Source organism: Ochotona princeps, chromosome 10 (genome assembly GCF_030435755.1).
Source record: "Ochotona princeps isolate mOchPri1 chromosome 10, mOchPri1.hap1, whole genome shotgun sequence".
Taxonomy (NCBI): Eukaryota; Metazoa; Chordata; class Mammalia; order Lagomorpha; family Ochotonidae; genus Ochotona; species Ochotona princeps.
The window spans coordinates 34037788-34159683 of NC_080841.1; the positions used below are offsets into that span (position 1 = coordinate 34037788).

The 121896-nt window shown below is 41.2% G+C and overlaps 2 protein-coding genes across 4 annotated transcripts; one reads left to right on the forward strand and one right to left on the reverse strand.

Moving 5' to 3' along the window:
- Positions 1–38552: 38552 nt before the first annotated feature.
- On the forward strand, positions 38553–112251 carry PTER (phosphotriesterase related). Of its 3 annotated transcripts, none has more exons than XM_058669296.1 (6): positions 38553–38654; positions 40196–40315; positions 82062–82519; positions 83805–84070; positions 103506–103646; positions 111800–112251. In XM_058669296.1, the coding sequence occupies exons 3-6, from the start codon at positions 82088–82090 to the stop codon at positions 111927–111929; spliced, it is 969 nt and encodes a 322-aa protein (XP_058525279.1). In that variant the 5' UTR covers positions 38553–38654; positions 40196–40315; positions 82062–82087; the 3' UTR covers positions 111930–112251. The 3 variants fall into 3 exon arrangements, with proteins under 3 accessions (XP_058525279.1, XP_058525277.1, XP_058525278.1); XM_058669294.1 differs by lacking the exon at positions 111800–112251 and adding an exon at positions 109548–110009; XM_058669295.1 differs by lacking the exons at positions 40196–40315; positions 111800–112251 and adding an exon at positions 109548–110009 and having other exon boundaries at positions 38562–38654.
- A 340-nt stretch (positions 112252–112591) lies between these two features.
- C1QL3 (complement C1q like 3) lies at positions 112592–120073 on the reverse strand. Its single transcript, XM_004578585.4, has 2 exons — positions 119203–120073; positions 112592–113548 (listed from the first exon to the last, which is right to left on the reverse strand). Exons 1-2 carry the CDS (start codon positions 119788–119790, stop codon positions 113369–113371), a joined length of 768 nt encoding a protein of 255 aa, XP_004578642.1. The 5' UTR covers positions 119791–120073; the 3' UTR covers positions 112592–113368.
- Between the last annotated feature and the right edge of the window lie 1823 nt (positions 120074–121896).

A 121896-nucleotide genomic window follows, 5' to 3' on the forward strand; every position in this document is an offset into this window, starting at 1 on the left:
GAGTGAGGATGGGAGCATGGACGTTGCAACACAAGTGCACTCACCGCATGCTGTCCAAGCCTTCCAGTCCTTCTCCATGGATCCCAGTTCTTATCCTGTATCAAACAGGCCCAGGAATTTGAATTTGCGAAAACTATACAGGTGACACTGATGAACAGTAAGTGCCTTGCATCATATCACAAAATTGCTCAAGTTGATAGTGAAGACAAAATTTCATTATAATCCGAAGGCAGACAGAGATCTCCAAACTGATGGTTCGCTGTCTTCAATACCTACAACAAGTGGGATTGGGCCAGGCCAAAGCCAGGAGCCAGTAACTCAATCTGAGTTTCCCACATTGGTGGCAGAGAACCAAGTACTTGAGCCATCCCCTGCTGCCTTGCAAGGTGCACATGTAGCAAGAAGCTGGAATTGGAAGTAAAGCCAGGATTCAAACCCAGGAACTTTGCATAGGATGCAGCTATCCGAAGTAGCATCCCAAGAACTACCCCATATGCCAGCCACAAAATTCCACTCTTAATTCTACTTATTGTTTATAGATTCCACTCACCTAAAAATATTTAAGGGGGTTGAGAATTTATAAATCACATTATCTGGAATTCTGGTGGAATCACTGTCGCAGGCAAAGCCAACTTCCTTGACTGGTAAATACTTGGAGAATGCAAGCATTGCAGCTGGACCCCTGAGAAGGCAAAAACAGAAACTTTTACAATTCAAGTCTCTACCCTTGTCACTTCCAAAAGCGAACCCTAAAGGTAACAAGCAGTAACCAGGAGTCCGGTGGCTCCTCTATTGCACAGAAAAGATGATGAAGTCATTGTCATGTGCAGTCTTTGGGTTTAATGAACCTGTTATTTTTGCACAATGTCATCTAGCAGTGAGGAAGTAAATAGGAGAGATTAACTCACTTCCAAAGTTCTTCAACTACTCTTTGCTTCACCCAGGGTCTTCACAGAATGACAAGAGCTGAGGAGGAAATGAGAAAGACCCTTAATGTCACTTTAAAGAAAATCCAAGAGTTTTCCCTAGGAACAAGTCACCAGGCCCCACCCTTGGAATACTCTAGCTCAATTTCACTGATAAGATCAAGTAAAGTGAAAAAAAAATTTCAGTGAATTTCAGTATCAGCACAGATGCAATTCACATTTTCCACGGATGTGTTTTCTGATTGTATAAAAAGCCCTATGTTTGTACTTCAAAGTGCTTAGCTGGAGAAAAATAGAGCTGAAATTATAATACAAATTCTGTAAAGGATGAACTTGGAATGTATTTTTATCTTGAATTCACGTAATAACAGTATGATGCACGCCTCTTATGATAAGACAGTTACTAACACAGCTACAAGGCTTCCTTTTTCATGTAAATATCACAGTATGTAGGTGCTTAACGTTTTGTATAAAAATAGTGCATAAATATGTTCAGCCCTAAAATGACACAAAATGTATGCACAGTTTTAGGGAGAATGACATCTTTAAAACATTTCTAGTTTTTCCCACAATAAAACATCAACCCCACTTTTTCTTTTAGAGAAGAGTCAATATTATTCATTCCACCCTCCACCTCCTCTCTTGTTTAGTAGTACTTGACAGTTTTACTATCAAAGGAAAGGTGTCTATACAAGAGCAGTGAGAGACAGACAGGAGTTGTTACAGATAGTTCTCTTAGGATTTCTGACATCAAGGAACCTTGAGCAGGGGACCACAGTTACCTGGCCTGGAGAAATGCGCTGGCCAGCTTCTGTGGGGCAGAGAGCAGTGCTTGTTTATGTCCTGTGGACATACAGGATGCTCCACAGCCATCCGTCGGGGATCAAGGATTCCTTTTGAATGCTCTGCTGTGCCTCAGTCTGCACCTGCTGCTAGTATTTTCAATATTGGGGGTTAAACTTACAAAAGGAGATATAACATCTGTCAACATATTTACACATTAAAAATCCAGTTAAAACCTGTGATATAGAATACATTCTTCCATTTTGAACCATACCTTCATAACATCCAAGTAGAAAATTTTATGGAAAGTAATTGCTTTTATATAGCCAAAACTCAGTAAAACAGCATGTCACAAGGTTAAACTATTTTTGGATGTGATAGAATATTTTGTTTTAATGCTAACCGTAATGACTGGATGAGTGTAAGGGAAACATATAAAATAGTTTAAATAATTCCATAAAATTTATGTTTGTGTCTCTTTTCAAAAATCAACAAATACGTGGTTATGACGAACATATTTGCATAATGTTTGTGCTCACCTAAATAATTTTTAATGTGGGTTTTTCAAAGTGTGCCTAAAGCTTGCACATATTTTCACCCAAAATGTAATTAAATGTAAATGCAACAAATCAATCTTTTTTGATAAACCTTTAAAGAAATATCTTCCTCTGTGATATGAAGAATTATTAATGGGAAAATACAAATCTTACTGCATGTCAAAAAGTTTAGATTTTAAGCAAAATGATTTATAAGTCTATTTAGGTTTTAAAATAGTAAATGTTATTAAATGCATTTGTAAAATTAAAATTATTTGTAACTTTAACACTGTATTCACACCTAGACTACCACATTTTAAAATGACATGAATTCTTTAAATGTAGCAAAATGCCCCTCTTTGGAGCCAACGTTCTGGCTCAGTGGCTTAAGCAGCCATGTACAATGTCCACGTCTCATAGCTGAGTGCTGATTCGAATCCCAGCCGTTCTGCTTCCCATCAGCTTCTTTATTTGAAAAAAAAAAAAGATTTTATTCTATTTTCATTGGAAAGTCAGATACACAGAGAGGAGGAAAGACAGGGAGAAAGATCTTCCATCCGATGACTCATACCCTAAGTGGCCACAATGGCCGGAGCTGCACTGATCTGAAGCCAGAAGCCCAGAGCCCCCTCTGGGTCTCCCACGCAGGTGCAGGGTCCCAAAGCCTTGAACCATCCTCGACTGACTTCCCAAGCCACAAGCAGGAAACTGGATAGGAAGCGGGGCTGCTAAGATTAGAACCGGCACCTACATGGGATCCCGGTGTGTGCAAGGCAAGAACTTTAGCCACTATGCTACTGCACCGGGGCCCCATCCATCTTCATGCTAAGGCACCTGGGAAAGCAGCAAAAGATGGCCCAAGTGCTTGGGCCCCTATCACTCATGTGGGACACGTGGATGGAGTTCCTGTTGCTCAGTTTGGCGTGAATCAACTATGGATGATCTCTGTCTCTTTCTTACTCTGTCTTCCTTTTTCTCTTTAATGTTCTGCCTTTCAGATAAATAAAAATAAATCTTTTAAACAAAATGCCTGCCTTCAAACATATATAATTACTGTGACTATTGTATTACTTAGTGAATACTTCCAGAAGCATAAACTGAAAAAGGAAGGAAAACTGAAAACTGAAAGTTAGGTCTACAGGGAATTCATACTTACTGTATAACCTATCTCGAGTTTATAACATAGCTTGAAACAACAGCCTAGGTTGTACCCAGACAAATGCTGGGAGAAAAGTAGCCAGGAGCTGTCAGGAATTCTAGGCCTTTTAATGCCAATTTTGTGTTCACTCTACCAGTAAGCCAGCATATTTGCTTATTCTTTTTTTCTTCTCTGAGATATGTAACAAGGTGGGGAATGTGGAGTCAGGACATGGATCCTGGCTCCCAAATCACAGCATCAGCTGGTAAGTGCCAGGACTGAGTTATACCGACTGTACCACAGTACCACTTGGTAGGCACAATATCTGGGGCTGGATGGGAGCATGCGTGACAGGGGAACTGTGATCACACCATGTTAGGCTGTACCCACCACAGGTGATCAAAAGAACCAGGGCTGAGGGTGGGTCAGGCTGGACAAGGCACCTGTTGGCATACACCAGGGCTGGGTCTGGGGGCAGGGAGGGCTGAGCAAAGCCGCAGAACCCATGGGTGTACACAAGAGCCAAATGGGATGCAGGCTAGGCCGGGCCAGGTGACAATAGAGGCTGGTGTGAACAAAAACTGGGGCTGGGGAGGGCTTGGTGATGGTGATTGGGAGCTATCTCAACTAAGCCATGGCACCACCCCGGTATACATAAAGATCAGGTCTGTGGCAGGCTGGCTGGGCTGGATCACAACACCCATCAGCTCATGAGGGATATGGGACTAGGGAAGAACTGACCAGGCAGCTTGCATCCACCAGTAGGTGCATTAGCTGGTACAGGTGACAGACCACACCTGACCCTAGGCAAGGTTTTTGGGGGTCTCTCCGACTAGACTGCTGGAGTCAGACTCCGACCACATGTAAAATTGCAGGATATATAGTCAGGTCTTAGCATGAATGTGTCAGGACTGGGCCTCCTCAGTTGCTGATACCCGTGCAGTGGACAGCATACCAAGAAGCTGTCCAGGTAACATGACAGTAAGCTCACTTGTATCAGCAGGGGACACTAACTGCCTCATCAGAGGATGAAAAGCAGAATGGGTTGGACAGTTCTCCTGGACCAACTTTGCGGCATGTTTCTGGGCCTGCAGATGCACTAAGGTGGCCTTGGTCAGCCAATAGAACTTGGAAACTTTGCAATCCTGAAACAATGAAACTAACAACTTGTCAGAACTTTCAAAACTACTCAAGTAACGCCCATGGAACACTCTTTCCCACGTCAGGGTCTCTAAGGTGTCATCAATGACCAGCCCCAACCCCAGGTGCCGGTACAGTTTGACAGCAAGAAGTGGCCCTCTTCTCCTACTACTCCCCTGTGGACATAGGAGAAAAAATAAAGAAAACATGTGTCTCACCCCCTTTCCTCCTTACTAACCCTCCCCTAATGAGAGGCCCACACGGGAATGCATCCCTCTCAACTATGTAGACAATATTAAAAAGAAAATTAATTTTTTAAATTTACTTTTTTATTGGAAAGTTAGATATACAGCGAGGAGGAAGAGAGACAGAGAAGATCTTCCGTCTGATGATTCACTCCCCAAGTGGCGATAATGGCCAGAGCTGAGCTGGTCCGATGAAGCCGGGAACTTCTTTTGCGTTTCCCACATGCGTGCAGGGTCCCAAGGCATTGGGCCGCCCTTGACTGCTTTCCCAAGCCACAGGCAGTGAGCTGGATAGAAAGTGGAGCAGCTAGGATTTGAACCGGAGCCCATCTGGGATCCCAGTGTGTGCAAGACGAGAACTTTAGCCTCTAGGCTACTGCACCTGGCCCTAAATTTTTTTTAAAGATATCTATTAGTAACTTAATTCATTTGCCTTTCGATTAAATACATTGACTAGTCATAGCCTGTTGTCATCTCCTTGCCTCTTTTCTAACTCAGCCCTCCAAAGCAGCACCTGCCTCTAAAATCAACCAGCCATAAAGCCCAAGGATATAGCGTGAGAGGGCGTTCAAGTGCAGTCACCTTCTATTTGGAGAGAGCAAGAAGCATGGGCACAGATTCCACTGAGATGCCAAGGATGCTGGGCACCGAGTCAGCTGCATAGAATTGTGGCTGTAGTTGTACCCATGCTGAGCAGTGGCCTGTGGCTGTGCCTTCTGTTTGTGATGGTGGGAGATCCCCTGTTGTCCAAGGCAGGGCTCTAGCTCAGAGAACCCACTCCCACCAGCCACCAAAACAGTTTAAACTGATTTATTTAGCTAAATCCACACCTTGTATTGTTTTTATGAGCAGATCAGAAATTGGAGCAATGTAAGAATTGGGTGAAAGGTTACACAACAGGAAGTGGAAGAGCCTGTGACCAACTGGAAAATCGTGCCTGCTTCAAAACGTTTAAATCCAAACACAATTTGTAAATACTTTGGTGGCCTGACAAACCACATTTGCTGGCCTAATTGGGCTGCGGGCAGCAGCTCGGCAACCACTGAGACCCAGCCTCTGAGACTGCTGACTGAATTATACAAGCTAATTTGTTCTACGATAACAAATAAATCTGGGAGTTCCACATGTCATGCTTACAGGTGCTACTCAGGAAATAACTCCCAGTCCCCAATCCCAATCCAAAAACATGATTTTACCAAACCCTGAAGCTAAAATTTTCTGAGCAGTGTTTTCTTCTCTAATTCAACAGATCTCTCATTTAAAAAAAATCTAATTCCAGGGAAAAAAAATACAGTAAAAGTTCTTTACCACCTGGCATAACTGGGTGTTAAAAGACAAAAGATTCCAGAAGATGTGACTTTTTCTTTGCAAGCTTTGTCCCTGACAGAACTTTGACTATCAATTGGGAAATAAAGCTTAGGTTAGGATGTCGTGGTCCAAGGACCACGCAAGTTAAAATAAGATCTTTGTGATCCTCAACTTCTCTGTAGTTAAGTTTACACAACGAAAGGCACTATTTAACATAACGACTTTTTAGAATGTGAATTAAATAAAAACAATATATTCTTTTGAACTTTATTAATTTCTGCTGATACTGGATCTGTTTATATTACCTGATTTACCGAAGACATGGGTTTTTAGTTTACTGTAAAATAGATATCCAGCACTAATCAAGGTCTGACTTGGGGTTTGAAAATGTGCTTCTTTTACAGATCAGGCCTAGATTGTCCTCATTTTTTTTTTCTCAATGTGATATCTCAAGTCATATTTTCTACCCCTAATGAGCTTCAAAACGATCAAGATGCTTTTATACATAAAACCAAGAAGTAGATAGTAAGTAACTCTCCTCCAAAAAGAGGAATATATAGTACCTTCTAAGTGCTAAGCATATGTCTGCCTAGGAATGACCCAGTCCATGGAATGGATTGTATCCCCATCTGCATTGCCGAAGTTGGGCAGTAACCTTGGAACTCTGAATTTAGCTGCCCAAGGTCACACAGCTTGATCAAGAGTTGGGTCATCTGTGCTGGAGTTCACATACACACTCTTGTTTTCCTTCCTGGACATTTCTGTGTCTTTCAATTTCCCATTCAGGTGGCTTCCTCCATTAACTCAATTCTATCTTGACTCTACCTATTCAAGTTTCTTCTTTTCTGATTTTTAAGTCAGATACAATGGTTAAATTTGTTTATTTAAAATAATATGGCTTCATTTCTGATACGCACTACATAAAAGCAGACAACAAATTATTTTCTGCATCACCACATTTTAAGCAAATGTCAATACAAATTAAAAAGAAACTTAAACACATCTGAATATGTTTTTCAGAGAGGAATTCAAAGCACTAATTACTATCTCCTAAGACGAATAAAGAATAAGTTGGAAAATTAATGGAATTAGCTTCAAAGAATGTTGAAATTTATAGCAATTGTGGAAAACAACACAGAGGCTCCTCAAAAACCAAAGCTACATCTACCAAATAGCCCAGCTATCCCACTTTTAAAAGGAATTGAAGTCAGCATATGAAACACACCTGCTTTCCCACATTCCTGGACTCCCGGTTGTAGCCAGGAGGCATTTAGGGAGTAAATCAGTGGTTTGAAAATCTGTCTCTCCCAATCTGTTACTCTCCGAAATAAATAATAAATCTTTTTTATAAATCTTTTTTAATTTAAATTTTTAATAGAACCAACCTAAACACATAATTCAGTAAATTTTTAGAAGTGAAACTTGAGGACCATCTGGAATTGTCCTTAGCCCATAGAACACTTTGACAAAGAAATCCAATGGAATATTAAAATAAAAAAAATGAACTGAAGGATTTTGTGTTGTGGCATAGCAAGTTAAACTCTCACTTGAAACTTCCATATCTCATATCAGAGTGCCGAGTTAGAGTCCTGCCTCCACTTCTGATCTGGCTCCCTGCTAACGTGCCTAGAAGGCGGTGGATTTTAACACAAGCACTTTGGTCCCTGCCCCTCACATGGCAGACATGCGTGTAGCTTCTGGCTTCTGATTTCATCCTGGCCCAGCCCTCAGCTATTGCAGTCATTTGGGAATTGAAGAGCAAATGAAAGATATGCTCTCTCTCTCTCTGTCTCTCGGTGTCATTCTGCATTTTAATAAATAATCTTAAAAAAACTTATTAAGTAGTGCAAAGATTCAGAACCACTGTAAAAAAACTTTTACTACATTGTTAATTAATTTTTTGGTCAGAATATTTCTTTTTGTTCCTTAACTCTGCCTGTGGTTTAACCTACACCAAGTGGTCACTGACTTTTACCAGAACAATAACCAGCCACAGAAGTCCTCAGTTCAGGGATGACTCATTGGTGGCTGCTGCTCATAAGCAGTGCCCTGTGTGGATGGACATCTGCTTCTTGATTAACCTCTGCAGTGAGCTCAGCTGACTTAGAGACCAAGAAAGTGATTCACGGATGAAGAATTGGGTTTTTTTTTTCAGCTGCTACTTATAGCACCTGCACCGAGAGAATGCTATGGCAACCCGAATCCTGAGAAACGATTGAAGGATGTGGCTCAGTTATGACAAAAGCATTTTGCAGCAAGTATTGACGCTATGGGAAGGACGAAGAGGAAACAGAAGTGAAGTTCTGAGGGAAAAAAATCAAAAGATAGAAAAATGCAAGGAAATTTTACTTTTATGAGAAAAAAAAATAAACACTTGCCAACCAAATGAGAAGACCCGATGGATAAATCAGAATGAAGTCACAGAAATAGAATCTTTAATTCAAAAATGTTTGAGGTCATCAACTAAAATTAGATAATTATCCAGTCACATGGTGAGCAGATGTGATTTGTTAATCAAATGTTATACACCATCACCATCATCTTCCAGAAACATCTAGTAAATGATGATTGCGCATGACTGGTTAGGCTCTATTTGCTTTGGGGATTTTTCATTTGTTTTTGCTTTTTGCGCTAATTCTCTATGTTTAGTTTTCTACTCCACACTCTGCCTTGTCACACATTAAGTACAGGATAGTTTTGTAGTTGTTTGGTTTGGCTGACAAAGATTACCATAGAAAATAAGAGAAAGTCATCAGAAATGGTCCAATATATATCAGATGTGATTCAACTGAGTGCATCTTGGCAACATAAACTAAGACATTTATAGTCAAGGCCGCATCAAAGACTGCAGCGTTGAATTTAACTGACTCACTCTAAAGGGGATGGTGGGCTTCAGCTTCATCTCTGGTAGTCAGAGTAAGGGGGGTACAGGTGCATTGTTTCATCCTAAGTGAGCAAGTAACAGCTCTGCGGAAAAAGAGGGGTCAAGGCAGGGCCTCGGTCTGTTTGATGGCACCCTATGATATGTCAGACATAAGGAACCAAGGCAAAAGAGAAACATGTAGTAGAGAGCCCTGAATAGTCTCAAGAAAACAAGATTAAAATGACCGTGAAGGCCTCCTTTTGGGGAAGGGTGAAGGTGCTTTGGCTCTGTGGATCAGAATAACCCTGAATGGGAACTATTTTTGCTTTGTTGACATTCTTATCTTGTAGACATGGAAGTCTCGGGTAAGGAGGGTGGCATTTGAACACAGGAGCTAGCATCAATGGAACTATTTGACTAGCCCAAACACACACAAAACAAATACAATTCTGTATGCCAAAGGATTTTACTATTACTCATACCCTTCTCCCCTGATTGGCATTTTGTCCACTCACAGCACATCACTTTGACAACTTGTACTTAGGTCTTTAGAACTGTTTAGCCTAGAATTTAATATCAGAGAGATTAATTAATGAATTAAACACAGCAAAAATTTAACAGTAGTGAGTTTAACCTACTGGTCAAGTCTGTAAAGCCGTGTAAACTCTCACTAATGGCCTAAAAATGAACCCCAAAATTATGCAGCAGACTCACCACAGACTTTCTGACATCAGATCAAGGTTGTGGCTGCAACAATAGAACAAGGTTCCTAAAGTACACAAAGGAGCTTGTGAATGGTTGGCTCATCTATCAGCAAATCTGAGCAAGAACCAGGACGGAGGGAATGTGGTCTCCAGCTGGGCTGATGTGTAGTAATTGGTCTCTAAGAAGCAACAATTACTTTTCAGGTGTCCTATCAATGAAGACCTAAATGCATGCTCTACTCCAAGAAGTCCCAAACTATTTGTTATTTGCACTTGCAAATAGCCTGAGCTTCTTACCCTAAAACACTGAGACCCACCGCCTTCCTGCTAAATATCTAAAAAGGGACAAAAAGCACAATGGAGCAGAATACGACTAACCCATCAGTCAGTTCACTTCAGTGACTATTTCCCCATAACCTTTGTCCCCTCTCAGTCAGTATTAACTATCCAGTCCAATTAAACCTAGCAGCTGGTGGTCCACAGGGATTCTTTTTCATACAAAAATGCAATTCTCTCCAAGATTCTCAGCATTACCTAATGGCCCGCATAGAATCAGTCTGATAGTCGCTGGCTGGTTCCCAGGGAATAAATTGATCACCATGGCAATAATCAGAGGCTCTCACTCTACAGAGGGCCAATGTAAAATCCACAGAGCCGGGGAGGAAGCAGATCTGATTATGAAAGAAGAGCTGTCTCCTTAGAACAGGCTCCTGCCCCCAGTTAGGCTGTTTCCTGCACATACACATAGTGCTGGTGCCAGAATGGGGAAGGAGACATATGGTTGGAAACCAAGTGGGCAGAGCATGCCAACTTCATATGCTACCCAGCTGCCCTTGCTCTGCTGGTCTGGGTCGGCACTTGGTGTGTAAGACCTGCTCAGCCCCAGGAAAGAGTATTGACGGATTTTCACAGAAATACAATTGGATGGAAATCACGAAGGCACTTGAATTACAACGCAGTAAGTGGAATATACAGGAAACATGATCCTATGAGCATGTAAGACAAAGCCATGCAAAGCTAAACCTCAGGCTTGCTTTAATTACAGACTGTTACAGATTGGCCCTAAATAGATTGGTAGCTTTTTTGAGGATGTAATAGTTAAAGTCCACATAATAGAAGAAATGTACAAGGAAAAAATTATATACACCCATTGTATTATCACTATCGCTTCAAGCTTCAATGTGCCTGGTCCCTGCTGTCCAGTCTCCTGCGACTGAGTGATACTAGTGTGTTCTCACTGAACAAAGCTGGGATAAAATTGTTCCAGGCAGAAGTTAATATATGCATTCTCATTACCAACTATTGTAAGGCGTGTGTATAGTTTACGCCTCAGTGCCTGTAAAAGCCTTTAATGTGTATGTTCACAACCATCGCTTTCCTTGACTCTAGGGACGGTTCTCAATAGATAATCAAAAGATGCAAGTATTTTCCACGCCCTCATGGAAGGTTCCCGCCCCTGTCAGGTCAGAGGTTGACATATGGCCCCATATGACAGGAAAGACGCGTGCTAACAACCCAGCTGCTTCTCAGGGGACTCTCTGCAATCAGCTCTGGGAAGAAAGGTGGTCCCTTGCAGGACCTTAATGAGCTTGCTGAACCTAAACACAGAATGATTTCACAATTAGAAGTTGCAACTGTCTGTTCTCTTACTTTTCTGTCACATTTTTGTGCTGAGTGTTAATAGGTCCTTCAACCACTTTTTAACTAACTCCTTAAATAGACTACAATTAAAGAATTCCAATGATGTGCTCCCCTAATGAATAAATTCCATTTCCTATCTGTGAACATATAAAACTCATCTTTTTCATTCTGCTTTAGGAAACGACTATGTTATCTTCAATTAATCTGTGTTAAAATACGCATAGGCGTGACATGGCACTTTGTAAGAAATCTTTGCTTTCAGTTTTTGCGGTTGAACGTGAACTGCAGACTCCCACTCCTTGTGAGAGCGGTTAGCAGGTGGCCCTTCTCGCCAGAGGTGTGCGTTTCAGTTTCCTCAGTCATTGAAGAGAGTGAGATCTATGCATCCCTCCCATGGACCTCCAGTGGGGATCACATGCTTGGCATGTAATGGTGTCTTAGAAAATACAGATTACCTACGTTTCTCCTACCACCCATTCACTGGCAATCTTCATTGAAACTTTGTGTGAAATACTCTTAGATACAGACTTCTATTTTTGTTGCTTGCTGTTCCATGAAAACAAGACATTAGTTGGCAGGTGCCTCCTTCTGAACAGTGTGGAAGGACAACCATGAAAACCTGAAAAAGGAATTGTCCTGGAATGAAAAAGTGCTGTTCTCTGGGGGTGTCCTGCTCTACTTTCTTATCAACAGTATGCGTCAGACACCAGTGTTTTGGCATAGCAGGTAAAGCTGCTGCCTGTAATGCCAGCACCCCACATGGGCACTGACTAGAGGCCCAGCTGCTCCGCTTCCCATTCAGCTCCCTGATAACAGTGTAAGAAAGGCAGCAGAAATGGCCCAAGTGGATGAGCCTTGCACTCATGTGGGAGACCCGGAACAAATTCCTGTCTTGCTGACATCTGGGAAGAGAACCAGCAGATGGAAAATTCTCTATATCTATCTTTCTCTGTCTCAAATAAATAAATAAATCTTTAAAAAATGTTAATAATATATGTAAAGACCCGGGAAACGGGTTTACCTATTGCAGAAGATGAAAGACAATGCAGACAATGTAGACTACAAAAGGAAAAAATGTCCTGAAGTGGACAATGATCAAGCTATGAAGTAATCTCAACAGGTTGGAGTGAGAACTAATGCAAAGACATTGAATGGATGGAAGCATGAAAGAGAAGGGAGCGGACCAGAACAAGGACACTTTTTGGAAATGTGTGGTTGATACAAATTTTGCTTGAACCAAATTAACAATTAAACACTGTTAATTTAATGTTGTTGCACTACTCACATATGCATATTTTTCAGTTAGGGGGAGGACTAAAAAAAAACAGGTTCATTATTGAGAGTGACTGTTTAAGAGGAAACCCTTTCAAAATATTAGAAAGCCTAAAGTAGATTACAAGAATGGTGAAGAACCTAAAAACTACTTGGAGGGAAAGAAATTTTTTCTGTCTTAAATTATGAACTGCCCACAGATTTACTCTGCCTGTGCTAAGTAAGACATGAGTATAAAAAAGTTGTAGGAAGGCACAGTAATTAAAAGATAAGAAAACACTATGTTGTAAACAGTTAGTATCTTCAGAAAGGCATTAGAAAATCCAGAAGTAAGCTCCCCATTTTGCAGACAGTCAACCCCAAACTCAATGCTGCTTCACCCAGAATTGGCACAGCATGCACTCTGTCCACCAAGGAGAGTTTGCAGACAACAGGGATTAGATCTGAGATGCATCCAGCATTGCAAGAAGGCTTCCATTTTTTGTTTTATCCTTTCCAGTTCAGGTTCCTGGCAACAACGTGAAGCAAGAGAGCGCTCCGGAAAAGCTTGGAGCAGAAAGAGAAACCAAAGAGGGAGTGCAGACATTTGATAAATATGTATGGAGCCTGGGCGAAGGCCACACCCTGGAGATGCAGTAAGTTGAATAAAACCAGACCAAACCCGAACCCTCACAGAGCTTATATTCTACAAGGAGACCATTATGTGAGGTTATTTCCTTCCTCTGGAAGAACACAGAAAAAGGTAAGAGAGAATACGAGGAAGGAAGCAAAGAATAATTGTGCCAAGAAGGACTTACTGGAATGAATGCCTTTCCGTCTACCTGAGTCCCAAGATGGCTCATCTACTCCACATTCAAATTTCGCTGGCTTGCCGAAAGCATGGAAGTCTGTTCTTTCAGAGGGCAGCACCTTTGTGCCCTACCCCTCTGTAAGCTCTTCCAAAGAACTCTCCAGTTCTATCAATACCAACTGCCTTCCAGGGTCACCACTTACCAAATGTTACATCCATCACTGCCAACAACTTCCTCTTGACATATTGATTATTTCATTTTTCTTTTCTTTTTGCCAAACCCTCCTCTCTAATTAATGTATTGCTGTTTCTATTGATGTGTACATCTTTGATGTGCCCAGGACCGTACCATCTACCTAAATTACACCTCCAGATGCCTGATTCTTGCAGCTGCTATTTCCCATCTCTGCTAAACGACGTTCTCCAACACATATTAGATTTGCTTGCTTTAAGAGAAATGCAAACACTTTGCCAAACTCCAGTTCCAGTATTGCTCCAGTCGACGTTCGTAGTTTTAAAAGCAATCTCTCATCATCACCCCCCAAATGTCTTTGGCAGTGAATGGCTCTAACTTTAAGAGTTTTAAATAATCAGATAGACTTCCCACTTTCTCATTGCTTCTGTGTTTGATTTCTGCTAAATTCTACTAACCTCCAAGAATAGAGTTGCCAGGCTGCGGAGGTCAACTGTAAGAGCGTTTGAGTTAATCACCTCAGCAAGTCACTATCCATTGATCTTTAGCTTCCTAGTGCACTCGGTATTTCTCTCCCTGGAACTGAATGCTCAACTGTCTGCCAGGGGACTTCTTCCCAGACCCTCTGATTTGAACAAGCTGAGGGCATCTCATCAGGCTCTTACAGAAGACTAACAACCCACATAGCTCAAATAGCCTTTCTCTGCTGGTGAAGGTTGCTGCATTTTTGCCAACCAGCCAAACTGATACCTCAGTTGTAGAAGATTAATATCACTTTGCTTGTACCCTTGAAGGGGAAAAATATCTATTGTGATTCTCGCTTCATAAAGGCTTCTATGCAGTCAGTGGCCAGGATTAAATTATACAATCACTTCATTTATCTGTCCGAAAGCCTGTCACTCCTGTGCTACATTTGCCAATTTGTCCTTTTAGCAGAGGGGCTCAATACTGTGCGAAGTGGGGAAGGGAGCACTGTGATGCTGGGTAATATAATTCTAAATATCATCAAGCCCATAAAATGGGGAGTAAGTGATAAATAATTTATATTTATCAGAATGACTGAATCTTATTACAAGTTCAGCAATATGATATCCTCCCTCACAGCATAGACATGGATGGGGAAAAGGATCCGAATTTCAATAGTTTGCCAGGGTTGGATTGAATTCCCATTTAAAGACCTAGAAACCTAATATGAATGTGGTAGGCTTTTCTTCCTCCATCCCTAGGGGGAAAAAAGATGTTGGTCTTATAAGAAGGGACTGAGCAAGTAAAAAAAAAGAACTCCCATACAAGATAATTTGGGAAAAAATGATGAAAGATAGAAATAAGCAACAGTGCTAAAGTGTCTTTGATGCTTTCCATTCTGTTTTCCACATTTCTATTGTTTTCCAGTAGCAGAGAGCAGGGTAATCCATTCTTTTCCTCACTTATTAATTTCATCACTAATTCCTTATCTTAAACACATACAGCAAACACTTAGGAGGAATTTGAAAGATGCACCCACAAAGATCCCCTGCCTTCCCATAGCTTCCATTCAAATGCAGCACTCTAGACCAAACCCCAGGGGACAGAACTACAGCTTTATAATATAAGAGCATACATCTGAGATAAACACTAATAAAATAACTCTTTTCTTACCCTATATTGATAGTGTTTTACATAAGTCAGAACTGCTCCCAACTTGAACCCTGGCCCCTCCAGAATCAGGTCTTTGGTTGGAAATGCAGATGCTTAAATAGAATTTCATTTTTTACATATTAAAATCAGGTTTACAAAATCATTTTTCAAATTAGCAATTAAACGTTGCTTTACATACCTTTCACAACAAGAACAGAAACAACTAATGATGGACAGTATACCTCCCTGAAGATAAACTGACCACCACATGTGTGACCAAAGTTCCAGACCATCCTTCATTGGCAACATTTATTGCATGTCTGTGCAAACTGCAGGATATGTTATGTTACTTTTTAAGAAATGCCAATAATATACCAAATCTTCTTTGATGGGTATAACAGTCCAGCACTGTGAGCACTCTTTTGGTATGTGGCTATATTTTCTTACAGACAGACACCCAGAGTGCATTTTCTAGTGCAAAAGTAGCGTTGAAGTCATGGATACACTTTTTCGCAAGCTCCACTCGAAGGATGACAGAGGGACAGAATCTGAGGGATACATGAGTTCAGCAGTCTCTTGCTATCAAATTTAAGTGACAGTGAATGTAAGTATTGGGCTTGTCCCCTTTCTTCCAGTTGTGGCATTGGGGGCTTAGGAGGATATGTCCCACTTTTGCTGTGAGAAGCATAAAAGTAAGTATTAATATCAAGGTATCCATAAGACAGGAGTCTTTCTAGAAGCTATAAGGAGAATTTGTTCCTTTGCTTTTTCCACTTCTGCCTGAGTTCCTTGGCTTTTTTTGTTTTAATTTCAGGACTTCTTTCTGAAACTATCCTCTACCTCAGAATTGCACCTGCTCTCATCACCCTTGGATCAATGAAAACGGCAGCATTTCAGACTATCCAAACCACTTGAGCAAAACCCTTGGAATATGTACATATTGAGACTCTGGTTCCTCATCCCTGGGTGCTGGGATGTGTGGAAAGTCACGAGTGGTTTCTCCTTTTGTCTCTTCCCTTCCCCGAGGAACAATAAGAAGAAATAGCAAATTTGGAAGCAATGAGTTCACCCAATTTTCCCTAAACCTTGATCCTTCCGACCCTGATCAACCATGTAATCATTATTAAAAATAAAATTTAAAAAAAGAATTATACCTGTTCTCTGTCATCAAATAACCTGCTTTCTTTACCCCTTATTAAGTCTTTTCTGACTACATTGAGCCCACACACATAGTCCAAAATAATCTCTCCCACCGAAATATCTTTAAATTAATCACATTTACAAAGTCCCTTTTATTCTACTAAGAAACATATTCACAGGTTCCGATGGCAAGGACATGGATATCCATGGGGATAATTATTATATCTAGCATACCCTCCTGTGTGTGGCAAATGTCTGCGCTACTTTGTAACACTCAGGTATATTTGGTTACAGAAGCCCACCTAACTGGTTTCACTGAGGGAGGTATAATATATCTTCTATTTGTTTTTCCAGTGCCTAGTATTTTGCTTATTTCTTAAAATATCTTCAACGAATCAAATCCAATGTTTGTGCAAAAGAAACTCAGGGAGAAAAAGAACAATAACAACTCAGTGTGAGGCTATTCTTTGAAAAGAAACTATAATAGTCCATAGCCCTGGCTCCTGACTTTGGCCTAACCCAGTTCAGGCTGTTCCAGGCATTTGGGAAGTAAACCAGCAAATGGGAAATCTCTCTCTCTTTCTATCTCCTTTTTCTTTCAAATAAATATAAGTAAATCCATAAGGATTTCTAAAGTATAGAAGTTTACTTGAAATAAAATTAGCAGAGAAACATCAAGAAGTAGACTTCTCATCTAAAATACTTCCTTTCAACAAAGATGCCTTTGTAGTTTGAAAAAAAAATCAGTATTTGTCCTATTTGCAAAAGGTTGCAACTTTGAGTATGTGTGGATTGGGAGAAAATACTTATTGGTCAAGTTATTTTGACATATCAATTTAAATAATATTCCTTTATTTCATAAAAGTAAGATTTGACATCAGAAATCACTGTCATAGAAATAGCATTAAGTCTTATTTCTAGACCTCAGGAATTGAACTGAAGAATGTTGGATTATATTTCTGTTGCCATGTAACTTTTCTTACGAACTAAAGTTACAACCTTGGTTATTCTATCTGTAAATGATTGCAAGATCATGTACTCTGCATAATTCATAGCACTTCTATTATGATAAAATAGGTAACATTTGAGAATTTGTTGAAAGCCTTACACAAGTGAAAACTATCATCATTATTATCTGATTATGGCCTCAACATATTCCCAAACTGGCTATAGTATTAAAAACTCTAAGGGTCTTAAAAGTAAAAAATAATGCTCTGTATTTCACTCTGAAATTCACTCCATGTGAATTTCAGTTTGAATTTATTTTGATGTTACAAATGAGCATAGTTAACTTTTACTGTGTGCATTATCTGTGAGGATGTGTTAATGCCGTAAGTACAGCCATATTTCTCAGCCTTATACGATGATTATCAAACTGAGAAGCGCTGTCTTTAAAAACAGGACAATTTCATTTGGAGCTTTGAATTTGGTTTTACTGCCGAGATTAATAAAATGTTGCTGTTGAAATAAAACTGTTTTCTTTCCAGCACTTCATGTTTTCGCTTGGTTAAAGAAACAGCAGTAACACGATTAGATGTCAGTAATTAAATATCTCTGTAGAACAGTATTTTAATAGCATATATTTAGAACACAGTCATACCAAAAACATTCAATTACACAGATACGGCTTTAATATTTAACAGCTTGTTTCTTAACTACCAACCTTCTGGTGAGCTTCTGTTGACTATGTATGAAGGAAAGCAAGCAGCTTAGTGTCAAATTAAAAGAAGTGGAATATATCATAATGGTTTCTTTTATGTTTTGCCATTCTCTTATTTGGCAAAGTATAATATTTTTATTTGATGCCGCTAGCGCTCGATTTATCTCTCCTATCTTTCCGTGATGTTCTACAGTTTTCTCTAAACAAAATAAAGGTTTAGCCAGGGACCAAAAATGTTTTCAAATGTCCTTTCTCTTAAGTATCATGTGAAGACAAGCTTGTGTGTGAAGGAATAGATATTAATCCAAGGCCCAGTAAAATTCCCTGAAAATGAAATGTGGGAATCGCTGAAGGGCCGTCTCATGAAGAGGAGAGGAGAGCTACCTCACAGCAACAGCAGAGGTGGGAAGAGACGGGAAGCGGGCGCTGGGCAGGACCTGCCATTGCTGTCTTAGGTAGTATTGAGGAAGAAGTTGACAATAAGCGGAATTATCCCTAATTTATTCATGGTGCATTTTCTTGTTATACATAGCAACATTTCCCCTCAATTTTTACTTTAATCTCTGTTTTCACAACTGTTTACTTCTGTATCAATCCAGAATACCCAAGACCAGCTGACGTACTAACCAGAGATTGATTCAGCTCACAATTTTGGAGGCTAAATGTTTAAGGTCCAGTGGCCCCAATTGTTTGACTTCCAAGGAGGGGTTCATGGTGAATGATCACCTGGCAGAACATGTGTGACAGGGAAAGAGAGAGAGATCACAGGACAAGACAGGAAGCCAGAAAAAGGAGAGGATCCAATCCTCACTCCTTTGGAACAATCACTTTCAAGAGAACTAACTCAGGGACCCACGAAAACTACCTGAATCCTTCTCATGGTCAGTGCTCTCAGTGACACAATCAACCCCTACTTGGTTCTACTGGCTCCTAACATGACCGTGATTAGGACCATGCCTCCGACACACCATCACTGGGGAACACATGCATACTCTTTATTAATTGTGATCATGTGCTTCTACGGAAGTCAGAACTCCATTCTTTTCACTAAGACAATGAAGGATTATTTATTTGTTATAGTTGAGAGAATGCTTTTTGGCAATACATGAAGGGAGATAATTGTCTCCTACTATTTCTAGCTTCTGTTGCAATAAAGACAAGGAAGGTCCAAGAAGCAAGATGTTCATCAAGTACTCATTCATTTCTCTCATGGTGGAAACATTAGCCAGTCTGTCGGATGTTGAAGACTTGACTGAGTCCTACATTACATTATGGAGATTCAAAATGTAGAATTACCCTGTTTGTGCATGGGGTGATGCTAGGTGTGTGGTTAATCATCCAAATCCCAGTGTCTTCTCTGTGAGAGGAGACCTAAGCATAGGCTTGCCTTCTAGAAATGTTGCATCTTAGGATGTAATTAGCATTCACTAAATATTAGAAGAGCAAAAGTGAAACATTGCTAGAGAAAAGTCAAGTAAAGGGGAGATAATGTACAGAAACAGTGCCTGTTGGGATTGGAGAAAATCTTTTTATGGTGAGGTGGATAGGGAGAAATGTAGGTGAGTTTTACGTACGTTTCACAAAAGAGCAGAGGTGAGACAATACATGGCTGGTAGCTTATGGCTCCCTTGTGTAAGTTACAGTCTACAGAGTTAGCCAGAATTGAGAATGTTCTGACTTAATTATGATGTACTTGCGCTTTACCTTTGATGATGACAATAATGATAGATGCAGATCCATAGCAGCTTACCGGCTTTACAGAGGGACAATTGTGTTCGGTTCTTACTACTCTGCTTATTAACATGTGCTCAATAAATATGTGTTGAACCATTGATGTTGCTGAGCATCTTGTAACTATTCTGCACTATCGTCTGTAAGAACCATGAAATATCTTGAATAAAAATAGGGGAGGCCAGAAGAGGAGCTCGCATTACCTGTAGCGAATGAGGACACTGAGGCCCCAAGCGGGACGCCCCTGGGTGACTCTGCTTTGTTGAAGCAGCAGTTTGTCAGAGGAAAAATGAGCCATGTAGCAGAGAATGGCTCTGCTCTGGTCCTCAGCTGCGTTCTGTGTCCGAGATCATAATCAATATCCTTTAGCACTGAATGGCCTATCGATAGCTGCAATGGGGGAAAAAATACCTTATTTTTGATATTTCTTTCAAGAACCTCCAGAGCAGGAGATTTTGATAAAGAAGAGCAGTAAACATTCTCCACTGTGGCACTGAAAGGGGACAAACACTGTTCTCATTCAACCTGCTGGAAGCGGGGACTCCAGCCTGCCGCGGAGGCAATAGTTCTATAAAAGCCTCCCTGATCATTCCCACCAGGGTCTGTTCAGCTTAAAAGCCACACAATTTAAAAAAGAAGAGCAGGTATTGCTGTGAATTATGTGAACATGTAAGGGAAATGCTCAGGAGACTAAGTCAGAGAGATAGCAGGAAAATGCCTTTTCATATTCCTCCTAGAAGAAACCTTATCTTCCAAACAGAAACGTCTGATGCATATATGAGTGGTGAAGACTCTGCTAAATCTCAGATTCCATCTTGGAGGGGGAAAGGAATGGTGTCATTGTGGTGTATTGAAATTCAGCCTATAGAGGGTGAACAGCCTGTATCTGCACTTTAAGATTGGATGCTGTGATACCACATTCTGGGGAGCTGTCTCCCCCTACAGCCATTATAGCACCCCAGATTTTAATAGGTTCAGCACAAGTAGCAAAGGGGAGGTGGAAACACAGAACACACTTAAAAAATTCTGATTGGAAAATGTTGCAAAATTTAGAGATGTCATTTCCATGACAGACCAAGTGCAGTATTAATTAAGTTAATGGGTATTGTAATGTCATTAGAATCAAAGCATACTTAGGGAAGGTAACTTAAGCTGTTGCAACAATTGCTTAATATTGGGTCAACTATACATCAAAAAGGAAAAGACTGAATGCGACTTCCTTTAGTGTGAAGTAATCTAAGCTCAACTCCATGAAAATAATTCAGTGAAAACAGTTCCACAAAGGAAAATCAGTGCCATGAATTGGGCTACTTTGGTGCAATATACTCACTCTAAGAACTTGGAGTCGTACTAGCCAAGTTTTTTGCCTTGGGCACCATGAGCATTCAGAGCTGGATAATTCTTCTTCATGTGGGGCTACCCTGTGCATTGTAAGGTGTTTAGCAACATTTCTACTCACTAGATACTAGTAGATCCCCTCTCCCAAGCTGTGAGGCCCAAAGTTGCCTTGAAAATTCCAAAACATTCCTAAGGTAGGAGCTGAGAAGTAAAATTCACCCTGTTGTCCTAGACCCAACCCCAGGTTTTTGTTCATATTTTCACTCAGTTGACATCACCATGAGCTTCTCCAATGTCATGAACTCATCTCCAAATGGGCTGTCTGATCCTATGCTTAGGCAATTACCCTAAGAATCGCTTCCCTTTAGATGGTCCCTGCATAGATCACTTTAGTATTCTTTTTTGTTTGTTTAAGTATTTGACTAGCAAATCTTCTGATATAGACTGAAGGTTTGTATTACATTGCATTGTAAATTTCTATTTTTCTTCTTGTTGTTGATGTTGTTTTATGGCTTTTCATTTAAGGGAGTGTATAGTAACTGTGTGATAGAGACTATCGTATCCAGATGTGAAGATACAATGTAGTGTGCATCTCTACTTCCAGATCTAAGATGGACTCCCAGTGAAACTGTGAAATTTATGTTAACAATAGGATGCTGGACTCGGCCATTTTTCATGCCCACAATGTCAGATAGCAGAATGATGGGCTTAGGACTGTTTAGGAAGAACTGTACTGTTGTAATAATATAGGGGAAATAGTGGAGAGGGGGTGCAGATTTAGGCAGAGGGGAAGGGTAATCCCAGAGCCGATTGTACTGTATCATAAAATAATAAAAAATCAAAAATTCAATGAAAAGAAGGAACCCATTTATAAACAAGCAAGTAATTCTCATCCAGCACTGAATCTTCTGGTGGCTTGATGTTGGACTATTCCACCTCCAGAACAGTGAGTAATAAGTGTCAACTCTTTGTAAACCATCTAGTTTATGGCTGTTCCTTAGAGTATCAGGAGCAGTAAACTAAGGTCTCTTGCTATACCATATGCATCTGATTCAATGATACTTATATAAGTCCCCTGTCAGTCTAGAAGTAACTTAGTTCACAAGAAATTTAAAGTAAAATGCTTATAGTTCAAAGTATCAAGAAGGGGGCCTGTTGGAATTCAAGTAGTTGCAGTTGATAAACTAAGCTAAGAATCAAAATTAGCAGTACTGATAAGGAAGATATGCTTAGGGAAGCCAGCCAGGAAAGCAGAAGTGTTCAGTTCACCTGCCAATAGCTCAGTGATTGTGATGGTCAGGACAAGAATACACTGTGGATATGCAAGAATGGAAAGAAGTAGCTGAGGTTGACAGAAAGCATTTAGTGTGCCTGAAGTAGATACGGTCGAATCCAGAGGTAGACAGCGATTCAAGGTTTTGGGGGGAGGTTGATTTTTTGGCTTTTTGTTTGTTTGCTTGTTTGTTTTTGATTTTGGGGTTTTTTTCACTTCATTCTGTTTCTCAAGCCAACTGTTTCCGCCTCACTGATTTCCTTGCTAATTTAGATGACATCCCCTATTTGTAAAAGAACTCTCCATTCTTTTAGATTAATTTTACTTGTTCAATGTTTCTCTGGTACATCACTTCAAAATAAAGATAGATTATTAATGAAGTGTGACATTTCTGTAGCACCTGCTTTTATAATGTGAAAACAAAGATACCTAAAAATGCCCTCATTTCCTATTAAATCAGTCTAGTCTATATTTTAAAATGGAAATTAAGTAGTAAAAGCTCAACTAGTTTAAAGCATTAGATTCAAATAAGAAAAGAAAGTACAAACGGATTGCATTATAAATGTACGAGGTGGATTTTCTAATATCTGGAATAACACACTATAGATAATTTGGTAAGGTCTGTTGATAAATACACTTACAACCTGCCCTTTTAAATTCAGTATTAGGATAAAATTTTGTTATTGCTTAATTATAGCCTGCAATAGTAAGGCAACATGTATTTTTACTGTAACAACAGTCATGAGGAATATTATGGTACAGCATCAAAATGATAAAGCAGTAGCTGATAATTGCATTTTTCTATCTGATGCATTCCTAATAGCCACCTACAATCACTATTAGCCCAAGCCTCAGTGAGAAGTGTCAGGGAAATTAAAACAGACAGGCATCTCTTTAAGGCACTTGGTACAATTTAGTGTGACTTAATAGGGTCTTTGGGAGTCTGAATAGAAGTATAAGCAGTTCCACCAAAATCATTGGGTCGTGTTTGTCTTAGAAGCTGCTTTTGATCATGTTGTTCACCGAGTCTTTTAATTTGCCTCGGATAGAAGTTTGGGTTCCTACATGATATTGTTTTGTTTCTCTATGTACTCAAATGTTTCTGTGCTTTTGTTTTGGCTTAGACAAATGCACATCTGGCAATAACTCATCAGCTGCTTTCCCCCGTCAGCATTCTCTGCACATCTCTTCAGCTGCTGCGTGTGTCTCCCTCCTTATCCACCTTCTGATTTTATGGATGTTCTCTCTGTTACATCCCTATCACTCTATTTCCAAACAACTGCAAAAGAGATTTTGCCCCTATGAAAATTAGAAATGAGATGGGGCCAACTTTTTTATCTGAAGAGGAATTCTGTATGTTTTATGATCAAATCTATTTCTGTTTTAAATGTTTAGAATCTCAATGAGTTTGCTTTTATTGCATTATTATTATTATTATTATTATTAGTATTGCCTTGGCAACAAGATACACGGATGACCATGGATGTCTGTTGCATTTTCTAGGACAAATGACTGAGTTTGAGTCTTGCATTTTAGAGGCACTCCTGTAACATTCCAATTTAGGACAAATTCTAAAAATGTATCATGTGTTCCTCAAAATGGAGTAAGTTATTATTGTTCTCCAAATATATTTTACATCATTGCTCATATATTTTTTAAAATTTTAACAAATGTTTTAAATCCATTTGAAAGAAAGAGAAATAGAGGAAAATCTTCTGTTGATTTACTCTCCCAAGTGCCCATAACATCCAAGACTATGCCAAGTTCAAAACCAGGAGCCAGGAACTCAGTCTGTGTCTCCAATGTGAATGGCTGGGCCCACCTCCCTGAGCCTGCTGCCTGCCAGGTGTGCATTAGCTAGAAACTGGGATGGCAAGCAGAGTAGGACTGGAAGTCAAGCATTTCCATAGGAGACGCAAGCATCCCACGAGAGGCTTAAGATGCGCTGTTAAATATCCATCTCCATGACTAGTGTTAATAAATACTGAGTATCAAGTAAAAGAAAATCTTTTTCTGCGTATTCATGAGAATCAAATGGTTCTCTTTTAGCATGGGTATAATCCAGGATAAGCAGGAAGAGGGGAACAGAGAAGTCAGCAGTGTGATTGGGGAAGCTGGGTAGATAGGACCTGCAGGATTTGAATCATGGCTGGGATTTGCTGAAGAATGAGGAGAGGTAAAGTGTTTACTTGGTAATGTTGTTGCCGGTGAAGTGGTGGAAAGTCCACAGCTGCTAAGTCTGGGAGCTCACTGTGGTTTTGTGGTTTTCCTCGCCTCACTAGACATTTTGCCTCCTATATGCTAAGAACCCTTGCCAAGCACCATCAGGGAGTTGTGTTAATTTAACATTTTACAAACCCTCAAAAGCCACCCACGCAATGGCAGGAGACTCCTGGGTTCAGCAGGGAGACCAAGGAGACTGACACTCAGCATGCAAACAACATGGCATTCTTTTGGAAAGTTAGTGTTGGAAAACACTGCCTAGATAGTGATATTTTAAAATGAGTGATTTCATTTATGATAGAGGAGATGATGAAGAACAAGCACCAATTTTCTAATATTTGGAAATGAAAGGATGTGTCCTCTTCAGATGTAAGGAACTAATAACAGTTTCCAAGGGTGATGATAATCCCTCTGTTTGCAGGAATACGTATCTCACACACTCTATGTGCTGCTCTGGGTTACTTCAGCAAAAGTACCTATTTCATATTTCTTGATGTTCTCTTGCCGTGTGTTGTTGACGTTATTGTGTTTTTCTATGAAGAACCACCCAAGTGAGATACTCTGTTTTATGTTTCTCATGAAACTTGTATTTACTTAAATATGGAAGTCTGTAAAAAATAAAGAAGGTTCTAGAAGCATATATTATAAGGAGAGAATCTTTTATGGAACAAGATATGCATGTTTGACTTGTTAAAAAACAGTATTTATAACAGATCTGAGACACAATAATTTACAATAAAACTGAAAACCATCTAATCTCACTTAGGATGGAAAGTGTCGTGGGACCCTTGAAAGTAAAGCGTGTCAACTTGGCTACCTGTGAAGATACGACCCTGAATGCCATCCCATGTTATCACTGCACTCCTGCCTGAAGAAACTACTACCTGAACTTGGAGTTGTCATTCCTTTGCTACTCCCGGAAAGTTAGCACATATGTTAGCATCTTCAAACAACACTTACCGTAGTCCTGAATATTTGTGAGTTGATAGAAACAGAACCAGTATTTAAAATTATTCTGCAACTTAATTTTTTTAACCCAATGTTATTTCCTGAGACACATCCATTTTAATATGTATGGCTATGTTTCATTTTTCTCACTGCTGTACATTATTGTTACATTTATTTTTATAAAAATTAAAAAGAATCTTCTGTAAAACAGCACATATCTTCATTATTTGTTGTTTAAGAGAATTCCTATCTTTGTTTCTGTTTTAGACTGAGTGAATTTTCTGCTTCCCCCAGGAAAAGGGAACGATGTATTGGTTAGTAATCGTCTATGGGACTTCCGGGACAGCTTTTGCTCACTTATCTCACCTTATTTATTTGACAACAGATCCTGACTTTTAGAAAAAATAAAGGATTTTATTGTATAATGTGTATTTATCCTCCTATTTCATTCTCTCAGGAAATAAGTTAGCTAGGAAATAAGTTCTTTGTGTATTGTAAATTCTCCTTTCGCTACTTGAACAAAGAGAAATTGATGACAAAAGTAAGTTTAAGACAACAAGGTAGAAGCTATGAAATCTAATTGTTCACAAGAATCTCATGGGAATTCAGAATTGAGGGCCACACTTTCAGAAATACTGATGTAAAGGAAGTGTGGAAGAGTGTACCAATCAGCACTTTTAACAGCACCAGCCTGTGGACACTAGTCACTCCATAACATTCCTAAGAAATTACATATACCAGAGTTGGATATTGTACTCCAATACTAGTCACCAAGATTGTTCTTCATATTCAAGAATAATACTTCTAAAATAGAATGAAGTAGAAACAAAAGGAAATGATGGGACAAGCTAGAAGCTTAATTTCAATAAATTACAGAGAGTAAAGAACAGCAAAAACAGATATTCTGATTATGATTATAGTAAGCATAAACCAACCGTCCTTGCCATGGAGTTCTGTTATACCCATGAATGCCAGATATAGTTGACTCACGTAGTTGTTGTGCTTTCATTTTGTTTAGTTCAGTGTTGCTGACTGCCTGCTGTCAAGGCCTTTTCCTCAGATGTTTCTCAGTTTATAAAGGGGTATCCTCCTGATAAGCCTATCCAGTTTACATTGAAAAGCAGCATAGTTGAAACGAATTGAATTACCTTAACAAACCCAGCGCAAAGTTGAGGAAAAAAAAAAACTAAGGTAAACCATTGTAAATCAGTGACTTTCTGTACCTGGATAATATTTAGCATGTGGGGCCCAGCACGGTAGTCTAGTAGCTAAAGTCCTCGCCTTGCACTCACCAGAAAATCTTTCTCTCCGTCTCCTCCTCTCTGTATACCTGACTTTCCAATAAAAAATATATAAGTCTTAAATATATATATTTAGCATGTGGAAATTGGCAGGAGGCAACATCTACTTCCTGCTAAGGACATCCAAAATACTATATACTCATTGTTGCAGACTCCCTTGCAGCTAGGCACTGGTCATATGGGTATCCTTGATCTGTCAATGCAGACATTCCTTACCCTGTCATGACCTAATGTTTTGACTTCTTTGTTGGCAACAGCAGTAACATCCAAGTTTCAGTGATAATAACAACAGACTAGACCTACCTAAATACAAATTGAAGAGCAAAGTGAATTCAAAATGCAAACTTTTTCTGGTACAAATTCCCACATCTTTAGAAAGAGAAAGCAAGAAAATGGATGTTCAGCTTTACCAAGATGAGCCATCTCCATGTGTAAGAATGTATTGCCTCGATAGCAAATGAGATCAATCTGACAAGGTAATTCTCCTCTTCCCTCACCTATGAGTTTTCCCCACGTTCCAAAACAAGGTCCGTCTGTAACATTGGCAGGCATGCTGCCCACAAGCATGCACAGTACTGGGTAAAGTCATCTTTTGTTTCAAGGATATTGAACACAAGACTTGGTGAAGAGTGTCTGAAGTCCTAAACACAGTCAGTCTCAAGAACAAAGGCTGAGAATCACAACTCCCACTGCAGCAGCAGTGAGGACCAGGTCCCGATGGGCTTGCTCCCTCTCTCTCCCTCCCTCCCTGTGTGCGTGTGCGTGTGTGTGTGTGTATGACAGACCTACTAACTACACATAGCTGGAGCATATAGCTATTTACATGTGTCAGAACTATTAAAAGCCTGTCTTACTTCACAATGCTTATACCAAGGTGCCACCATCGTTTCTGAAGTCCACACCGTTGACAAATCCACACTTCAAAGTAAGGCACCATTTATCTTTCTGAATGTGTTTCCATAAGGCACTGATACATATCACACTACACACACACACACACACACACACACACACATATTCATCAAAGGTCAGACGTGTGGAGAAAACTCACATTTAAAGAAAGAGTTGTCTTAACTTGAGAGAACTAATTGTGAATTTCCAATAAATGGAACACAAGAAGCAGTATTCTCCATAACAGAAAGTATTTCATTGGTGATGCGACACATGAAAAGCAAACAAGCAAAAACCCTGGAGATCAGAATAGGTATTTTCTTATATGACCACACACAGTGGGTATCTTAGTCCATCAGGGCTGGTGTAACCTAAATGCCATGAGCTGGGTGACTTTTAAACAACAAGAATGTCTTATCCACTGTTCTAGATGCTTGTCCATCTGAAACCAGATTCTCTATCTCATGGGGCTCACTCTGATTCATGAATGACTTCTTTTTTTTCATTTCTGGGGACTCCATTCTCACAAACTAATCACATCCCAGAGTCCCCCTCTGCTGATGCCATCATGTTGGGGACCAGATTTCAGTGTATGAATCTGGAGACAATACAATTTATTTAGACCCTAATGGCATGCAAACGGCCTCAAGAGAAGGACAACACATGAATTCATTAACATGCGTGACTACATGAACATGATTTGCTGTTCACCTAAATGGCTGCATTCAGAGAACAGGAACTTGCAGCAACAAAACATTCTCATCTTGACATGATTCACAGAGAGTTGGGGAGTCTTGGGGTATGCTGGGCATGGGTGAGGAGTACTCCTGGCCAAGAGGGCTAAGGTGAAACAGTACCCAGCAAAAATCAGAGGAGAATCTTGAAGAGAGGAGAAAGTGAGCTTTAATGGGATTCCAGAGAGTCTTGTGAGAATCACCAAAAAAAGAAAAAAGAAAAAAAAAAAAGACAAAAATGGGAGTGAATAGAGAAAATGGTGAGAGGCCCTGAAGGCAATTTTCGTTCAGGAAAATCTCTTGCCTGGGACTCCTCTTACCAGGGAGGAAAATTCCACTGCTTCTTGTTTTCAGAGGCAGCCCTCCCTGCCGCTAAGGAAGTGGCCCAAATGTAATGTTTTTCTGCCATCAAGTGTGAAGGTAATTATAGAGTGTAAACTAATGGAGACCTTGAGGAGGTATTATTGTCGTGCACTGTCACTCTCCAGCACTCAAATTTAACATCGAGCATATTTAGCTCCACCCATTTCTAGGGAAAATGGGTTAATTTTGTGATTTAACATACATACAAGAATTTTTTAATTTCTACATTTTGAATTTTTTTCCTTGCCTCGTATTTTTAAGATTTTTTTTCCAGGGAAAAGCACCTACAATATTTTCTCCATAAAATATTAATTTATTCTGTAAAATGAAGTTTTAGTTAAGAATCTGAATGAATATATAAACAGCATTCTAATTTAAAAGTTAAATTGGTCAACTTTACGTGATTAGGAATTCATCTTATCCTAAAAGAACTTTACAACACCTCTTGCGGTTTGTGATTATGGCTAAAAAGAAGGTGGCCCTGGGGGTTTTATTTGGGAAATGAACACATCATGACAGCAACGTAATTCAACGAAGACAGGGCACACATGTGATTGTTACTTTGAACTGCATCCTTCTGTAACTGAAGGAAAAATGTGTCTAGTTGTAGCAGGAGGATTTTTCCTTCTTCCCACCTAGTCATGTTTTCCACCTTAATACTCATAGTAAATAAAATATTTTCATGTGAGGCTCGTATTGCCTGTCAAAAGGTGCAGCATCTTATCAACTGTTAATTAATGTGACAGCCTATGACTTATTTTCTTCCCATTTGTGGCAGCACTTGGTATCTAGGCTTGGGTTAAATGTGCAGGCTGGCATAACGGGCTCTTCTTTTACACTTCCTCCGTGTTCTCTGGGTGCTGACAGAAATATTTTTTTATGCTGATAAGTCAGGCTGTCCTGTTATCTGAAAGAGGAAAGAAGGCAAGCAAAAAAGTTAGAGAAATATACATTTGCATGACTCATCCTTGCCAAAAGGAAACTAATAATCCCATCTCTGAGGGGTCTAAGCGATATCTCCCTTATATATGGCTCACTGTAAAATATTGAAGTTGCCTGATGTCCAAAAATGGGTATCTGTCTCCTATTACTAAAATAAATGATGTAATTGCAGCTAACCCTGCTAAGTTACAGATTAATCTCAAATCATGTCTTCCCACACCCCTTTTCTCTCTTTGCCCTTCTATTTATTCCCCTATTCCCCGTTGATTAGGAAGTTATCTTTCAATAAGGCTGTTTTATGACCTTCAATCTGAGCGGTATCCTGGGTCTAAGAGCAGCAGAACTGCAAGGTCAGGTGTGAGTGTGAAGAGCCACATTCACTTTCCATGCAGTTGATGAGCAAGACAGTCAAGCAAGGCTACGGGACTTGATCCAGACTGTTAGTCTGGTAGAGGAATTTATCCGCAACACACTTCATAGCACGTGACGACTGTTAAACAAAGCCACTGTCTTACAGCAGACACACATTAGCCACCAGAAGCCTCTATTCTGAGAACTGTTACTGTAATTGCTGAAATATCCTTCCCAGAACACACAACCAGACAGAGAAATGTGTCAAAATTAGCTACAAAGTGGGATGGAACCAATGTTTCTTTTCAGATCATGGTCACCAAAAGGCTAACATGGTACAGCATGTGATCTAACATTCTTTGTGTTCGTTTATTTCCTTACCTTATGGAGTAAACGCTAAAAGCAGGCTCTTCACATTCACACCTGACCTTGCAGTTGCAGCTACCCTGACTTAGCCCACATGGGAGACCTGGATGGAATTCCTGTTTCCTGACTTCAGTCTGGCCCGTTCCCAGCCAGTGCAAGCATCTTGGGGAGTCCGACAGTGGACGGGCACCCTCTGTTTCTGCCTCTCCCTCTTTTTCTCTGTCTCTCTGACCCTCAAATTAAATATTTCTAAATGGAAAAGCAGTCAAAAGAATAAAATATCTTAGAGTGTTTTAAGAAAACTTTAAAGAAATCATGCCAAAGCCCAATATAGACATTTTCTATTACATCTGTTCTTCTTAACACATATTCTAACCTTGGTCTTGTACCAACGCCATGATTATGAAGTGCTTTCTGACTCACCCCGCTTCTCTGAAGTTCAAACCCTTCTCTGGAACTTCAGACTCTTTGTGTTAAAAGCCCTTTGAGTTTGTTTCTTTCTCAGCAGTGAGTGAGCTTTAAAAATGCCGGAGAATGGTTTTGGGGGAGTCTTTTTTTTTTTTCTTCTCCATGTCCAAGAGGAGACAGTTGCAGACTAGATTGCTTTTAAGAACTGACTCTGAAAGTCTCTGATTCTATGACAATCAAGGGAAGTGCCAGCCTGCCATTCCAACTTCCCCATTACTGGGGCGTCTGGTTCCTTCCTCACACAATTGAAGAGAAAGAAGAATGCTTGGGAATGACTTTGCTGCCTGGTACCTCACGTCTTTACTTTCTGCTGTGACTCAGCTTTGCTTGCCAGCAGACCACACTTCCCCATTTCATCTGTCCTCTGTATGTACGTGTGAATACATGTATGTGTGCACATGCATGGTGTCTGAGGGCCTGGCTTCACTGGGGGCCCCACTAGCTTCTGTAATCCTGAATCTGTTGACCCACAGCACATGATCAACCTCTTGTCTAGAAAATAGCAGCTACTAGGTGTCACTCCCTTTGCTGAACTGGACGCTAAGCACTTCACTTGGATTAATGGATAGTTCTTCCAAGTTTGAATTTTAGAGTCGCCTAGTCCTAGATTTGAATTTCAATTTTTGTTAGCTATGAGACTTTGAGAAAAACAACTGCACATCACTGGCCATCTGTAAAATGGGAACTGTGTCTATAATATCTTAAAAATATGTACAAATAGCTACTAGAATGGAAAACTTGCACACAGACTGGCTCTTTCTGTTGGTATTATTTCACTGCTGGCCATGTCATGACATCGTGCCATTCTGGCTAATATTCCTAAACCCATGCTGCTTGAGAGTTGGCCAAGGACTATGACATTTGATTTTTCCTGCTCACTTCTGAGTGTTGGATCCCCTTCTCTTTTAGATGCTGGGCTTCACTCTGAGTGCTACACACTGAGGCCCACGCATCCTTTTGTGGAAAAGCACACCATTTGTTCTTTCTGACTTTTCCCTACTTAAATCCTAATTGTCCCCTCTTGTCTAGCTGCCCTTACCACATCATTCTTAAGTGTGCAGACAAGACACTTTCATATCGTGTCTAAGTTAATCCACACACTAAGCCTATGGTGATATAAGGTCTCTAGTGTCCTCACACAGAAATTTTATCTCCAGTCCCATGACAATTTCTTCAGTTTCCATCATCTCTCAGTAGGGTAGGACACTTGGCAAATATGTCAGGTCACATAACCATGCCTAGAACTACAAGACAGGATGAGAAATACACTCTAGCTGGGTGGCCACCAAACTGGCTAGATTAGCACTGTGACAGAGGAGAAAAACAGATCTTAACAACAGCTTGGCATTTTCCAAGGGATAGAAGATCATTTTCATTTTACATGAGGACACCACACCTCAGGAAAATAAAAGTCTCACAGCAAGAAAACTGAGTAGCCAGAAATTGGAGTTTGGAGTAGCCAGAAATTGGAGTCTGAATGTATTTATCGGTGTTATTCTTCTAAGCAATATTTGCTCGGTAAGCAACATACTTTTGCAAACCACCCACCCAGAAAAGTTCTTTAGCAACTAAGCCTGCAACAACATGTGTTCCTCACCCAGTATCAGAATTAAAAGGTGTAATTCAAGCTTTAAAAAATTTTTGCTTATTTATTTGAAAGGCAGAGAAATAGACTGAAAGGCAGAAAAAAAAAAGCAAAGACTGAGACTGAAAAAAAGAGATTTTCTATCTGCTAAAACAAATATCCAGGTATCCAACCTAGTGCTGGGCCAGGTGGAGACCAGGAGCTAGGAACTCTGGGCCTTCCACATAGGTAATACCTGCTGCCTTCCAGGGTTCACATAAACAAGAAATTGGAAATAGGAGGAGCAGAACAGGGACTCCAACTCAGCCTTCCGGACTTTGGCTCTAGATTGGCCCAGCTATAACTGTCATGGGAACTTGTAAGCCAGTGGTTGGGAGATCTCTGTCTCTCTGTTTTGTTCTTTTTTTTCCTGCCTCTCCAAAATAAATACATATACACATACTAATTCTGTGGTGAAATGTTAACATTTCCTCAAAAGAAAACAAATAAATTATTCATATTGCTTTAAGAGCTGGATTGTTTGATTTATAACTTGCAGTCATTCTTTCGGAGTCTGGCTCAAATCCACATTGGTTTGTGTTTCAACCCTGAGAAAACTATCATTTAGTATTCTCTGCAGACAAATTCACTTGGACTTACTATTTATGAATGGCTTCCCTGCTCACTTTGGTGGGGGTAATTTATTCTATTTAACTAGATCTCAACACTGTATTTATTAGAGATCAGTAATACCATTATTGTGTGCTAATAGGTGCCTTTAATGCTTAAATAATTCTCACAAGGATTTAAAAGCCATCAAGAGAACAATTTGATACTAATTATTAATGACTGGGTAAAGGAGAGAAGCTTTCGATTACATTGGTGTATCTACTTCTCTTACCAGGACAAACACTACATCAATCAGGGTGTGCTACCACACATCTCAAGATGTGACTCACTACAATATAACTACATTTATCATTCACATGTTGGCATTGTTAGCACAATCACTGAGATACAGCCTCCTGTCCTCCTCGGATTCCAATTCCTGGTGTTAGTTCTTTCCACCTCTCCCACAGGTGGACAAATAGAAGAGACGGTGGGTGGGGACGTCTTCAGGATGGAAGGCACAGGTCACTTCTACTATAACCCGTTGCCTGGAGCTCAGCCCTTGGTAGGAATGCCCTGGGAAGCTGGGAAATGCAGTTCAGCACTGTGTCTCAGAAGAGAGGGAAAGCAGTCTAGTGAGCACCTAGCTACCAAATACGATGCAGTCTTTGTCACAAAAACGAAAGAGAGTCTTAGGCCAGGAGGAAAAACAACAACAACAACAACAACATGGCAATCCAATGAACAAGTGAGATAATTGAAAGTTATCCCCTTGTATTTCACACTAAGAAATACTACGAGAGTATTAGGTATTGTCTCAGGTCAAGTTTTTAGAGGTTATTTACAAACAACCAGCCTTTTAAAGACAAATGTTATCATTGTGATTAAAATCCGCATACATTCACAGCTCAATGTCATGAATGAATTCATATTGCTATACAACCATCACCACCATTCATCTCGAGAATCTCATCAGCCTCAACTGAGATGCTGAACCTATTAAATAACTATTTCTCTTTTTCTCTATTCCTAGCAACCACCATTTTACTTTCCGTCTTTATGAATTTGATCATTCTAAGCATTTTATATAAGTAAAATAGTATTCACTTCGCTGTATCTGGTTTGGTTTCTTTTGTATAATATCTTTCAGGCCCAGAATGATCAAATTCATAAACCAAGTTTAAGGTTAAGTAATAACCCATTATACATGTAGATCATATTCTCTTTATTCATTTATTTGTCCAAGCATATTTGGGTTGCTTTTACGTTTTGAATTTTGTGGATAATGCTGTTATTTTCTTTTTCATATGGAGATTCTGTGCTTCATTATTTGAAGGAAGGAGCATACTCTTCTACATAGCAACTATGAAATAAAAAATATTTATATACAAACTTATAATCAACTTCTACTGACAATTGTAATAGCTTATCAGTAAATACATAGCTCCCGATAAAAGGCCCACTCAATTGGGACATTAGATGTTTCATTCTTTAGCTGCTTAAGAATCTAGAAAAGTTTTCACTTCTTCATTGCTTCTAATGGTCATTAAATGTGACGAACAGTCAGTTGTATTCTGTGGGGGGTATAAACATTAGGAATTTGATAGGAGAAAAGGTGTGTTAGAAGTTCTGCTCTCGGCCTTTGGTGACACTGGTGTCTAATAGATACCCTGAAAGTGAAAGAAATGGCTATGACACCAGGAGTAAAATTTAAACAAGAACATCCCTGCAGCACTGTAAATTTTGACTTCCAATTAACAATCTGAACTGCCAGCAACACCATTAAAAGAATTGATGTCACTGACTCTACCTCTTTTGTATTTCTAATCCAACACATATCTACACTCTTTTACATGGACTTTTTGCCAAAATATTTAAAACAACTAATGAGGGTAATGAAAACCTGATTCCTTTCTGAAGTTTAACCCAGTGAGGGACTTTGGATGTTTGGTTTTGATTTCACTCTTTTTGCCAATTTAGTGTTTCTGAGTATAGGGACTGTCAAAATCAAAGACTCTACAAAAATGAAAAGCAAGTACTGCAGAAATGAGAGTGCATTTAAACTAAACCCTTAACTGGAAGATTGATTTGGAAACCTTTACTTCTTTAATAACATGGTCCTGAGATTTGCTATTTCATCACAGACAACATGACAATGCACTGATAGTCCAGGTTTCAAAAATATATTACCAAGTGAAGCTTCTCCAGTAGGAAAGACTTAAAAGTGAAGTGAGGGGAGGGAGGACAGCACTGTGGCACAGCAGGTAAAGCCACCACCTGCATCACGGCATCCCAGAGGGGTGCCAGTTTTAATCCCAGTTTCTCTGCTTCCAATCTAGCTGTTTGCTACTGTGCCTGAAAAAGCAGTGTATGATCGATCACTCCAGAGTTTGGGTCCCTGTACTCACCTGAGAGATCAGAAGGAAAATCCAAACTCCTACTTTAGCCTGGCAAAGCTCTGTCCTTTGCAGCCTTTTAGGAGTGAATATCAGTCCCCATCTCTCTGTGTAGCTGCTTTTCAAATAAATCTTGAGAGAGAGAGAGAGAGAGAGAGAGAGAGAGAGAGAGAGAAGAAGAAGAAGAAGAAGAAGAAGAAGAAGAAGAAGAAGAAGAAGAAGAAAGAATGCTAAAGGTGCAATAATTTAAAAAATATTTTGGGTGATGGATACCAAAGCATAGTAGGCTAAGCTTCCTCCTACAGCACTGGCATCCCACATGGGTGCCAGCTCAGCCTCTGCTGCTCCACTCCCGATCCAGCTCCCTGTTACGGCCTGGGAAAGCAGGAGAGGTTGTGCCTTTGGATCAGTGCAGCTCTGGCTATTGTGGCCATTTGGGTTGTGAACCAAGGGACGGAAGATTCCCTCTGTCTATCCTTCTTTCTGTAACTTTGTCCTTCAAATAAAAATAAAATAAATCTTTCTTGAAAAAATTAGTTATGTACAAACTTGATGCCACATTATTCTTTTGGACATCAGAGTATCATCAAAGAGCCATTGTATCCTTCCTCTCTGTTTATTCCCTGGACTAGATTTTGAGACTGGTACTGAAGAAATTCTTATTTATTTTTTAAAGTACAATAGCATTTGATGCTCAGCTAAGTCGTCTGCACCATGAGAAGTAATTCCCTTACATAGCCCAGTACTATGTGTGTAAAAGTTTAGACACCATAGTATACTGTGTTTATATGATCCTCCATCCCATTGTTTGAACATAACTATTAACAACAGTCTGATAAAGTTCACAAAATAAGTCTCTTGCATAGCGATTTTTAATTTCTTGGTAGTTTCTCTTCTTTTAAAGAGAAATAAACCTAGCATCATTTCCCTGGGACACTATCTTTGGAAGGAGCAAAGCATAGAAATAAGAGCCTGCCTATAAAATCCATCACAAATCTTGCTCAATGGGTTTAATGTGGGCAGTGGAGAATTTAGTAACTTCCATAAAGAAAAACTGAAGTCGTTTTTTTATCATGAACCTTGTGTATAATTCCACATCTGGCAGCATGGACTACTAAAATTCATAACATTATAAATAATGCACTTTTAGACCTCTCTTCAACAACCATGAGCAGGGACTCATATATGACTTCCAGGTTGCAGCACAAGCAACAGAAGTGGAAGCCAGAACTGAAACCACTCTTCAAACCTCCCTTAATCCACCTATCCATTATACACCTTTGCTATGAACCCGTCATTTCTCATAATAGCTCACCCAGTACTCATGCTTCTGTGTTCCTTCACCTCTGCATTCATCTTATCCTATTGCTCCCTAATGTTTGGACTTCCCCGTTCCAAAGATGTACCCAGATGCCCCTGTTATTAATCATTGTTCTACTCAGTACTCTTCCCCACCTACTGTTTATCAACCTTCTTTCAGTAACATCTCATATTTCACCCACCTTCAAAAACAAAAATAAAATCAACAAGAAAAGAATTCTGTCTCCTGTTTTTCCTCACTTCCTAGCCTCCTTTTACCCAATTACTCCATTCTTTTATTTATTTATTTGAAAGGCAGAGCAACAAAGGAATGGAAGACCAGAGAGAGAGAGAGATTTTAAATCCAATGGATCACTGTCCAAATGGCTGTAATGTCCAGGGCTGGGCCAGGCTGAGGACAGAAGCCAGGAGCTCCATCCAGGTATCCCACATGGCTTCCAAAGCACGTCTAGGCCATTATTTGCTTTCCTGGGTGCATTAACAGGAAGCTAGATTGGAAGCAGAGTAGCAGCATTTAAACTGCCAATCGTATATGGGATACCAGTGTCTGCACAATCTTGACCTCCACCCGCAACGTTTCCCACTCTTTATTAGAAGCTGTTGTACAATGATTCGTGTCAACCAAACTGGGTTCCAACATCAGTCTTTAACAAGATATCATCTCTAAGCCTGACAGATCCTACTATGTATAGGCTACTGTAAAAATTTAACAAGATAACAGATAACTGAGTCTAGTGTGTGGCCCAGTGGGTTGAGTGGTCAACTGCAATGCCAACATCTCATTTTAAGAGTGCTGGTTTGAGTCCTAGTGGCCCCACTTCCAATCCAGTCCCCTGATAATGCACCCAAGAAAACATGACCCACGTGCTTAAACCCCTGCCATTATTATGGGAAACCCAAAAGGAGTTCTTGGATCTTGGCTTCAGCTTGGCTCAGTCATTGCAGGCATTTGGCATCTGAACCAGTGGATGGAAGATCTCTTTCTCTCTCCATCCCACTCTCTGTGTAATCGCCTTTCAAATAAATAATAACAAAGATAACAAATACCCAATTACTAAGCAGACTTAGCCTTCATAAGCATCATTTATTATTATTACTATTATTATTATCTCTATTTGGAAATAGCACCCATAGGTTCTTTCTTCGAGTGTTCATCCTCTCTGTGAAAATGCAGGATAAAACTAGACAATGACGTATTTACTGGCACTACTGTTTATGGTAGTCATGTTTTGCAAGCAGACTGACACGCACTCACTAAGCCTGCTGCAGTGGCGTAAAGTGCCTGGAGCAGTGAAGTCCTCTACAGATGAGGCAGCACAAGCCCCAAGGCATGAAACATAAAGGGCAAGTCCTGTGCATTCATGGTGGGGATCCAGGCCATATTGTGACACCAAACGGCCAGTGCACCAACTGATGTATCGTCCTTTGGAGAATTACAAAAGGACTCCAGCATTCTAGGAGATTCTCCGGGCACCTGGAATTGAGAAAATGCCCCAAAATGGAGATCCTGTGCCCTAATCTTATCCCTCATTCTTCTGAGTCATTCCAATTAGAGTGCGATGAGAAGCCTGCACTTTCAGGATACTCAAGAATGTCCAAACAGACTCTGCGGAGAATGGGGGTCCCAGCTCCTTGCCGCTGCCCAGAACCTGCAGCTTCAAGCGAGAGGCTTGCCCAGGAGCAAGCTTCGCTGATGGCTGGCGAGAACCCAAACTCGGCCTTGAAGGCGGGCGTGGCCGAGGACGGGGTGGGGCGTGGCCTGGCCTGTAACCGGGGGCGGAGACGAGACCCGAGGGGGAAGGTGAAGTGGGAAGCGACAGGGGAGACTGTAAGAAACTTTTCCTTGCCGAAGGGTGCCAGGGCGACGGCGGCACGCGGCGGTGAGCGGAGGACAGGAGGGCCAGGACCTGAGCGGAGGCAGGAACTGTGGGCCGGGTGGGAAGGGTGGGACCCGGCGCCTGGAGGCGCCCGCCGCCGAGCTGAGCGCGCCAAGGCCTGCCCCGGGCAAGGGCCGTGCCAGGGGCCTGCGCTGGGGCCCTGTGCGCCTTGCCGCGGAGGCTGCAAAGACAGAACCCGCAGGCCCAGAAGCTGTACTGGGCTCTGTCAAACCTAAAGTCTAAAGTCCTGTCAGGCTCGATTTGGAAGCTAGGGGCCCCGGGCGGAGGTGGGGAGGCGAGGGCCGGGCACGCGCGGCCACTAGCCTGGCTCCAGGGGAGAGCGGGGTGGGTGGGGGCACCTGTTCCTGCTCTTTTCCCGCACCCCGTGTGCTCTGAACCTCTGATGCCTAATTCAGGGCCTCGACCTTGTCCTTTATTCCAACACTTAACCAGGTGTTAGGTGATAGTGGTAAGGGTGGCATAAGAGCAAACATGAGTTCGTACCTCTTTCAGTCGTCTGTGTAGTGGGGAATACCCACAGGCTTTTATTTTTGCCCTGAAGGATCCTCACACACATTGTCACAGGGAATGAAGGTCTGCAAGGAAGAAGAGAGCGAAGACTCTGCCATCTTCCCGACCTGTTAAGTCTTACATGGGCCCTAAAGGTGTACAGCCTTTGTTCTATCAGCTTGATCTAATTCCAAAGGTCACCAGGCATGCTGCTAAGAAAAACCCAGCTGGCACCTTGCTGACTGCTAATAGCAAGCCAGTAACTTAAGTTTTGAACATCAAAGTGGTAAAGTGGGACCCAGCTTTGGCAATTCTGTTTCATTGGTGGAGGCTGTTGTGGCTTTGATGTTAAGATGCTACCAAGATAATGTAATTTAGATTCCCAGATCAAAATAGCCACACATCTTCTTTGTGTTCCTTGATTTCAGAAAGTTAAGAGGCAACTCTGTGTGTGTGTGTGTGTGTGTGTGTGTGTGTGTGTCTGATTCCAGAGGCTGTGGACTGGCTTCTTGGCTCAGCATCACACTTAACTACCTCACAACTCTGCCCCTTGTTCACCAGGGATGTCACAGAGATGGATGCATTAAAGACCTCTGGACCTGTTATTACAGTTCTAGTCCCAGCTGTGTGTCTGTACAAGTTGCTTATCTGGGCACAAAATGGTCTTTACTTGATCTAATAATGTATGGATTTATGCAATTCATTGAATTTGTAAATAGCTTATGACACCATCTTACCACTTGATCTTTTTGGTCAAATTTAGTCCTGACATGATCAACTGGTCAGGAAGGGCCTGTGCTACTCAATGAAGAGAATGCACAGTTTGTACCTCATTACACACCACGGTTACAACAAAGGGCAGGACAAATGAGGATACCTGTCTCTTGGGATTTATGTTATGATCAGAAGGAACCAATAAACAAACAACAAGTAGCTGCCTCTTGGACACAGTGGTTAAGACACCACTCAGGACATCTAAGAGTACCCGGAGTGGGTTTTGAGTCCTGGCTTCACTCATGATTGTATCTTTCTAGGTGCATGTAACCGGGAAAGCAGCAGATAACATCTCAAGTTGTTGGGTCCCTGACACCGTGTGGAGACCTGGATTGAGTTCCTGGATCCTCATTTCACTGGGGTACTCCAGGGCAGAGGAGGTATGAAAGAACTTGGTACATTCTAGAAACTGCTGGAGGGCTTTATGGCTAAATGATAGGATCAAGATGAAGTTGGAAGGCAAATGCAGCAGGGTTATCAGGGCTTTGTGCAACCTTGTAGGAGTCTATATTGTTTTTAACAAAATATCAATAGGAAGTCACTGAAGGGTGTGAGGCAGGGGGAGTGATATGAGGTGACTATTAAGCCCAAACATGTGATGGCATAGATAAGGATATTGGCAGTAGAAGCAGAGAATGTGGTGTTCAGATGTCCCTTTACCAGTGGGGTCTTTCTAATCACCTTATTTAAAATAATATTCCTTGGGGGAGGGTGTTGTGATGCAGTGGGTTGTGCTGCCTCCTGGCATGACTGCGTGCTGTATAAGAGCGCCTGGGATTGAAGCATGCCTCCACTTCTGATCCAACTTCCTACTAATGTGCCTGAGAGGCAGCAGATGGTGCTCAAATGCTTGGGTCCTTGCCATTCACATGAGAGACGTGAATGAAATGGAGGTATGGGCTTCTGGTTCTGGCTTGACCTACTCTTGGCTTTTGGGGAGTGCACCAAAGGTTGAAAGGTCTCATGCTGTCTGCATCACTATGGCTTTTAATACATAATTAATTCTTTTAAAAAAATATCAGGACAGTATCTGCTATGTGTCATGTACTGTAGCAAATCGCCTTACATGCAATACTCTGTGTGTGGTTATCACCACACAGTAGTTTTTTAATAAACAAGCAAGCGTTGCAGCACCTCGTGCACCTGTCCTCCTGCTCACTTTATGTTTTCTCTGGATTGCTTATTCCCATGTGATATTCTATATATTTTACGTGCAAACTGGTCTATTTGGCAGTCTCTAGTTATGATGTATATGACCTCTGGAAATGTGTAAGAACACCCAGGGATGGAATGTAAATAAAGAAAGGAAGAGATCCTTAAACCCAGGCCCAGGAAACCCAACACTGAGAGGGCAATGCAGGAGGGTTGCAGGGAAGGGAGCTAATGAGGTAGGAGGCCACATTGGGCAGAGTGCCATGGAAGGTAAAACATACCTTGAACTTGGCTAAAGTAAAAAACAGTTTGGAGTATCTATAGTTAGATTTTGAGCCTGAAAGGAACAGAGAACAAGAGAACATGTCTTGTGTAGATAGAACATTTCTGGTTATGACAAGTCAGAGTGTGCTCGGGCGCTCGGTGCTTTCCTGGTCTGGGGCTTGGCCAGGGGCTCCCTCTGGATCCAGTGAAGTTGAGAATGCAATTCAAGAATTTCAGAGACTCCTCTTCCAGTTCAGTTTGAAAACAAATGCTGAACATGGGAGGAGCTTGGAACGTGTCCACCCTCACTACCATATGCTTTCAAGTGTTACTACATGAACAGGCTCTCTCTTCAGGCATCCTAAATATCCCAGAAAATCATACAGGATTGGTGCTGAGAATTCTTAACGAAGCTGTATTCTGCTCTTTATCCATGGACTGAAATGATTGTGAATTTTTTTTTTTTTTGTACACCAAATGTGGCCTCATTCTGTTTGCTTTCACTGCTTTTACTGGTATATTTTCAATGGTCCAGGTTTTTCCTCTTAAGATTTTTATAACAAAAGTCTTCTCATCCATAAACATCCTCCCTCACTTTTAAAACAAAAAGAAAGAAAATACCTGGTCCCACCTGGCCACCTGGCATAAACGTACCCTGTGGTGAAGAGTGTGTGTTTCTTGCAAGCTATATCCTCTCTGGTATCCCCGCCTGTTCAGTGTAAGAGTCATGAGGTTTATACACACTTCTGTCCCATTTCCAATAAGAGCAACCATGTGACTTGTTTGACCAATGAAATAAGGTAACATATGTCACTCTCGGTAAAAGTTTTAAGAGCCAGTGAAAGATCGGTCACTGTCTACCTCTGCCATAGTGACCATCAGGTAGTGGCGGCTGTGGCTGAGTGCCTTGGAGTGAGGACAATGAGTAGAGCCTTGTGCCACTCGTGTTACACGTGTGTGCTGAGCTGGAAATGGACCCTGAGTGTGGTGATGTGTTACGGCAGTATAACCTAGCTGAGCCTGCCTGACATATTCAAGTGAGGTCTGAGCCACAATGTGTCCCAGGATTTCTGCCTCTAGTTTATCCAGATGTCTCGAGAGCCTTGGGGAAGGTGTTGTGCCAGGTTTGTCTTATTGTTAGCCAGCGCCAGGAGGCTGTTCAGTATTTGCTGGGGATATTGCCAAGCCATCACTTCAGGTGGGAGCTGCTCAAAGGGCAGCTTTGTTTGCTTGTGACCAGCAAAGCAGACAGTGGGAAGGTGTCTTTCCCTGCACAATTTGCTTACCTAAGAGGCAGTTTGCTAAGGATTTTATCTTTTCATAGCAAGAGTTGGTGGGGGTGGGGTGGGGGGTAGGAGTGCACTGCTCAGGATGTAGGAAGGGGGCGTGGGAGGGCCCTTCAAGCTCCAGCAGCATATATCTTCACGTGTGATGTGACTCGGTTGGTTTCTTGCAGCGTTACTTCATTACAGCAGTGTTCTGTTCCATTCTGAGTACAATGTTGCAGGTGTTCTGGTCCTTCTGAGCATGATGGAGCAGGGTAAATTCCAAGAAGATTTGCTGAAAAATAGGCTCTGCTAAGTAGATTGTCTGCCCGTGTTCCCACGCCTTCTCTCTTGGTTACATTAAGGCTAATGCTCCTCTTACAGGTGGAGAAATGATGGTACCCGTTTTCAGTACTGCTCTAGGCAACCTCATGATTTTAATCAAAGGCGGCAAAAATGGCATTTAGATGTTCGATTATATTCTATAAGAGCAGCCCACATTAAAGTGTAAAATACTTACAGAGTTGGTGCCTACCTGGAAGGGGTAATATTTAGGGCTGTCATTTATATTGAAAAATACTATATATGTGTGTTATATGTATTTAATTTTCAGTAAACTTGCAAGTACTCTAATACATAGGAATCTTCATAGATAAGATGTAAAGAGACATGTTTCCCAAATGTAGCTATCAATGAATTCATTTCAGACATTATTTTGTTAGTAACAAACATTTGAAATGATTCCTCTGTTCTTAATCACTGACTAATTTTTTTTTTTTTTTTGTACAGCTTCAAACAGTAGTTTAAATCTGATTCCCTGGCTGTCTTATTTGGGGTGTAACAGTGTCAGACCTAGATTTTGCTGCAAATGTCCCGGAGGCGACATGTTCACTCTTTTGCTCTGACTTAACAGAAGCGAAGCAGGGAGTATTCTGCTTCGGGCAGAGCCGTGCGGCATTCTTCGCCTTGTCGGCTATAAATCCACTCTCCCCAGAGGTTAGCAATCAAAGTTCTCCCCCTTCTCGCACCCAGACGAGTGATATGATGATGATAAATTGGTTGGACATGACTGCCCCAAGCACTCATGTGATGAATTACATTGTTCAGGGCACGACCAAAGATTGTCTATTGTCATCCTGCCATACTGAGTATTGGCAATATACATAAATAGCTTTCTGCCAATTCTGACCTCGGCTTTGCATATTAAACTCTCTGTTTCTGTAGGTCAAGGTTGTGAGTTTGTATTCATCTCTGATTCCCCTTGAATTCATCTAGTCCACATTTTGGATTTTCTGTTCTGTGTTCATTTAAAAAAAATGTGCAGGGTGTGTTAAGTTGCGTATACTAAAAACATTATCTTTCTTCACAAAAACTGTTAAAATAGTAATTATTAGCCCTTTTCACTAAATTCTGAGTAATAATAGCTTATCTTGTGGTGCTTCATTGGATAATTATTTGGTGTCTAGAAAGCACTTTGCAGAACATATTGGTAAGTTCTGCTGTTAATTTAGTGCTTTTTGTGTCTATAATATCCTCAATATTAGTGTTTATCACAAGCCATTCTTGATATTGTGTACCATTTTCAAAGTTTTATGTGTGTTGATTTTTAAATATTTTCAAGATTTTGAAAAATTCAAATTTATCTCATTCTTACACCTTCACAAACTGAGGGTGTCAACCCCAGAAATTCATTTTCTCATGCTTCCGATGGCTAGAAGCCTGAGATGTGCAAGCTTGGTTTCTTCTAAGAACTGCCGGCTTGCTTTGTGGGGCCCCTCTTTTCCTCCCTGGGGCTCCCTTCTGTGCCTGCCTGTGCATCATTCTTTCCGTTTTCTTTTGCTGTGTTATTTGTAAAAGGTGAACAAATGCCATGCATTGCATATATACAGATTTAAGAGCAGAATGGTGCTTCCCACTCCATCATCCTTCCTGCCCACACTCTCCCTCCTACTTCCATTCTCATTTTTATTATTTTTTTAATTTTTATGATGACATACTTTTAACTTCTTTATTGTTATTCAGGACACCAGTCCTATTGGATTAGGGCTTCCCTCGATGACCACATTTGAATTTCTGTACCCCTCTGTTCACAGTATAGCATTGTGAGGTGCTGAGGGTTAGGGCCGCACCATATGACTCCTCATGGATGGGGCCACACAGCTCTTCCCATAGTGCAGACTTGCAGTACTAGGGGACTCTGCAGATACCAGTTTGGGGGAGATTATGTTATTTTGATTTTGTTTACCAAGTCTGAGCTGCCAGAAGATGAATGCAGATCAGCTCAGGAACATGATTTGAGGAACATTTTATACTTGTGAATTAAAACATGGGAATGACTAGTTACAGACTGAAGCAACATCATTCAAATGAATTGGATAAAATGCATTAAGTAGTTAAAGCATGTGCATAATCAATCTATAATATTTGACATAACAACTTGCACATGTTTCCAGCCAGAATTTTCTCTCTGAATTAAAACGTTTGCTATGATTCCTCCATGTACTTAACGCCATCAAAAAGAGCAAAAAAAAAAAAAAGAGGTAAATGTTTGATATTAGTGATGGTGACATTAGATTTGGGGCGTGTACGCCTTATCAGAGTCCCTGGGTTTTGGTCCTACTGCCAATCCTGCTAAGGCTCACTGGGGCTGGTGGTAGGTGATGTGACGGCTCCAGTACTTCATCCCTGCCACCCACAGTGGAGACCCAGACTGAGTTATCAGCTCTTGGCTGCAGTCTGGCCTAGCCCTGGCCATGGAGGGGATTTGGCAAGCGAACTATCAAATAGATCTCATTTCATCTATATATCCATCTGTTTGCCTTGCAGCCTTTCAATTTTTATTTAATAAAAGGACAAAATGATTCAAGTAAGTTGTGGTCCTGTCTCAGCTCTTTTTCCTTTACCTGCTGCTCAAGTAGCTTCAGTGTCCTGTATGTTATTGTTTCCATATCAACTGAAAATGTCTAAGAATGAATGCAAAAGAATCCCTGAAGAGAGATGTGAGCCTGAGAAGCTGGAAAATCTCTGACATTTAAAGTGAAAAATGGGAAATTGGACAGCATAAAAGAGTGTGATTTGTCCATTGTTGGTGCACGTCTACCATGTAGATTCTGGAAAGCCTGCTTATGGCCCTTCAGAAAAGAATAATGTTTTTTTTTCCTAATCCTTAAATAAAATCTTTTGTAGCAAATTGATAGGCAGGAATCTTCAGAGGACTGTTATGTTGATATGTAAGTGTACGTTTGTAATATTTGGGGGCAAATGGGAGTTTTAAAGAGGTTGGGAGACATTGCTCCCTTTAAAAATTGTCTTATTGTTGAAGCTGAGTGAGAGATATGTGTATGTATTCACTATACAATTTCTCTACATTTGTGAAATTTTGAGTATTTCCCTTTACAAAGTTTAAAGAAAAGGATACTTTAAAGAAGAAATGAAACATGATGTTAGAAAATACATGATTCCATCAAAAACTATTATTGAACCCTTTGCTAAGATTGGCCATAGAGGGTTTTTCCTGGTATTGGCCCAGCTGATATCATGTATGCTTTTATTACTGTCTGGCATGTGGCATGTCTATTACTCCCAGGAGTCCAACCTTTCTGGCGTTCAAGTCTTGCAGGCTTTAAGGCAGCAGCTTCTCCTGTGCAGTCTTTGACTTCAGAGACTGTCCATCTGCCATTGCACAAATCCACCAAACACAGAAATTCAGGAAGAAGCCGCTTGCCCTTGATGCACCACAGCTGCTTAGTGCCTTCTGATCAATACTACAGAAATGGCCTGTGCTAATGCAGGAGGGCTCCGATGGCTGACAGTGGGCAAGAAGAGCTGTCCAACAAGCGTGCTTTAGAGGAGGGATGCTTTGAAGCCTGACTTGACCGTTGCTACCACTGCCTTATGACGTTCTGCTGGCCTCCACACTTAGGGCTGGAAACGACCATAAGCTGAACTGGAAGGCCCACGATTCCGTGTGATGTCCTAGGGTTGACGGAGTCTCTTTGGCTTTTGTGCTGCTTTGAGCTTGCCCCGTTTTCATTCAGTAAAGTGCACCTTCAAGGGTGTTCCTCTTTTTCCTGGGTAACTTGCTGTTTTCCATCAGATCGGTGTGTGAATTGTAAAGAATGTAACATTCCAAGTACTGACAACACCAAGGCTTTGACTTTGCAGCCACGTTTGTTCTGGGACCTGTCCAGGGAGGGCCACGCTTTGGTAGATAGTGTCGTGAAAACCCTTTTTGAGGGCGTTTTTCATTCCTCCTAGGCTGTGCCTTTTCACTTTCTGTCCATCAGGATATTTGAGCAGACTGGGAGTCTCAAGTGTAAAAGGAGAGTCTTGAGAAGTCTTGTTTCTTTCATTTTATTTAATTGTTAAAATTGTAATACATAAAACACAATTTGTATTAGGAAAAGTTCTTTGATGTTTGCTGCTTCTTAGTCTTGCTGTGATGAAGTTAAAAAAGATTAGCATAGAAATTCTTTTTTGGATAAAATATTTTAAGTGAAATGTTCATAATGCATTATGTAGTGATGCTAAAGTTTTTGTGAATTAATTTCTACTTCTTTTTTATTTATGTGTTAGTAACACTTTAGCCAAAATAAGTTTGCATTAATTATTCTCAGAAAAAATTATGTGGTAACTTTGCAACATTTACATTAAGGAGGGTTTCTTATATGTTGTTTCTATTAAAAAAAGATGGATTAAGTTTCAGTCTATATGTCCTCGTAAGCTTTTTAAGTAGCTGTATGATATCTGACCATAATGTCTTCATCCATATTCTTTGTAATAGACATCATACTTACATTTTTAAACCAGCATCATTTAAAGCCATGTCAACAGTTACAGAAGTAATTTTTTTTTTAAAAAAAAAAGGTCTTGGTGTTAAGATTGGATACTTCAGCATTCTATGTCTAATCAGAAATCAAGATTGTATTTCTGATGAGTCTAGGGGAATATTATCCACAGGAAAAGAGTTCGTTCCTTAACAGATGAAAGAAAATGAATGCATTAGAAAACAGTGCAAGGATGTTGGAATGCCCTTTAATTTTTACCAGCTCAGGATAATATTCATCAATTCCTGTCAAACTTGATTTATTCTCATATCAAGAGTGGTTGTTAGGTGGAGTAATCCACCGTGGGGGTGGGGGGAGGGTTTGGGGAGGGGTGGGGGGAATTCCAGTGCATAAAAACAAATGTGTCACATTATGCAATGAAATTAATAATAATAAAAAATTGCACAAAAAAAAGAAAGGATATAAATATAAACATAAAAAGGTGAATTGAGGTAGAAATTTGGAGCAACAAATAGGACACTAGATAAGAATCCTACAACCAGATCTGGCAATGCCACGCTGTTAGTTAAGGAATGCAGGCTGGAATCCCAGCTACCCGCTTCCAAACCAGCTCTCTGCTACAGTTCCTTGGAACAAGCAGATGATGGTTTGGGAATGTGAGTCCCTGTTGTACAAGACTTAGACCGTCATGAAATTCTTGGCTCCTGATGTCTGGATTCTGGCTTTAGCATCCAAAGCCTTGGGTGTTGCATTCATTTTATGGAGTGAACTAAAAGATGCAATATATCCCTGTCTCTCTTTCAAAATAAGTGAGTAAATAAATCATCAAAATAAAGAAGAAAAATGTAAAAAAAAAAAAAAGAGTGGTTGTTGTATCTATGTACTACCTTTTTACTAATTACTTAACATTTTCTTTAAAGTAAATCACTCTTTTGACTTTAACCTCATCCTAAGAAATAATAATGCCCATGAAATCACAAGTTTGTGCTTCTAAAACTTTTCTTTTTTAAAACACGCTGAAATAAAAAAATATATTTAGAAGCATTTTAAAAGCCTTTATGTCATCTAAAACCAATTTGAACTACCAAGAGGTTATAAATCACACTTTTCAGAAAATGACAAAACTCAAGCAGACTATGCACAATTTTTAAATTAATTTCATCAGCTACTATAGAATAATTCTTTTTTGCTTAAATTGATGCAAAGTGTCAGAATAGTTTCTGCAACTGTGCTGTGATAATTAAGAACTGTAGATATTGCATATATACCCTATGTTTGTTCTTGCATGTGTATATACACCCTATATTTGTACTTATATATGTATTCATGTGAACATATAATCAGGCATATGGACAGTGAATCATTGTAGCTGTTACTTAGGAAATAGCCAACAGTTTCCAGTTGCTTAGGCAATCATTGATTTAAGAACTAATACAACTTCTATTGTTGTATACCTGTGCCTCTGTTTTCTTCTTATTCTCAGGCATTAGGGAGAAACACTGTATAAACAGTGATAATAAAATAATTAGCAATCTGGAACTTCAGGTTTGGGGAGTACTATTATTTCATTCATCTGTTAGTAAGAATCTGTTATTTATGGTAAAGTAAATGCTGTATTGTGGTTTGCATAATGGAACATCAGAAAAATAATTTTTACAAAGAGAAGTACCAATATGTTTCACATTCTGTGCATAAAAATATTCTGTCTGATTTTCTAATGTACCTATTGGTATATGCGCATTTACTCTCTATTTCTCAAAAATTAAAGTATTGGGAAAGCTACTGCAGAAGCCAGTTAACACCCCTCTACATGAAATCATAGAGCTTGTATGTGGAAGGACTATTTCAAAACTGATGTAATCTTTCTTCATGCATATAGAACCAAAGAAACCAAAGCTGAAGAACATTCTTTATTTCTTGTTTCATTCACAAGTGCCTTAACATGTTTGTGGTACATCCATGATTTTCTTTTATGTAATGCAAACTATACCTGCATCCATGTGCTTCTGTGCTATTGTGAGGCAATACATGTTGCCTGTTCCCTTCCTTCACCTGCAAGTGACATGGGGTCACCTCCAGATCTGTTCTCCAAATCATCGTCTATGGTAGTTCTTCAGAAAGTTCTTTGGAAGATGGTTAAAATAGAGATAAGTCAGCATAATGAAGTCCCCCTCCACATCAACCCTGTAAGAAAACTGACTTACAAATTATTCCAGAGGGAAAAAAAATCAATAAGACCTTAAGCTGAGATTTGGGGATTTTTTAAAAAAGGTTTAATTAATTAGTTAATTAAGTTGAAAGACATACAGAGAAAGAGAGAGATCTTCCATCTGCTGGTTCACTTCCAAAATAGCTGCTGAAACAGGCCAAGAGCCAGGGACTTCATCTTGGTTTCCTACATGGGTGCAGAGACCCAAGTAATTGGGCCATCTTTCACTGCCTTCCAATGCACAAGAGCAGGAAACCGGATCAGAAAAAGTGCAGCTAGGGCTGAAACAGCCGAAACAGCTGATCATGTGTGGAATGCTGACTTTGCACCCAGCAGCTTAACCATTCTGCCATGTCAGTCTACGTTATTATTATTTTTTTGACAGCCTTCAAGTGACAAGTTCAGATGGAAACAAATGGGTGATGTCATGGAAGATGCGCTGTTGCAAATAGATCTTTCTCTGAACACTCATCTTGATGTTGGTTGGCTGTCTTCCATGACAGCAGTAGCTCTTTTATCTCTAGGTATTTCAGGGGACATCTTCAATGGAAAGTCCACAGCTTCATGTTAGTCTGTTTTTCTCCATGCATTTATTGAGTCCCAATTGCTTCTGTTCAAAATAAACCTTAGGCTCATGTGGTCATTTTCGAGTGGCATTTTCTGATCTCTCACAGTGAGTTCAAATAGGTCTTATGAGTACTGGACACTAAACAAATAGACAACTATTTTAACAACATATTGTAAATGGACTTGGTGGAAATTTGTTGCTGATGTCAGCACTGACTTCAAGGTTGCTTTCTTCCGTCATATGGAAGGAAAGTTTACAGATCGCTTTGTTCAATGGCTTTGTTTTATTCATGAGGAAGGTGGGATCTGTAGCATAACCAATTGTCCAAAGATACAATTGTTGTGTATCAACTATGCTTGTAATATGTATACAGTTGGTAAAGCTCAAACTTTTCTTCTTCTTATAACATGTTCAGAAGAGCATTATGTTGACCTGTATGTATCCATTTTTCCATTTAACATATGATTAACAATTTTGATGGCACACAAAGGTTTACAGGTAGTGATGACTATTGTTAATAAAAATTGACCTCTTGAATTTGGCTAATGGCTAAGGCTAACCTAATGACTCAGGAATTTCTGTTGGGTGAAACTGAAGACAACCTATATTTTTTTCCTTTTTGAAAATTTTGTTCTTATTTATTTGAAAGTGACAGGAACAGAGATCTTCCATTTCCTGGTTTATTCTCTAAATTCACGCAGGACTGAGGCTGGGTCAGGTGAAAGCCAGGAGTTTGGAACAATATACATGTCTTCTGTGTGGCTAACAGGGACTCTACTATGGGAGCTTTACAACTACTGTCCCCTAGATATGTTGACAGAAAGCTGGATTTAAAGCACAGGTGGGACTTGATCCCGGACACTCAGATATGGGTGTGAGCATCCCACATATCCCTATAGGAGTGTGCAAGTGGGGTTTAACAACCAGTACCATGATGCCCACCCTTCTAATATTTTTCTAAGTGGTTAAATATTTTCACCACAATAAACATACTGTTGTTCCGGCAAAGAGATGTGGATTTAAACATTCCAAGTTCCTGATTTTAATCTGACTATACATAATAACACAGCAAATAATAAAAAGGATTATCAAATATAATAAAAGTATATTTTGATATTAACATAACAAAAAGTGCATGGGAGGAGTTACTGTAAAGAATAAGCTGAGAAGTTGAGAGAGTAACTTTATGTGATGGTGCAACAAGAATTCAAAGAACTGGATAGCAAGTTCCACAGAGGCTTTGCCTATGAGGTTTAAAATACCTGTGAAGAGAAAGGCAGCCAATTTTGCTTATGTAACAGGTTTATGTTGCTCCAGAGTTTGTTGGTAGAGGTAGCTTTGAGCATTTACAGAGCATATCTTCATCCTTTCTGGCTTCCAAGTTAGAAAATATTATTATGTCTTTTCAGAAACTGAGCCACATAGTCGTTTTGAAGTCTCCTAGGCACCTATGCGCCAAGAAATGGAAAGTCAGCGACCATTACCCCTTCCAAATATTGTTCTTTGCCATAACCAAAGAGACAAGCAATCTTCAATAATACAGGAGTTGCCAGTGGTTCATTCTTCTGCTGTTAGTGTTACCAGAGAAGGTGTGCTTCCTATCTGTCTCCTGTGCTTTTGGTCCCACAGCAGCCCTGAAAGCTGTGCATTCTTTTCAGGCAAGTTAATTTATTCATCCATCCACAAACATTCATAGAGTGCCTTCCCTGGGTTGGCCATGAAGACAAACACCAACTGTAACATTGCTCTCACTTAAACATGAAGTGGAGAGAATTCCATAAGGGTTAGGATAATCTATTTTCAATTTCCCTGGAGTGTCCAAGATGAATACTGGAAGAGGAAAGGCCCCTCAAATGATCACTATATCCTGCCAGTCTCTGCCGTGTGTGCCATTTGTCATTGACACTTGATAATCATTTTTACACCACGGGTTTATCTATGGAAACAATGCAAAGAGGCTGCTGGAGGGCTGGGCAGTGCTTTTCTAAGCAGGATTTCTCTCCTCTGTACCCTACCTGCTCTGATGTTTCAGAACAGCTCTGCTCATTCTTCCCTTGGCAGTAAAGGATGAGGTGTAACTGCCTTTCTCTGCTCTGAAAGCAGTGGACACACCTGCACAAAAGAGGTTTCCTGCCTTGTAATGAGTTCTTGCTCCTTTGGGTGTATGGTGGAGTCCCTGTGGCTTTGGTGGCCTTTCTGCCTCCAGATATGCCAGCCAGATTGTTTCCAACCCTCAGAAGGTGCATTCCACTTCTGCCACACCGGGGCCTTTACTTTGTTTAACCCTCTAGTTAATTGTTAAACATTTACTCGTGAAGAAAACCTTGTTTGGTTTTCTGACCAGTGTGCAGTGCTAGTTACGTCACAGTTCTTTGTTTCTCATTAGAAACATTAGTCTTGTGTTTGTCTGTGTACTGTACGTCGTTTGTTGTGAACTGATGAAAATGCAAACTCCTTGGAGACAGGATCATGTCTGATTTTTGTTTCTGTACCACAGAGGGTCTGACCCAGTCTTACTGTGCTGTGAGTCCTAGCAGAACAAAGAAGAAAAACCAAAAGTAAAAAATAGTCTTGTGAAAGGACATACATTCAACTCAGGGATGTATGGTGACTTCATTGCCAAATGCAGGACCTTTCAGAGTAGTGAAATGCCTTGTCACTGTGTACTATTGTGGGGGTTTTTTTTATGTTCTTGTATCACAATGATTTGGTTCCATCGCAATTCATCTTATTTGGTAATGTAGTGACAATGAGATGATTTCTCTGGAGAATCTATGCTAATACTATTAAAATGCTCTTACAATGTCAAAATGATTGCAGTGGAAGAATGTGGGGACTTTGCTTATGTGATTATGATATTTATAGTGATGGGTGATTACCATAGGAAACTTCTAATTCAACCCTGCAGGGACTTGCATTATGAAGCCATTATAACACGAGATTATAATGACACAATAACTTGGATGCACATTCGTGATGCGAAAACCAAAAGCTAATTTGAATGCAAGTAGTATTTCCATTAAATTGTAATTAAACACTGAAAGCGATGCTTGTTTAAATTTGAGAGGAAGACATAGAGTCCTGAATTGAACACTGTGGGTAAGGAATGCTTGCCGAGTAAGACCTTAGAAATGGTTAGACACTGTTTGCAGCTCTGCCTTGTGGTGTTTATGGGGTGTGAAAGCCCATACTGCAGTGGTTTCCCCAGATTCTCTTCCTTATGCTCTTTCTCTGTTGCCCTCAAAAGTAACTAAAAACATTATCAAGACACAAAAAGCCCAGATCGATTTCCCATTCCTGTAACAACCACTAACTAATACTTCCACCACTCTTGCTTCATTTTTTGAAGTGAGCATAATAGCACTTCGCTCCCTCAATATTGGACCAAAGAAAGTTCTTTTTCTCCAAGAAGAGCAACCAGTTTTGAGTATACCAGAGAATTAATCCATGTTCAAAATGCAGACAAAACAGGTAAGCACAAAGGAGGGAAAGATTTTTAATGACTAAAAAAAATTAAATTAACATCTCTAGTTATTTTCTTTCAGACTATTTTATATATAGTAATATACATTTTCCCTCGAAACAATTGCATTCCATGAGAATTTTAAACTGACTTATTGCTTCTCCCCAACTCTTCCAGTTGCAAGATCTGTTTCTTTTTTTTTTTTTTTTTTGTTAAGATTTAGTTAGTTTTATTACGAAGTCAGGTATGCAGAGAGGAGAGACAGAGAGGAAGATCTTCCATCCGATGATTCACTCCCCAAGTGAGCTGCAACGGGCCGGTGTTGTGCTGATCCAAAGCCGGGAACCCGGAACCTCTTCCGGGTCTCTCACGTGGGTGCAGGGTCCCAAATCTTTGGGCCATCTTCCAATGCTTTCCCAGGCCACAAGCAGGCAGCTGGATAGGAAGTGGAGCTGCCGGGATTAGAACCGGCGCCCATATGGGATCCCAGGGCATTCAAGGCGAGGACTTTAGCCACTAGGCCACACCGCCGGGCCAAGATCTGTTTCTTATCTAAGAGAACCAAGTGGATAAGTTTTGGGTTGTTTTTCAAGGTCAGTTCAAGCTAGACAATTGTGCATTTCTCCTGGGAAATTGTATTTTACTATTAGGGACTAGTATTTCGCAAGGTTTCTGTGTTGCACGTATTAGTTACAGGATGGATCCAATTCTCGTGGTATAGAAATCAATGATGCCTTTGAGAAGTCATAGAGTTTAATTTGTCTTCAACAGATAAGTATCACATGACTTAGGTGAGCATAATGATAGATTATGAAAAACTGGGAAAATTTAAGAGCAATGGAACTTGTTAGCTATGCCCCAGTATTTGCTTGTGCAGGTGTTGTAAAGACACATGGCAGCTCTTTCAAACTTCCTCCTAATTATGACTCAAAATACTTATTGCTTCTTGGCTTAAATATAGTTGAGATGGACTTTGGTTATTAAGTATTTAGTTTGCATTCAGATATGCTGTATGCTTTAGGGTTATTTTTATTACCAGTTCTTGCAACAACCAAATTAAGTAGGTAAGCTTAAATTACTAGAGTTCTTATGTTTATAATTGGGAGAAGGAAAGCACAATACAATTAAGTGCTTTAGTTCATGTCACGCAGTAGAATTAGAATGAAATTTTCTGCTTCCGGCTTATTGTCTTTTTTTTAGGTCACTAATTGATGTTGCTGTTTGAATAGTGTTTTTGTATTAATGTGAATAAGATAACTGTTAATCGTAAATACCTATGTGGCTTAATTAAAAGGGTATAGGACAGAGAAGTTGACCTAATGTAGGCTATCTGATTTTCAGAAATTCCAGGATTCCCATTTAGCATCTAAAACTGAAGTTGTGCAATTAGTTGGTCTCCACAGACCTTTCCAGCCCCCAAATTATGAGATCAAAGGATGCTTCAGTGTTCTCATTATATATATAATGCATTTTTAATATTTGATAAGCTAATATTTTACTTACTTTAAAAGCATTAGTCTAAATTCAAAAGAATGTATTACTTGAATGGTTTTAGAATGTGAAATGTTTTAGCTGCACACTTGTAAAGACTTAAAATGTCATTTTATTTTGAAAATTTAAAAGCATGGAAGTCATATAGATCTAACTCAAAGGGACATAAAATTATAATCCTTTGATATATTGGTAGTTTGGTTAAAATACAGTTAAAAACTACAATGAGAGAATACTTATGTTTGCAAAACAGTTTTTTGAATTTTTTTTACACTTTACTAAAAGGCTGAGAAGCAATGCTGAACATAATTTAAAGTTGAATTTTTTAAAAGATTTATTTATTTTTATTGCAATGTCAGATTTACAGAGAGGAGAGACACAGAGACATCTTCCATCCGCTGGCTCACTCCCCAAGTACCACAATGGCTAGAGATGAGTCAATCTGAAGCCAGGAGCCTGGTACTTCTTTCAATGCTCCCATATGGATGCAAGGTCCCAAGGCTCTGGGTGGTCCTCTACTGCTTTCCCAAACCACAAGCAGGGAGCTGGATGGGAAGTGGAGCAACCAGGATATGAACCGGTGCCCATATGGGATCCTGGCATGTGCAAGGCAAGGACTTTAGCCACTAGGCTACTGTGCCAGGCCATAAACATTTTAAATATTTTTAAAGTTATTTGATAGAGTGGCAGAAAGAGAAAGAGAAATATCTTGCATCCATTGCTTCACTGCCCAAATGGCCTCAATGACTTGGGGCTGGTCCGGAATGAAACCAAGAACCTGATGCTCCACCCAAATTTCCTGCCTGAGTGGCAGGAGCCCAAGCACCTGAGCCATCTAACTCTGCCTTTGCAGGCGCAGTGGCAGGGATCTGGGTGCTAAACATAGCAGCTGTGAATTTTAAACAGGGGCTCCAAATGGAATTCAGGCATGGTTGGTGGTCCCTTAGTTCACTGTACCACACACCTGCCCCCCACCATCATTTTAGGAGATTTTTTTTGTGAATTCTTGAGAAGCAAGTGAAAACAATAACTAAAGTACCAAAAGTAAAGTGTAGTGCTAGATAAGCCTTTCTAAGTGTTTTAGTGCATTCCAATCTGTAGGCAAAATAGACAAGCAATTGTCTTCCCCTTTATTTGAAATGCATGAATGTATATACACGTATTTAATTATATATATGTATATACACATATATGGATAATTCACATATAAGCATACATATGTTTAATTCAAATATAATGGATTAATTTATTTAAATTTTTCTTATTCAATGAGACACCTTTCCTAATTTTTGAGGCCTTTTACATTAAATGCAAGCCTTTCCCAAAAAGAAATCTCCGTGTCGGGGAATCACGCTTTCTTAGGATTAGATAAATTCGTTCTTGACTTCTTTCCCCAGTGTATTGGTAAAATCTCCCTCTAAAGCATTTTTTTTCTTAACACTGAAAGATCAAAAATTTTTGGCAACTTTCTTCTTTTGTATTCTTATTTTATGAATATGAATTAGGAATATTCATATACAAAATGAATAAAGCTTTACGCATGTCCTGAATCCTTATAGCAACTTTTCAATCAAAAATTGCCCAAGGATTTCAATGTTTGTATCTCCGTTTTTTAAGACTTTAATGTTATGACATTATTATCTAAAGTACCAATTCACATTTTTTGTGATTATTCCAAACTGTGGTCTCTGTTTTTCTGGAAATCATGATTTTGTTTCCTGGGATATATGATGTTGAGCTGAGAGGGTAATATCATAATCTGGGAAGAAGTTAGAGCTCTTTAATTTCCTACGTGAGAAATGGAGTTGGTTTATAAATGAAGTCATGTATGAGAGATGCACGTGGGTTTGATTTTCAGAATCTGGCCTTTGAACGTATGCATTATTGAAAGGGTAGAAGCAAGACACAGGATTTGTTTAGTTTCCTTGTCTGTGTCAGTGTGTTTTCCACTGCAATAACAAAATAGCCAAAGCCAGTGTTTATAAGGAATAATGCTGCGGTCTGTGCCGTGCGTGTGGAGGACACGAAGGTGTGAAGAGAACTGTTCCATTGCAGGCAAGGCCACAAGGAATTCCCCACTGCATGACAGGGCCCGATGGATGTTTCTACAACCACCTCAAGGCTGTTCCACCTCCCTTTCCATGGACACCAGACCACCCTGCTGAGAATTCTATAATCTGTTGAGGCATTATTTGCTGATGAGTAGGTTTTTACGATCAATGTGAGCTTGAAAGTTGATGTTGCTGATAATGCCTTGCAAAAAGGCCTTTACTATTCATGCTGCCTCAGTTGCTCACATTGACCGTATGCTAACCAAGGATGTTAAGTCCCTGGATGTAATAGGGATCTATGTTTAGGGTTCTTCTTTCCTTGATCTTTAAGTCCCTCCTTCTGTGATGCATTTCCTCCCTTGATTCAAGATTAAGTTGTAAAATGAGGATTGTAGTAGGAATGTGTTACTGATTGATATGCACCATCTATTGAGAACTTCCTGACCACAGAGTCAAGATGGATAACATCCTGCTTTAAGGTGAAATAACGGCAGAATCATCCTGGGAAACACCCACTTGACCATGATGCAAAAAGTCTGTGCCAGGATTTAACTGCTTCTGTATAAATAAAGGGGATAGCTTTCTTGCATTGTCCATTATGATCATGAAAATCGTAGTGGTCCATTTCTTTTCTTTTTACGCCTATTCCATGCACCCTTCACGAATTCTGAGCTCGGCTGGAGCTGGACTCTGACAGAATAGAGATTTCTTTTACTCACAGTTTTGGAGGTTCCAGAGCAATGGCACTGGTGAGGGCCTGTGGCCCTGAGAGCCAAGGGGCCCTGTCAGTTGCTAGATGGCACCATGAAGCATGTAAGTGAGGGAGAGGCCTGATGACAAGATGGGGCAGTGGCTGAGGACAGGCCAGGCTTGTTAGAATTTCAGTGGAATTTCAATCAGTTCCTTCTTAGCATTGCCTCCAGTGACCCAATCACCTTGCATTAATGTTCACCTCATGTAGGTTTCACAGTTTTCACCACACTGACTCACCACACTGACAACTCTTGGGGCACACACTCAAGTCATATGCAAATAATAGCATAGCCTTTTCCATTTTTCCCATCCTAAAATCTGTACTGTGTCTTTAACATAATCGATCCTGCTGCTACCTAACAATACCTCCTTAGGGTCAGTGTATGCTGTTGTATTGGTAAGCATGGCGGTCAAGTTCCCAATAAACACTTAATCCAAGCCAAGAGCTTATGCTTCATGGTAAATTGGAATTCTTGTCCTGTGTTCTTTCATTTAAAAAGAAGAAGTGGTGTACATTTTCTTAGGCACACAATTTAGGTGTTCAGTGTTATATGTTGGGCAATTCTTGAAAGAGAAACCTCAAACATCATGGTGGTTTTACTATTTTTAAAGGTCCCCCAAGGGAAGCATTATAGAGCATCCTGTTTTTAGTGAAAATGAAATATAGCTCATTATCTTAGTGATGATGAATAATAGCCTCACTTCCTCACTGGAGAAATGGGAACAATAATACAATAATAATATAAGTAGTTTTCATCTCAAAGTACATCCTATAGTGCAGGCTTCTACTGTTGGATACTTCTTGATGACTCACCTCCGTTGATCCCTTGCCTACTTCTCCAGGACATAAGAAATTTAATTAAAGCATATATAGTGTCTTAAGGTCTTCAGAGAAGCACACAGTGTTGTTATTGTAGAAAACACCTTTGATATGCCATAATCTCTTGAACAGAATGAAACCAACAATATAGAGAAGGCTGGTGCTTCGATACAGTTACAGTTATATTAAGACACATCAATAGAATGTTATTTTAAAATAGATTTATTTATTTTTATTTGAAAAGAAGACTTACAGAGAGAAGGAGAGACAGAGATTTTCAGTCCACTGATTCACTCGCCAAGTGACTGCAAATGAAGGTAGGTGAACTGATCTGAAGCCAGGAGTCAGCAACTTCAACCAGGTCTGCCATGCAAGTGCAGGGTCCCAAGGACATGGCCATCCTGCACTGCTTTTCCAGGCCACAAGCAGGAATCTGAATTGGAAATAGAGCAGCCAGAATAGAAACTGGTGCCTGTATGGGATACTGGCACCTGTAGGTATAGTAGCCTGTGATTACTATTGTAGGTTTGAGGGTTCAAAATTTAGTTACTGGGAACTTTGCAATTGTTTAAGTATATAAATTTAATTTTTTCTTGTTACGTTAAATAACGCATTTTAAAAGCCAAGTAAGCATTGAAATCATGCTTTTTATTAGTCAACTTTTCAGGCTTACAAATTTTGTTTTTAAACAATAGTCATGACAAAAATTTTTGTAAATCAAAGGAGGAAAAAGAGAGTGCTCCTTCAGATTTTCCTTTTCTCTGAAATGTAGACCTTCTCCTAATGACATCTCCTGGTCTCCAGAAATGACATTCAACATATCCTCCACACTGCCTATTTAATTCTCATCCTAATACAGATCTCATTCCCTGTTTATCTCTATAGATCAGAAATGGACCCGATATATGATCCATACAGGCTAATTACAAATCCTGAAACATGGCCATTGTTGCTTGTGCAATCAGAATGTCTCAGGGACAATCCACCTCCACCAGGAAGCTTTCCCATTTGCCCCAGAGTCAGTGACTATTGTCCAAGCCCTCTACATACTGCACTCTGCTTTGTTTAATATGTGTTCCATCAATATCATTTAAAATTCTATCTCTCATTGAATACTCACTCAGTGCCATGCACCCTGTTAGGGGCTCTCAGTTTCCATCGGGGTGGAATTGAGGGTACACCTGACAGCACAGAATGACTGTTCATTGGTTGAAAAGACACTTAGTAAACTTACACTTCTCGCCAGTCACTCAGAGTTGGCACCTGCTGCTCTAAGGGTGGGAATAGAATTGAAGTGGATAAATAAGCTAATTACAAATAGAGCCCCTGTTAGCATCCAGCATGCCTCCAGGGTTTCTCATACAGTTGACTAGGTAGACAGCAGATTATTTCAGAAGTCAGCAGAGAGAGACAACTAGAGCAAGAATCAAACTAGAAAAGACACAGATCTTTTTCTGCACAACTGTTATTTTTTGTTATTCACTTAAAAGGCAGACTGATAGAAAAAGAGATCTTCATCCACTAATTCACTCCCTAAAAGGCCAGAATTGGGCCAGCTCAAAGCCAGGAACCTGAAACGCCATCCAGGTCTCCTACAAGGATGCCAAGTGCATAGGTCCTCAGGACATACTCTTGCTTTCTTGGACTCATTAGCAGGGAGCTGAATCAGAAGCAGAGCAGCTGGACTCAAGCTTGTACTCCAAAATGAGACACCAGTATTGGAATCAGTGACTTACCCCAGTGTATCACAATGGTGGTCCCATACTGCCATAATTTAGACCTTGTTTTCTGCATGAAACAAGCTAGATCTGAGCATCTGAGAACACGTACACAACAGTAATTTTTTAAACTCTAACCTAGCTAAGGAGGGTAGCAAGAATCAAAACTTCTAAGAGACTACAATATAATCTTTGAAACAAAGGACCTGGGAAATTTGTGGGAAGTATCTTCTAAATACATAGTCATTTGTCCAACTGACTCAAAAGGCTTCCTAATCCACAGATGATTTATTTCATAATTAAATGGCCTTAAAAATAAATTAGGATAGGTGGTTCATGTGTTCACACCACCAACCTAAGACCAACATGCAGTTGTACTCCTTGTTCAAGACAACACTATAGCCTTGAATTGCCTGCAGAAATATTTGTAAAATATTCATAGTTTTCTAATTTATTGTTGACTTCTACTGATTAACATAGGAAGTGCCCTGGAAGATGAAATCACTTTTTGGATGTGCTCCAAAGTCTTACTCTTATTTAGGAAAATTTTTGGAAAAGGCCTGAGTGTGTTGCTGTATCTTTCTGTGTTAAGTATGGAGAAATATGCTAAAAATAAATTTTTACTGTTTTCTGAGATCATGGAATGTGAAATATAGGAAATTCCTCCAAGAAAAGAAGAAAAAACATAGTTTTAAAATCCATAGCTTTTGGAAAAATATCTCCCCTGTGTTTTGATCATTTCTAGAGGCTCTGTTTTAGGGGTATAATGTGATATTCCATAAAAGGGCTGTGCTGTGTCTCAGAATGATCTGTAGTCAGAAATACATTACATAAATATTCTAGGAAAGTTTAGCCTTTCTAACAACCACTAACTTTGACAGCACACTTGTGGTGTGTGTGTGTGTGTGTGTGTGTGGTTTCTTTTTTTCACTTGGTCCTAATTCTACTTCTATTAATAATTTTCTTCTTCCTGCTTTAATATGTGCTTACATATTTCATCATATGCTTCCTTTGTATAAATGACTACAAATCAGTTGTAGAATAAGGCTAATTTTAAATACCTGTGTGTGTGTGTCAAGTACCGCAAAGACTGAAGACTTGCCCTCAAGAAGCTTCAAGTCGAATGGTGAAGCTTAAAACATTAAAACACATTTCCAAGATGAAACTGGGTTCTATGAGGACACCTGAAATTGTAGTCTTACCCAGATGACTTGAACTATAAAAGAAATATTAAGAAAGGCTCTTAATTAGAATTGATGTTCCAGTTCTGTGCTGCAGGTCAAGTAGACAGTAGGCAGGATCAGAAAAACATGAGTAGAGCAGGCATGGGTTGAGTTTGATAGCTGAGACTAAATGTAGACATCCATCCAGTAACTTCAAGACAGTGAGAACTTGCGTTCCAGCGAAGCCAGGCAGCTCAGTGGGGCAAGAGCACAGAGGGTTTCTGCAGAGGGAGGACTGAAAGAGACAGGTTCATGTCTGTTTCAGAAAGTACCTTGTGCAGAGGCTTGGGAAGGTAGATAAGAAGGCCTGGAGAGTGCCTAGAAGAGTTTATTGATAATCCGTTGTGAGATGATGTTGGTTCCCACGAATATAGTGACTGTGAGGACAGAGAGAGAAATATGAATTAAAGAGCTATTGACACTGTGAAATTGACAAGATTTAGCAACTGTGTGGTTGTGAGTGAGGAGGAGTCTTGGCTGACAGCCAGGACCATTGGTAGATGCAGTATAAGAGAGAAGGTAGAAAACGTAGGCGTTCAATTTTAAGGACCTGGTAGTTGCCCAAAGTTCTTGTCATTGCAAGATAAATGAGCTGGCAATCTTGAACTGTGCAGGAAATGCTGTGACATCTCCAAGCTGACTCAGGTTCAAACTGCAGCTTTCCAGCCCTGTAACAAATTTCTTAATTTTCTTTGGTCTCAGTTTCAGCTTCAGGGAGAACTCTGGAGAAGAGATCCAAAATCCTGTTTCAGCAGAGCATAAGCAGGGACTCAGCAAAGGCTAGCTTAGTAGATGAACTCAAGTCAACACTGTTGGTTCCTGGCCTCCCAATGAAGGTGGGAGATTCTACGCTATCTCTGTGTCTCCCATAGGACCTCCCTGTCTGGCACAGTGCGTTACACCTAATAGCTACTCAATAGATACTTACCAAATTTTTCATCTGCCAGAGACTATTCACATTCCTTAGAAATGGATCCTTTTTCTGTTTTTATCCTACAATGGTTTTATCATAACTTAAATTTTAAAAATTTTTCTTCCTTCTGTTATTTTCCATGATACGGTTTTGTAGGTATAGGGGTTTCTCCCTGTTCTCCTCTTGCTCCCTCCTGCAATTTTTCCCTCCTGCAATTTTCCACCGCCTTGCCCAGCTCCAAATTATCACGGTAGTATAGTCCCTTGGTAACAGTTGCAAGTTTAACTGTGCTATTTAAATGTATCATGGTATGGTAGGTATAGGCAACAAATAGTGAGCCACACTTCATGATGCCTAACACTTTGCTGTGAAATGTCTTCTTGAGAGCCCTGTGCCTTGGCTCTTGCCTGACCTGATTATGGCAAGAATGGCTCAGGCTGCCAAGCCTTTTCTAAGATCATCTTTTGGATCCAGGACTTCTACCTGGAGTTCTGGATGTGAATTCCACTCAAGTAAGTGGACAAAGGACTCTGGCAGACAGCTTGGATTTAAGCCTGATGAACCTTAACCACTGAAAAGGCATCTAATTTGATCTGCAAATAAGGCATCTTATTTGCATAGGAACAATATCACATCTCAGCAGAACTGGCAGTTAGTAATTCTATGATAATTAAGAATTAGAGAGAGCTCTTGAATTCATAATCTTTGCCTTCCTGTGTGTTTTGAAGATTCGAAATCCATTTTCTGTTATTTTACATGGCACATTAGTACAGGCATCTGATGATTCATACTGATAACATTGGCTTTTTCCCATTGTTCTGTCTTGTACTGATTATAAACTTAGTAGAAAAATATTTTTTCAATGGAAAATGTATGAAATTAGGGACCATCGCAGTGCTAATCCTCTGCCTGCATTGCCAGGATCCCATATGGGCTCCAGCTCGAATTCCCTTCTGGCCTAGCGTCCTGCTAATAGCCTGGGAACACAGCAGAGGAAGGCCCACCTTTGGCCCATCCTTGGGACCACCACCTGTGTGGGAGATGCAGTAGAAGCCTGTGGTTCCCAGCTTCGGTCTGGCCCAGCTGCAGCTATTGTGACCATTTGGGGAGTGAACCAGTGGACGGAATGTCTCTCTCTGTCTCTCACATGCTCTCTCTGTAGTTCTGATTTTCAACTAAAATAAATAAATCTTTTTAAAAAATAAAATATATCAAATTGTTACAATAAAAGAAAAAGGTGATCTGTCTTGGCTTTTCCTGCTACCCAAAATTAATATAACATTTTAATATGAACACAGCTAAGCTCCATATGTTAGTAAATAAATAGTTTGCAAAAATTGACGTAATTTTATTTGTTTTAAACATTTATTTGTTTTTATTGGAAAGACAGTTTTACAGAGAAGAGAGAAGGTGATACAGAGAGAAAGATCTTTTACTCCCCGAGTGGCTGCAAGGGCCGGAGCTGAGCCGATCCAAAGCCAAGAGCCAGGAACGTCCTCTGGATCTCCCACACAGGGGCAGGGTCCCAAGGCTTTGAGCTGTCCTTTACTGCTTTCCCAGGCCACAAGCAGGGAGCCGGATGGGAAGTAGAGCAGCTGGGATATGAACCTGCGCCCATATGGAATCCCACAGATGCAATGCAAGGACTTTAGCCATCAGGCTATCATGCCAGGACCTATGTTTTGCTTTTTTATATGCTATAGCTTGAGCATTTTTCTATATCATTGGATGTTCATTAAAATATAATGTTAATGTATAAGCATAAATATAGTTGCTATATAACTAGTATTCTGTCATACATTAAATATTGTTACATTTTTGTTGCTATCTTAAATAATTCCATGAGGAAATATTTGTGCATAAGTATTTTTATGTATGTTTTCAATATTTCCTTAAAACACATTCCTAGAAGCAAAGAAACATCTCTGGATTCATATTGCTCAACTTGTTTTCAAAAAAGCTGGACAAATCTGAACTTTTACCTGCACTGTTTGTAGAAAGGCCATTTTATCACCATACTCAATGTGATTTTACTTATCTTTACCAACCAGTCAAGGCAGTGTTCACTTTGTTCTGTCTCCTAAGTGATGGTGACAGACTCATTGGGTCCCCATGGTGTGACTGTGTCTGCTAATGTTTACAAGCAGAACCACCATTTCAAACGGAAAGCATTTCTCCTGAAGTGCAAATCTAGATTTGTATTCATGGAGTACATCAAATACAGGCCAGCAGCGTGGCATGGTCAGTGAAGGTGCCACTTACGATACTGCATCTCATGTAAGTTCCAGCTGCTGCGTTTCTTTCCCAGCTCCCTGCCAGTACACCTGGGAAAGCAGCAGAAGATGATCCAGTCACATGGGCCTTTGCACCCATATGGGAGACCCAGATGAGGTTCTAGTCCCTTCGCTTCAGCCTGGCTCAGCCCTGCCTGTTGTGGCCATTTGGAGAGTGAACCTGAATATGGAAAGTATCCCACTCACTTACTCGCTTGGTATAACTCTCTTTTAAATAAGTAAAACAGAACTTGAAACAAGAAAAAAAAAAATCCCAAATAGTTATTCGATATTTCCTTTGCTAGTGTAAATTAAGTTCCATAATTGGTATATACTTTTAAGTATATACTTTTTAAGTATTTATTCATTTTTATTAATCTGACAGATGAAAGGAGAGAGATCTTCTGTTCATGGTTCACTCCACAGCAGCTGAGGTGGGTCAGACAGTTAGGGATCAGGAAGCCCCTTTGCGTCTCCCATGTGGGCAGCAGGTACTCAAGTACTTGAGCCATCATCTGCTACCTCCCAAGCTGGACTGGAAGGTACTGGAGCTATGACTTACTGCACATTCTCTGACAGATGCACATATCCCAAGCAGCAGCTTAGCTTACTGTGCCACAACATCCAAGTGTTGTTTTCATATCAGCATTGTTCACGTAAAACTGAAATCCTGCTTCCTTCTCTCTGACCATGTTGTCTGGCTTAACCGCAGGAATAATTCCAGATAAATACTTCGGTAATTTGAAATCTTGATAGTTTTCCATTCTTTTGTATCCTTTGGAAATTATAAGAAAAAGTACACCATGCTTCTGGTTTAGTTTGTAAGCACAAAAATTTTATGCTTGTGGTATTTGTTCTCTTCACTTACAAATAACACTAAGATGGCAAAGTATAACCAGACTTCATGTTTATATATAAAAGAAAATTATTTGCAGGATATTGTAATCAAGTGGAATTTGAAATATGATTATACAACTTATATGCCCACTGCATTTGCAAGCTGCAACTGAAAAAAAGAGAAAGAGATTTTTTGAAACACCAAAGTTACAGAAAATTGTGTTTTATTAATTTTGTAGAGAACTTTGGAATTTTGGGTGGCCAGTGTGGTGGCATTACAGCTCATCCTCCACCTGCAGCACTGGCATCCCATAGAGACACCAGTTCATGTTCCGGCTGCTCCACTTTCAATCCAATTCCCTACTTATGAACTAGGAAGCATTGAAGGATGGTTTAAGTTTTTGAGTCCCTTCTCCCTCGTGGGAGAACAGAGGAGCCTTCTGGTTCCTGGTTTCGGATCAGCTCAGCCCTAGCTATTGTGGCCATTTGGGGAGTGAACCAGCAGATGGAGACACTCTCTCTCTCTCTCTCTCTCTCTCTCTCTCTCTCTCTCTCCCTCTCTCTCTCTCTCTCACATGCCTTTTAGATACAATTAATTAACTGATTAGTTAAAAGCTTGGTTTGGGGGCTGACATTGTGGTGGGGCCATCGCCTATAACGCCAACATCCATATGAACACAGTGTTCCATTTATGATCCAGCTGCCTGCCTATGCACTTGAGAAAGCAGCATAAGATGACCCTATTGCTTGGGTTCTTGATGCCCAGGTGGGAGATCTGCATGGAATTCCAGGCTCCTGGCTTCTGCCTGGCCTGTACTATCCATTGTGGTCGCTTGGGGGGTGAACCGTAGGTGGAACATCTGTGTGTTTGTGTGTGTGTGTGTGTGTGTGTGTGCATCTCTCTCTGTAATTCTGACATTTAAAATACATCTTTAAAAATTTTCAAATAGAAGATGCCATATCCCCTAGGAAAACTAATGCTGTCTGCCTCCAAAATTCAACACTGATTTCTTTTTTCTCTAAGGATTAGAATGTACTTGAAATTATGGCTTATTTTTTTTTTTTTATAATCCATTTTATTGTATTGTTGTTGACAATCTTTACATAGTTAACTATAGTTGAAGGAAAAACAAGAAAGAGAGAGAAAAAAAAAAAAAGGTTCAGGGGGATAGGGAGGTGGGCAATGCTATTATGTCCATATTGTTTCCATCATGTATCTGAGGTAAAAGGGGATATTGAGGGAGAAGCCCCACCCGGTTTCCCGCCCACCCCAAGTCCCGGATGTGGGGCATGCTCTGAGATATGTGCTCAAGTGGAGTTAATAGTTCTCCAGTTATGAGTCACTGCCAGTTTCGCTCGATGAGGTCGTCCACTGATTGATATGGTCCATCATGAAGTCTCCATTTGTCCCATATTTCGCTGCCAACATGTAGCTGAGATGAATGATTGTCCTATTCTGTCTTCTGTCTTTTCTTGGTTAGAATTCTGAGTCCAGCAGTTCAAGTGGGGAGATCTCCAAAGATACTTTGAGGTATTCCCAGATTAGTTGCTTGTATGTTCTAGCAAGCACAGGGCCCGGCACAGTCCATCACCCTAATCAGCTGGTGGTTGCAATTGCTGTGTTGGTTCTGTTTTCAGTCCCGAGTTGCACTGGAACCAATGGGTGTTGCAGTCCAGTCTGGTTCGGCCCTTACATCAACCAGTGGGAGCTGCAGCCTAGTTGGGGCGACCCACAGTAACCCCCACCAAGCCCGCCCCCTACCCTGGTTTGCCAGTATGTGTAGCAGAAGACCAGTCTGTCCCCCATCCCATTTGGCTCTGGTGCTTGTCAATGGGTATTGAAGCTTAGTTTTATCTAGCCAACTCAACCATCCAGCCCTCACAGATATTGTTGAGTACCTCTCTATCTAGCCATCCCAGCCCCCGTCCTAGTTTTCATGCCCTCCCACGGGAATAGTGACCCAAGAAGGGGGAACCCACTTTTTCCCTCCCAGGTCTCTCTGTCCCGGTTTATGCACTCTTTAGGTGGTCCTGTGATTTGACTCGACAGAATTAGTCCCCAGTGCCAGCTTCTGCCAGCTGATGCTGTGGCCCTGATCTAGTCCACATGCAGCGCACAGGTGTTGTAGCCTTGCTTAGTCGTGTCTATCTCTATCCCAGCCAACACTCTCCAGTGGGAGTGGTTGTCCAGCGAGGGGACCAGCCCCTTAACCCCCCCGCCAGCTCTGCCCCTCCCTTCCTGGATCTCACGTGTGCTGGATGGGTGCTGCATTCATATCCAGTACAGGCAACCACGCCCTGGCGTTCCATAATGTGTACTGGTTTTGTCGCAACCAAACCCGGCTCAACCCACACTCTGTTCTGGTGATCGGATTTGCCAGAGGATGACATGAACTGATTCAGCCTGGTCTGCTCCTGACCCATGCCGAATGCATGCCAGTGGGAAACTTTCCATGGCCTATTCTGGGCTGTTTCCAATCATGCTTCTCGCGCTTACCTGCAGGGACTGTGTCCTGCCAGAGGAGTTGCCCAGGCTCCTCCATCAGAACCCCTCCCAATGCCAGATTTTGCGCTTGCCAGGGGGTTCTTGAGCCAACCCTACTCAGTTCACCTCCTGTCCTAGCAGGAACAGTGGCTTTTCCTGGCTGGCTTTCACCCCATTCTGACTCTTGTTGTTGGATGTTTCAGCCCAGCCATGGCTCGTCCATACCCACATACAGCTCACACATGGCTCAGAAGGGGATTGAGACCCAGCCTAGTCAGTCCCACATCTACCCTGTTTCTCCATAACACCAGATGGTGCTGGGATCTGAACCGGCCTGGTGCATCCAATCCCAGCCCACACTAGTGCCTCGGGTGACTGCAACTGTTTCCTAGATAGAACGCAGCCCCCATTCCAGCACATACACCCCTTGGTGGGAACCTCATCCCAGCTGTGGCATCCCAGATTGGGACCGTTCCTAGCCGTAAATCACGCACCTGCACGTGGTTGCTCCGAGGACCATTAGGTAACAGCCTGCTACACAAGCCGGAGCTTATCTTTTACTTGATAGGTGTTCAAAGCTCAGCATTATTAAGGGATTGGAAGTTCTTCAAAGGAAGAGTTACTGGCATTGGGAATCTTTAGGATTGACTCAGATCCCAGAAACAGTGGGGTCACTCTAGAGCTATCTCAGCAGCGATTCAGATGTCCAATACCCCAGAGCTCCCCGGCCGGGCGGCCAGCCCGGGCCCATCCCGCCATGAGCCATGGGCACATGGCGGACTGGGTTCGGGATCCGAGCTAGACGTCCTCTCCCGCAGCCCTCGGCTCGCCTCTGGCAGCCGGAGGTTAAATCCCGCAGGCCCAAGGTTGCGCCCCTCCCCAATCCCGTTCACAAACCACCCAATGAGGGTGGCGGGTGGGTCCCGGACATGCCCAGTCACGGAGGCCTCCCCCCTCGGCGTACTCACCCCAGAAGGAAGCAGGCCTCGCACCCAGGCATGTCCGGGCCCAGCCCGCCATGAGCCATGGGCACATGGCGGACTGGGTTCGGGATCCGAGCTAGACGTCCTCTCCCGCAGCCCTCGGCTCGCCTCTGGCAGCCGGAGGTTAAATCCCGCAGGCCCAAGGTTGCGCCCCTCCCCAATCCCATTCACCCACCACCCAATGAAGGTGGCGGGTGGGTCCCGGACATGCCCAGTCACGGAGGCCTCCCCCCTCGGCGTACTCACCCCAGAAGGAAGCAGGCCTCGCACCCAGGCATGTCCGGGCCCAGCCCGCCATGAGCCATGGGCACATGGCGGACTGGGTTCGGGATCCGAGCTAGACGTCCTCTCCCGCAGCCCTAAATTATGGCTTATTTTGATAATTTATTTACTCATCTAATTTGAAATATTTATCAAGCCATTTCAAAGAAGGCTGAATTTCCAATTCTATATTTCAGTTAACTATTGTTTTGTAACAAATTACCTGGTATAGCCTGCCATAGCACAACATCAAAGACCCAGTGACTTATAAACAGCAAACATTTATGTTCTACAGTTCTCAAAGCTGGGAGTCCAGATGTGGCGTGCACAGATGGCCCGCTTCCTGGTTGTTACACATATGTCTGCCTTCTTGCTTTGTCTTCTTGCAGTGGCAGGAGCAAGGGAGCTCTCCAAGGTCGCTTTCCTAGGGTGGGTCAATCTCTTGTCATCTTATGATTATTTCCCAGAGGCTCCACCTCCATCACCAGGGATAAAGATTTCCATGCATGAATTTAGGGTAGACATAATGTGTGAGTTTGAGTAGCACCTCCTTCAAACCAAGCAACCACCATTTAGCCATCTTCTATGGTTCTGTGGGCCAGTTTCTGCTGGGTTGGCTTTAGCTGGGCTTGCAGGCATGGGGAATGTTGGCTGTAGTAGAACACCCAAGATGGCTCAAACACTTGTCTGGTGTGCCCACGACAGCTACAAACCTGTGTTCTGTAGGGATCTTGGACTGGCTCGCTCTCTTCTCACTCTCTCTCCACTTACTTTCAGGGTCTCTCTGTACGTGTCTGTGAAGACCCAAGTGCTCTCCACTGCAGTTCAGGGTTTCCCAAGTCACAGAAGGAAAGGTTATTCATTACATCCCTTCTGACATTTCCTTTGGTTGAAGCGAGTCACAGGCGTGCTCAAGGTCAGCAGCAAAGGCTGCACAGGCCGTGAATTTGGGAGAGCGTGTTTACGGAGGCTGCTGGTGGAGACTAACACGCTGTATTAAGCACGTTCATTTAAAACAGCATTCTCAGTGCCAGTTGTCCATGGATAACGAGGACCTCCTGCTGCTGCCATCTCTTTGGTGGGTCATTTCCAAAGCCTAATGAGTCCTGATGTCAATCCAACAGTCAATCTACTTTGAACAATCACATGCCTGAGTGAAGGGATTCATTTCTAAGCAAATTACAGCCTCTGGTTCACAAACTTCAGACCCTTATTGTTTCTTTTTTTTTTTTTTTCAAAACGAATTAGGGTTCATTTGCCTTAGGATACTAATCCAGTACTTGGAAAATAATGCAAAGGTTGGTTTATAATAATTCTAAACAATTGTACGGTAGTTTGTAATAGAAGAAGAGCTCTCCGGTGTTGTTTTGTTTGTTTTCCATTTTACATCTCCTGCGGTTGATGGGGTCGCTGATAATACTCCAGTTCTGGTGAGGAAGTTGACTCAGCGGGCACGTTTACAGTTACCACAGTCATACATCAAGGAAATATGGGAACCACGACATGAAATTCCAGGTTCTTTCAAACCATCTATCTCTCCTGGGGACCTCTCTTAAAGTTTGGAGGAAGTGGGCCTGGCACAATGGCTCAGTGGTTAAATCCTCGTGTTGCATGTGCTGGGATTTCATACAGATGCTGGTTCATGTTCCAGCTGCTCCACTTCCCATCCAGCTCCATGCCTGTGGCCTGGATGGGAAGAAGAGAAGGATAACCCAAAACCTTGGGACCCTGCACCCATGTGGGAGACCCAGAAGAAGCTCCTGGCTCCTGACTTCAAATTGGCTCAGCTCTGGCTGTTGCAACCACTTGGGGGTGAACCAAAGGGCAGAAGATCTTTCTGTCTCTTTGTGAAAGTGCCTTTCCATTAAAAATAAATAAATCTTAAAAAAAAACTTTGGAGGAAGTGAAACAGAGATTTGCCCTTTCACACACAGCCGTTTGTATGTGTGCACGTGTCTGCCTATAGATATAAAACATACATAAACTCTATTTTTTAAAAGACAACCCTCCCTAATAGCTAATGATCTATTTAGGAAGCCAAAAAGAGCCATTTCAAGTTAGATGACATCACAGACACATGTGTGCCAGCTGGGGGTCCAACCCTTCATTTCAAAATGAGGAAAACAGGCAGAAACCCCCAGCTGTTTGTATTACTTTGGACAAGAGGAGCTAAGATACTTGGACTCAAAAATCAATTGCTCTTTTGTTGCTGTTCTGTTTTTATTTATTTATTTTGTTTATGAGAAAGGGAGAGAAAGATTAAATATCTGGTTCACTCTCCAAGTGGCTGCAATGGATAGGCTGAAGCCAGGAGCCTGGAACTTCATACAGATCTGTCATACGGGTGACTGCGCCCCAAGTTTTTGGGCTGTCTTCTTCTGCCTTCCAATGCATGCTAAGATAGAGCTGGATCAGAAATGGACCAACCAGGACTGGAGCTGATGCTCTGGTATGAGATTATGGGAAGAATCTCTCTTTTTTTTTTAATTTATACAGAGTTTACTCTAAAGATCAGGACACAAATGTTCTTACAGAAAATGATGAAATCTCCTTCATTTTTTACAGATTCATTTCTTTTTTTTTTTTAAATAATCTTACTTAGTTGATTAGGGTACAAAGGGTCAAGGGCTACAGGAAAGTGGGTAATACCATTGTTTCCACACTAATATCATTTTTCCCCTGCATCTGGGGTCAGGGGAGAAACAAAGGGAAAAGCCCCACAGAGTCTCCCACCCATACTGGTCCCCAATGTGAGGCACACTCTGAGGGTCCAGATCAAGCAGTTTTGATAGTTCAACAGGTCTGAATTGCTGCCAATCTCACCGTTCCAATCGCGATGAAACCTATTCAGAATCCACTGGCTGACATAGTCTCCTCATGATTGGGGCTCTGAGATCAGCAGTTCAGTTGGAGGGATCTCCAAAGAAACTTCATCTGAGATGATCCCCAACCTGATTCTTGTGTGAGTTTGCCAGTACAGGGTCTGGCACAGCCCGTCACCCCAATCAGCTTATGCACATGTTAGTCATTGCAATTGCTGGGTCAGTTCTGTTTCCAGCCCTGTCTTCCCCTTGAACCGACGGGTGTTGTAGTCCAGCTCAATCCTACCCACTTCATGCTCAGTTCTCACACAAACCAGTGGGAGCTGCAGCCTAGTTGGGGCGACTCCCCAGAACCCCCACCAGGCCTGCTCCCTTCCCTGGTTCCCATGCATGCCAGTATGTACCACAGGCTTGTTCAGTCTGTCCCACATCCCATTTAGCTCTTGTACTTGTCAATGGGCATTGAAGCCTAGTTCAACCCAACCAACCTACTATCCAGCCCACACACATACTGGCAGGTACCTTTCTGTCTAGCCACCTCTGCCCCTATCCTGGTTTTCGTGCTCTCTAGTGGGAGTGGTTACCCAAGAGGGAGGTGCCCACTGTCTCCCTACTAGGCCTCTCCATCTTCCAGATTATGCACTCTCCAGGTGGTTCTGGCATTTGACTTAACAGAATTAGCCCCCAGTGCCAGCCTCTGCCATCTGAATCTGCGGCAAAGTCCAACCAACCCTCAACCACTCAAATTTTTGCTTGCACCAGTAGGAAAAGTCAGCCCAATCTGGCCCTTCCCCAGTCTAGCTCACATGAGGCCCACAGGTGTTGTAGCCCTGCCTGGTCTGGTCTGCCCCTATCCTAACTCACACTCTCTAATGGGAGTGGTTGTCCAGCAGGGGAGCCCACATTCCCCTGCCGGCTTTGCCTCCTCCCCCGCCTCCCTGGTTTTCACGTCTGCTGTTTGGGCACTGCAACCACATCTGGTACGGCTCACCTCACCTTGGCATTGCTTAATGTGTACTGGTATGTGTTGCGACCAAAACTGGCCTAACCCATACTCTATGCTGGCGCTCAGATTCGCCCGCCGTTGATGTGAACGGGTCCAGCCTGGTCTACCCCCCACCTATGCCATATGTATGATGGTGAGTATTTTCCTCTGGCATGGTCTGGGTTCTTGCACTCACCTGTAGGGGCTGTTTCCCAGGCTCCTCCTCCAGAACCTCTCCCTATGCCAGGTCTTGCACATGGTGGTGGTTCCATGGGCCAGCCCTTATTGCTGGCCTTCAATCCATTCCATTTCTTGTCGTTAGCTGTTTCACCCCAGCCCAACCAAGACTTGACCATACCCAGACACTGCTCACACATTGCTCAGAAGGGGCAGAGACCCAGCCTAGTCCATCCTATATCTACCCAGGTTCTCCAGAGTGCCAGATGGTGCTGGCATCTAGCCCAGCTTGGTGCGCCCAGTCCCAATCCACATTTGTGCCTAGGGAGATTATAGCCATATCAGACCAGAACGCAGCCCCCACTCCAGTCCCCACACCCTCCAGTGGGAATCCCAACCCAGCAAGGGTGTACTCTCACAGCTCCCCAACAGAGTTTATTCCCAACCCTAATTGCGTGCATGCCAGTGGCTTAGTCCCTCACCTGTCTCAGCCTTTGCCTTTGATGCTGTGCCGTAGTATCCCTTCCTCATGAAGACCAGTTGGGGTAAGAGCCTAGGTCGGAATGACCTGTGCTCCATCCTAATTTCTTTTCTTTTTCTTTTCTTTCTTTTTTTTTTTTTTTTGTGTGTGTGTGTGTGTGTGTGTGAGTTAAGGTTTGCTTGGCCCTGCCTGGTCTGCCCCCTTCCAGTTGCAGCTTGGCCCACCCCACATCCTATTTTAGGATGCAAATTTGCATGCTACTGCCTTGACCTGCCCAGATTGCCATCAGTTCCTTTACCCGTAAGTGATGGCAGGTGCCATGGTCACTCCTAGCTTAGCCCATCGCCACTCTAACTTGCGAGTTAACCTGCGGGACTTGTATTTCCACAGGGTTAGGCCCACACTTCCCCCACAGAGTTTGCCCCCAGACCAAGTTCTCTCGCGTGCTGGTTAGTGTCCTGACCCTGCCGAATGTGACCACTATTCCATCACCCAGTCAAGTAATGGTACCTAGCCCTGCCAAACAGACCCCCATCCATAGCTTTGGTGTGGACTGGTGTGTGGCAGTCAGTGATGCTCTATGCTAACAGCCCATCTCAGGATTCCTAATTTGGCTGATGAATCAGTCTGGCCCAAATAGATCCTATGGACGCTCCCCTCCAAACCATCAGGTCTCAGTCCCTACATTTGCCTGAAAGTTTCATGACCCTGTTACTGGGAGTCACCCAGAATTCATCTCTCACTTACACTAAAACTGGCCTTATTCATGGGTGTAGCTAAACAATCTCATATCCTAAAAACCCTAGAGCTTGCCACTAGGGGTGCAGCAGGCAGAGTCTGGCACCATTTGCTGTACTTGCCGTCCAAAAGCCAAGGACTCAGTCACTGCCTTTCAGCAGTGGCTTTGGCTTGAGTCCCCAGCATTGGATCCAGCCCTGCAGGGGCACCCCCACAGCCGCCACACTGTAGGGAGCTGAAAGCCGCCTCCAACCCCAAGACCCGGACCCCTCCCAGACTCGGCCTGCTGCAAGGTTTAGCGAGAGGGTGGAGCTAGGACTATGGGAAGAATCTTAACCTGTTATGCCACAAACCCATTGTTCTTCCAATTAGATGTAACCTCAAAAGCAATCTTCTAAGTGCAGGTGTGTGAAGACGATACATATTCCACATGCTGAAAACTAATTTCTGTTACGAAGGAATTAAAAGTAATACAAATTTTGGGGGTCGATATTGTGGCATAATAGGTAAAGTATCTGCCTTCAGCACCAGCAGCCCATATGGGTGTCAGTCCATGTCCTGGCTGTCCCATTTCCAATCTAGTTCTCTACCAATGGCCTAGGAAAAGCAGAAGAAGATGACCCACGGGTTTGGGCCCTTGCCACTCATGTTGGAGACCTGGATGAAATTCCTAGATCTTGGCTTCAGTTTGGCCCAACCCTAAGAATTGTGGCCATCTTAGGAGTAAATCAGCAAATGGAAGGTTCTCTCTCTTTCTCTCTCTCTCTCTCCATGTGTGTGTGTGTATAGACACACATTCATATACATATACACACATATATATAATCCTCTCTTTCTATGTAACTCTTTTAAAAAATAGCAATTTTTTAAAAAGTTACAAAAATTTTAAGCTCTTTAATGATGAAAATTTGAAAAGACCAGCTCTACAACTTGGTGCAAATATTGCTATTTTCAAGAGACAACCTATTTGTAGGAACCCAGGGAACAGAAAATAAAAATCCTTTTTAAAAGGCTGAGAACTGATGTCAGTGTGAGAATGCTTTATGAAAAAAAAAAAAACAAGAAATTATACTGCTGTATCCAGTAACTTGGTATGTTTTACTCTCAGGACTACCTGAGCAATGTTAGCAGTGAATTCAAAACACTTCTATCCAACACTCTCATGCCATTCAGTGTAGAAATTTCTTCTGAGAATGGGAAGAACTGAGATGAGACCTGTTTTTCCAATTAAGAAAAGCATAAAGGTCAATTATTTAGACAATGTTTTGGCAATGATATTGCACATGTCCCAGCTGTGGGATTTAACCACAATAAGTAGAGAGTGATGCTGAATTTTTATCTGAGTGAAGATATTATTTTCTTACTCCCACTCCTCTCTCTTTTCATTGCCTTTTTTCATCCCAGTTTTGGTTTTGTTTTGTCTTAAGCCAGAAACTGATTTCACTTACATGACTAAACAGGTAAATGCAAGCACAGTAGTTAAGGATACTTTTGGACGCCTGCCCCCACGTTCGAGTGCCTGGATTTGAGTCCCCACTATACTCTCCATTCCAGTCTCCCACTAATGCACAGCCTGGGAGGCAGTAAGTGATGGCTCAAGTGTTGGATCCTTGTTGCACTCATGGGAGACCTGTATTGAGTCATGCACTTCTGACTTTAACCTGGTCCAGCCCTGGCTATTGCAGGCACTCTCGGGGAGTGAACCAGGGGATAAAAGATCTCTCCCTCTCCCACTGATTCTTGGCCTTTCAAATAAAAATCAATGACTTATTTTCCAAAAATATTCAAGAAGCGAAAGTACGTAAAATATATTATGGCTTGAAGAGTTAACCAAATGGTCAGTGTTTGAACTGAAGAGTCAGTTGAGCTCCTGGCTGGACTCCTTCAGTCAAGCATCCTGAAGTGTTTATGAGCATTAATAATTGCTCAGATGAGTTAGACAAGGATCGGCGTGCATCAAGAACTGTAGCATAGGAAGAAGGGATCCCTTCCCGACAGACTTTTTTTTCAAGATGTGTCACTTCTGGTACATTCTGCCAGTCTTCATATTTGTTGTTAGGAATATGGAACTATCCTCAGGTGGTCTGTCCTGTTTGTTCACCAAATGTGGAGGAACACTGGGAATAAACACCACCATTTTCCTATGAATCCTAAGTGCAAGCGACTCACTGGTGTCTCTGGACAGTTTTATTTTATTTATGTCATTATTTGAAGGACTTGCTAGCTCCCATTATTGCTCTGTGTCCTGAAGTAGTTGAATCTCTCTTTATTCAGGCAAGGCTATTGATTTTTTTACAGTATTTAATATTAATATTAAAAGTTGAGAATCCCCATGTGGTACAAGTGTTTCTCCATGACTGTCTGGGCAAGCGGAAAAATGGTGGCTGTGCACCCTGGGAGATTCCCGGAGTTGTTGCTTTGTGCAGTGAGCTAAACCACGCCACTGCAGAGAAGGCGCATCACATATTTGAACTGGCACATGGTGGAAGTATTCAAACAAGCTGTAAAAAATATTATGCCATTTTCAAGTATTTTTGTCACAAATTCAATGTCAGCATTAAGTGCAGTGTTAAAATGTTGCTGCGCTGTGTGATGTAACATATTTTAAAAACATAGATGTGCTGATCTATGTGAGTCATTTATTTGGAAGATGTGTTTGTTGTTCCAGCAAGTCCAGTTAGAAAGTTCCATCTGTTCTAACTTCTTCCTGCTTCTGCCATGGCGCCAGCTCCACTGATGTCATCTCAGGCCCACCACTGCCTGATTTTCCTCTCAGTCTTTGTGACAGTGACGGTCTCTTCTCACATGCTCTGCACCTTCCTTTGGTTGCCAGGCTGCTCACCACATTTCTTCTCTTGCACAAAACCTGAAATGCCTTCCCACCTTGTTTTTTTAATCAGCTAGCGTTTGCTCAAAGACACAAAACCACTAGGAGTGACATGGACTAAGGGATTTGTGAAAAGATTAGACTCCTCACAGCTATAGGAGAAATTGGGGAAGAGAACTGAAAATCAGTTCACAAGAAATTCATCTGGCAATTTGACTACTGCATTCAAAATCACAAGACTAGCAGTAGCTTCAACTGGGTCTGGAGCCAGGGGTGGCAGAGGCAAAGGCAGGGGTGTGGGAGAAGGGTGTTAGTCTCTGAACCAGGGAAGATAGCTTACTGCACTTCAAAGGAATCATATTCATTCACATACAAAATGATTGTGGAATTCCTTCCCTCTGAATTGTGAAATGCCTCTGAAAACAATATTCAAACAAAAATTGTCTCCAAATCTGCCTACGCTTGAAGTCTCCAATAATGAGACACATTGTCTAAAATATTTGTGAAAGTTATTTATACATGTTTTAAAATAGAGCGATAGTATAGCCTCTTTGTTGAGACACTCATAACCCTATCAGAATATCTAGGTTCAGTTCCCTACTCTGGTTCCTGATTCCATCTTTCTGCCAGTGCAGACCCTGGGAGGAAGCAGGTGATGGCTCAAGAAGTTGGGATCCTGCCACTGGCATGAGAAATCTGAATGGAGTTGATGAGTGCCAGCCCAGACTTGTCCATTGCTGGCTTATTTGGGAAGTGAATCAGCTGATGAGAAAATCTCTCTCTTTTCCCCACCCCCCACCCAATATGTTTGTACTACCTCTAGGATAAATACATAAAATTTAGGATAGGAAAATAAACAAATCTTCCTTCTTCTATGCCAGCTGTTTCGCAGCACTCTTCTTTTATTCTATCCACTTATGCCTTTAATTTTTTGGTGTCTGTGTTTGGTATGTTTGTTCGAGGTGTTCCTTTTGCCAGGCTGTAATAGCGATAGCTCTGTAGCCTCAGTCTCTCATACTGTTTGGATTTCGCATTTAAAGTAGAGCAGAATATTCAGAAAATGCACTGATAGCCACCCCCCACCCCCAGCTATCCTTGTCACACTAGTTTCTGTGCAGATCTGCCCAATGCCAAAGCTTTCCAGACCAGAGCTTCCTGAAGCCTGCATTTTTGTTGGTGGGCCCCACTGCCTGTGCCTTGTTCTTTACTTTCCTCTTTGTTCTTGCTCCAGTGGGAGACCACAAATGACCCCTGGCCCGTGTATAGAAAAGGGATCAGCTTTCAATCTCAATGCAGGCCAAAAGAGGCTCCCTAGCTACATAGTAACTGCAAGTTCCAGAGTCCACACTCACAGACATGCTCCAGCTGAGTGCAGTGTTGCCTCTGATCTTTTCTTATCCTTTGAGTGTGACTTACACTGTGTGCGATCATAGGAAGTGCCAACCAGCTCGCCTGAGAGCTTTACAGGAATTTCCCAGAAGGGATGACATTTCTTAAGTGATTTCTTTTTTCTTTCTTTTTCTTTTTTTACAAAGTCTCACAGCTTGTGAACTTGAAGCATACCAACATTGCTCTTTCAAATAGACATCAATTGAATATGTAGCTTGGTACTTTTGTAGTAAAAGCGATGGTGTTTTATCAGTGCATCCCAGTTCTGCCCCTCTGTGACTCTGGAGTACGTCTGTAAAATCATCAGCCGGAAGGAAGGAAAGAACAAAGTAACCCAGAAGGAAGGGTGAATCTATTATTGATGGTGCAGCGATTTCATCACCTGAAGGAACCAGATCTGCATTCCTTGTTCTCAGAAGCATTGGAATAAGGCATTGAACAGCGAGTTCCCAGGTACCATCAATGGAAAGCACTGCTCTGTGTTGTGACCGTGGCATTGTGTGATTCTGCCTTCAGATCCATCTTCCTCTCTCATGGCTGTCCTGAGAACTGCCTGGCTGTTGCATGCGTGGCTTGCCAATTAGTACTACCTAACAAAATTTAACAGTATTGTTTGCTGCGAGGCCCAAAGCTCTCAGTCAAAAGGTCTGACTCAATCACTTATGTGCTGTGGACTAATGAAGTACAATACCTGGGTTCCAGATAGTTGCAGGGACAGGACATAAATTGGTCTATGACTCTATTTCCTCCCACCTCTAACTTGGCTCTCATTCTCTACTATGCATGTGTGGTGCCCATGACATTGCTCCCCCAAATCATCTCCCATCTAATCAGCCAATTTCCTTTACAAATGGATAGCCTAGAAAATACATGAGAGTTCTGAAAACTCACATAACAAAGCTACTAGCTACTGAAAATGAACTATATGCAAGTCATTGCACAAGTATTTTTCTGTGAACCTCCTTTCATTAAATTGTTTTTAGAAAGTTGTTATTCAATACCATGTCAATTAGTTCCATAACATTATAAATTGTTACCAATGTCATGTTGGGGCTTTTAATTGATCGGGATGATACTCTGCCGGCTCTACCTTCAGACCAGAGATGGTCTCCCCAAGAAACCGTTGAACTTATCTGGACAATAAGATGCTGGACTTTATGCTTGGTAAATGCTTGCAATGAAAGAATCTCAACTGAATTTGAACTTGGGTAATGCAACAAGGTGGAGGAATCCACCATGGGGGGAGGGTTTGGGAAGGGGTGGGGGGAATCCCAGTGCCTATAAATCTGTGCCACATAATGCAGTGCAATCAATAAAAAGAAAAAAAAGAGATGTATTTCTTTATCTGAAAGCCAGGGTCACAGAGAAGAAGAAACAGAGAGAAAGAAATTTTCCATATGCTGGTTCACTCCCCAGACAGGCCAGGCTAAAGCTGGGAGCCAGAAGCTTCATACAGGTCTCCACGTGGATGACAGGGCCCTAAGCATTTGGAACATATTCCACTGCCTTCCCAGGTGTACTAGCAAGGAGGTGAAGCCAAGAGAAGCAGCTGGGACTCCGACTGACACTCAAAAGGGATGCCAACGTTACAAGTGGTGGCTATGCCACAACACCAGCCCCTTTAAATTCTTAAGACAGCCTGGGAAACATGCAAGTTTCTTCCAATACACAGATGAAAAAAACTGATGCTCAGAAAGTCAGAGAAGGCCTTCAAAGAGATGTGGAGAAAAGGAACGACCTCAGAGTGTCTTTTACAGCAATGGTTTGTCATGCCCTCAGTCCCCTGGTGGAGCTTTCCCACCATCCTAAAAGGGCCTGCTCCATGCTCTGCAGGAAGCTGCCCACCCTACTGTGAATTTCATGTAGATATTCATCTGTACCCTTCTTAGCAGTGTCTTTTCCGCTATAAACCATATCCCTTCATTGAGAAAATATGCTTTCAAATGAAATCACTGAAATTGGAGTTCTTGCCATCACTGTTAGAAACAATGAATACCAAGATGAAAGCAAGAGGAGAAAGAGGTCTTTGCTCCTTTTACAGACAGCAGATTTCGGTTTCAATAAATCAGTGACTTTCATTATGCCTAAGAATTTTGCTTTTAAACCCTTTGGATGATGTGCCCGAGAAATTAAAATCAATCAACCCTGGAAGGGGAGTCATTTTTTTTTCGCATTATTGCTCCCCGAGGGTTATTTTTTTAAAACCTGCTCATAACCCCCCACCTCAAGTTGCATTCTGGTTCATGATCTACAAGATCCAACACATCAGAAATGTCCTGTCATTTTCTGTACGGCCCGAATGCCTGGCATTCAGTGGCCTTCAACAGAAAGTGGAAGTGAAACCATCAGTAGCCTCAGTCCACTTAATTAATCTGAAAAATACAAATGAAACAATACTGATATATGGCTGGTTTTGATGTAAAGAATCTTCTATGGGTAATCTTAAAGATAAAATTATTGTTAAATTATCCAAGAAACTATAGCTGTACAATGAGAGCCAATGAAGTGGAAGAAAAATGTGAACCTAATGTAAGAAACACTTCCAGTAGATGAGATTAGGACTAAATCTGGTGGAGACATCTCTGTGGGAGGAGTGGGGAACATTTAATACCGGCCATGTCACCTGGAGCTAAGATGAAGACAGACTTGATCTTTGGCAGGATGATGGGGAAGTGTCTCTAGTTTGACAGATTCACTTTATTGCACAAGTATATTTCACAACCTTCCTCCCCCGATGTAGACAAAATTAATGTGTGTGCTAAATTTTCTAATTGTAGAAGTAGAGGTGAGCCTAGCAGTTAGACTGCCACATCCCACATTGGGAATCTGAATCCAAGCTTGGCTCCAGGCTCCAGGCTCCAGGCTCCAGGCTCCAGCTCCAGGCTCCAGGCTCCAGGTTCCAGCCTCCTGCTGATGGAGACCCTGGAAGACAATGAGGCTGGCTCTGGTAATTGAGTGCTTGCCACCCAGGTGGAAAATCTGGATTGCATCCTGACTCCCAGCTTCGGCCTAGCCCTGGCTCAGTCCTTGTAGGCATTTGAGGAATGAGCCAGCAGATGGGAGCTTCTTTTTCTGTCTCTTTCCCTTCATCCCAACCACTTTGCTCTTGTATATATGAACAAAATTAAAATTCTTTCTTTTATGATTGTAGTTTGTTTTTTTTTTTTTTTCCAGAAAACACTCTGTTTTAGAATATCCGCCGGAGACACTGTCAGAAATGTCTTCCCTAAGTGGGAAAGTCCAAACAGTTCTGGGCCTTATAGAACCAAGCAAACTGGGCCGCACCCTGACCCACGAACATTTGAGCATGACCTTTGACTGCGCTTATTGCCCACCTCTTACATGCCATGAAGTTATCTCTAAGGAACCCATCATCATGAAAAACTTATTCTGGCTTCAGAAAAACCCTTATTCTCATAAAGAGAACCTTCAGTTGAACCAGGAGATGGAAGCTGTAAGGGAAGAACTGCTGTATTTCAAAGCCCATGGTGGAGGGGCCATGGTGGAGAATACAACTTGTGGCATCAGCCGCAATGTGCAGGCACTCAGGTGGCTGGCGGAAGAAACCTGCGTCCACATCATCGCTGGAGCCGGGTTTTATATAGATGCCACTCACTCTCCGGAGACCAGAGCCATGTCGGTGGAGCAGGTAAAAAGTCTTATGCTCTCTCACAGTGTTGTTTGTGCTTAATTTCAGTAACCAGAAACTTAGTTATGCTGGTAACTCTGATGTAGCTGCATGTGCTACAGAAATTGGCTCACAAGCGCATCTGCCAATGGGACCCAGATTAGTAACATTTCATCAAGAAAAGAATGTTGAGGAAGAAGATCTTAAAGCACTGGTCAATGAAAAATCCATAGTATTAAAAACTCATTTGGCGTATATAGGACCAGGACTCAGTAGTGGCAACACAATCTGTAAACCTCACTTATCCATTATAAGCCACAATTTCACAACCTCAATTTGCTACCTCCTCCACCAAGATTTTATTATATACAGCAATAATTCACCATAGGATGGCAGGCTGGTACTTGGCACATTTGCAAGTACGTTTCCTTGTCTTTTTTACAAAACAAGAGGGGTGGAGCAAAACCCAATCCCCTGTTTTTGTCATACTATGATCTTCAGCAAGAATGGGCAGAACGAAGTAAGCCTACCAGGAACACAAAACAAAGAAGAAGCGGCAAAGCATTTTTGCGCATGCACGAGCTCTCAAAACACATGTGTACATGTTTATGCCTATTTCCGTAGAGTTGTGTATATTCATGTGTAGCTTCTGTTGCTTGTTTGATAGACTTATGTCCGTGGCAGTCTTTGCAAAAAATCAGTTAATCCTCAAAACACTTGGTGTTTCCAAAACTTATCAGCATGATTTTCCAATGAAGGCTTTCTTTTAAAAATATCTTTTGTGTTAATTGAAGATTAACACTACTAATGACCAGGATTATACATTCATCCAGCCACTTTAGGCCATAAACATTACATGTGAACAATGATACATAATTTTAGAATTGCTGTGAAGTTTCTGTGTTGTACAGGATAAAGGACTAAATAAACAAGACAGATGAACACTTACTGGATTCAATGTCACTGTATTTCAGATGCCACTCCTCAGATTAAATCGTTGGTTATTTTTGTTCCAGTTTGAATGTATTTTCATTGTCACTTTATCCTCACAGCTCCCTAAAGCTGTGAATTTCTTGTTAAATAACCACAGTAAGGCATCACAAAATCTCAGACTTATAATGCCTTCTTAAATTTGCTATTTTACCAGCAAAATGCCTATGTTATTGGCCATTGAACATTAAATGAATGTTGAGTATGTTTTTAAAAGACTGCGTGATAAGTAAGTAGATACACTCGTACGCTATGGAGGATCTGTTTTGATAAATCCTACAATCCAAAAACTGTGTTCATTTTCATGTTTCCTTAGCTTACTGATGTCCTGATTAATGAAATTCTACGTGGAGCTGATGGAACCAGCATTAAGTGCGGTGTCATTGGAGAAATTGGTTGTTCCTGGCCTTTGACGGAGAGTGAGAGAAAGGTCCTTCAGGCGACAGCTCAGGCCCAAGCTCAGCTTGGCTGTCCTGTCATTATCCATCCTGGACGGAATCCAAGTGCTCCCTTTCAGATTATCCGAATACTGCAAGAAGCAGGTGCAGACATCTCAAAGACGGTTATGTCACATCTTGATAGGTAAGCACACAATTGTGTGATTAATGTGTGAATCAAATTAAAGAAGCATCAGTAATCAGAACAATGGGATACAGATCACCTAGAGAAACCCATTGGCCTATCTGCAAGAGAGTATTTATATATGTCTACTATTAACAATAATAAAAAAACAGCCCTGCTATTTTTATGTCCCAGATAGATCAAAAGTACCCTTGGTATTTTGCATAAGTCATTTTCTTTCATTTACTTAATCCTCCATAACTTTATTTAGCAGTTTGCCACTGTCTACTCCACTTCTGTGTGTCAAGGACCTGCTATCCAGGTAACTACCAATTACACTGGGTGTTTGCTAGTGATTGGATATAAATTTACTTGCAAATATAAAGTCAAGGATTTTGTCTCGAGAAGAAACCCACAAATACAGAGGTTCACATTTTTGTCACCTTTTGTGGCTGGAAAAATCTGAATATGGGGAAATGCAATTATAAAAAAGGTAATAGTACATGTAGCATTTGTTTGGTGGTGTATGAGTACAAATGACCGTATGAGTAGAAGATAGCAAGTGTAACCATGTTGTAAGGCTAGCCACACGCCTTTACACTAAATCTGTTAGAGGATTAACACCATATCAGTGAGATGAACACCATGTTACTTCTCTGTTTTAAAATATTTATTTGAAAGGCAAAATAATAGATAAGGAGAGAGACAGAGATTTTTTTCATTGGCTGGTTTTACTCGCCAAATGGCTGCAAGATCTGGGCCTGGCCAGGCTGAAACCAGGAACCAGAAATTCCAGAGTTTCCTATGAGAGTCTCAGAGGTCCAAGAACTTGGATCATCTGCTGCTGCTCTCCCACGTGCGTTAACAGGAAGTTAGATCAGAAAGGGGACAGCCAAGACTTGAATGGTGTTCTAAATATGGCATGCCAGCATGACAGAGAGTAGCCCAATCTGCCAGCCCCTACAATTACTTCTACCTCAGATTTTTTAAATAAGTTTTATTTATTTTTTTTATTGGAAAATCAGATTCGCAGAGGAAGTGAGAGACAGGAGAATGATCTTCCATCTGCTGGTTCACTCCCCAAATGGCCACCGTGGCCAGAGCTGAGCTAATACAAAGCCAGGAGCTTGGAGCCTCCTTCAGGTCTCCCACATGAATGTGGAGGCCCAAGGCTTTGGGGCATTCTATACTGCTTTCTCAGGCCACAAGTAGAGAGCTAGAAGGGAAGTGAAACAGCCGGGTTGCAAATTGGCACCCATACTGAATCCTGATGCCTGCAAGGTGAAGACTTTAGCCACCAGGCTACCGCACTGGATCCTACCTTGCATTTTAAAAAATAAAGCCATAAGAGCCCAGCACAATAGCATAGCGGTTAAGGGTCTCGCCTTGCACGCGCCAGGATCCCATATGGGTACCAGTTCTAATCCCAGCAGCCCTGCTTCCCACCCAGCTGCCTGCTTGCGGCCTGGGAAAGCAGTTGAGGATGGCCAAAGGCTTTGGGACCCTGCATCTGTGTGGGAGACCCGGAAGAGCTCCTAGCTCCTGGCTTCTGATTGGCTCAGCTCCAGCCATTGCCATCACTTGGGGAGTGAACCATTGGATGGAAGATCTTTCTCTCTGTCTCTCCTCCTTTATGTATATCTGCCTTTCCAATAAAAAAAATAAATAAAGCTTTTTTTAAAAATAAAGCCATAAAACCCTAATCATCATTTTACTACTTAATAAATAATAATCCTAGGTCTGGTATGGTAGCCTAGTAGTTAAAGTCATCCGCTTGCACGTACCGGGATCCCATATGGGTACTGATTCTAATCCCAGCTGCTCCACTTCCCATCCAGCTTCCTGCCTGTTTCCTGGGATGGCCCAAAGCCTTGGGACCCTGTGCCAAATCAGTGGACAGAAGATCTTTCTCTCTGTATCTCTGCTCTGTATTTCTGCCTTTCCAATAAAAATAAATATATCTTTAAAAATAAATAAATAATTTTACAGGATATGTTGATGAAATATCTAAACTTAACAGAAATATTACAAAATGCTATGCAGAGAAAAACAGACTGTAGTTGTGGCAGAACAAAGAAGTCAATAGAAATGAGGAAGCAGGAACATCAGGGTAAAGGCAGTTGTGCTAGAAGCTGAGTTGGTAGCAAGACCAGCACTTGACCATCTTTAGGGATTTTCTGATTGTCCTGACAAAATAGAGGAGTGCTTCTAGATGCTGGCCAAAGAGGTAACGCATCTTCGCGTGAGCACTAAACTCTGTGGGCCCATTAAATCTTGACATTACCATTTCCCATGAGATCTTAGGTGGTTTCGTTTTAATTTAAAGCAACGTATTTGGTATTACTTTCTCTGATATAGAATACTTACAGCCTAGTTATCCTAAGTATGATTAGTTCTACAATTGTTAACACATACTAAGTATATCCCACCTATACAAATATAAAACTCACATATATTCAAGTTTCATAAATGTATACATTTTTATAAATGTGTCTCAAATTTCTAAAAACTTTGTGTTGTGTAGTTATTATATAAATGTCCCATTGGAATATGATTATTTGTATGGTCATACCATGCTAGACACACTCGTTCGCTTCTGATCTCAGATGCTAAGCAGGGTCGGGCCTGGTTAGTACTTGGATAGGCGAATACAATTGATTGGCTCCTTGATTTAATTCATTAGATAAGTGTGTTTAAATATATTGTAGTAAGATTTCAGTTTCTTCTGGTGCATATTTCAGAGGTTTTTTTTTAAAATATACTTTGAAGCTATCATAATACATGCATTTAAATTTTTCAATCTTCTTGAATCCTGTATCAACATGTAGAGAGTTGCTTTTATCTAGTAATTTGACCAACAATTTTGGCTTTAAGGACTGTTTTATCTGATATTCCCATTTATAGATTTTATGTTAGTATTGCATTTATAGTTTTCTTCACCTGTTATCTTCCATCTTTCAGAATATAGATGTGTCATATTGAAAAATCATGTGCCTGCCTTTAATTATTACCTAATTTGGCATTCTCTTTTAAATGGAATACGGTTTATTTGCTTTGATTGTGTTCACTAAAATGCTCGCACTACTTCTTTTGGTCACGAATACTAATGTTTCTGTGATTTTTTTATTGATTAGACTTTTCCATCTTTCTATTTTTCCATTTACTTCATTGGCTGCTTCTTTTATCTTTTGAGACACATGGTGAGACAAATAAATAGATATAGGGATAGATATAGATATACAGAGATATAGTTTTATTAATGTTCATAACGAAATTTAATATGCAACATTAAAATATATATACCTAGTAAATATTTTTGCCATTCTTAATGCAAGGATCCTAGAATCATTCAACTGCAATCACTCATCATTTAAGCAACATGCTATTTTCCCGCTAAGTGACATTATTTTGTTGTTGTAAAACATAAATGTCTACCTTTTTATTTGCCATTTTCCTTGTGTACCATTCTCTCTGGGATCTTAGTTCTTCATTATGGAATGATTATCTTTTTTTTCTGAATTATATCATTTGAAATTTATTTGGTAAGGGTCCATGTTGTTCTAAATGTTTAGCTTTTATTTGTCTGGAAATATATTTATTCCTTCCTCCATAAAATAAGTAAGTTACTAGAAATTATTCATTTAAGTGAGTCATTCTTTTACAAGTTATTTTTTCCTAAGCCCATTCAAAATAATTCCATTTTCATCTGATATACATTGTTGCTGTTGGAACTACTCTCTAATGAAATTCATCTTTTCTTTCTGGATGCTTTTATTTATTCATCTATCTATATGTTTTATTTGTTTTCATTTTATTTAAAAGGCAGAGGGGACAAAGAAAACTCTTTTATCTACTGGTTTACTCCCAAGGCTTGCAGCAGCCAACCCAAAGCCAAGAGCACAGAACATTTTCTCTGTGTCTGCCATAGGTTGCAGGGACACAAAAGCTTCAGTCATTGCAGGCTATCTTGTAGGGTATGCTTTAGCAGGAAGCTGAAGTCGGGAACAAAAGTGAAACCTGGACTAAGAAAGGCTAATGTGGAGTGGAGCTGGTGTTCCTGGGCTGTCTTAACTGCTGTGCTAAATGCCTGCATCTTGAAATGCTTTTTTTAAAAATATTTTATTGCATTTTTTGAATTAATTTATACATTAATTACATTGTATTACGTGACAGTTTCATAGGTACCGGGATTTTTCCCACCCCTCCTGAAACCCTCCCCCCATGGTGGATTCCTCCACCCCGTTGCATAACCACAGCTCAAGTTCATTTGGGATTCCCTCATTGCCAGCATATAACAAACATATAGTCCAGCGTCCCATTGTCCAGTCAAGTTCAACACCTTCTCAGGGAGACCCCCTCTGGTCTGAAGGCAGAGCCAGCAGAGTATCATCCCGCTCCGTCAAAAGCTCCAACATACCATCAGCAGCAATCCAGGTACAATGAGGCAAGTGCAGAGTCCACTGATTGACATAGTTCATCATAGAGTCTCCCCTTGCCCAGTGTTTCGCTGTCAACATATAGCTGAGGTGGTTGGTTGATCTACTCCATCTTCCATCTTTTCTTGGTTAATGTTCTGTTTCCTCCATTTTGATTGAAGGGATCCCCAAAGAGACTTTGAGGTGTTCCCAGATCAGGTTCCTATATGTATTAGCAAGCACAGTGCTCGACTCAGTCCGTCACTTGAAATGTTTTTAACATGGAATCCATCTCTGGTACTCAGCATCTTCACTATAATCTACTTCCTCTGAGCCTCTTTTTATTGTGTACTTAGCATAACATGGGGTTCATGAGTACATGAATATGTGTTTTGTCACTGAAAAATCTCAACCATCATCTCTTTGAACATTGTTGCACTCACCTGTTCTTTATTATTTGCCTCATAAATTGATTGCATATATGTAGGACCTTCTTACCTGTCTTATTACCATCTCTTTCACAGTCTATCATTTCCATCTTTGAGCTGTAATTTCTTCAGTTTGCTATTTCTATTTACTGATTCTTTTTCCAACAGAATCATTTTTGAGCTTCCACCCTGTTCAGCCTGAAGCTCTATCTCACTTGGTCCATTATGTGTGCCCTGGCAAGGTTTAGCTCAGGGTCTTTCCGTATTCCTCATTTCTTCTGGTTTTCCTGTTTCTTGCCTTCAGCGAGTCTTACTTTTCCACCCACTCAACCAAGTATTTAAGCATACAGTGTTTTCCTCTTTGGTTTTCTGCAATGTTTTCCATCCATGTGGGCTCTTGGAAAGGTTGTCTGTGAACATTTCATCTGCCACACTGCATGAAATTGGCTCAAGATGACTCTTCAAGAGGAATCCTTCAATTCCTCTCTGTTTACATGTAGACATGTATGTACGTTGGAAAATTATGCCTGGTATAAATAGAAAGCAAGCTTTCATTGTAAGTTGTGAAACAAGCCTTAACTTATACCACAGTCCTGATACCTTGCTACTAAACACAGGCAATACAGAAACAATTAGTTTTTATTTTCTATCAATAGAGGCACACATCTCCACTATACCTATATTTACATATGTACACACACATACTTTTTCTTTCCAACAAAAAAGATACCTTGTCTGATGTTCATTGGCTACAATTTCAATGTGCCCCTCTCAGATGACTCAGGATTGAATGGAAAAGTTGACCTGACCTCAGATAAGGTAAGCATATCTTGGAAAACCCTGAGGCTATTGCTAGAACAGCCACCCATACTGCATCTGTACCAGTGGTACTTCCAAAAGGCCGAGGCAAAGTGGATGTAAAGTGTAAGAGGTGGGACTTGCATGTGCTGGTTAAGGCTCTGCTTGGGGTGCCCACTTTCCATATGAGTGCCTGTGTTTGAGTCCCAGGGCTGCTCACGTAACCATAGCGTCTTGCTGTTGTGCACTCTGGGAGGCAGCAAATGAAAGCCCAAGTGACTGAGTTTCAGCTACCCATGGGAGAGATGCTAGATTGTCAGGCTTCTGTCTTGCCTGGCCTCATCCTGGATGTTGTGGGCATGGAAAATGTGATCCAGTAAATGATAGATATCTGTGTCCATCTCTCCTTTTTATTTTCACTCTGCCTCTGCTATCCAAATAATTTTTATGCTTTTACTTATTAATAAACAACAAATTTCATGAATTTCATACGTGCAATTCCAAGAATCCAATGCTGCTTGTCTCCCTCCCTGCCTCCTCCTTCATTTCCTTTTTCTCCTTTTTATTTTTTGTAATAATATAGCTCCACTTGACAGCACAGTCACATGCTTGGTGCTCCTCTAAACAAAGAGCTCTACAAGTAAAAGGTGGATGGACCACTGTCCCACAGAGGTATAGACAAGGGTTATAGACAAGTATCAAACCACAAGTTGTCTCTTCAGCTCAGTATATATTAACTTTCTCATTTGTTTGCTTTTTGGGCTCTGCATGTTACTACACCCAATTAGAGAACATATGATATTTTTCTATTTGGGGTATACCTCATTTCGCAAAGTCTAATGATCTCAAGTTTGCATCCTTTTATTGCCAAGACAGGACTGCATTGTTTTTTTACGTCTGAGCAGTAGTCCATAGTGTATATGTGCCACATTTTCCTTATCCAGTCATCAGTTGGATTTTTCTGGGTTCATTCCATATCTTAGCTATTGTGAATTGAGATGCTGCAAATATGGGAGTGCAAATAACTCTCTCCTGTGTTGATTTCATTTCATTTGGGTGAGTTCCCAGGAGTGGGATGGCTGGATCATAAGGTAGATCTATTTTCAGATTTCTTAAAAATCTCCAGCCTGTCTTCTACGCTGACTCTATTAATGTACATTCCCACCAAGAGTGCATTAGGGCAACTTTTCCTCCACATCCTCATCAGTCGTTTTTATTTTCTGATTTTTGAATACTAGCCGTTCTAAATGGGGTGAAATGAAGCCCTACTGTGGACTTAATTTGCATTTTCTTAGTGGCTACTGATCCTGAACATTTTTTCGGGTACCTAGTGATTATTTGCATTTTTTCCTTTGAAAAATACCCATCCATGTCTTTCGCCTATTTGTTAGCTGGACTGAAGTTGTTGAGGTTCTTGGGTTTCTTACGTTATCCTAATTGTTAATTCTTTATCAGATGCGTAGCTTGAAAATATCTTCAGCCATGGTTTCAGTCGCCTTTTCACTTTGTTGAGTGTTTCTCTTGCTGTTCAGAAGCTTCTTAGCTTGATGTAATCCTATTTGTCTATTTTTGCTTTAATTGCCTGTCCTTCTGGAGTTTTATAAAAGATGCTAATTTTGGTACAAAAATTGTTTTAATCCATGCATAGCTTTTCATATTATGCAATCCTGTAAACTCTTACAAGAGCCTTCATCTGCGGAGATCCAAAGTGGGTTTTTGTATCAAAATTCATGTATCTTTTACTTCTATTTTCCACAGACTTTTTTTTTAAGTACCCTCATATAATAGATTGTTTAAGAGTCCAGTGTCTGGAAAAGAAATATCTGGAAGTATGAGAATTTGGGCGGGGGGGGCAACTGGGGAAAAATGGCTTATTTGGAAAAACAAACTGAATAAAGTAACATAAAAATAATAATCATGAAGGCAGATGAAGACAGTGTCAGCTCTGTGAGCCAGTGGCCAGGCTGAAGGTGGACTGGGTCAGCCTTTCACAGCCTCTGAGGTCGGCCGGGTGGGTGGAGCACACAGTCTCTTCTGTGCTGAAAGGGCAAGGACATCAGCTTTGTGTAACTGGGATGAATCACAAAAGGGAATGTGTTTCACGCCACAAAACACAGAGGGCAGATAAAAGCAAAGCACATCCCTGAAACATGGCCTCAAAAAGAAAACAATACAGAACAGAATCATTTCATTTCTCCCACCGTGCCTGTTTGGACAAAAGAAGAGGGTTCTGCAGCCACGGGCTGTTGTGGTTGTGAGGTAATCAAGTGGTGGTGGCTCTGTCCCACAGCCCTTTGGACAGCAGTGGGCTGCTCTAACAATACTGACCCTCACCCTTCCCATGTTATGGAGAGTGAAAAACCATTTGGCCATCATTCGAGAATACAGAAGTGAAATTGTTCAGTGCAGTCACAGTTATGAAATAGCTTAATGTTTTGGCAAATATGTAAAATCTTTATTATGATGGATTTGCAGGTACATACACATACTTATTAGCTTGCAACAGAGCAGTTCACTACTTCGCTACCCAAAAGGGCAAGTTGGGACCCAGAGAGGGAAGAGTTAATGAATGGCCATCACCTTGGGAGATATCTGAACCACATTATTGCCATGTGACTATTGGTGACCTGCTTAAGGTCATTTACCAGCAGATATCAGCTTGACAAGATAAATCTGCTCATTGTTTAGTCCCTGCCCTGGCCATCTGCTTGCTCCCTTGCAGGATCCCGCTCCTGTGAAAGAGCAGCTTGGTTGCCTTGATTTTGACCCTAGGGAACACTATAGCGGGCTGCCCTGGGCAGTTACAGCCACCCAAAGTCAGTTATTGGATGGCACCGGTACTTACATACTCCTGTTTGGGATTTTGATACATAAAGGCTTTCTACTGTTTAAAGTATTTTTTTTTTAATCTTCTTATCTGTTAAGATACTCCAGATGTCATTCATCTTCAATGAATTTTTACCTCAGTGCACACTGAAAGTATTTTACAATGGCAGCAAAGTTCTTCCATCATCAGTGAAAGTGGGGTAGAACAACACAGCTAGCAAGTATTTGGTTCCCATTTATGTTTCAGTCCCCTGGAAGGCAACAGAGAAGTAGTGTGCTACATCCTTTTGCTACTTGGTTATCTACTTCACAAGCCCAAAAGACCTTGATGGAAATCCAGGGCCTGGGGTTTGATTAGAAACACAGTAATAATTAAGTATAGGAACATAGCACACCCCTCCTTTGAAAATTACTTCTGTAGTAGAGAAATTTGACCCGAGGGTTCCCGAGAATAGCAAGGGAAAGCTCAGAGAATGGGCCAACAACAGCACATTTTCTTTTTGCCTCTGTTCGTCTGTGCCAAATTGGCCCAACTCTTAGAATTTTGATACATTTTGTTCATGCTGTTAATTAGATAAAGTAAGAGAGTTGGAATATCACTTTATTCATTCATTAAACAAATATTTGAATACTTCACATGCCAGACTCTGGGCTGTAGCTGGGACAACAAACCCTTCTCTGCCTTCAAAATGATTAGTTAATTGTAATCACGATGACTTTTAACCTTCAGGTTGCTTTTGAAATGCTACGGACAAAAATAATTATGTTGTATCTTTGGAGCTTTTCACCTTTAGTTTGTATGAATATGAGTGAATTAATGTGAAGTCATTCAAAGGCATTTCCAAACAAACACTTGGCAAATTGAAATTAAGCAAAATATCTTAATGTAGCTAAATAATATGGTAAAAAATAATATGATTAAAAAATTGGGATGTTGTAAATATTCAGTGCTTTGTAGCATTTAGAATCACACGACTATGGGGCTATATTTCCTAATGGTTCACTGTTAGGAAAATGGATATGCACACATCATGTACAGATTATGGAACACATGCAGAAAAATTAGTATGCTTTGTGGAATAGGCATGACATGCATATAGTATGTCATAAAAACAGTGTCTACTGATATTTCCTCTGTGCTACAATGACAGAAAATAAAAAAATGTAAGATAAGGCTAAGCATGCTCTTAAACATGTCACCATGACCACTTATGTATATGTGTGTTACGCGTGCATGTCTGTGTGTATACACACAAGGGTATGAGTTTTATTTAGTACACAAGTGCTTTAGTAAAGAGTATCTTGTAATATAGAAACATACACCTTGAATACATTTTATTTTTAAATATAGCTGGTATCAGTGTCATCACACAATTTCAATTCTCAGCATTTACCTCCTGTGTGACTTTTAGCAAGCTGTTTGCTCTTATATGAAAAGAGGTTCAGAAAAATTAGTTTAACCCCATTTTTAACATACTATGCAAATCCTACCAGTTTCTACTTACTACAAATTTCCTCTGAATGTGGGACCTCATTTTTGGGAGGAAAAAAAAAAACATAGGAAAAAAAAAAGAATCCAGGAAAATATTTAGCAAACTGAAATGCAGTATACTTGCTTCTTTATATACATAAAGAGGACCTAAGACGAGGCAAATAAGACGTGGTAGTAATTGATATTTCTTGGCTATCCCAGCCTGTACTCTTAAACAGCCATTGGGCAGACCTGTTCAATGTCAGTGTAAAAGAGGGCAGTGGTCATGTAGTGTGCTCAGTACATGCAACACGCCAAAACCTTCCACAAGTAATTTTTTTTGCTAAAGCAATTTTTCACGACTCCGACACCATTCCCATGAAATGTGACATTTTAACAAATAGGATTGCCATGTCTATAAGATTTATCTTCATGCTCTTCAATACTGTCGTTCCTTAAACTGTGTATTGCCTTACATGAAAAACGTAACCTCTTGTGCTGGGTGGCATCTGGAAAGTTTATAAGGTAAAAAGTTCTTTGTAGAATGTATAAACTGTGATATGTATTTTAAAATAAAGTTTTCATTACACTTTGTAATTCAGAGCCAACTTCTGGATTTATTCTCATTTAAATAAAGGTTTTTCTCTCTTGTAGCTATCTGTTCCTTTTACTTATACCTTCAGTTAAGTCATAATCTTGAAAGTGTGACATCATTCCTTCCTATGATGTCATTAAACATCTTTGAAACAACTGAAACAATCGAAGAACCGAATAATGAGAGAAGACAGTACTTGTTAAAACACAAATAATTATTTTTCTCTTGTTTTCTTTTCTCGATTACAATAACCGAGAAAATACTTTCAAAATTCAAAATACTTTCCCACGAGACTAATGCTGTAATGCAAAAAGAATCCTATTAAAAAGATAAATGTATTTTTAAAATGCAAACACAGCTATACACCAACAAATAGATTGATGAATCTGCACTATTTTTGCCAAATTTTTATGATAATTATTTAATTGAAGCATTAAGTTATATACATATATATTTATATATTTATATACAGTTCCATAGGCTCTGGGATTCCCCTTACCTCCTCCCAAAGGCCCCTCCCCTCTACTGATTCTTCCCAATGAGTAGCTCTTATTGTATTTATATTGCAGTTTATTATATTTATATCACAATTTTTAAAAACTGCTTGATCAAGTTTGTAAGTGTTAGCAGGAAATGAATTTCATACTTCTTCAGGTATCAGACCCCGAGCAAGCTTAGGGAAATAAAAGGAGCTAGCCTCAAGACACCCACTCTCTGGGCCCTGGAATTCAGAGATTACAGTGCCTGCTGGGTTACAATTAAATCACAGCATGGCAAAATGGAAAGAGCTCTAGCGTAGGGAATTCCAATATCTGGGTTGTTGTTCACTTGAAAGATGTACATTTTCATCTCTTTACCATAAAGTGACATTAATATGTGATAGAACAATTTCACCATTCATTTTACATTTCAGAACCTGTCCCTTCTTTGTTCTTGGTATCATTTCGTGACCTCAGCACCCAATCCATTGTCCTGCCGCCCTGTCCCTGTGGTGAGAGTGCCCCTTTGTTTTCTCTTCCTAATGCTTGTCCTATTCTGGTCGATGAAAGTATCATTCATTCACCCAGAACATATCCTAATTCCTCTCTCCCCTCTGCCCCCACACAGGAAGACCTGCAGTTTTGTTGAGTATTTAGGCAGGAATTTCATTTGACCTTGTTCCTGAATTGAGCCAGCAAATTCCAGGATTGATCTCTCTGTGCACAAATCTGATTACATTTCTGCTCTTTGATTTAAACCCTCCATTGGATACCCTTTGCCTTATGCACTAGCTTCAAACATCTTGTTCTTCTGGTCCCCACCCTTCCCTCCACCTCATCACTCACCGTTCTCCAGTTTCTACACAGAATCTGGGCTACAGCCACGCTGGCCATGACTTGGAGAGCCCTGTGCCAATTTTTCTTCTTTTTTTTTTTTTCTTTTCTTGTCTTTGCTTTCCTTCCCTTCCCTCCCCTTCCTTCTTCCCTCCTCTCCTCTCCTCCCTTCCCTTCCCTTTCCTTCCCCTCCCAGAGTATGTTTGCTAATTATTCTTACACACACCTCACCCATAGTATTGCCACCGCTGTGAATGTCCTGGTACTCGTTGTCCATTTTGCAGAGTCTTTTTTCAATATATAACTCGTCAGGGGTTTTCTTCTCTATGAAACTTTTCTTGAACCAACCAAGTGGTATTTGATTTTTCCTTGTCCTTGCCAACCCACTCTCAGTAGTGCTTTTATTATTACACTCTGTTAATTATGTGAAGCAGTTGTCTGTTTCCAGGTTTTCCCAGCTCTTGCCTCATACTATATAGACAGATGAACAGATGGATGAGTCAGTAAATGGATGGATGGAGGGTGGCTGTGGGTGAAAGCATCTCTTTTCATGTACTTTAATTCTGATAAAACACCCCTGATAAAGTTTGAATGTGTGTTTGTTTGTTTTGCCTCTGAAAACTTTTGCCTCTGGATTTTCCATCCCTCATCTAATACTGGAACTCCACCAACCCTTATGTAAACTTCAAGCTTCAACTCATATGAAGTGCTTCATTCATTGTTCCTCATTCACAATACTTTTTATTTATTTGTACTATTAAAGTACAGATCTCTTTGGTTTATAAAAGTACACATCTTCATTGTAGTTATTAGTTTAAATATCTATCTTCTTCTGCGGACTTTAATTTCTTAAGATAGCAGCTTCATTTTTTTATTTGTGTCTGTATTCCCAACACACAAGACAGAGCAACATAAGTGATGGTAGATGGTTGCTGAATTAATTTATGAAGATGTACACGAATGTATGAAATAAAATAAGGAGAGTTCTTTGATATTATAAAGCCCATGACAAATGGCAGGTGTTGTTATCATTTTAATCCTGTCCATGGGTCATATCCTTTCATTTGCTCCTTCTTCTACCAAGAGATTCCACAGACCCTTGACTAAATTATCACTTCACACAGACTTCCTTATTCCCACTCAGAGTAGGTTTTGACATTAAACTAAAATCTTCAACACATGGATAAGATCTACATGCAAAGAGGGTTGACAAAAAGAGTCAACGACTATGCATTTCAGTTTCTACCCAAGTGTGTTCTGAGAACAAAGGTAGCCAAATCACTTAAGATACCATTTTCCTCTATGATAGGTACATACATATTTTTCCCTAAGAGCATGCCCATTCTTTACATAGAGAACATTAATTTATCACTTGAAGAGCAAAAACATAAAGTACATGGCAGAAATATTTATAGAAATGATAACACCAACTGTTTGATAGGAGAACCTCATCTTTTTTTTTATAAAGATTTATTTATTTTTATTACAAAGTCAGATATACAGAGAGGAGGAGAGACAGAGAGGAAGATCTTCCGTCCGATGATTCACTCCCCAAGTGAGCCGCAATGGCCGGTACGCGCCGATCCAAAGCTGGGAACCTGGAACCTCTTCCGGGTCTCCCACGCGGGTACAGTGTCCCAATGCATTGGGCTGTCCTCCACGGCTTTCCCAGGCCACAAGCAGGGAGCTGGATGGGAAGTGGAGCTGTCTGGATTAGAACCGGCGCCCATATGGGATCCCAGGGCGTTCAAGGAGAGGACTTTAGCCGCTAGGCCACGCCACCGGGCCCGAAAACCTCATCTTCTTGCTGGGCTATCTCAGGGTATCTCATAAGCGCCATAACAATCACCTCATCCACCTTGAACAAGAGACTTCCTCCTATGTGAACTGCACTAGCTCTGCTTGTCACAATAACCCGACTTAGGACTAAAACGGAAAATGCTTACTTTGATAGCTGAGGTGGTGCTAGTGTTGTGGAACAGTGGAGTAAGCCACCTCCCACAAACTGCATCGTGTGTCAGAGCACCATTTCCAGTCCTGGTTGGTTTCCCACCTAGCTCCTTGCTAATGTGCTCAGGAAAGAAGTGAAATGGCCCTGTCGCTAGAGCCCCTGCCACCTATTTGGGAGACCCAAATGAAGGTCCAGGCTCCTGGCTTCGCTCTGACCATTGCAGCCATTTGGTGAGTGAACCAGCAGATGGAAGCTCTCTCTCTCTCTCTTCCATTCTCTGTGTCACTCTGTCAACCAAAAACCAACCAACCAAACAAACAAACAAAATAACATTTTGTTTAAAGCCAAAGACTACTGAGCTAAGAGTAGAATTGTTCATGGGTGTAGAGTGTGGACCAAGGGAAACGGGCTGAAAGGAGCGCTTGCGTGCTGGGGGCACAGCCATGTGCTCACCAGCATCTGGGAAGGACGGTGACTCCATCGTGTCCACGCATCCTCATCCGAAGGACGCCAGCAGAGTCCTTCCCATGGTGCCACTCGGACACTCAGGGTCAATCTTTTCTCCGAGTGAAAAAGGAAATCACTTGCATAAATGCAAGTCCAGTCGTGCTTTGACAGTCCATGGAAACCATCCAGCTGGATGTCAGTGTCATGTGAGTGAGTCACCTTGTTGGATATGCACAGCACAGAATGCTCCTAGATGCCTTTATGACAGTGCAGATTTCTCTGGGCAGTGGGAGCCAGAGAGGAGGGATGGAGCTGCTGTCAAGGGTGGGTACCCTTCGCCCACAGGGGCAGCCTGGTCTGACTTCTGAACACAAAGGCCATCTGGAGTTCTGGAAGCTGAGTCACTTATCTCTTTTGAGACTTAGTGCATTCCTCTGTAAAATGGGGGTGGGCATCCTTCCCCCATAGAATTCTTGTGGAGATTTGAAGAACTAGCACTGTATTAAATACCTAATAATTATTAGGTGTGTCATTTTGAGGGACCCGATACCTCCCATCCCTGCCTCTCATTACTATCTAAGGGCATGTTCTGTTTATTTTGTTTCAGGACATTCTTTTGAAAAATCTACATGATCACAGTCATTCTTTTTTCTCAATGGATTTTTGCATTGTGCCTCCTCCTCCTCCAGTCAGGACAACTAAAATGAATTCATTTCTTGATTTCCTTGACATCAATGCTGAGTTATACATGGGGATCCTATCACTAAGGACCAGTAAAAATAATGATAATTACAGAAGTGGTGTTAAGCCTAGCAGTCCTGACTCCAGCTTTCTGCTAAAACACACCCTGGAAGGTAGTGGTGCTGGCTCAGGGACTTAGGTTCCTGCCACTTGTAGGAGAGACCTAGATTGAGTTCCTGGTTTCAAGCATCTGGCTTTTACCTGGCCCACATCAAAACAGCACTGTGGATCACCCATGTGGGCATTTGGGAAGTGAAACTGAGGAAGAGATTCTTTCTCTCTATCCCCCTCTCTCCTCTCTGCCCCACAACTCAATGAACTAAAAAATGTTTAAATGACAACAATGATTACATATCAAAAGTTCTTCAAGTTCTTCAATCAAAGTTCTATGCATTTTTATTCATAGAGGTGCTGGCACTTTGGCATAACTGGTTAAGCTGCCACTTGCAATACCAGCAGCCCATATAAGTACCAGCTGCTGCACTTTTGATCCAGTTACTAATACACCTGAGAAACCAGTGGGTAATGGCCCACATACCTTGGCCCCTGCTGTCCATGAGAGAGACCCAGATGGTGCACCAGGTTTCTGGCTTCAGCATGATCCAACCTTGGCCGTTATAGTCATTTGGGGAGTGAAATAGTGGATGGCAAATCTCTCTCTGTGCAACTCTGTCTTTCAGTAATCAAGTCTTTTTAAATTTACAGAAAGTGGAGTTAAGAGAGAAGTTTATCTTAATGCAAAAAAATCTGAAAACCATACCATACATTTGAAGCATCTGGAAAGTTCATGAAAAATATGAATTCTTTTTAAAATAGGCATAGACTACAAAAGGTTTTAGTTTCTGGAAGAAATTATGACTGCAACGCTAACATTCTTAATCTGTTTATCTTATTTATTTGAGATGCACAGAGAGGGAAAGAAACATAGATATTTTTTGTTTACTGGTTCACTCCCCAAATCCAATGGCCGGGACTGCATGTGCTAGGCTGAAACTGGGAGCCCACTTAGCCTGAGTCTCCACATGGGTGTCAGGGGCCCAAGTAATTGAGTCATCACCTGCTACTTCCAGGATGTTATCTGCAGGAAGCTGGTCTGGGGAATGGAGCTATACTTACCTGGCAGGGGAGATACCATGATCACGGGAAATGGAGCTGGGACACCAATCAGGTGCTGTGATAAGGAACACAATGTGCCAAAGAGTATCGTAAGCACTGTGCCAAACGCTTTGGGTTGTTCCTAACAGCAAATTTGTCCATATCTGTTTTTCAACAGCATGTTTCTAATGTCCAAAATATCAGATTAATTCTTTTCATTCCAAATACACCTTTTCCTCTACCTGTGACTGAAGATTTTAAAGGTATTTTTCAGAGGGACCATTTCCTTAAGAATCACACCCATTCGTGTATGTTCTATGGGATGAGAATTTCCAGGATTCCTTTTGAAACTTACGTATGTGGATGAATCTCACTGAACAATGTTAGTATTCCTCTAGAAAGAAATTTCTGCCTCTGGTAACATTTTCAGGTAACATTTACAGTGTAGGTAATGTGCCTGTATTTTTGACATCTGAAAAATTGAGTTCCTCCGGTCTCCATTCCTCAAGTGGATGAGGTTTTTCTAAGACCCTGTGGCTACCCTAATGCCTTGAGAAGCCATTGGTAGGTTGTAAGCAGAGGAGAGACCTGGCGTGACTTAGGTGTGGAGGTGACACTCCACTGCATTTACAGCACACTGTAAGGCAGATGAAGCAGAAGCTGGGAGAGCAGTTGGGAATCTGTTGCCACGATCTTATGTGAGATGATACTGATTAGGACCAGATGGATGACAAAGGACATAGCTGAATTATGGCTGCATTTTGAGAAGTGGTCCAGAAGGATACCCTGAGGTTTTAAATGTGAAGTGTATGAGGAGAAAAATAGCTAAGGATGATTGCAAGATTTTGACTTGAGCATCTAGAATGGAATTGACATCAACTAAGACAGGGAATGGTGTTGAAATAGTCAATTTGGGGAGTAGATGAGGAATTCACTTTTGGACACGTTGAGGATGAATTTTCCATTAGACATTTAATCAGGCAACTGGTTGCACAAGTTTGGGTGCCGAGAGAGAGGACTGATCCAGTGCTGAATGCTCTGTGGCCCTGGGTGTCTACAAAGGGCTTAGGGCAGTAGGAAGCTCATGGGATGCTAGGAAGCAATGGTCATGTTCATCGAGTTGCTTCTCCTTGACCACTAATCATTCCAGTTATCCAAAATGACCATATAGGTCTAATACTGCTTATGAGATGTAGTGACAGTCTAGCCTTCACAAGCAAAAACGTTCGCAAGCACATCCTTTTCACCTTTTTGGACTTTTCACTCCCTACCACTTCTGGAATAGCTTTGGTGATAGTAATTCCCCATGTTTATGGTGTGTTTTGAGGATATATTGTAGATAGTAAGATAATCAAATGTCAAAATTAATATGTGCACATCGATGTAGTTCTGAAAAATGCCGTTTAAGTAAAACAGTATTTAGCAAGAAGGGAATTCATATGTATATGATGGTTAAGAGAGTTAGTTCCAACCTTGAAATGAATTTTAACTGTGTATCACTTTGGGTATCTAAGTTTTTTTGAGTCGCAGTTTGTCATCTGTAAAACTGAGACTAGGTATGGATAATGGAGAATATCGAATGAAATAATAATTGTAAAACACTTACAGTTATTCCTGACATGTAGTATGTTCTTATAGTTGTCAGAGGCAACATGGCTTTACATATCCTATGGGCTTTTTACAAAGTCCAATTGCTCTATATGCCTCTTTACATTCAGAAAACACAGTCTCAAAGCATTAGCCCAAAAGAAGGAAAAAGATACTAGGAGGAGGAGAATCCGATCCAACCTGCTACAGGTGCTTCTTTCCCCTCCCAACTTCCCACTTAGTACCTAGCCGATATTAGGTAATTAACAAACTGAATTACCTCAATTGGTCAAGTTTAATTGACTTAAAAGAAAAATACTAAATGTGCCTTTTCTCCCTTATGTTAATTGTACATATTTTTAAAGTGTAATCCTTTGGGGGAAAAACGGAATGCGTTTACTGTAGAAAAATGCATATTCTGTAACTTATTAATTTAGGAGATAAAAGGTAGCCTCTGTGGTAAGAAGGTGGAAAAGAAGTAGTATTACCAGATGATAGCAAAGAAAGAATGCACGTGTTACAGCATGAAGAAAAAAGTTCTTTTAAACTCCTTACCTAAAACAACACTGTGAGCTTTAAGCCATGCTAAATTGGTGGGTGGAATAAAAAAAGAGTCTCCTCCGGTATGATAACTCTGAGTGAAAATCAATGGTCAACTCCCTGGAAGCATCACAGAAAAGCAGAAATATCTGGAACCTGGGACATGTAGAAGCTTTATTGGTCCTCCTGTGAGTTGGAGGAAGTGCTTTGAAAATATTTCAGACCTCTTAGAAGCAGATTTGCACACAACATAATGGCTCTTTAATCCTTGCATCCCGGAGTTGCCAAAGTAATAGACTATCAGCATGGATAAAAATGCCTAATGAGTCAGCCAGTGACTGGCATTATCAGTGTGCCTTCTTTCCATGGGGACTTCTAGTAAGATATTTGTATTCTGCCTTATTTTTCTATATGATTGAATCTCTATGGTGATGTGTGGGTACCTGAATGTATCCTTTTTACCTGTTACTACCTAAATTCCCTGAGATAGCCTACACCTTTACCTTTCTCTACTTTCTTGCCTGTACTAATCTTGCACCTCTCTCCTTCCCATCCGTTTACACTGTCTTAAATCATAAAATAGAGATGTTTTTAACACAATAACTATTCCAGTGAGGACACCTATATAATTTATTATGAAATAATAATTTTTCTCTCAAATGCTAAGAAATATAATATAAACATAAATATCTCTATTAGTATGGATATTTTCTTTAAAAGTTGGAGAGATGTTCAGAAAGGCTATGGAATCTGTTTCAGAATCATTTCACAATCCTTACAAGAAAATTGCTGCTCTCCAGTGAAGCTTTCCATTTTATCCAGATTAGTATTACCTAATTTACGAGACCTCGTGGCAGACTTCCTTGGATGGTTTCCATAGTCCACAGCAGTCCCTTAGCGAATCAAAATGTACCCTCGTATGGATTTTCAAATATATGCGGAACATGTCCTGCAAATGATTCTGAAGGAGAATTACAAAGCTGATTCTCAGTAATGGCAGCATAATTAAAATAAGTATGTAATTCCCAAGTATTTTAGAAGAGTAATCTCTCTTGCGGACGAGTAAATTCTATTTCTGGGAATAAGTTGAATTTATGATTTTAAAGTCACTTCCAAGAGCCAATTCAAAAGTTATGTTACCTAAACTATAATCTAGTACAATGTGGTCCTAAAACTTGTAATCCATATGTTTTTGGAAAGTATGGAAAATATTATATTCATCATAATATGTCTGTCTTATTTTCTCTAGGACTATACTTGACAAGAAGGAGCTGCTGGAATTTGCTCAGCTTGGCTGTTACTTGGAATATGATCTCTTTGGTACTGAAGTCCTTAATTACCAATTCAACCCAGATATTGACATGCCTGATGATAACAAAAGAATTAGAAGGTAAATATGATGAAATCTCTCATGGAATTTCCTTTTACCAGCCCTTTTTGATTACCGTATCTGTTTGAGTATTAGCAAAGATTCAGAAAACAGTAAGCAGACCGAACCACAGACTTACAGTATATCTGTGCTGTTTCCGAGAGAAAATCTCTATATATTATTTCCAGGAGAAAATGAGTCATCCTAAGTAGGCTAAAGCTTAGCAGAGCCTTAGAAGTTCAGTGCAGATGTGCAGCTGACAAGACACACAGATGATACTCAGCCCCTGCCTTGAGAATAAGAGAACAAAAGACATTTTCTTCCGTTTACCCCAAATAAAATGAGTTGACCACATGAAAATCTTAACTTCCTACAAGTAGTATTCAAAATCCTTTAGTTAAAGCACTCATTAGCAAGTGATTGCGGTTTAATCGCTTAAAGTATGACGTCCCCAGACCAAACAGCATACAGAATATAACTTCCAAAAATTGTGTAATTTGTGCTGAGAGCGAACAGTTGTAGGAAACATTCACTCAATCAAGTGGGATGTTTCAGGAATCCAAGATGGCTACCTGGCTTAGTATTGGTCATATCGTTATATGATGATTTAATGAATCAGGTTAGAGAATATCAGCATGTAAATACACTTGGGATTGACATGTAAGACAGTTTAGGAATATCCAAGTATGGCTATCCAGTGGGACCCTAACAGCATGAAGCTCATGGCAGAAATTTGAGCTGAGCACAAATCTAGACACTGTCAATTTGTATGCAATCATTTAAACCATGGAAATGAATGAGACCACTCAGAAAAGAGGATGAGGACAGAGGACCTGGGGACACAGAATGTAAGAGATGGCGTCAGGATTAATTACTCAAAGAAAGGTCAAGAAGTTTCCTAAGTGGTAATATCAGGGGAAGATGTTTTCATGGGAGCCAATGAGAGGAATGTATACTATGGAATGACTTGACATTTCTAACATATGGTTAAAAAAAAAGAAAGAAAAAAAGAAATTAAGCAATGTAGACTGAAAAGACTCTATTGGATTCCATGATTAGGAAGCTGTCATTTCATTAGAGGAATGAGGAAGAGGTGAGGAAGAGGAAGACATGCAACGATAGATGGAAGTAGGGAGGTAGAACAGAAGCTGGAAGACAACACAGGGACAAAGGATGCTCTCAGTAAGCGTTGAACAGATTATGTGGCTAAGAGCCCAAGCCGAGAAGGGCAGACAGAATACCTGCAGGAAAGCAGTACCATCCCACCTTGCTTCTACTGCATTTATATGAAATCCATTTTGCAACATTTTTATCTGAGTGTTCAATAGAGACTGACTTTAAGAAGTCTGAAATGATAAGAAATACAGGGCAAGGCCCCTAAGGGAATGCTTCTAGATGGAATCTGGGACGCAGATGCAAAGGTGGCTTCTCCATACAAAGATGTTTTCTCCATTGAAATGATGGTACACAAAGCAAGCAGTGGTGTGAATGCTGGGTGAGAGGCACAGGAAACGCAAGGCACACAGTGTGTGTTCTCTGGTGTCCTTGTGAGGCAGACCTGGTAGTGGGCTCAGAAAAGGAACTTGTGGAAGAGTAAGAAGGCCAGAGATGACTGTTAAGTCTATGAGACAGCTGCTGATAGATCATGTGTGAGAGACAGCTCAGGACCGGAAGTCACAACTGCCAGACATTGTGTTGGCACTGATCCTCATGATTCGATGATTGTTTTGCCAAATAATATTGTTGGGTAGAAGTGGAAACTGCCCTCAGAAAGAGCTAGGTTTGGGATTTTATCTGAAAGATATGGTTGATCGACAGGGGAGCAGAGGAGAGAATTAAGATTAGCAGAGAAGAGGGAGACAGGAAAGGGGAGAGAGGCATAAGTAGATATATGGGAATGACATACAGGGAAGATAACTGGAAGGTGTAATGAAGGGAGGGTAGAAGCAGTTGAGTGGGAAAAGTAGAAAGAAGTGACGTAATCAGAAAGGGGTACTGGAGATTGGGACTTCATTGGAGGAGCTGTTCATAATGACAAGGACTGGAATTTGGAATGGGACTCAACAAAACTGAAATTGAGTAGTGATATTCAGAAACCATGAGGCTCACACATCACTGGCTAAATATACACACAATCTTGTGGGGAAAGAAGATCTCAAACCAAGGTCACTAGAGGGACATCCTGAGGACCGACTCTTGCCCTGTGTCTGAACTTTTCTGTCGCTGGGCCTTATGCTGCTCTTGTGACTTGAAATTCCTCTTGAGGACTTCATTAATGGTAAAATCTCATTAGGGAGAGCTACTCCATACATGTTCCACTAGTTATGGGAGGCCAGTGGGGAGTCAACTGTTCCTGAGCACACTGCTTCAACAGACTTGACCAATGGAGCTGGCTCTTATTTTGTGGCTTTGTTCCTTGAAAAGCAGACTTATTATTTCCATTTTGTTTGTCTCCTTTGCTTTATGATCTTAATGCATTTGCTTAGGGGTACCGTACGGTACCTACTGGTTTGTGCCATACTCAGAAGCAACTGTTTCTTGTCATTAGGCAGCTGGAATTTGAAAAGGGATGATAAGGTTGGTCTTTCTCATCTCTCATGATCTCAAAAATATGCTTTACTCATGAGTTCCCATAGCACATATTTAAAAAATAGATTTTATTTTTATTGGAAAGGTAGATTTATAGAGCCCACATGGCCACAGCCAAGTTGATCCGAAGCCAGGAGCCAGTAGCTTCTTCCAGGTCTCCTACACATGTGCAAGGGTCTAAGGTTTTGGACCATTCTTTTACTGCTCTCCCAGGCCATAAGCAGGGAGCTGATAGGGAAGTGGAGTAGCTGGGATATGAACCGGCACACATTTGGGAACCTGAAACAGGCAGGGTGAGCACTTAGCCACTGAGCCACTGCACCGAGTCCCACAACATACATTTTGGAAATCGGAGTGTGTACTCAGGATCTGCTTCATTTTTCGAATCCCCTTGATGGCAGTGAGCTGTATCTTTTACATCCCTGTGCTTTCTTGTGAAGCTCCCAGACCTTGTGGAACAAGAGAAAAGGGAATCTCTGAAGGAGAATCTGTAAAGGAGGCATGGGGAGCGGTGATTAGTGGCTCTCCTAGCACTTCTCAGTGCTTTCTGGCAATTAGTTCAAGAGCAAGAGCATCATTTTAGTCATTTTTAAAATTTTGCAAAGTGTAAATATCCTGTCTGTATTGCAATACATTAAAATTATACATATAATATGTGCGTGTGTATATGATGTACACTATTATATGTGTATCTGTGTATATGTATGTGTACAAATATGCTTAATCCTCCTTAAATCTCAGCCCTGCCTTGGCTCACTGTCCCACGGGCCCGGCAACTTGATTTTCGTCATTCATCTATAGTCCATTTCTGAGCCATACTCATCCTGCAGTAGTGGAACACAAGAACAGGGAAGCAGGCTTCTGCCTACCTCTGGTTTTCAGCACCAGAAATTGTGCGTCTAACACCTGTTTTCAATCTTATGCTCCATTTCTCAAATCTTATTATATCTCTGCCTTTTCACACTTTGTAGTCGCTCTCTAATATTTGTTTGCAAAACATTAACTCATTTGTAATGCTATAATTACCATGGCTTTTTGTCTTTTCATCTGTAGTGGTTCCTCCCTTCTGGCAGCATCTCTGTAACTCTTGTGTTTCTAAACTATGGCACATTATGTGAGAATCTCTTGATGTAGGTACTATCAGGTATGGTTCCTTTACAGTCAGGATGTAATTGTATTTCTGGAGCCATGATAGTATGTTTCTCCTGATATAGCTAACCTCCAGATACTTGACTTAGTGAGTTTTAAATGTTCTTGTTCTTCAATAAGGGCATTTCATCCCCTGTATTCTTCCCTCATTGCTTCACAATCTGATGAGTGTGTGTTTCAAGATGTACTAAAGATCTTAGAGAAATATGCATAAATGCCTTTATGGGAATGAGATGACACAATTATCAGCAAAGGAGAAGAGATTGAAAACTTTGGAATATGCTCAGAAAATATGAGAGTGATGGTATATCCCAGAGGCTCCCAGGTTGTGATACTCCTTTGAGATTGTGGGTCAATATTTGTCATAATAAGGTTCCGTGAGATTCACGCACTTAGTCAAATCTCTTTTCAAAATTGATCATCGACTGCCGTTGGATAATCCATTTAAGTTTGTTCGTAACTGCAGAAGTTTATAGCATTGTGTGTATTTCAGGGCACCAGTTATTTCGGTGACCCTGGTGGCATCGTATGCACATCTGCACCAGACATAGGGCACACGTGGCGTGCTGGCTTAAGCACCTACCTTGGCTCTTCTGTTCCAGAATGCTGTCCCTTTGGCTTGCAAGCGCTAGATCTAATCTTCAGTTCTAATTCATCATAAAGGATATGTTCTTAGAGGGCAGAGCTTTGTGCTGGAGTGATTCTGTGAGTCGTGTCTCACATTTGGCCAACCATGGGAGCTATTAAATATGACTCATACACTAGAATACCAAGAGGTGCTATTGAAACAAGGAGGATACCTTTCAAATAATCAAGCCCTGGAGGAAAGCGCCAGTCTTCCCTCTAGATCTACTTGGAATGTAGACACTAACAAAAATGCACAAAGAATCTCAGAGCAGATCTATTGTCACAAATTGCTTCTTCTGCCATCAGAGACCAGTGGGAGTCAGGACAGACACTGCCCAGTGTCCAGACACATAAGGATGGTGACTGTCAGGAGGTGACTCAGAGAGCAGATTATAGCATTTGACAAAACATAGAGGACTGCATTTTTACACAATAATCAGGGAACTGTTCTTTAGTGAATTTAGACCATGAAAAGCCATGAATTTAAAGAAATAGGTGATTATTTCAGCAATTTTGTTGACATAGATGGAAGTGAGAGTTGATTTTAATTGGTCAGGGCCCAGCACAATGTCTCGATTGGCTAATCCTCCCTCTTCAAGCACTAGGATCCCATACGGTTGCTGGTTGGTGTCCTGGCTGCTCCATTCCCCATCCAACTCTGCTTGTAACCTAGAAAAGCAGTAGAGGATAGTTCAAAGCCTTGGGACCCTGCAGCTGCATGGGAGGTCTGGAAGAGGCTCTGGGATCTTGGCTTCAGATTGGCTCAGCTCTGGCTGTTGTGGTCCCTTGAGGTGTGAAACAACAGATGATAGATCTTTCTCTCTGAAAATCTGCTTTTCCAACAAAAATAACTAAATCTCAATAAAAAAAATTATTGATCAAGTTAATCTGATACTCAGATTCTATACTAAGTTCCTGTAGATTTCAAAAGGACAAATATTCAAATCACAGACGTTCCCCTGTCAACTTTTCCCCAAAGACAGCAGAGCTGCTTAGCACGCAACTTCATTTTGCAAACCGACTGTTTTCCATGTTTGTTTTTGTTTTGCTCTCAGAGCATTTGACTGGCAGGAAGATTCCTTTTGTTTTTTACTATTATAAGCACAAATATCTATCGATTTTTTTTTCCTACTGGATAAAAGGGGAGAGTAAGAATAACATCTGAAAAATAGCCCCACCAAGAGAGGCTCTTTAGAGAGAAGAGAGCTGAATATAAATCCAGAAGTTATTTAAGTGAGATGCTGGAGTGGTCTTTCATTTCAACTGGCACATCCTATTACAAGCTATCTTTCATGCAGCATTTCCAGGCATTGTCATCAACATCACAGATTAGAAATTTCTGTGTGCACAGAATAATGATTGTGTTCCTAGTAGGATGCAGTAATATCTTTATCATCAGCACACAATGTTTATTAAGGGTCTCTCAGTACACATGCCACAGGGGCAGGCAGTATCTTCATGACAAAGCAGAAGGGGTTCATGAGTGAAAAGTTGAAAGTACCCAGAAAATCCGAAATGTGAGATGAATGCCATATAATGAGTTAACATTTTTCACAGGGTGCGTCTCCTGGTGGAAGAGGGCTATGAAGAGCGAATCCTGGTGGCCCACGACATACATACCAAGCATCGGCTGATGAAATACGGAGGTCACGGCTATTCTCACATACTCACAAACATTGTTCCCAAAATGTTACGTAGAGGTATCACTGAGAAAGCACTTGATAAGATACTAATAGAGAACCCTAAGCGATGGCTGACTTTCAAGTAGGATGGCTACTGATGAGTTCAAACTGTGAGTGCAAAACTTACAGAGAACACTGAGTGATTTCAGATCCACTGTGAGATATTAATCAGAGCTATACAGGACTAATGACTGATTATCTCCTTCTTTGGAAAAGAGTTTGCCTTCTCTGAATCTGGGTAACTCTGACACCTGCTCCTCCGTGAAGTTACTGAGGCTCGTTGTGCCCTATTGTTTACCCTTAGCAAAGGAAATAAAAAAAGAACCTGTTTGTAGAAGATGATTCAAAGTCTGTATGTCCTAAATGGAGTTTGTGTTTCTGCAACCCCCACCTCTCTGCACAATCTATCAGCTGCACTACTTGAGAAAATTGTTAATGCTTCTAGTTAAATTACCCCCTTCTGGAGCAGTGTGGTGTTTCTTGTAATATTGATGATTCCACTAATTATCCTACTGTTCTTTAAGTAATGCTTAATGAGTAATATGGCACTTTAAAATAGCTTTTGCCACAAGGGAAGTTAAATTTTCAGACTCCCCTCCCTCCAAGGATATGGTAGTATAATTACAAGTTCACGACAATAAAAATATTTTGAAAGATACATTATATGCTATCAAATCTTCTACTTATACTAAAACAGTTTTGATGCTTTTGGCTTTCTGGTATCCACTTTTGCTGTAGATTTTGCTGTATTTTACAAAGTTTATATAATAATGCATAACAGGTGCCAGTACTGTGGCAGAGTAGGTAAACTTGCCACCTGCAACACTGGGATCCCATATGGATGCCCAGGCTGCTCCACTTCCAATCCAGCTTCCTGGCTAAAAAAAAAAAAAAAGAAAAGAAAAGAAAGAAAGAAAGAAAAAGAAACACCTTGGAAAAACAGCAGAGGATCGCCCCATAGCCTGGGCCCCTGTCACCCACCTTGGAAACCTAGAAGAAACTTCTGGCTCTTGGCTACAGCTTGGCCCAGCCCCAGCTACTGCAGCCTTCTAGGGAGCAAATCAGTGGGTGGAAGATCTCTCCCCCTCACTCTCTCTCTGTCTGTCTTTCCCTCTCTCTGTGTAACTCTTTCTAAATAAATAAAACAAATAACAGAACTGAATCACAGAAATCCAATCATTAAAATTCAAAATATATTACATAAGATAGTTTAATGAATCATTACATTTATAATAACAAAGGCTACAATTTAATTAATTCATAAGAGAAAATGCAAAAAAGATAAATGGTTTCCATATATATGTATATTCCATATATATATATATGTATATATATATATTCCCTTTATTTCTTTCACCTTTTATTTGCGTTTTCCTTGGGCCTTAGCAGAGAAAATAATGCTGATTTATCTAAAGAAAAGGTCAGATCTACTGGAAATGACAGTCCAATGCTAGAGCATACTCTGTAAAAGGTATCAAGCCCTGATATTTTGTGTAAATAAAGTGTTTTTTTAAAGTCTCACTCAAACCCCTCAGTTGATAAACCACTACTGTTAATAATTAATCTTTTAACTGAATGCCCACCCTGTTGTCTGATACCTTAAAAACAATATCAAAAACTTTACTGCCAATTCGTCTTTGAAAAATATACATTGTTAAATCAAAATAAGATCCACTGCAATTCATTTATGAATTCTTACCTATCAAGAAGGCGAATAATCATTATTCTTGATGAATGAGCTAAGTGTAATCAGAAATCACACCAGTTGCTCAGACCGAGGCATTTCAATAACAAACAACACCTTCAGCTGGGAACACCGTGCACAACTCTTGGAAAGCTGAAGTTTGCTAAATGAAAGCTATCTCAGCTGATCAAAGATGATAAGTTTTCTGTGTATTAGAACAGAAAGTACCAAAGAGGAATGAGCCAGGAGAACTAACCAATTTCTTTAAATGAAAAAATGCTAAATATCCTTCACCAGTTAATGAGCAGATTTTTAAATCTCTGTTTTTGAAATCTACTTGTCAAAGAGTCGTCAAAGGCAACTGAAAGGGGAACAGATTTTTCAATGTAACTGGATGTTGCGTGATAGGACATATCAACATGCATTTTTAATCTTCTCCTCAGATTAAAAAGATGGCTTTTGGCAGTGCATTGTAACCAGAGAGGAAGGATTTGCAAGACTCTCAAAATCTACTTTGCTGTCAGCTTCAATTCACCTGAGAAAAAAGAAAACAATGATAACTCAAATGCATAGAATTCATTGATGTTGCAAAGGAGAGCCACTTTGCTTCTGCAGTCCTGACATGAACGCTCTCCCACAGAATGCAGTGACTGTATCGAGTGGCGTCTGGTCATAGAGCAGTCATCACCTGAACTTCCATACATGTGACATGTAGGGCATCCGAACCTAATAAGATGTCATTTTCTGGATCACTTGAAGAGAAATCATATTAATTATTTTACAACTTCATATATTTTGGTCATCCAAACTGTATTCCAACCCCAAATAAATCAGATGATAATACATATGTGTGTGCACATACACAGACCTTTTGAAATTAAATGTTTGAGGGGCATATAGGCAGTGTGTCTTATTTTCACTAAAGCTATACATACATATATAATTTCATCATATATATGTATCTAAATGTGTTTGGGGAGGAGGTATTTGTATAAAATATATCCATTTTGTTGTCATACTGGGTATATATGAAATTGTATTAATTTTGAAATAACCGCAGGCCACAGACTTGGAGTAACTGTTGCAGGCCTTACTTAGTGTCCCCTTGGTGATGCATGCAGTAGCTCAAATTAAACCTTTGTGCATTGGGTGATGAATAATCTTTTATTCCAAAGAAGGCAAAAGCCTTAGTCTGATTTAATACCAAAGAATAAATTTTTCTGACTTTCCACGTAAGTCTAAATGTACTCTATTGACAAAATGGACACATAGGGAATTTTCTAAATACTAGACATAATTACACATTTTTCACACTTAGAGGGTAGTCCTATGATACAATTCCAGTGTCTATTTTTAGGAACTATCACCAGAAAAGAAAATTCATAAGAGAAAGAAAATGTGAAAATGAGCATAGGCTTGGGGATTCCCCCATATCCAGAAAATTCCAGGTTAAGGCTTGAAGTTGAATCATTTCCAGGTCTAGGTCTAAAGTCTACAAGAGTACAAGGCAAACAATTTCTTTGGGAACAAGCAGCATCATTTCAATTAGACCTTCTCCTTTAGGGGGAAAGCATTCCTCCCCACACTATGAATAGACTCCAAGGATCATCATAAGCAAGGAAACTCACAAGAATGAAAGCTGACACATGGATCAAAGCAGCACGATCACAGTACACCAAGGTATCCTATATATGGAAGAAATAATTCAGTGTGTTAGATTTCTCTATAAAAATGTGTGATCTATATAGGACTTCATTCACATGGACACTAACAATAAGGAGTATTTGCTTTGGCGGTAGTGGATCACACATCTGCTTATCTTGCTTTAAATATTTTTTTTTTACATAATGTTTCTGAGCGATACAGATGTGAGTCAGGTAGCATTGGATTTCCCCACATATACACAACTGAGGTGCCCTGCCATCGGCTTCCCCTGGGATCCTTGATTCACTGACGTTAACCACACGAATCCAGTGTCCAAACTCAGAATAATGAACTTAGTTTCTGTATTATCAGTCAGCATAAATAATAAATCCAGAAAACGTGCTGTATTTGTTGTTGTTTCCTCCATGGGCTTTCCCACCATCTAATTTGATATAGACTTCATCTCCTGGCTCCAGGTGAAGAACCACACTGTTACTGGCATAGTCGTAATTTTGATCAGCATCTTGTGCAATTGCGCTAGCACGCACCTATGTAAAACAGACAAGAATTAGAGTTGGTGAAAGAGACTTCTTTTTTTTTTTTTTTTTTTTTTTGTCATCCACACATCATCTGCAACAGACTTGCTGCTGTGACATGGAATTTAGCATAGGGAGGCCCATCTTGTCTCCAAGGTAGAGAAGGAATATCTGCAGTACTTTCAATAGTGTTCATGGAAAAGGAGAAAAGAGTGCAGAAATTAGCTCCTTAGTTAAGGGCATTACAGCAGTTTTTCCCTAACTGTACATCATAAAGAATTCATACCAATTCATACTCTTTCTAGCTCACTTCTTCTAATTCCTTGAATCCTTATACCAAGTCACTTTTTGAAATGGAACGCATAGCAGTATTTTACATTTTAATGTAAGCCAAATAACAGTATTCTAAGTGGCTGTGAGTACAGAATTTCATGTCTAACAACAGTTAGTCATCACAATTATTTTTTAAAAATGAGATCTATAGGAAGTAAAGAGCCAGGGACGTACCACTACTGTATAGCAAGAGAAAGGGAAGAACCCCCTTGATTTCAGGCTTTCCACATTTAAACCATGCTCTCTTTAGCAGGCTACTTTAGAAGCTTAACTCGTGTAAAACATCTTTGATAATCACTCTGGTTGTCAGAGTTCTTTATGCTGTTAGTACCTTTTCATCACTTCATTATTGTCTACCCTCACCAAACATTTAATTTGAATATATCCGAAATTTACAGAAGGATCTAAATGTCCATGATTTAAGGTCTCAGATTTCAACATTTTTTTTGATGACATTCTTCAACAGCTTTTGTATTGAGATAATTCTAAACGTGTGGCTTCTTTGAGGATGGGAATTGTTTATAATCTGCTCCTGTTGAGCCTGGGTTCTCATTAGTGAGTTGACAGACATTTGCAAACAGTCAAATTGCCTATCATATCCTGGAATACAGACTTTGTGTCACATCCTCAACTCAAATTAGGTTTCATATTCATTTAGATATATTTGGATTCTGCCTTGGAAAATCTTCCAATAGGCAGGCTTGCATTTGATTTATTTCAGTGACACATCTTCTACTTTGTGGCTTGTTTCTATTCCACTATAATGATATTTCCCCTGAATAACATAGTGAGTGATTTAGTGGTTTGGTAAATCTGCACTATGTAATAATGCATGACTCGGGGTACAATATGCTGGGTTTTATCACTTGGCAAAATGAAGGAAATGAGACATAAGTCAAGAATTCCCATGCACTTCTTTTCAAAATTTAAATGATAGGTTTTCAAATTAAATTTTCATGTGATACATTCTCACATTAATGCTGAAATGTTAAGAAAGGAGAAGGCTCTTTGACACCGCTGAACTTGTAAAGTAACTTGAATGGTATTTTAAAAATTTCTTCTGGATATCATGCAACAAAGGAAAAAGAGGACTTAAAAGGACTTACAATTGCTTCTCAGCGTGTTAATGGGTACTAATAGACTGGAAGCAATATGCCATGTAATTATGTTAAGAAGCTTCAACTCAAATGTATACACCATCAGTGAGATAATCTGTTTGGAACATTAAATAAAAACACAACAGGATTTCATAATATTTCCCAGAAATTAATTATTAGCTTGTAAGAACTAAATGCTTTCATTCATTAATGTCATCAAAGTTACTCATTGCTGGAGAAAACAACCCACACAAGGACACTGCTGTTAGGACCTGAAGTGTTTTCAATGACTGAATTTTTAAAGGATGAGAAAAATCAAAACAGAACAGTAATTATCTATATTACTAATACTTTCATGTTCAATCCATAACATATATCCCTGCTTTTATTAATAACCAGATGCATATTTTTTGATGTGTTGGGTGTGCAGTGTGCTTTCATCTTGCTTTTTCATGAAGGTATTGGAAAACCTGAATACATTAAAATCCCTAGATTTAAAATTAGTAATCTTCAAGAACATATAGTACAATTTTTAGTCTGTAAGGTGTCATCAAAAAGCCAAATAGATGTTACCACTTGAATTGAGTAGGAGTAACCACAGAAGCCCTGCAGGTGCCTTTGGAGTGACTCCACAGGCCAACGAGTCTCCTTGTTCCGTGAATAAAGCCAGTGTGATTGTTTTGCAATGGAAGTAGCTGTTTAAGATTTTAGCCTATACTGTATCATAACATTTTCCCAACTAATTAATTGCCACAGTCTAGTGTACATTTCCATGAAATGAGTTTGCGTGTTCACTGAACACACCCGAAAGGTATAATGGGATTTCCAAGTTCAAGTTCTTAACAGTGCAGCTCAGTGACTTCCACAAATCTTCCTTTAAGGCATCACACTGTTGAGGAAGGTAATGGGTTCACCCTGGTGGCTATTTTTAGTTTCCTAAATGTACACCGATTCTGGCATTTTATCTGAGACTATGGGCATCCTTTTCTCAGCCCCATATACCCCTTTCTACCTCTACATTTGTTTCAGTATCTTTTCTAATTCTAAGTTAACTATTTAGAGTCTGTCTTATCTTTAGTTCATGTTTCTCTGCCCCTGCAAAAATAGTTAATTTGACAAGCAACTAATCTCTCAACTAAATGAACATCAACCCACAATGTATTCATTCTTTCCAACATATTTTAGGTTCACTAGTGCTATAACTAATACAGTCTTAAAAGAAAAAAATGATCTTTAATTATTTTATAGATCTAATCCTGAGACAATTTTAAGATTTTTTAAAAGATATAGTGGCCTATTCTAATGATATTACAGCAATTGTATTGAAATACTATTTATTTCAGATTTTCTACTGAAGTTTACAAATGTTACAAATATTTCCTTTATCAACATAAAGTGATTGGAGTCCATCTTTTATCTTTAATAGGTATTTGTCATGGTCTCTCAACAAATACCAGGATTAAATTCAGGCTGGTGGTTTCATGGGAAATATGAGACCGATAGCCTTTTAAGTGGTATGCCTGTGAGAACGGAATAGGTTGTGTAGTTTTAGCATTATCGAGGATTTACCATTAGAGGCAATATTTATGGTAACATTTGCTAATTTAATTAATTGCTACCGATGTTCTCATGATTCCATCTTCATTATACTTCTGTGGAATCATAAACAAAAGGTTAAGTGGCACGTCAAGTTAATTTACTGGCCTTTGATGCTTCCATCTGTGACCCTGCGTGCAACACAAAGCATAAATAAGATGGCTCTCATCTGATTACAGTCCAGAAGCATCACCGTCTCCCACAGGCAACTGCATTTTTTTGTTTAGTTTTGTGCTTCTTAAAACCCACTTAACAGAACACTGCACTGACATGGATCTCTGGGTTCATGTGTTATAAAAACAAAACAGCTCAGGAGAACACTGCCGTTCTAAGAAGTGATCAGACAAGAGTGTAACTGAAAACAAAGGATCAAGCATTTCTAAAAAATTTATTAAAAAGAGATTTTATTAGATTTCTCATCCACAACTTCCTGCAGACCAGGATGATTCTATTCTAGAGATACAAATTCCTTCACAGTAATATTGTCACAGTCACTTTCTAAAATAGTTCACATGGTATTCAAAAATAAATTGTTTACCACTATGCATTTGTTGGTATAGATTAACCTGTTGCACATCATTTGCAGGAGCAGCAGTTTAATATTGCCAGTGGAAAATATCACACATTAGAAGGGCCACATTTCCCCTTGTCCTCGGGATGTGTGTGCCACAGTGATACAAAAGAGCATTTCATACTGTAAAAAAAAGGAATCATTTTAAAAGCAAAATGCACGTAGGATGCCTACATGGAATGCTGTTCTTGGAATCTTCAAAATAAATACACTGGGGCTGGGCAATGGAGACAGCAACATTGAAACCCCTTGCAAAATGTATTACTCCCTAGTTTTCCATGCAGTTGCAATTTCAGATAGTCTCAAATATGGCTATTTTAGTACGCTTGCTAATAAAACTGGAAGCTTATTCCGTTTTTCCATTGGCACCTCTGCAAGCAAGCTCTGCAGCCTGGAGTATCCCCCAGATCTAGCCTCTGAGCCCATTTGTGAATACAGGAGCTTAGAGGTTGCATACTGAGGTGCAGGCCCTAAACTGTTTTGTTAGGATGACAAGTAGCTCTTTTCTAGGATGGTGGGTCATGTTCTTTTTGGCCATTCACCTCTAATTAACCCACTACTCTGTAAATAGTTGTTGACTGAATATTATTTACATACCTAATAACTAATAAACAACCGTGTCAGTGCCTCCTGGTGGTCATTTTTTCTTTTTGTTCTATGTGTCCCGGGTGGAGTGTGCAGTGAGGTCCTCCACCTGTTTACAGGTGAAGGGGAAGGGGCAGACTTCCGTTCTTTTTCTCCCTTGCACATCTGGGACACCTATCTTTCACTTTTAAAAGACTTCTGACAATGAATGAGGCCTTTGGGAAGGAATCTCGCTTTGAGGATGTTTAGTAGAAGCCCAGGTTATGGCTAAGAAGGCCTGAACTTCCTGGGGTGAGGGGACCCGAATCCCAAGAATAAGGCTTAGGTCAAAGTCACTGCCCATAGTGAGGCCTCGTGACAACAGAGTCAGGCCCATTCTCTGGACACAGCCCACAAGTCGGGCTTCCGGACCCCGTCCCAGGGGCTGCTCATTTGGGCGAACAGAAGATCCGATTCCCCTTTAGGGTGTTATAAACATCATTTTCCTGCTCTAAGAAACCAAACGTGCGATGCATTTCTCAGGCCAACAAACGGCCAGAGCAGAAGATTCGCAGACCCGAGGCCACTGGGGCAGCGCAGTCCTACCGGCAGGGCGAGGGGAAGGGCCAAAATCAAGGCTGGAAAAACTGCGTGGAAAACCTGCGTGGAAAACTCACGCAGGTGCCCGGGAGGTCCACAGCCCCAGAGCTTGGATCTGGTGCCCTTGGGACCACCACCCCCCACCCGCAGCGGTTGCGTGCGTGCGTCTTTCCCTCTTCAGGCAGTTAGTCGGGAGTTTTTTGTTTGGGTGCAAAACGTTCTAGGGCGCAAACCCGCAATCTCAACTTTTTCCTTTTATTACCATCGCCTCTTTCCTCCTCCTCCCTCTGCTTCGAACTAAACAGGAGTATGAGTTTTGAGATTGACTCTGAGTTTCCGGCCCTGGGACGCGCAGCGGCTGCAGGAGCCAGGCGCCACGGCTCACACCTGCGCCACCGCGCCCTGAAAGTGCCCGGTTGGACTCGTTACTTAGGATGCCTTCCTTCCCTCTTGGGGCTGCGTCTAACTCCCTGGAGTTTCTTACCCTGCTTCGCCCATTCCGGGTTCACCACGACCACCACCACCAAGTGCTTCCCATTCCCGGGAATGCCTGGAAAGGACTCCTTGCATTTCTGAGGAGCCCACGGCCGTGGACAGGCTTTCTGCTCCTGGACGCCCCCAGGGCTCCAGGTGGGCTGTGCGGGCGCCCGAGTTCCCCCGGAGGGTCAGGCTCCCAGGGGCGTGCACCGAGTGCGGGGCCCCAGACTGATGGAAACGCCCTCTCCAGGCGCGGGGCGCCTGCCTCCGCCTACGACCCCCGCCTCTCCCAGCTGAGACAGCCGTGTCCCCAGCATCCGTGGCACCTCCAAGCCGGACAGCCGCGCGCTTCCATTTCCTGGGTCTCTACCCTCTCCTCTCGCTTGCACCTTCCCGCGCTCTCTCCCCGCCCTCCCCGCTGCACTCACCTGGTTGTTTTTGCAGAGATCAGCCCACATGCTGGTGCCGTCCCCTCCGCGCATCAGGACGTGGTAGGTGAAGAAGTAGATGCCCGGGATGGAGCAGGTGAACTTGCCAGTAGTGGGGTCGTAGTGGTTTCCCAGGTTGGTGACCACGTCGTCGAACTTGAGCACCTCGTAGCCTTCGTGCTGCCGCTTGAGGCCGGCATAGAAGGCGATCTTGGGCACCGTGCTGTAGGTGGCAGCGCTGATGGCCCCGGCCGCATTCAGGCCGGGCGCCCCGGGCGGGCCCGGTAGGCCTTGGCGCCCTGGCTCCCCCTTCTCTCCCGGGGGCCCCACGGGGCCCGGCGGCCCCGGCTCTCCAGGGGGCCCACGCGGGCCCGCCTTCCCCGGTCTGCCGGCTTCGCCTTTGGGGCCCTGGATGAAGGTAGGCAGGGACTGCATGAGGCCGCGGTCGGGCGTGGCGGCCGTGCTGGGCGCCTTGGTGCCCCCGTAGGGGTCGCAGACCATGCGGCAGGTGCCCAGCATCTCGTAGTGCGCCGACGTGCCGGCCGAGCTCACCAGCACCGGGATGAGGATGACCAGCAACAGCACCATCACCACCCCCAGCGCCCCGGCGGCGATCAGGCGCCTCCTGCTGCCCACGAGCCGGCTCAGCGCGGGGCGATCCTCTTGTCTGCTTTTGGACAAAATTTTGAAGGTTGGGCGGGGACCTCCTCAGAGCCGAAAAACAACCCCCTGAGAACCCCAACTCCCCGGGGCGGGCGGCACGCGCCGGCCGCTCCTGGCCGGTTCCTGCTCCCCCCGGCCGAGGCAGCGACTGGGGAGGGAGCTGGGGCGCCCAGCGACTTGAGCCCAAGTCCTGAGTTGGGGGTGGGGTGGGGGGAGGGGCGCTCAGGGCGCCCTCTCGCCTCCCGCGAGCCCCTTCGCACCTGTGGCTCCTCGGACGCCGGCGCGGCCACCCGGAGGGCAGAGCCAGCCGCCGCCTCTCGAGCTCGTCCCGGCCGCTCACACTTTTATGCCGCCGCTGCCTGCGATCGACTTTCGCGTTTTTGCAGACTGCGCCAGTTCGCACCAACTTTCCGTCTGAAGTTGCCTTTTTCTGCCTCCTCCTTCTCTTCTTTCGCTCGCACTATTCGCCCATCCTCTGCCTTCTCTTTTTTTCCTCTCTCTCTCTCTTTTTCTCCCTCTCTCCCCTGCTCTTCCTTTCGTCTTCTGCTTCCTCTGCAGCCACCACAACTCTTAATCGAAGCTCACCTCCAAAGCCTGGCGATCTCGACCCGGAGCCCTCTCGGGTACCAGGAGTGGCGGTAGTGGCGGACAAGGTGGGCTCGCTGAGGCCGCTCAGGCTGGAACGGAGGAGCGAGCGAGAGAGCGAGCAGCGGCGAGCGTTTCACGGCCGGGAGCGGAGCGCGAGAGAGACTGAACGCAGAATTCTGCCTGGGTACCACCTGCCAGGAGAAGAGGAGGCTGACAAACGCGCGCCGGAGCAATTTATAGGCACCCAAGGCACAGAGGAAGGGGAGCCGCTTTGGCATCTCATTGCAGCATCTGCTCTGCTCATCCCACTCAGAGAGAGTTTGGCATTACTCTGACAATGTGGGATTTTTTTTTTCGGCCTCCCCCCCCCCCACTTTCTGCACATGGATGAACAGTGAGATGCTGAATACTCCCTTGCTGAACCCAGGCAGTGACAGCGCTTTCGCTGGACAGACGTGGGGGAGGGAGAGAGCTGGGCCACAGCTCCAGGACTCAAGGTCATGCCTCAGCCCTCAGTCTCCCCAGCTGCTGGCAGCTCCAGTCGGATGGTGGAGGTGACAGGTGAAAGGAGGGTGGCTGATTGACCACGTTTCTCTCCTGGCTCACCCATCATCCGTGCTTCAGGTGTTTGGGTATTTTTTTCTTCCAAAATGCCACTTTTAACATAAGGAGAGCCCTTTAGAATATTCCACACGGTAGGTGTTATTTATTTAACCTTATGGTTCCCCACCATCAGCACCAGCCTTTCAAATGAAGGAAGAGTACAGTGAGGTATGTTGAAAAGCCAAAGCATGCTGCTGGTGGCTTTCACTGATTCTAAGTGGACATGGATGCCTCGTTCAGGGGGCAGGGCTGGTTCTTTGTGCAAATGCTGCACAGTGCAAGATGTAAACACATAGGCTCTATTTACAGGCTTACAATGCTAGCAACCTTTCAGAACATACTGTCGTTGCACCTGAAGCTGCATTGACTTAAATATGCTATGTGCATGAGGAATGATCACTTGATCACTTGAGCTCCCTACCTTCCAAAGTCCCAAGACAAAGCAAGCCACATTTCAGCAACTGCCGGGCAAGGTCTTTTTCTAAGATATGGGTAGAGTTCTATAAGCTCTAAAGCAGATTTCTCAAGTCTATGTGGAGAGGGGAGGGTGAAATAGAAAAAAAAAATAGGACAAAGACACTCCATTGGCAACAGCAGAAAACGAACAGCCTGATTTGTAGTGTTAACGGAAAGCCCCCAGAGAAGCTATGAGATGAGTTATCCCACCAACATGTAGAGAACTGCTTTAAGTAAATAAGTAGAATTGATTCCCAAATGATACTTCTGCATTCAGGAGCCAATGGATGTCAATCATATGTGGGTGACATTTGCTTGTCAATACGGAGATGATGGCTAGGAAGACAGTAACTTATTACATCAGGGTGAGAATCTAAAATAAGA

Excerpts from the sequence above, each read along its gene's own strand:
- C1QL3 (XM_004578585.4), bottom strand. The coding sequence starts at position 119,790 with ATGGTGCTGTTGCTGGTCATCCTCATCCCGGTGCTGGTGAGCTCGGCC. Across the intron at positions 113,549-119,202 it reads ATCTCTGCAAAAACAACCAG|GTGCGTGCTAGCGCAATTGC; the intron begins GTGAGTGCAGCG and ends TGTTTTACATAG.
- PTER (XM_058669294.1), top strand. The coding sequence starts at position 82,088 with ATGTCTTCCCTAAGTGGGAAAGTCCAAACAGTTCTGGGCCTTATAGAA. Across the intron at positions 82,520-83,804 it reads GAGCCATGTCGGTGGAGCAG|CTTACTGATGTCCTGATTAA; the intron begins GTAAAAAGTCTT and ends ATGTTTCCTTAG. Across the intron at positions 103,647-109,547 it reads GATAACAAAAGAATTAGAAG|GGTGCGTCTCCTGGTGGAAG; the intron begins GTAAATATGATG and ends CATTTTTCACAG.